This window comes from Centruroides vittatus, unplaced genomic scaffold, assembly GCF_030686945.1.
Source record: "Centruroides vittatus isolate TY-2023 unplaced genomic scaffold, ASM3068694v2 contig_357, whole genome shotgun sequence".
NCBI classification, from domain to species: Eukaryota; Metazoa; Arthropoda; class Arachnida; order Scorpiones; family Buthidae; genus Centruroides; species Centruroides vittatus.
Window position 1 is genome coordinate 94,669 of NW_027122180.1, and position 108,077 is coordinate 202,745.

Below are 108,077 nucleotides of genomic sequence, written 5' to 3' on the forward strand. Positions count from 1 at the left end.
TTTTTCCCCACGCCCGGAGAAAACTTGGAGCCCATATTGGTTACTATTCCTATAAATTAATCTTATTTTATACTAACAAAAAATAAAATGTTTAAAAGTCATTTTATTAATAAACGTCATAATATTAACAAACATTAGACGTGTTTCATTTGTTCAAAAATACAAAAAAGAGGCCAAAATAAAAAAGGGCCCACAAGAGACAAATGGGACCTTTACTACCCCATCCCTGATAAATATTACATACAAACAAAAATTTCAAAATATTAATTTTTTTGATATTTTTTGTTAAAAAAGTTTATTGTTTATTTGTATTTAGAATATTTATTTTCATATTTACAATAAAAATAAAATAAAATATAAATATAGTTTGCAGTATATTATTTAAAAGATTTTTTAAATAAAAGCAAATACTTAATCTTACTATGGTTAGGCGATAGTTATTAAATTAGAATCATTAAATCCTTAGTGATACAAATTTTATTTGCCTTGTATCAAAAATTTTTATTACAGGTTGGTGAAAGAATAAAGTGTTGTTTCATATCTTTCTATGTTGATAACGTATTTATTAAAATTTATTATTATTTAATTACTATAAAGATGATTTTAACTGAAAATCATTTTTTAATCCGTTTATGAATTTCACTAAAAATCCTATTAATTGATGACCGTCAGTATAATGGAGTCGGATGCTTCTGCATTATCAATTTATTAATAACGATAGATCAAGCGACTTGTCCTCTTTATTTTACGAATTGTACTTTAATAAATTTAATAGCTAAATTCTAATTTAAAATATATATAAGATAAACAAAACGCTTCATTTCCACAACAAAAATTGACCTGTAATGAAAAATAAAAACAAAAGATAGGGCCAGAAAAATTCTATAATAAACTAAGAAATTTCATTTATTAGAAAATTTTAATTAATTTATATCATTTTCATCAATCAATCTGTAATCAATCGATCTGTATCTATAATCATTTATTAATATTCGTGTAAGTTCTGCAATGTATTTGTTTATTGTAAAATTCTTTTTTAGCAGATTATGATATTCACTTAATGTTTCCATTTGTGTAATATTTAAAAACGTGGAAATGGAAATACAGTCTTGCAATGGATTTTTACATTATTTAATTTTAAAATATTTTAAAATGACATAGAATATGACGTTTAAATATCTTTCAATAATGCTAAATATCCGGAAGAAGTTACAAAACTGCTTCTCGATCAACCATTTGTTTAAAATTTCACACACATCTGATTCCTATTTTGATAATTCTCTATAGAGAATTTTCAGTCCTTACAGTAAAAGTATAAAATTCACATCTCTATCTTCTCTAGATTACCTATCTACAAAAGACAAAGATGTGAATTTAATATACGTAGTTTGATATAATGTAATTTATCTATTGAAGAATAGGGGAGACCAGCCTATAAATAATGATATACTTGGTTAAAATGACATCACAAATTTGGCATCGCTGTTGTCGAAACTTAGGGCACGTTTTCAATCGATACCTAACAATACTGAAACTACGTTAAAGGTAACTGTGAACTTACTTTGTACGAAACATTAAATGTGAAATCACTCCATAGAAAGATTTTTTATGTATAATATTTTATATTTAAATTAAAATTAAAATCGAAGCACATTTAAATAATGTATATGTTAGCGTGTAGTGGGTACCACTCCCTCACATACATGTAAATATACATGTATATGGAGGGAGTGGGTACCTGCGTAGCTATCGGAGTCTTCCTGCCAGTTAAAGACAAAAGCCACGCGTTGGATGTGGATAAAATGATACAAATTATTTGGATAAAATAGCATTTACCTCAAGCAACAGTTCATTGTTTCCAACTCTCCTCGAATTGTATTCAACGAGTTCAAAAAAGATTTGGCCACTTTGAATGTGAAATTAGAACGTAAATTGGCCAAACATTTAAAACGCTTGTTTGGTTAAACTTGTCTCAATGTACTAATTAGCTAAGAAATATTGTTTGGAACACCGATTTAACCACGAAAATATGATGACCGGGTGAGAAAATGCATAATATCGTAATAGTGTATCAATAGACTATTTTAAGAAAGGTTATGTAATCTTATCCAAATATACGGGTAAAAACTGGTATTTTTGCATAGTCAATTAAACTTCTTTTTTTTAACCAAATATTAGTTTTGTAAGCTTTATCAATAGTAATCATCTTATACTGTTCCATACATCATTCTACAGATTTGTATGAGCTTTAGAATTTCAAGAAACTAATGGAAACCTCCGAAAAAATGGTGTCATTTTAGGCTATTTTCCCCATCCATATTTATCGAAAATCATATCAGTCATTAAAAATCGAAATAAAATTATGTTATTTATTTATTATTTGTATAGTATTAGTTAGTTTGATATTTAACTTTGGTCAAATTACTTCATTATGGAAAATTTTAAAATACCATGGGAAATGATTTTAAAATAGGTTTCGCTTGGGATAATTCAAACATTCTCGTCGAGAATAAAATTGTAGTTAGTCATGTTTGTAGTAACCTAATATCTTGCATAGCTTGTTCTGTCTCGTCTGAAAACAACTACAGTTTAATATTTTCTATAAAAATTGCACTAAACAAAATGAAAACCTCGCTACATAATATTACTTTGATCAATGGTATTATAGTTAAAAAGAAAAAAGACAATAGCAATTTTCTCTTTTACTTTTTATTCATTAACTTACCACAAGAAAATTAATAATTAGAATAATAAATATTTTTAAAAAATAGAAAAATATATACGACGCAATCTATAATAATTTTAAAGCATTATTTATTAATTATCTAATAGGCATATGTATTTCGTATACTGTAATCTGTTATTAATGAGTATCCAAGTCTTATATTACTAAACATCCTCCATTTAGAAGGATAGTTTTCCGTTGAACTGTGTCCTCCTTTTATCAAAATATCTTCCTTTTGAGTAAAATTTTAATTGTTTGATTTTAGTTTAACTTATTTTCTTTGAAATATTACAGGCAGATGATGTTCCAATATTTTATTTTTCTATTCCAATATAATAATTCTGTCTTCGTCATTCACTAATTACAGAAAGAAAGAGACTAATATTGATCAGAGTCAGACAAACGAATAAAATTTAGGGGGCTCAATAAGAGTGGCGTTATGCAACAATTGGTAATAATTTACAGTTTAATAAAGGGGAGTACTTGGCTATAACGAAGGTAAAGATAATAAATACAGGTTTTTGTCGCAGCACGGTGCAGCTGAAAGGATGACTTTCTTGTAGCAGTGTTTCGTTCTTGTGAGAGTCTCTCCGGACCCTGCACAATTCCCACAAAATTATCTTTGAAGATTTATTTTATTTTACATTGAATTTTGGAAATGCCATCAAACAGTTGACTTCCACCCCCAGTACATAACAACCACAAAAGAAGTTTAAAAAAATAGAAAAAGACAACGGAAAAACATGTACAAAATAATAACATGATACATAAAAATATATATAGCGGAGAAATAGAAATAAGAAAAATCATACAGATAATATATATTCATTAAAAATATAAAAATCATATATTAAAAAGCATATATTCGGCACTGTGCAAAATAAAAAATGTAAATAATAACGGCTAAGTAGATTAATTACAAAAAACAATAATGGAAATTATTGGCGACAGCGACATGTACTGTACGCTTGCTAAGTAATGCGAATTGATAATGAGTTATTTTATTCTTCCAGACAATTTTAAAAAACTATATTTCTACGATTGAATATGTTCTTAAACGAGGTAGCAACACCGTCGCTGAAGAACACTGTGCAGACAACAGAGCTAATTCAAGCTTACAAAATTTGTACAAGCGACAAAAAATAATATTTATAAAATAATAAGCGAATTTTCGGAAATATATTCTGTGCGAAACATCCGTGAAAATATATTGAGCGTGAACTTAAAACCGAGAGTTGTTCAAGTTCTTTCCAAGATTTTTTGGGGTAAGTGAATGGAAACCGACGAAATTTATGCAAAGCAGCGACTGCAGTTTCATGATCCGTGACGATAAACAGAAAATTTAGACTCGTGGCTTTAAAGTAACAAAAGCTGCTCAATTGATATTTGGGAACCTGATGTCGAGAACCCAGGAGAAAACGAGGATATTGACGACAAAACAAATTTAGAGCCACGAGAATGGATCATTAGATGATCGAATGTTACTTATGGCACTAACTGGTATAGCTGAAAATGGTTTGAGGGAAATCATCCATTCTGCTCGTCGGTTAACAACTACAAGAAATATACGACCACCAATCGGAAACTAACGGTCAAGGTGGCAGCCTACCTCTCTGGGGACCTAAGATCAAATCCGGACCGGTCGATAAATTTCCAGGAACTTTTCGGGGGGTTGATCCGACCGGATACGTGGGCCCGGGCTTCCGCTCCTCACCACCCGGCCGCACTATTAATAGGCCTGGCCGAACCCATAATCAGCTTGCTAGCTAAAAGAGTCCTGCTTAGTGTCCACAGGGCGACACTATTAAGGGACAAGCGGAAAAAGCTTGTTGGCCTCTCGACTATGGACAGTTTATAAACTCTCACATTCTGTGGTATGTGAATGTGTCTTTCTTGTGTACTGTGTAATGTTGTATCTCTGTTTCAATTTGACTTCATTGTACACGTTCATGTATTGGCTTACAGCATACTGTGTATGCATGTACTTTTTTTTTTACTCTTTCCGCCCTGTGGGCACTAAGAGGGCCTCTATTAGTAGGCCCATTATGGGTTCGGCCAGGCCCACAATGGGGCTACCGGGTGGTGAGGGACGGGGCCCGACATATCCGAACGGACCACCCCCCAAAAAATTCCTGGGGATTTTTCGACCCGTTCGGATGCGATCCCGGGTCCCCCAGAGCGGTAGGCTGATGCCTTGACCGCTCGGCCATCCGGCCGCTTGTATGCATGTACTACTAGCCATTAAACTCTTGTTGTTTTGTTCTCATTGTAAATTACAGTTTTAATCCTTCTTGTACACGCATTTTCTTCCTGTATTACTTCCTTTCTTACAATGTATTATTGGATTATGTGACTCGCTGTACTGATTGCATATATTGTATATAAGTGTACCAACATTCATCTCCGCCAAATTGGCACTTTGTATGTATTTTATTACTGTTTTCATAAATACTTGCGATGTAAGATCTCAGGAGATCCCATTCCCACTCCCTTCCTTCCTTACTTTCCACCTATACCCCTCTCCCATCCTTCTCTCCCATCCTTCGCCGGGCTAAGTCTACCAGACAGCCCCCTACTCTGTAACTCTGTCCACAGGGCGAAAAGAATTAAAAAAAAAAATGTTTCCCGAAAATTTAAAGCATATGGCCTAATGAATTTAGATGTTCTATTTTTTTCTTCCAGACATTTTTTCACAGAATTTATAATAGCACGTAACCTATGAGATCCAGATGTTTTTATTTTATTTTTTAGATATTTTGTTTCAATTATAGTTGGCAACATACACTGCCACATCATTATTGCGCATTTTCTATCTTAGTCGAATTCGAATTGCTAGTTGGCATTTACGATTATTTTGCACTGTGCATTAAATTAATTTAATCTCCAAAATGCCAAAAAGAAACCGTGTGTTTACTGATGAATTTAAAAAAGGATTATCCGTTTTTGAAAAAGTTTGTGATCGTATTGACAAAGTGAAATGTAAACTGCGCTTTTCAGAATTTTCAGTAACTCGTGATGGACATTAAAAATTACTTGAAATGTGCGAAGCATAAGGCAAGCCTAGTAGCAGCGGAAGGAACTTCCTCAAATATATTGTTACGTTTTGACGTTACCGATTTATTTTCTGTTGTGAGTATTTTTTCAAAATTGTGCCAGTTTGAAAAAATTATATATTATGGTAAGACTAGTTATATTTTCATTATGTTTGAACACTTCAATCAGTTGCAACTAGTTGAAGATAGATCTCTCTGCATCGTTGACGAACCTCTTGAATATAGACCAGCATCGACTCGTTCAGTTCAGGATATCACACTTAGTGGAAAATTGACTTACACCCATTTTCACAAGTCGTTTGTTTTGAAAAAAGTAGGCCAAGAACAGGAACATTCAAACCTATCGGTTTGCGATATTTCTCGTGAAGACTACAAATTACAGTAGAGTCCAGGAAACTCGATTCTCGATAACGAATGGCGTTAATTCGTTTTATCATTTACTAGCCACAGTTGAAAGCAGCAGCAACTCCACATATAAACAAAAAATATAACCTTTTTCCAAAATGCTACCACAAAACTCCACTACGCAAATGTCCCTAACTCGAAAGTAGCCACTGAATAACCAATTTTTTTTTTTTAATTAAAATTGAACGATAAATAGAACTACTGACACATAGCTTTTTTTTTTTTTTTTTTTTTTTTTTTTTTAACTCTTTCCGCCCTGTGGGCACTAAGAGGGCCTCTTTTAGTAGGCCCATTATGGGTTCGGCCAGGCCCACAATGGGGCGACCGGGTGGTGAGGGACGGGGCCCGACATATCCGAACGGACCACCCCCCGAAAAATTCCTGGGGATTATTCGACCCGCTCGGATTCGATCCCGGGTCCCCCAGAGCGGTAGGCTGCCACCTTTACCGCTCGGCCATCCGGCCGTCACTCTTTCCGCCCTGTGGGCACTAAGAGGGCCTCTTTAGTAGGCCCATTATGGGTTCGGCCAGGCCCACAATGGGGCGACCGGGTGGTGAGGGACGGGGCCCGACATATCCGAACGGACCACCCCCCGAAAAATTCCTGGGGATTATTCGACCCGTTCGGATTCGATCCCGGGTCCCCCAGAGCGGTAGGCTGCCACCTTTACCGCTCGGCCATCCGGCCGTCACTGACACATAGCTAATATGTAAATGAATTTCTACATATAATACCTTTACGAAAATTCTGCTATTTAGACTAGTATCATCGCAATGCCGTAAAGCTCGTCATTTTCGTAACTCGTCATCTTCTCAGTCCACATTAAGTCCAGTTTGCAGAACTTTACTGTATTGACAAAAAACTTTGCGGAACGTAAGCGACAGATAGAGCATACCTTAGATCAGCTCTACGTCTGATGTCCAAAAAAAAACAGCGAAATTGACTTCTATATCATGGAAATGTTAAGAAAAGAAAACGGACCTATTGTTTTGATAAAAGCTGTAAACAACTACACCTCCGCAGCAAACTAGTTTCGAGACGACGCTCATGGATTAGAAAACGATACACACTATTGTGACGTGATATCACTCTCGCGCAAACACTGGTGCGAAAGAGTGTTATTATAGTGATGGTGACTAGCACTTATGCAGTCTTGTAAAATTTTATACCTATGAGACTCTTTACAAGGGTTGCTTCCTATAAAAACAATCATTGAAGAAAGGTTCACACAGCTGCATAAAAAAGCAGTTACTCGTAGAGCTTGCATACGCTATCAACATTCACGCGTCACAATGATTATCTTTAAGTCGGGAATGTAGCGCAGCGACGGTTTGCGAACTCATGTTGACATCTTTGAGTATGAGGTCTTTCACGACACTATTACAAAATTTTTAAGCTTATTTTATATTTGCGAAGACCTAAGTTATAGGTAGCATTCTTTTACGCTCTGTGTCGCTTTAACTCTGCCTCGCCAGTATCCATTCTCAATTGAATCAAGTTTTCTAAAATTCCTTTATATATTGTCCTTTGCCTCTTAAGGGTAAATCGTAAACTCCAGAAAAGATTATGTTCGAGATGACTGACGCTTTAATTTTTTGATTTTTTGTTATTAACTTTTGGTGTGCAGATACTAGCTGAACATCTATGAATACTTCCTCTACAAAGTATTTTGTTGCTTTGGTAGCCGCCAAGTGCCATCAACTCTCAATATGATTCTTGCAATATTCATACATATGTTTGTATCGTATAAAAGGTCGTACAGCGAAGACACTCTGGACTACCTACAGTAGGAGTAAAAATAACGCAGTACAGACACAGATCTCTTTTTAATTGCTTAAAATATGCCAGCTGTATTGGAATTTTCTTTTAAGATATTTGACATCCCTAGCGAAATCGTAACTTGGTAGAAGTTTCCAACAGCGTTTTAAAACTTCCATTTTTTGGGCTGTGATCATAAGGGAAGATTTTCCCATCCACTTGCCGATGTTGTTATCGCAGCTCTTCTTTTGAACTGATAACAAGGAAGGATCCGACTTATGTTCAGAATTCGGAGCAGGACTTTTTGTCTTCTCCTCGTCAAGCCACTCCCACTTTCATTTCCTGACCTTTTCCTTTTCTCGGCAACGTAAAGGAAAAATCTTTACAACTTTAATTTATAAGTTGTACTGCGTACGTATATTTCAGTTTTTTGTTAAGAGTTTCGTAAAAAGTAGACTGTAGCGATAAAAAGATTCTCTAATCAAGGCGAAAGCTAGAATATTGAGAAGATTTAAAATAAATTAATTAACATAAAACATAGTAAACTATTCATCAGCCCAGTAGCCCTGCAATTAATTCTGTTCTTACGCAACAATTCCATTCGACAGTAATCTGAACAATATTTTAAACAGATCAATAATTTCAAGTAATTGCTTTCTTAGTTAATCTAATGTTAATTCACAGTCGTTTCCAGTAATTTATGAAATTAAATTATAATGTTTAACAATTAATCGAATATAAACAATTTTCACTTGTATAAAATAATTATTCAATATACTTTTCCTTTTTTTTTTTTTTTTTTTTGTATCTTTTATAAATTTTGATTCTGAATATATTTTATTAATAAACTTCATTATCGATTAGACTTAATGGAGCAAATTTAAATGAGAACTTTACTATTTACAAATATATAAATTAATCTTTTGGGCACAAAAGGCTCATCTATGTATTACTTAATGCAAATTATTTCATTTAAATGACTTTCTCCTCGTTAAAGTAATGAAGAAAGTTCATAGTCTTCTAGTTATATAATTTATAAGTTTTTGTTCTCGAGAAATATTTAAAGCCATTTAAACTTTAAGCTACAAGTATACTTGATCAATACATTTAAACTGTTCCAAGGATTGTATTTTAAAGAATTAATGCAATTTGACTTTAAAAATTTATTATTATGTTGGGTTAAGTTAGATATACTCGGTTAACACCGGTGGCTGTGTACTATGCCGGACCAAAGTCAAGGCATAGTAACCAAAACAGAAATTAAAGAAGTGTATCAGTGTGTGTGTCTGTATTCAGGAATTTTCTCACAATATGACATGTATTCAATATAGTGGCCTTCTGTAGAGTGATATATGTGTCTCTATTCAATTCTAATGTGCCTAGGCTTTTGTGTAGTGTGTGTGGTATGACACCTGTAGAGGAGAGAACAACAGGTACAATAAGCACCCTATCCATCCTCCACAGATGCCTTATTTCCTGGGCGAGTTCTGTGTACTTGCTAATTTTTTCAGTGCATGCGTTTTGTATATTGTGAGTGTTTGGAATGGATATGTCTATAATGTATGTGATTTTATTGTGTTTGTCAATGAGTGTGATGTCTGGTCTGTTGTGGTAAATTGTTTTATCTGTGATTATGGCTCTGTCGTAGTACATTTTGTGCGTGTTGTTTTCCAATACTGTCTGTGGAATGTATTTGTAGTATGGTTCATGGATGTCTACTAATTTGTGTTTCTTTGCAAGCTCTTGGTGTATTATATTTGCTACTTGGTTATGTCTGTGTAAATAATCTGTCTGTGCCAAGAGCTTGCAACCAGAGGTGATGTGTTGTATAGTTTCTGGCATGATGTGACATTTTCTGCATGTGTCATTTGTGAGTGTTGCATCTTTGAGTATGTGTTTTCTGTAGTTTTTAGTATTTATGACCTGATCCTGTATGGCAATCATAAATCCTTCCGTCTCCCCAAAGAGGCATCCTCGAGCTAACCAGCTGTTTGACGCAGTTTTGTCAACAAAATCCTGGGCCAGATCATAAGGATGCCTGCCATGGAGTGCCTTTCGAGCCCACGATTGCTTAATGGTGTCTATGCTTTTTATATGTTGCGTTGTGTCCATATGATGTGAGTGTAAGTTTAATGGTGTGTTATTTGAGTCTGCTAGAGTTACTGCTTTATGTAATTGTGATGTTTCTTGTTTTTTGTAGAAAAACTCTCGCAGTGACTGTATTTGTTTGTAGTGAAGGTTAACTATGTCAATCAGGCCACGTCCGCCATCTTTACGTGGAAGGGTTAATCTTTCTGTGGCAGATTTAGGATGATGTTGTTTATGCTTAGTAAGTGTAGTTCTTGTTTTCCTTTGGAGTTGCTCGAGATCTGTGTGAGTCCAATGTATAACTCCAAAAGAATATGTGAGTACTGGGATGACATATGTGTTTATTGCTTTAACTGTGTGTTTTGCATTTAACTGTGTTCTGAGAATAGCATTTAACCTACTTTGGTATTCTTTAATCAATCTTTGCTTTATTTGTGCATGTTCTGTTAGTTTGGCCTGTTGGAATCCTAAATACTTGTAGAGCTCACCCTCTTCCATGGATTCAATAATGTCTCCATTTCCAAGTGCAAAATCTTCTTTCTTCAGGATTCCTTTTTCTATGTGAAGTGTTTTGCATTTATCTAGGCCAAATTTCATTTGTATGTCTTTGGTGTATGAATGTGTGATTTGTAGGAGTTGATGAAGTTGTTTTTGTGTGGATGCATAAAGTTTTATGTCATCCATGTACATGAGATGTGACAGTGTATACTGTGTTGTTTTTTCGTGTCTGATATTGTAACCATATTGCGTGTTGTTTAACATGTTGGATAATGGATTCAGGGCTAGGCAGAACCAGAGAGGACTCAAGGAATCTCCTTGAAAAATTCCTCGCCTAATAAAAATTTGGTTTGTTTGTATGGAAGTGTTATGGGCCCTGAGATGTAGTGTTGTTCTCCAGTGCTGCATAGTGTTTTGAAAGAATGCAATGAGTGATGGATGTATTTTGTACATGTGTAGGATATGTAGCAGCCAACTGTGTGGAACACTGTCGAATGCTTTTCTGTAGTCTATATATGCCATGTGTATGTTTCTGTGTTGTCTGTGTGCTTGCCGTAGAATGACTGAATCTATGAGTAACTGTTCTTTGCATCCCCTGTGGTTTCTACGACAACCTTTTTGTTGTTCTGTTAGAATGTCGTGTTCTTCAACATGTTTGTATATTTTGTTTGCAATACAGGATGTCAATAATTTGTAGAGTGTTGGAAGACATGTAATTGGTCTGTATTGTGTGGGGTCTGTGGTATTGTTGTTTTTAGGTTTCATGTAGGTGATGCCCTGAGTAAGAAAATTTGGCATGTCTTGTGGATTGATGATGATGTGTGTTAGATGTTTAGCTAGTTCCTGGTGCAGTGATGTAAACTTTTTGTACCAGAAATTGTGAATGTTGTCTACACCAGGTGTCTTCCAGTTGTGTGTTCTGTTAACAGTGTATTGGAAATCATGTATGTTTATTTCAACACAGGGCATAGTTGGTATGTTGTGTAAGTTTCTGTTCTCCTCCTCGATCCAGCCTGCTTCAGCATTGTGCGTGACAGCACTGGACCAAAGAGAAGACCAATATGTTGTGAGTTCTTCTTCTGTTGGTGTGCCACTGTGCTGTGTATCAGTGTTTGCTTTGTTATTAATTTGTCTGTAAAAGAGTTTTTCATTGTTTGTAAATAATTTATTTTGTTGTTTTCGTAGTGTACATGTTTTGTATCGTTTGAGTCTACGTGCTTTGGCAGCAAGTTTTTGTTTTAGTGTATCAATGTATTCTGTAATGCGTGTGTTGTGATGTTCATGTTTTGTGTGTGTTTTTATTTTCTTGAAAATGTTTTTGAGCTGTTTCCTTAATTTGGGTGTTATGTTGTTTTTAGTGTATTGTGTCAGCCTGCCTAATTGCTGTCTAATGTCATTTATTTGTGTTTCTATTCTTCTCTGCCAGGCAGGCTTGTGATAGAATTGTGTTTTCTGTGTATTTGTCTGTGATTGTACTTTCAGTCCATGGTGTGTCACTACTGTGACTGCCCCAGCATAAACTAATGTATGAATGTCTGCGAGTGTAGAAATTGAATGAATGTAGTGTGGTAGTAAGTGAGTGTTTACATAATTTAGTGTTTTTCCTACTTTCTTTGACGTGTTGATTTTTGGTATTCGTGGTCGTTGTGTGGGATCTGTACCTGTATATTTAGTGAGTGTTTCCTGAAATATAAGTGAGAGCGTATTAACTAAATCCAAGTCTATGTTATCAGTGATGGATGAGGAAGTGTCTGTAGTATCATTAGTGGTAATTGTTGTATGTGTGTTATTATCAATGCTTGTTGCTGGATTATCCTGACAGGTTACATGATCTTCATTAATGTTAGATGTTTCTGTCTGTTGATGTATTTGATCAGCAACCTGTTGTTTGATAAGTTCAAGTGTTGTTTGTGGAATAAGGTTGTTGTGTATAATTGTTCTTTTTTGATCAACAACCCTTTGTTCGGTGACAGTGAGATGAGGATACTGTTGCGTGAATCTATGGTGTAGTTGTTGTCTGTATGCTGTCATGTTTGTTTCGAGTTTTGTGATGGTGTAATAATTACGGATGATAAACTCGTTCATTTCTACTGTCCATTTCATCCGTTGGCGTGGTTTTCCAGCCTTTGTGGTCTGTGGATGCATTGCCACAGAAACACCAAGGCTGGGTTGGTTCCTCACATCTGTTGAGGGCATTGCAGTAGCCATGCTTGGGCCGGTGCTGCTTTCGCCACCGGTAACCAAGGGAGACTGTGACCTATTTTTCGAACGTGAGCCTCTGCCTAACCCACGAACGCGGACCTTGTTAACCCGGGCGACGTCCGAGCCGGTATCACACTTTGATCTAGTTATTACCATGATGAATATCTCCACAGAATGTGGGCGTGGTCACTCTTAGCTTCATTTCTCCCCATAGACCTTACTGGCATGGGTGTCCCTACCAGGAGCTTATGCTCCAGCCTGCATTGCCCTATGGATCAGTAAAATTACTGGGCTCTCCCACCACGACCAGGTGGTGACCCTGGGAGAGCTATTATTATTATTATTATTATTATTATTATTATTATTATTATTATTATACTGTATATAATTACTAACCAGAAATGTAAATTTCAGCACTACATTAATTTGAAAGTCCATTAAGTTAATGTTATGAAACGATAGAAATATATTTATATATATACTATATTATACATAGAACCTATAGATTAAGAACCAGCATCAAAAGTAAAAGCATATATTAATATCTATTAGTTTGAATTCATTTTTAAATTTAGAAAACACTTTTATTTTGTATGAATAAATTACAAGGAAATACGAAAGAAAATCGTATTTACTAAACACGTTATCGTTCAATATCTCATAAAAAGATTAATCATATAATAACGATGTGAATTCAAATGTAAAGGTACAAAAACAAGATATTAAAAATACTAAAATAATATTTAAAAATGTCTTTTTTGAAGAAATGGCTGAATTCAAATTAATAAATTTTTGAATCTGTAAGTTCATTTACTTTGAGTATTAAATAAATTTCTGTATGCGTGAATTATTATTGTGTTATCAAACATTAAATCATGCATAATTACAATTATCATATTTTTACTTTAAATTTCTTCTACAGTTGAAAAAATACTATAAAAATTATGTATAAAACTAATAGATTTTTTTTCCAATTTAGCTTCTAACATTATACTCGGCTAATTTCTATAAATAAATAATTTCTACAGAATAAATGAGTTACAGATATAAATAAAAATTGCATTTTTGTAATGAGAATATTTCCTATTTTTTATTAATTTTACTAGATTTATGTATCAGAAATTTGTATCTATTGAATGTTTTTATTTGATGATAGTTATTAAATCTTGTTAAAAAATTACTTTGCCATTAAAAAAATACAATTTGCAAGATAATTTATCAAGAAAAAAATTACACGAATTAAAAATTCTTACTTGTTATTAGTTTGAATTATTGATCGGTACTCCTGCAATTTTTTGTTTTATAGCTTAATAAATATTATATGCCGATATCAAACGGAAAAATGCTACAAATTAATACGAATAAATTTAATTTACACGAAATAAAGTTGTTTGAATAAAATACGAAAATAATACGAATGTATTGTTTCAATCTGGTATGGTATTTTATCCAATTATAATGAGCATATTATTCTTGAATAACACGCGAGAACAGGAATCCAATAAACTGTTCTTTTATTTATTTTTACTGAATAATATGATAACGGATAAAATGGTCCGTTTTCTTTTAACGTTTCCGTGTTATAGAAATCAATTTCGCTATATTTGGGCATTAGATGTAATGCTGAACAGAAGGCATGCGCTGTCTGTTACTTATGTTCCGCCAACTTCGTAATCAATAATTTGTCATCTTCATGAGATATATAGCCAACCGATAGGTTTAGGTTTGATAATGCACAGTACGTCTAAATGTTCCTGTTCTTGGCCTACTTATCTCATCATTTTTTTCAAAACAAATGACTTGCGAATATGAGAGTAAGCCACGTATTATGTCGTGAACTGAAGGAGTCGATGCTGGTCTATCTCTAAGAGGTTGCTGGTTGAAGTTCGTCAACGATGCATATCTCCAACTGGTTGCAACTGATTGAAGTCTTCAAACATAATGGCAATATAATCACCAAGAACCTCATGTTGCTTACAGGGATTAGCTTGCCGCAGATTCTTCCCTTTAGGTTTTGGCCAATTATACTAAACTCGTCGATAAGTATTAACTTGATATGAGACATTTCATCTTAAAAGTGTCTTTCACAGTTTCCGATTAGTGGTCTTATATTTCTTGCAGTTGTTAATCGAAGAACAGAGTGAATAGTTTTTCCTCTTATACCATTTTCAGCTGCACCAATTAGTGCCGTAAGTATCACGTGATCACGACCATTGCAACTAATTATTTCATTTATAACACAAGACTTCCCAATTTCAGCTACTCACAAAATAATAGCTAATTCGAGTGTTATTTCAGCCCGCAACAGTTTCATAATATGGTCTACTACTCTGTTGTTCCTCGTTCAGTTAGATTCCATCAAGCTCCGCACCTCTCCTCCATATATCATTTGGTTCTTTACTTTTTTGAACAAAGCTCGTGTTACTGGTAATATCATGACCGCAACGGCTTTCTCATTGCAGATCTCTAATCATGATCGCAATCAACACCCTTGCCTCCTAAATCGACTTCGCTTCTTCGTTTTCTGCTGGATTCTAGATATCAAGTTCCCAAATATCAATTAGTCTTTTAATTTACACCATTGTTTTTACAATTTTTAAAATATTTTCCAATATTTTTTGCATTATTGTATAATTTCTTACTAAATAAATGTATATCCACTTTTATATGATATTTACGTTTATAAGAAAACACACATAATTTTTTTTGTATGGCTTATTGATATATAAGATGATCATAATTAAAGTTGTTCTATTCAGAGGACTCTAAGTCCAACCAATAAGTTGATTGACACCAAAATTTGTGTAATGTACTGTACGTGTTATTCTTCTTCTTCTTCTTCCCCCGGTTCATACGGAGGCTATGGCCGTTCGACGGCTTCTACTCCGATGGGTGCCGCCCTGCGGCTAGACGAATCGGCCGGATCTTTGGATAAAGCACTCCAGGGAGAGGATGTGGTTGCGAGGTTTAATTGCTGCGCTTGGCCAGTATAGTTGGTCGAGGTCCCGCACCAAGGTTAGGTTGAGGGACTACGTGTTATTCAAAAGATGCGAAAAGGATTTTGCAAAGAAAAATTTCAGTTGAAAATTGTCCGCTACAGGGTAAATGGCGCTGTAAAACAAAACAACAACAGAAACACGATGAAAAAGCATTTATACCTTCCAACATAAACCCACGAACAAGAACAAAAAAAAGCATTTACGTTAAAATCTGAATAAAATGGAAACCTGCCTAAACGGGAAAAAATTCTTCTGAACATGGCTATTTTTATGTTAAAAATCCCTATTTAAGACGGAAACCCGTCAAACTGGAATAAATATTCGGTACCATGCGATTCCAGTTTTTACAGGTTTTACCGTATTCTTTTATAGGGGGAAAACCGATACGTTCTGTGTAAATTGTTTAGTTGTTCAGTGTGTTCCCCATCGTTTAGTTATAAAATTTGAAGATGATGCAGTGTATTCAACGGCTGACCGCAACTGTTCCCCGTGATCGTTCGCACATGCAACGTAATACTGTCTTTTAAGTTTGCCAATGTTGCAACATTACCACGATTTCACATTTCTTTGCTTGCAGCGCCATTTATCCTGTAGCAGACAATTTTGGAACTACACTTTTTCTTTGCACAATCCTTTTCCGTGTCCTTTGAACAGCGTGTAACAAATTCTGGTGTAAGTCGGCTTATTGGATGGAGCTATAGAGTCAGCTGAATTGACAACTTTATGATTACCCGGTATATTTTCACATTTTATAAACTTTTAAAATACTTCTTAATTAAAAAAAAATACATTTTTCTAGGCCATTCGAATTTCCTATTTATTCACCTAATTGTATAACTGGACGCATCAATTGGAAAAATAGTGTAGCTTTTTGCTTCAGTATTAACAGTTTTAATAGAGAGGTTGCGGCCGTCGTTTTTAGCCCAAAACGTGAACGTCGGACGTTCGAGCGCCGCCATCTGGCAATTCTAGAAGGTTGATAATGGCGTTCGCTACGTCTAGCATGGCGAGTAAAAGATCGGTTTAAACTTCTTCACTTTTTTTGTGTTTGGGGTTAAAATTATGACGTATTTTATTAAAATAATGATTATTTAAGCATTTATGAATAACATTGTGAAGAAACAGACGATTTTAATCCAGAAATTATTCAATTTTTTTTTTTTTTTTTTGCAAGTGTTGTGAAGTGCCTATAGAATTTACATAAATTTGTCTTCATAATAGCTTATAATTCTGTAGGAGTAGGGTTGTTCTTCCACGGCATCTTCTACCATCAACAGCGTAATAGATTTGTAAATTTTTTAAAAATAATTTCCCGAGGTGCTTTCGGATTTACATAAGCCACTACTTCCCTCAACAAAAATGTGAGGTAGGGAATTAAAAATAATTATTTAGTGTTATTAAACATCCTATAAATACTTTAAAGTAGTTTAATTTGTTTATTTGGTTAATGTGTACCTAGGTAACCAAGATGGCGGCCGGAGAAATTTTTCCCTACATTCTAGACGGCGACGGGGAAAATTTTCCCTAATTCGAGACTGCTACGGGGATAATTTTTTTCCCTGCGTTCGACGTGGCTAACGCGTTTCCGGTCGTCATCTTCGTCTTCTATGGAGACTGCGCGTTGCGCACTGTTTCGTAATAACGCGACCTAAAAACTCCTATACTATAATAAGCTACTGTAAACCCTATTTTAATAGAAAAAAATTTTTACTCACGTTGATTGTCTGTCATTTCCCTTTTTTACATTTTTTCCCGACTTTCGAACTTTGATCTTCGTTTATTATGGATCTTTTTTCCCCCTTCTTTTGCGTCGGCTGCTACTGTCGATGACTTCTTATTTCTTCTTTTTTTACTCGCGGTGGTTGACGTTTCCTTATCCCGACCCTTCTTTGATTTCTTTGACTTCTTATTATTATTGATGTTTTGAACAGGTGCAGACGGAACTGTCTCGGGTTCTATACTAGCTTTTCGAGATATCCCGTATGCTAAAGCCGAAATCGTCGCACCACATTCTAGACATAGGTAGTGCCATTATGAATGACAAGATACATCCCCAGGAACAGACGACCACATTTGCTGTTAAAAGTTCCTTCGTACACTGAATATTTAACTGTACATGAACTGCATCTAAGAAGACATTCATTTCTTTCGCTTCTGTAATATAATTTGCATGTCTTATTCGCACGTAGAACACGCCGATTCTATCTGCTGTATACCTAATTTGACCGCAAATTTGAATGCATTAACAATTGCCCGGTTCAATCCCAATTCCGAATAATCTGTTTCCATCATTTTATAAAACTTCCTGGTAGTACATTTGGCCCAGAATTCCTTCGAACTCAAATTAACGTCGCCCATGACGTGCAAGAAATTTCAACAAAAAGAACGCAATATCTTTTTGTTTTTACTCGTAAAAAATATAAATTACCTTTTTAGCAATTCGGAAAGAACAGATATTGTAAAAAAAAAATTTCGATGCCAACACTGAACATGCAACACACCACTGTCTTCTAAACTCCCTGCAAACGAAATTTGCATAATTCGATGATTTCGGCACCAACACATTTCGTCACAACATTTCCAAAGAGCTCCCTGCTACGTCGAACACAGGGGAAAAAATTTTTCCCGTCGCAGTCTAGAATGTAGGGAAAAATTTCCCCGGCCGTCATCTTGGCTACCTAGGTACACATTAACCGTTTAATTTACCTTCGCTGGTAACATTCGTCGTTGTTAAACGTGTTCCGCCATTTTTCAACAATATCACATGAGTCAGTGCGCGATGTTCACGTCGCGCGTCTAACTCATGGGATATTGTGAACGTGCGCCGCAACGTGTTTTACTTGGAGTTCAAACGTCAAACGTGTACTTCTGCTTACCGTACAAGTTTAACGTTTGAACTTTGGCCGCAACTTCTTTAATAACAGAACAACATTCTTATAAACGGGAAACCTTTATTACACCCTTTGTCTGTATTTAAGTGAAGGGTGCAGAAAATAAGATTAACTTATCAAGAAATAGCGTAAACTTTTTAAATTCAGGGAACAAGTTTAATGAAATGAGGCAAATTTCAAAACTAAGAGACGGCTTGCAACTGAGTATCGCAAAAACTTAATCTGACATTGTGAAAAGACGAAACAGATTTCGTTATCATCGCAAAATTTCTCCGTCAATGCAGCTAGTGATTTCGAGATTTGGAATCATTATGGAATAAATTGGAAGAACCTTTTCAAAATTTAATGAAAACATTTCACAAAGATAAATTTCACAAATGACACCAGATTAATTTTTGTTTTGAAAATCAAAGCCAAAGTATATTATGTGCTATGCAATATTACAAAATTACACATTATTTACTACTTATGAGAGCCAGTATTAAAATGGAAATCAATTATACATCGTTAACTCAATATAAAGGATTATCACTCAAAAACTCAATAAGTTAGTTCTTTAATATGGTTATTATACATCGAATTGTACGTCACATAAACGAATAGCAAACCCTTTATACAATTATGCACACAAACATTTTGCAAAATTATGCATTGTAATTACGTTTTACAATAAATTTAGCATTATATACTTTGTCTTGCGGGTCTGTTAATTGTCGATTTGTTCATGCTTTAAAGGAGTCATTGTACGCTGCTTGTAAATGTTGTCGCGTACATTTATGAATTGGAGCATACGTTAATTCGTTACTCGTGGTGCTAAATATTAGTTCTACACGAGATTAGATCGTCGGTGTTATTGGGGCATGATCGAAAGTTGTAGTATCCAGGGCCGGATTTACCTAAGGGCATTTGGGGCTGGTGCCCAGGGCCCCACATAATTTTTTTTTTTTTTTATTACCGCGACAGCCTTTTTTTTGTAACTTTTTCCGCCCTGTGGGCACTAAGAGGGCCTGTTATAGCAAGCCCATTATGGGTTCGGCCAGGCCCACAATGGGGCGACCGGGTGGTGAGGGACGGGGACCGACATATCCGGACGGACCACCCCCCGAAAAATTCCTGGGGATTATTCGACCCGTCCGGATTCGATCCCGGGTCCCCCAGGGCGGCAGGCTGCTAACCTTTACCGCTCGGCCATCCGGCCGCTATCCGCGACAGCCTAGTGTGGCCTAATCATGAGGGCCACAGGCAGAGAAAACCAAACCCGGGAAAAAACCTATGAAACATCGGAAAATTTCGGGAAAAAATTTCACATAGGTATTTTTCAGTTAAATTAAAATAATTAGTTTTACACAATAAATTTATGTATGTTTACAATAACCTTATTTTTAAATGAAATTTACAACTTCCTAGTTGAAATATAGTTAAAGTACAGCATTTTGTGTAAATTTTCTAAATCATCAAATTTGTTCACTCTTAAAGGGGATCCCCCACCGTATTTGTGCCCAGGGCCTCTGATTGTTAAATCTGGCACTGGTAGTATCTGTTTCTTAACCTGTAATTTTAAAAATTGGTTTAGTTGGTGATCGGTTACTAAAATGCTTCTTTGTAGCTCAGTGCACAATCGACCAGTTTTTTAATTCTCCGAATGTCAGAGAGCTTTTTTCCCAAGCCCATTGTAGGTACAGCCAGATGATGAGTAGGATCCAACATATCTAGGTCATAATATCCCTAAAAAATTTCTGTGGCTTTTTAACTGCCAAAATTTGATCCCAGATCCCATAGAACAATAGGCTGATGTCTTAACTCCCTTGGCCATATGGCTGCCAATAAATACTTACAAACCCATCTTCAACATAAACACTAGAGAACCTTTCAGTATATGAATTCCTAAATGCATGACTTTACATTGCAAACATTGCCATAACCAAATCATTTGAAAACTCACTCATACCATTTTCTAGCCACAACAAAATTTTATGCAATTCTCACTGATTATATAGTTCTTTAAGCAACACCAAGTACTTAGGCTAGAAAATCAATAATTTTGAGTTATATATTTTCCAGGTTTGTTTATGCAAATATTTTCCAAAGTATTGAAACTATAATGTAATTGATACAAATAGAATATTTTAATAAAAATAAGCACTTTTATTCATAAAAAAAATTATTGAGAAAATTCAATTGTAAAATGTATGGATTATATAATTTCATTTCAACATATATTGTCATTATTTCATTTTATAAATTTTATTTACAACTTTATTTATGCATCAGATTAATTCCAGAAAAGAATACTGAATGCCATTGTAATGCAGCAGATAGCAACATATGGACTCTTCCTTTCACCTATTTAATAAAAATAATATTAGAAATTAAATATTAATATTTTTTATGGTTAATTATTCAATATTTACCTATTCTTGCACATTTCCAAAATATTCCAAGCAATCTAGTAAAATAAATTTAATATTTAAAAAAATATATACAGTAATTAGAGTTTGAATATTAAGTCACGTACCCTTCTTTATTTCTGTCCAATAGGCTGGGAACAATTGAACGCAGATAGGCACAAGTACAAATAAGCAATAGCACGACAGTTAAGAGACTTTGAAAATTAAATAATGCAGACTGAAATAAATAATTATGTATTTCAATTAGTATTTTTAGTATGTACATTTTTCTATAAAATATACACATCGTATACATTGCAACAATTTTCTTTCTTCAAAGCTAGTAGATTGATATACATTACAAATAAGCAATAAAAAATGATGCATATTATAAGTAAATTAAACATATTTAAGACACAATATAAGCCATTTCTGCAGATAAAAATAATTTCCATTAACTAAAATTATAACAGCTTATGAAATGTTTACAAAAATAATACTTAAAATACTACAATATAATATACAGTATAACCACCTTAATTTGATAATGTTATGCATTTCAAGCCTAAAAACATATATTTTGATTTTATAGTATTTTTCAGAATAAGAATCGAGTCCAGGTACTCAATCTCAAATATATATGAGCCATTCACAGGTCAAATCAATTAACTCTATTTGTAAATCCTTAATATAATCATTATTATTTTTACATTTTTTGCATAATTAATTTTATACATTGTTACATTAAAGCTATGCCTTAATATAATGGTATATAAATATACATTCTACAATGTCTATTTAAATTTAAAGTTTAAAAGGAATTTTTAAAAATAATTTATAATATCAATTTTTATACTTTTTGTTTTATAGAGTTAATCGATTTGGCAAGTGAGCGGCTCATATATCACTCTGCCACCATAAATAAGCAACGAAGCTATATACAAAGTTGAAAACAGGGTTCCGACTCAAATTTTTCTTTTAAATTCCATGACTTTTTCCGACCAACTCTGTACAAATATTTCGACCCTCACGTCTCTTACAGTATGGCACGTCGACAAAATAAAACACCATTTAACTTACTATGCACATATGCTATTGCTCCTCCAACTTTTTAATTAGTTATTTTTCTCTAATTAACAGTTATATATTTTTTTTATAATTGCCAAATTATTAAGGCTAAATATAAACTGTTTTATTAAATTAAAATAGTTATTCAGTTATTGATCCACAACCATAAATCTACATGGCTTTGAAAGAAAAAAAAAGTCATTTATTTATTTATTATTCATTAATAAATCATGTATATGTACAAAAGTATATATTTATTAAATTTATCCCTTAATAAATTTCCTGAACTTTATAAAATATTAATAAAGAGGAAAGTAAATCAAAAATTGTTTTGTTACGCAATCAAAATTATTAAAATGAAAAATTAAACATTTTTTTTTCCTTCTTCATGTACGGGTATTTACTTTTTATAAACTATTTAATCATAATAACATTTATTTTTTTGTACTTTGTAAAATTTTGGAGAAATTTGTGAATGTTTGAGAGAAATTTTGGGTCCTGAAAATATTCTACACCCCTTTTCATAAATTATATTGCACCACATTACTTCTTGCTACCTGCAGACAGCTACACTTTTTTCTTCCTTCTAATTTTCATTCATTTTAACTTGCTTATTGTTGTTTTCTATTTGTTTTAATTTCTATTTTTCTTCAAATAATCATACAATTTTATGCAATTTGTCCAATTTATAATTAGCTACACAAAACATTTTAATGTATAAAATTTTTATATATTTTAATACAGATTTACACCCTTCAAAGTTTTATTGATTTATTAGAAAATCAAGAATATATCAGTGAATAAATATCTTTAATAATAATTGTTTTTGTACAAATGATTTGATGATTTAATGTCAGTTTTCCATTTAAACTTCCTAGGCTAAAAACACTATAACTATTGTTCTGGTTATCATGTAGAATATGACTACCAAACTTCATTTAAAAATAATTTCTGTTTCTTATATATAAATAAGTTATATATTTATACAAACCATTTTAACTGAACAGCATGTAGTCCTAATAAATACGATCGACGGCCATATTCGCTGACGTACAACGAACTACTGCTCCCTAGTGTCAATTCCTTGCGGAATTTCTATATTAAAACATTTTTTAATCTTGATTTTTGAATAGATCGTGTTTACGCAAAATTAGTATTATTATTATTCATACATTAATTTATAAGTGTTTAATAATATACTGTGGTTGTCGTGTGCGATTATTGATTTATTTGTCAATGGAAAAGCATTAACAATGTCAATTGGGGCGAGTTCAATAAATAAGCAGCCAAGTAAGCGAATAATGGCATAATCCGTTTCATATGAAACGAACTACATCATTGGTTTTTTTATTTAGCTGCTTATTTCTTGAACTCATCCCTGGTCTTGATGGTCGACATAAGGCCGGATGGCCGAGCGGTCAAGGTGGCAGCCTACCGCTCTGGGGGACCCGGGATCGAATCCGAACGGGTCGAATAATCCCCAGGAATTTTTCGGGGGGTGGTCCGTTCGGATATGTCGGGCCCCGTCCCTCACCACCCGGTCGTTCCATTGTGGGCCTGGCCGAACCCATAATGGGCCTACTAAAAGAGGCCCTCTTACTGCCCACAGGGTGGAAAGAGTTAAAAAAAAAAAAAAAAGAAAAAAAAGATGGTCGACACAGATAAAATGTCAGTCTACAGTTATGACGATCCGTAGATCGAGCGGCCGGATGGCCGAGCGGTCAAGGTTAGCAGCCTGCCGCCCTGGGGAACCCGGGATCGAATTCGGACGGGTCGAAAAATCCCCAGGAATTTTTGGGGGGTGGTCCGTCTGGATATGTCGTTCCCCGTCCCTCACCACCCGGCCGCCCCATTGTGGGCCTGGCCGAACCCATAATGGGGTTGCTATAAGAGGCCCTCTTAGTGCCCACAGGGCGGAAAGAGTTACAAAAAAAAAAAAAAAGAAAGATCCGTAGATCGAATCTAGATCGTCTCCTGAAATTCCGGGGATGATCTATCTATTCGGGATATGTCGGGCCCAGTTCATCACCAACTAGCCGCCCCATTGGGAGCCTGGCCTAAATTATTCTGTCGAAAAAGGCTTATTAGCAGTGCATTTTTTGTGTTCTGTGCAAGATTATATTTTTGACTCTCTATTTTCGGAAAAAATAAATTAAAAAAAGAAATATGCTAAAAATGCTCGGTTATTTTTTATTATTATTTTTAAACTTCAACTAAAAACATTACGGAATCGGCGCCTCATGGCGACATAATTTAATATTTGAAAATAATCTGGGCCACGTGTCTGTGTACCTGTCGCACCTGCCTAGTTTTTTTTTTTTTTTTTTAACTCTTTCCGCCCTGTGGGCACTAAGAGGGCCTCTTTTAGTAGGCCCATTATGGGTTCGGCCAGGCCCACAATGGGGCGACCGGGTGGTGAGGGACGGGGCCCGACATATCCGAATGGACCACCCCCCGAAAAATTCCTGGGGATTATTCGACACGTTCGGATTCGATCCCGGGTCCCCCAGAGCGGTAGGCTGCCACCTTTACCGCTCGGCCATCCGGCCGTCCACCTGCCTAGTTATGGCACTGCCTATTATTGGCTATTGTAATGCCAAGGCATTATATTATTATTATTGTTATTATTTTTTTTTCGCGTTTTTATAATTACACATGTCGTGTCGGGTTTTTGTTTTTGTTATTTACTTATTTTTGTGAAATTCCGTTTGCGTGTCGACATCGGGTTTTGGTCGGATGTTACCCGTCGTGAACGTGATTGGCCAGTGGTCTAGACCACGGGCCTTACGTCATGCTTAATGACAGGTAGTATAAAAGGACAAGAACTTTCGTAGCCAAGGATTTTCTCGTCAGATTCTGCTTACGAGGGTTCGACGGCAAATCGATAGAAGAATCCCGGACAACTAGAAGAGGGACTATCCGTGAGGGATCAGGAAGGATCGGCAGAATCCAATTGCATCTGAGGCAAGAGTGTTTTATTTTTTATTACTAAGTGAGGAGGAATAAGTGTTAACGAAGTAATAAGGAACTGACTTAAGATCTTATTTTCAATGTCACACGCGATATTTAATGTATATAGAAACATATGTATAGTATATATATTCTTAGTTTGTAAGATGTTTTTTTATCGTTTTGAGTCCTCAAATGATTCCTTTGTACATATAATTATAATGATTGTCTATAATTAAATATTAGTTTTGAATCTCGAGTACAGTCAAACCTGTTTTTATGCGGGGGATAGGGACCGCATTAAAAAAAACGCATTAAAAAAAATCTCACGAAACTTCACGAATGGCTGTAAATAATAGTTTTCGCAACACAATTAAAAAAATAATTTTTTTATGCGGTCAACAGGGACCGCATAAAAAAGTCTCACATAGAAAATAACTCAAAACCGTACGAAATAGAATTTATTGACAACAGATGTCAGCACTTGACTGCATCGTCTGGTCTATCGTCTGTTTTACATATTTTTGTCCAGGTGGTGTTTTGTTGACTTAAAAAGTAAATTATTTCATTTTTCGCATATTCATGCAATAATATTACTATAATAAGTGCATTTATGCTATAATAAGTTTATTTAGCTATAATAAATCAACGTGAGACACGACGAATCGCACGAGACTAGTCGCCAACTATACCGCACAAATTAAAAATTCGCATTAAAAAAATCGCACAAATAAAAATCGCACATAAAAAGAGCGCATAAAAACAGGTTTGACTGTATTTTGTAAAGTCCTTATTTATTGTTCTGATTGTATTTACCCTCCAAGATATAGCAGCAGACTCAGGTCTACTAGCTTTGTTACACTATCTAGTGGAGAGTTTAAAAAAAAAAAAAAGCACCAATAGATTAAGGCTATAGGCCGGCTTTAATTAATTTCGTGCTTTATAAGCAGGTTTGATTCTCAGTGAGGACGGCGTATGCTGCTGGAACACGAGAGCCGACCCACTTCCATTCCAATGGCTCATCGGCCATTGACATACCTCTTGGCTCCCCAGACTTACTGAGCTCAACAATATGGCAACCAAGTCAAGACACCCTCACTTGTGATCACGCTCCAATATTCATTACAATCACAATTCCGGGCACCCATCGTACGCAGATTCCTCGACGCCTACACTATACTACAAACTGGAGTAAATATTCCGGCTACCTAGACCAGAGCTGGTCTCCAGATGAAAATCAACCCGATTCATATTGGGACTTTGTTGACCATCTCCAAAAGGCGGTGGTGGCCAATACCACGTTCCGCTCTCTCCCTGTGTCGGGACAACCACCGTGGTGGACCGTTGAATGCAGCCAGATAAGAGCAAAGAAACGACGTGCCTTCCGCCAAGCACGCAAATTAGCTTCTCTCGACTGGTGGTACCGGTACAAATTCTATGGGGCTCTACTCAGAAGGAAATCTCGTCAATCTCGACGGGAGTGGTGGGGGCGCCTATGCGCCTCCCCTCCATCCCAGTCCACTCTCTACCGGATATTTCGTCGCCTGAGGACTCCACAGGTGCCCAAGGAGACCCACAACATCATTCAGACCTCAGATACTTTATTAACTCCAACACAACAAGCAGACGCCCTAGCTTTCTTTTTCGGGCGAGCCCGTCAGACCGGTTTTTTCGCTCCTCTAGGGACCCTTCGTCAGAGGCCTCTCATAATCGATGATAGTCTATTCAATAAGACAGAACTCTACAAGGCTCTTCGCAAGATCAGATCAACTACTCCAGGTCCAGACGGGGTGAGGGCCCTAGTGTTAAGGGCTCTCTCCTCCGTGAGCCTCTCTATGTTACTGGACCGTTTGAACGATATCTGGATCTCTGGGACCTGTCCCCCAGATTGGTCTTCAGCCATCATTATTCCAATAGCAAAACAAGGCCGCTTAGCGACGTCTTGCTCCTCGTATCGGCCCATTTCCCTAACTTCCCACATCACCAAACTGTTCGAACGGATGATTCTGTATCGTATCTTGAACCTGGTCGTACATACCGACTTCTTTCATAGTCACCACTTTGGCTTTCTCCCATACCGAGGAGTGGAGGAAGCGCTAGTGGTACTACACCATCATATAGCAGTAGCCCTAGCGAGACGTCATTGGGTCTATCTGGTCGCCCTCGATTTAGAGGGGGCCTACGATTCAGTGTGCCAGGAGGGGCTCCTGGCAAAACTGGAGTATTTTGGCATCGGAGGGAGGTTGCTCACTTGGATCTCATCGTTTCTCCGCAATCGTACATTCCAAGTTTGCTGGCGGGATGTTTTATCAGCACCTCACGCCTTTCCGCATGGTGTTCCGCAGGAAAGCGTTCTCGCCCCTGTCCTTTTCACTTTTTATATGGCGGACCTATGGACAGCACTCCCAGCCAATGTAACGGCAATTCTTTACGCTGATGATCTTTATCTTCTAACCACAAGCACTAGCCCTACCCAAGCCGCTTGCCGCATCCAGACGGCTCTTCACCACCTCGAACACTGGGCAACAACATGGAGCCTGTCATTCTCAGCCACCAAAAGTGCAACTATAGATTTCTCTCCGAAAATCCACCGCCCACCTATAGCACTGTCTCTAAACTCGGGAATCATTCCCCAACGTTCGTCATTACGTATCTTAGGTATTCATTTCTCTCAGACCTTTACGTGGCGTGTACGCGAAACCTTCCTGCGATCGAAACTGACTCGCGCAAGCTCCTTATTAAAACATTTCGCCTCGCGCCGGAATGGCGCCAGAAAAGCTGACATTCTTCATCTAGTATACACGGTTCTAAGTCCTATGGCAACCTTCGACGCTCCTATTCTTGATGGCGCTCCTCCTACCACAATTAGTCGTATTGAAAAACCAATACACACCGCTCTTCGCACGGCATTGGGTGTTTCTAAGTCTACCCCCCTTATCTCGCTTTACGCCGAAACAGGCTACATCCCATTACAGACAAAAATACGCCAAAGAGCAATGTCCCACGCTATCGTTCAAATCTCCAGAGGCCCGTTTAGCCCCCTACACTCATTTTTTCTCACGGCACCCTGTTTGGAATATTATCATTGGCGCCTGTACCAGCGTCCATACGTTTCCCGGGTTTTATCCCATCTCCGCCAAGAGGGTCTGCCAATGACACGCATCTGTCGGCAAATGCATAAGGCACCGAGCACAGTTAGCATTCTTCCTCATCTTTGCCTCAACGAGTTATCATTTTCTACCACTGACCCTCCGGAGGTCAATTGCGCTCGTTTTCAGGAGCTTCTGGAGTCGTCCTGGCAGGGCAAATGCCTCTTTGGGGCAGATGCCTCCAAATCCAGTACCCGTACGGCGATAGGAGTGGTCTTTCCGGCTCGCGAACTCCGGGAAACTTGGCTCCTTCACGAGCACTGTAGCGTATTTGGCACAGAGGCTCTAGGAATAAAACGAGCATTGCAAATCAGCTCCAGCTTCGACAATCCGACTGTCATTCTCTCAGACAGCAAATCAGTCATACAGGCGGTGGGTAATGTTAATTTTTCATCCCCAGCAATAATAATTGACTTAGCAGCCGAAATCAATTTGCATCCCAAGACAGTCGAGATTGGGTGGATCCCAGGCCACGTCAGCATTCAAATCAATGAAGCAGCAGACAAGGCGGCAAGAAAAGATAATCCATCCGGCTCCTGGAGGCAGCCCCTCATGGCATGCGATCTAATCCGGGCCACACGCAATATTATTATCAATACCTACATCGACTCCTGGTCTACTAGTCTTAGACAAAAAGGTTGGGATCACCTCCGGCCTTTTGTTCCCTGGCCATATTCGTATGCCTCGTCTCGCTATGCCGAAACCCTCTTGGCCCGCCTTCGAACCGACACAGCCCCGTTAAATGGGTTTCTCTTTTCCAGAGGTCTTTGTGTCTCTCCCGACTGCCCAAACTGTGGCACCCCGGAAACATCCCGCCATTTTTGGATTACTTGTCCAAAATATAAGGAGGCCCATCAAGACCTCGGCCGCACTTTATCAATAGATTTAACATTAGTCCAAACCCTCACTCCTATTTACTGGGCTCACGTCGACCTTCCTCCTCATCAGCACGTGGAAGCCTTATATCGTTCGAACCGCTTCGTATAATCGTTAAGTGGTGTACATCGGAGAAAAGGCCAACAGGCTAAAATCTCCATATAAACTGGAACAAAGAAGAAGAAGAAGTGAGGTCGGCCAGCTGGGATGAGGGGTGAGTAATGAGAAATAACGTCTTTATCCCTGCGTTATGGAAATTCCCATGTCAACAGACTGATATGCTTCATTTAATAGCCGAATAATCTTATCGCTCAGCTATCTGGCCAAAATCATGATAAACATGAAAAATTGTATTAAATTTGCTGTAAGATGACATAGCCTACGTACATACAATGAAATTACCCTATATCTGTGTAGGTTTTTTTAATTCTTTCGCCCTGTGGGCACTAAGAGGGCCTCTTTTAGCAGACATATTATTGGTTCGACAGGCCCACAATAGGCAGCTGGGTAGTAAGGAACAGGGCTGATATATCCGGACAGACCATCCCCGAAAAATTCTTGGAGATTTTTTGAACAGTCCGGATTCGATTCTGAGTGCCCCAGAGCTGTAGGATGACACCTACACCGCTTGGCCATCTGGCTATCACCTGTGTAGTTTAATTGTGATCACCCAGTATATAAATTCTAAACTACCACTGTTCAACGCTGTCTACAGATATTTAACAGTCCAAATTCAACCAAATTTGGTATGACCATGTTTCAGAACGTACGGAAGGCATTTCTGTAAAAGAAAATATGAGTTCGAAAACCAATAAGCTAATAAAATGACATTCAACACTTGTGGTCACGTTTATATGAAAACTTGATTGCAACTCCTGATTTATACAAAATGGATTACTTTTTCGTTGCTTGCAATACCAAAAGTGAAATATTAGTGAGTTTTGGATTTTTTTTTACGAAAAGTCTTCACATTCTGAAATGTCACCATTCGGTTGAATTTCATCTGATAAATCTCTCTAGATGGCTTGGAATAGGAGTACTTTAATGACAAATATTTCATAAAGTATCTTAATGTGGAATTTGATTATTATAAATTGATAACTAAATATAACAATTCAAAATTAAATATTTTGCATTAACTTAATTGACTAATTTTTAGTTTTTATTTAAAAAAGACTGAGTTTATTAAAATTAAATAAATTAAACAAAATTTAATAAGCAGAAAATAAAGTTTTGGATTTTACTATTATTTTTATTATTGAAAATAAAAATATGTTGACTCATAGCAATAAGAATTTTCTATCAGTTTAAAAACTTAAAATCTTATTTTATGTTCAACAGAAGAAATGCAGAAAAATTAATGCTTCTCAATATAAAAAAAAATTCCAGCAACGAGTTGCTTAACTTTCCCGGCAACATTTGGTGGAGTTGCGATATTTTATTTAAAACGTTTTATATCTTTAATTATTATAAAATGCAAAAAATTTAATTTTGATGGTAGGGATGGATTTTATTAAATACTTTAAATGCTAATACGAGTAAAATGGTCATTAAATCCAATCCTACTCGAGATATGACACAATCCCACTTTATCTGGACCTTTACCACCAAAATTCAATAGCACCTAATACTCAAACCTCCTTGTAAAATTTCAGAAATTTCCATAAAAAGCATAGGAGTTATTAATTAAGCTTCAAACAGGTTGAACAAAATCGCACCCCCACACAAAGAAACAAACATCCATACATATAGAAACTCCCCTCGAATTTTTTCTCATTTCTCAACGTTTTAAGATTTCCTAAGTCCAAAACTGTAAAAATCTTGGGGATCATTTTTTGACTGATTGCTATACTTTCTCTCTGTTATACATAACAACCAGAAAAGTAGTAATTAAATCTTCTGTTAACTACTTACAAATGTTAAAGTTGGTAGCAGACAAACAATACTGGATGATTTATTAGTATTAATAATTCATCTGGTATTGTTTGTTTGCTATACTGTAGTAATTATATATATATATAAATAAACAACAACTAACCCGTTACATATAAAGATCAACAACTGCCGAATTATCGGGCTAGCAAATGGCTATAGTAATATTAATAATTAAAGTTAATTTGCTACTAGAGTTAGGCATTAGGCGCCATCTCTTGCTAAATTTAATAATTAGAATTTTAATTAAATAATTTAAATAAATTTAGGCCTAACTGGAAGAAAAGAATCGGCCCGAAGCGGGATTCGAACCCGCAACTTCTGCTATCCGTGCAGACACGTTACCAGTTACTAATTATTAAATTTAGCAAGAGATGGCGCCTAACGCCTAACTCTAGTAGCAAATTAACTTTAATTATTAATATTACTATAGCCATTTCCTAGCCCGATAATTCGGCAGTTGTTGATCTTTGTAGTAATTATAATTATTTTTTTTTTTTTTTTACTCTTTCCACTCCATGGGCATTAAGATGGCCATTTTTACATCCATTGTGGGTTTGGCCAGGCCCACAAAGGGCAGTCAATGAAGGCTTGATCAACTTCCAAAAAAAATTTCCTGAGATTTTTCAATCACCTGGATTTGATCCCAAGTTTCCTGAAAGGTAGGCTGACACTTAAATAAATTTAAGCTTGATGACTGAAGCAGTTATCATCATCATCAGAAAAAAGCAAACCTCTTCAGCTTCCAGCAAAGTAGAATACAGAGCAATTCACAAGCATTTTTAGAATCAGGTGGATTCTGAGTATGTTTATGAATTGCTATGTATTTTGTTTTTGCTGGAAGCAAAAGAAGTTTGCTCTTATCTGAAGATATTAGGTGTATCCAGTGTTGGTGAAGTATTTTATTATTAAATAATATATGAATAAAATAAAGATTAAATTTAAAAAAATTAAGAATAAAACATATTTTTAAAAAAATTACAATATTGAAGACTAAATACAAAAATTTTGAAATCTTCCACTAACAGAATCAAACTTACTTTATAAGCTCTCCACCTATACTTATGCAAATTGTTTAAAAGTTCCTATGACAGACATTTTATTCCACAAAAAAAATTTTACAAGTATTTGATGTCAGAGGAACTTTTAAACAATTTGCATTAGCATAGGTTGAGAATGATCTATAAAGAAAGAGTTAATTGTGTTTTGGTGATTGTAAATGAATGACCTAAACTTGGTTAAACTTTTGTGATTAGTCTTCAATATTGTAATTTTTTAATTCATGAATGTTCAAATTATAGATTTTTTAATTCTTTTAATATATCATATCCTTTTAATGTTAGTGAAACCAAAATTTTGTCTAAATGTAGTCTTATTTACTCACTTTGTTTAATGTTATCAGTTTTTCTCATTGTAAATACTAAGATTTGCATAGAGGCTATTGTACTTATTGAAATAAATTTGAATTTTATTTTATTAGTATATACATTTTAAAATTTTACAAATTTTATATTTTTATTCATTTAGATCCCATAATGGAAAATTTAACTGCTGTTCTAACCATTTTGCAATTATTAACAACTTCTTCTCTTGAAAAGACTGTCCTATTATCTGCAAACTTAATGGAAGACCTTTGTTTGAAAATCCACAGGGTAAACTAACTGCAGGAATACCTACAACAAATAATCCAAATTAACTCACATTGTTTTAATATTAATTACAAATTTTAATAATTACCATTTAAAAGACATAGCTCTACTAAAACATTCTAAAAACTAAAATATTTTAATTTATTAAAATTTCATTAAAAATACAGTGGGTGATCGGTTAATGAACATAATCCATTCCAAGACTTTGTTTGCTATAATTCGGATAGCAAATTGCTCATTAACCAATTATCGCACAAGCCTACAAAAATAAAAATTTGGTGCCTAGGATTTTAGAACTGATTTTAGCTATATTCGGGTCACTGAATCCAAATATGAAATCAGTTTTTCTCTACCAGCTCTACTTTTTTAGATCAGTGTTTTTTAACATACAGTGCTACACGAAATGTGCAGCTCTAATTCCAGTTTGTACAGTTCAAAATCACATATGCAAGGATTGATTCCTGTATATTTTCCCCATTCTCAGTCTGCTGTCCAGTTAGTTCCAGGTAAATCCACCAGATGAAGTAAGCATCCGGTAACGAATCGACGTTCAACGCTTCAACTAGAGTTGAGGTAAGTTTGTAAGTTTTAGCCGTGTAGTGTATAGATCAAAGTTGGCCTCGTGCGATATTTGTGTTAAGGCAAGAGTTGTTATAAAGTTAACCTTAAATGTACTGTGTTCTAGATGCTTTTATTTGTGTTGATGAATAGAAATGAAATGAGTTCAAGTAGAAGAAGTTGTGTAAATCATTCTGATGTGTTTTGCTACATATGCGGAGAATATACATTAAAAGAAAACAGAAAAACTATTAGTGACTTTGTAAAGAGAGCTTATCTTGGATACTTTGGTATTAGGCTTGGTGATCAGGATAAAAGCTGGGCACCGTAATCAGGTCTGTAAAACTTGTACAGAACATTTACGACAGTGGACTACCGAGAAAAGAAAAAGTCTGAAATTCGGGGTACCAATGGTTTGGAGAGAACCCAAAAATCACTTCGATGACTGTTATTTCTGCCTAGTAAATATTAATGGAATCAATCATAACAACCGTAGCAAGTGGACTTATCCTGATTTAGTCTCTGCAAGACGCCCAGTCCCTCACTCAGAGGAAGTGCCAATTCCATCATTTCACCAGCTACCAGAGCTCTGTGAGGACAAGTATCCCTCTGATCCTAATGAAGGTGACTGTGATTACGAGAGAATGTCATCGATTCCTCAACGTTTCAACCAGGATGAGTTAAATGATCTCACCAGAGATCTCAACCTGCCAAAAGAAGCTTTTGAAGCTTCCAGGTTGAACAAGAAAAATTTACTGGAGCAAGGAACCAAAATTACCTTTTACCATGTAAGAGAAAAGAATCTGTTACCCTTCTTCTCTCAAGAAGACAATCTTGTGTTTTGTCACGAAATTAGAGGACTCTTGGAAAAAATGGGTCGTCTTGAATATTTTTCAGATGATTGGCACCTATTTATTAACAGATCAAAACAAAGTTTGAAATATGTCCTCCTACACAATGGGAACAAATATGATTCAATACTAATTGCTCATTCAACGAAAATGAAAGAAGAATATAACACCATAGCTTTGATCTTGGAGAAGATAAAGTATCATGAACATCAATGGGTAATTTGTGTAGACTTAAAAATGGTAAACTTTCTCCTTGGACAGCAAATTGGCTACACCAAATATCCTTGCTTCTTGTGCCTCTGGGATAGCAGAGACAAAACACACCACTGGGTTAGAAAAATTAACAACCCCTTAGTTGAATGAGAGAAAATCATTTTTCCTCCACTGCATATCAAGCTAGGCCTAATGAAGCAGTTTGTAAAGGCTCTTGATAAAAACGGATCATGCTTTGCATATATAGAGAAAAAAATGCCTTAGTTGAGTATGGAAAAAATTAAAGCAGGAATATTTCATGGCCCACAAATAAAACAACTCATTAACGATCCTGCCTTCGTAAATTCGATGAATGAAGCTGAGCGAAAAGCCTGGACTTCATTTGTTGCAGTTGTCGGAAATTTTCTAGGCAAATGCAAAGCTGAGAACTATGTTAAACTGGTAAACGAGATGCTTAACAGTTTCAAATCCCTTGGGTGTAATATGAGTATTAAGGTGCACTATTTACACAGTCACTTAGACCGTTTTCCTGAAAATTTAGGAGACACCAGTGAAGAACAAGGTGAAAGATTTCACCCAGGATATTAAAACTATGGAGGACCGCTACCAAGGAAGATGGGATATGCATATGATGGCAGATTACTGCTGGAGTTTAAAAAGGGACTGCTCCAAAATACATTCACGAAAGTCACGGAAAAGAAGCTTCCTCAATGTGTAACTATTTAGTTTTATCGATGACTTTTTCCTCTATCTTTGTATAGAATAATATTTGCATAATATAATAATAAAAATTCCGTGTTAAGTTTTTTATTTGATCCATGGATTTAACTTAAGATATTGAAATCTATATTTTGCTAAAATGCTATATCTTAAAAATTAGAGCTCCTAGGCAAAAACTAATGCCATATTTGAATTCAGGGCATCAAATTCATATGAAATCAGTTCAAAATATCCCAGCACCAAAATCACTGTTGACCTGTGATTATCAATTTACCATAGGTTTTTATGGGAATATGGTTAATTCATTCTGGAGATCCCAAAAAATAAAAAATATATACTTTCTTACTTCATTTATTTAATGTAATAATAAAAATACATATATACACAGTTGCATCTTTTGAGTTTAAGCATCTGTCTTTTGGGATGCTCATCCTGTATATGGACATTGGAAATACTTTTTGCTCCACACACGTTTTTAGCAATAGAAGCAAATTAAAGTTCCTAAAAACGTGTGTGGAGCAAAAAGTATATACACAGTCTTGCATTTTTATTAGTCATGTTTTTCTTGTTTGTGGTTGTTAAAGAATCTGTCTAATGTCGATTGCTTTTCTCTCTTCTTCAGAATTTTTCAGAAGTAATTAATAGCATTGTAATTGTAGAGATCCCCAAGCCTATTAACCTCAACCTGGTTTGGATACCATTCTAAGACCATTGCTCTGACATCTTTCCACTTCTTCAAAAGATATTTAATAGCAGATATTGACATTAATCCTCTTTTTCAGAAGAAAACATATTTTGCCAACTTTCTTGATGTTCTTCATTCAAGAGTTCTTGGCGTTTTTCTGTAGTCAGATCAGTTTCAGGTTCCATTATGAGCTCTTCAATGTTCTTTATTTCTCAGATGTGATTTTTATTACTCCTTTAGCTGCTTGAGTCTTCTTGATTATACTGTATCTTTTTTAGATAAGATTGAACTGCAGCCTACTGTAGACCTGTTCAAGCCATACTGCCTAGCAACATCAGACATCTTCTGCCCACTCTCTACCTTTGCTATTATCTCATCTTTCAAAAATAAAAACCCACTCTCATGAATACTATAAACGAATCGTTTCTGTCAGAAAAATAAAAGGCTGAAACTCTCCTTTGTAATTTCAAAGTTCAGAAGAATACTATCCGATCAGAATATACTGGGTTGAGCATCGATATCGTCATCTCCCATGCTCCAAAAAGTTTTGAATTGTTGTGTGAAGACAAGGGAAGACCAATCGGTATTCATTATTTTACATTGCTTCTTGTGTTTGTTCTGTGAGGTGTTCGTTAGGGTTTCTCATTTCCTGGTCTTTTGCTTGTCCCGGGATTCCAGGATAAAAGTGAACTGTTTCTTGGGATCCTGGGACAAAATTAATTATTTTTAACATATACAAATTATCATGAAATCAAATGATATAATTATTTTTTGTCTTTTAAAGTAATTTAATACGTTCCGCAACCTCCAAAATCATATTAATAACACTGTGTAAGATATATATTAAAAATTTCCTATGAACTACTAGAAATTTTCACAAATAGAAAAAATTTATTAAAGCTTGCTGGAAACTGCATACAACAACAACAACAACAACAACAAAATTTTTGAATTGAGTTTTAAAAAAATGAACTTAGATCAAACTTCTGACTTAAAAGGAAATTTTCATTTTTTAAATAAAATATAATACAAAATATTGTAAATTTTTATAAAATTTTAAAAAGCAAAGATGGTCAATACTCCAATCACTCAATCTAATTCTTATTTTAGTAATAAAAAGTCTTGCTACCGAGAATGCCTTTTTCGATTCAATTGATGTGATTGGAATCGTGTTTAATGCGTTTAAGAGAAGACAAATATTATGTGTTTTTCACCTGTATCCTGAAAGATTTCTAGTTTGTTTTCGAGATTGTAGTGCTTCTTTTGTTCTCTAGTATTCCTGATTTGTCTACCTCGACTGCTTTAATTGAAACATCATAGCCCAATAATTTGGCAGTTCGTTTGTCTTTAATAATCAGGTTATGAAGAAAAAAATTTCATACTTGCAGACTTTGTTCATATTCTGGCCCAATTTGCACAACTTGGCATTATGCAATTATTGAAGCTACTGGGCATGGTTAAAAATTAAGACATAAGCACAATTATTACAAATATTACAGGTAAAGAATTTTGAGAGTCCTGCCACAAATAAGCTAAATATTGATTATTGACCATATTGCCATAACGAGTAAAAATTAAAAAAACTAATAACTTGGTTTAAAATTAATAAATACAAATGTATTCTGACAGTTAATGAGTTAATTATACTTTCTATTTGCAAAATTTCCCCAACCTTAACACAAAATAAGAAAAAAGTGAATTTTTAAGAAATTTGCGGGATTTCCCGGAATAAGAAAAATTTTCCGGAGTATTTCCCAGGTTAAAAAAACAACCAGGATCCCCTGATCCTGTTTGAGAAACCCTAGTGTTCATTATCTGAACATGTGTTCATTGTCTGAACATAAAAATCTTTTGTGAAAATGTTCGTTATCCAATTTGTTCATTAACCAAACTATTTGTTAACCGATCACCCACTATATAATCAAGCAAAGCTATATAATTCATTATATTTTAAATACATATAAAAATATTTCTATTTTTTTTTTATAAAACTTAAAATATTTATCAATTTGCTTTAATGTGATTAATAAAATAGTATTTAAATTAAAATAAATTAAAAAGCTGTATTACGTGACCAAAAATAAGAGCCCCATGCTTTTATTTTTGGTCATGTAATACTAAAAATACTGTGAAAGCTGAAGAAAATTTATTTTTTACTTTTTAGTACATCTATCTGAATAAAAAGCATTACTTTAAAATGTTTTTTTTTATATATATTTTTTTATTTTCTACTTTTTAGTTATACTATACGTAAGTAATGCATGAACTATCAAAATTCTTCTTAGTTTAGCATTTAATTTTATGTATATCATTCTCCGTGAGATTGGTTTCAATTCAAAAAAAGCTTGAAGTCATTTAAATTTGATATAGTGAGTGATTAGTCCTCTCAATTACTAATAACCCAAATATTTTCCACTTTATATTATTTTATTGCCTTAAAGTAAAAACAAGTTATTACTTTTTCTTGTCTCTAAAACTTTTACCTTTCAAAACATAAAAAGAAAATTAATTTATAATAAAAATGAAACAAAAAACAATTACAAAGATAATATTTCTTATATCTATTGAAATTTTACTATATATCTAATACATTTTAAAGAAATAACAATTTGTTAAAGATATATTGTCAGATATTAAGTTTATATGCAAGTTTAAACAATAAACAGATTTCTGTTGTAACAGGAGGACCATGTGATTCTTTCTCTTCACTTTTGTTTCCATGCGTAGAACAGCAAATAACGGTCATGTGTTATAGTGATATCTTATCAGATTTTATTTACAAATTTTAATTATTTGCTATTTTTTGCTAATTTGTTAAAAATGTTTGCAAACTATTAAAAAATGTACTGTTGTTCGCAATACACACATGTTTCAACTAGATCAGATATTGGGAAGTAGATGAATTGCAACTTTTTACCTGGACAGACAGACTAAGTTAATAAAAAGCTTTAAAAATTAATATCTTTACCTGCCATATTTACAGGCTGAGTACAAAAATCTTCAACAGAGACTTGTTCTCTATTATCCTTAGTAATCCAATTTGAATATAATGGGGCATCAGTTAGAGTTACTGGTGTTAAGAGAAAGTCTATTCCTTTTTTAAATACGTTTTGAAAATCATTTAAAATTAATCTTCTTACTTTCATTGCTTGAACAAAATATTTTTCATAATTCCTAAAAAATACAAAAATATTATGAACATTATCTTTTTCTTTAGTTTTCACATCTTACTGACAAGCAGTCTCTTTAAATATAAGTTATATACAAAAACACTCAACTAAAAACTAAAAATAATATAAATTAAAACTATTTCATTTTAGTTTAAATTCGGAGTTTTTATTGCATGTAAATATTATAAAATAATCATTTAGCATACCTTCAAGGAACATTCAAATGATAAGGTTCCAGTATCAGGCATCATCTTTTGTATGCATTTGCCAATGTTAATTTTTCAAATCTCAGGAATTCCCAAGACTAAGTGATTTTGATTACAAAATTTTTTAGCTATATTTATTATTTTTCAAAATATTTTATTGCCATTTTGAGAAATTTATGCAATTAATTAACAAACAATTTTTATTATTATTTTTACTTCTTTTACTATTTTTAATACTGTCACATTACATTGTCAAAATCTTGTATCATTAATGATTTTACTACTCATAATTCATTTTTAATCAAAGCCTTTGAAGATATCCACTAATTTTCACTATAGTCTCATATCTGTTTTAACTCCTCCAATAGTGTGTCCCATATCTTCTTAGACAATAATGTCAAATAAATAGTAATAGAATGATTTTGGTTTCAAAGTCTGGTATTTTTTAGCAATTGAATTCATTGTCTCATCAAGCAATGTTTACAGACTTTTCAGCATTAAAAAAATATAAATAACAAACCAATAAGACTTAGTACCTTTCCAATTGAATATATCTTATATATAATTGATGTTTATAATAAAAATTATTAATTTATTTAAATTTTTAAAATATATACAATTATTAAAAAACAATAAAGGTTTGGAATGGAAAGATTCACCAATTTGTAAGTAAATTCAGATTTTTATTTTTATTTGATAAAGTGACAATTTGAAATCTTCATTTCTATTTACTTTTATTTTTAATAAGTAAAACATCAAAGCCATTTTTGGGACAAGACTATGTCTTGGAGACTAAGAGCTCGACTGCACACTATTTTCTAAGGAAAAGAGAAATATGAGCACTAACCAATGAGGAAAAGCTGACATCAGTACTCGGGGTCCTGGTGTAGATTACGGCGGACTTCATTGCCCCCATGATTATGACAGGTTGCATTGTCACGGGCCTGTTCTTGGCTATGGTAAGCGTACTTTGACACTCATGGCAAGTATCGTTATCATTCTCCAATTTTCTTTGGTATTGCTGGTTTTGGGCACGATCATTCAAAGTTCGCCAGCCTCGGTCACGGCCGCAACCACGAGGCATTTTCAGTGATATTAACCTTTCCAACATTGAAATTTCTCTCCATTACATGTCACCCCAAATTGAATTTTTGTCGATGCCTAACAAAAATTTCCCATTTTTGAAAAAAATAATCATGGCTATTGTATCACCTGAAATTATTTTTTATTTTGCACAAACAAAATAAATATATTAATAAATGTAAAAACAAAAATATATATTTCAGAAGTTAGTTTTAATATGAAATTATAATGACTAGTGCCATGTAGTTCCAAAAACGCACAATGCTCACATTTCCAATGAGCAATGCATGCGCAATTCTCACACTAGTGCCTGTTTGTAGAAAGTGTGTCACCATTTTGTATTTTATTCTGACTTGGTTCTTGGTCTCCCGAGTACCCACAAGTCTGGCTTTTTTTTATGTGCACATGATTTGGGCACCTAATACTCTGTGCCAAATTGCAACTCCTGACATGTACTCCATCATACCTCAAAGGTGGGTAGCAATTGACAGCACTGCAATTTTATAAAGAAGACATAGTCTTGTCAAAAATGTTTTAACATTATACAATAATATATTATTATAGAGAACTGAATGGAAATTTTCTATTTTATGTTTCATACTTTATATTCATATATTCTTCATATTTTGTATTCATTTGAAATTTGATTATCACCATATTAATTAAAGTATGTTTGAAAATAATCATAAAAAATAATTAAAACTTAATATCAGCTGTAAAAATACTTCAAGTTTGTAAAATATATTACATTAAATGAGAAATACAAGCTAAATAATCTTTCTTCATCTACTAATGATTTAACAGAAACATAAGTGCTCATTAATAATGTATTTTATACAATAATTATTAAATTTTAAACTAAACCAGAACATACAGAACAAATTTACATATATTAAAGTGTGTTTTGGGTAACAATTCTATTCAATTTTGATAATGAACAAATTCAATAGATAACCATTTATTGAAAAATGTTAATGTTTTCTTAATTATTCCATTTAAAAAAATGTAGATTATTGTATCCTTTTTCTAAAACAAATCAGTTTTACTATTATTTTTCTATATAAAAAAATCTTAATAATACTCACTCTTTTAATAAGAAATAATTACCAGCAAGAATTCTTCCACGAACTACTTCACTAAAACCTTCGTGTCTACTAGCAGCGTAAGAATCAGCCATGGAAGCATAATTCTTCATGGTTTTGTGTCCTATTGTTTCAAAATAATATAATTTTTGAAATTTTTCCTCTTAATAAAAAACTGTCAGCAAAGAATATAAATATTTACTATAATAATAATTTCTTAGTGCTTCTAGAATGGAAAAACTTTATTCTTTCTTCTATCTACTCTATACACATAAAATAGTTAGCTTAAAATTGGCATGATACTTTTTCTTTCATGAAAAATAAAACAGAAACAGAAATATTGGGAATCATGAGATTTTTGTTATGACTAATCTATATTGAAAACAATAGGCTAAGTCCATTAGAAAAGTGAGAGAAGCAAACCATGTAACAGGAATATTTTTTGTGAGACATTTAAAAAATTGTGGTTTTTGACCAATTCAAAAAAAAAAAAAAATTTTGTTCTGCAATCTGAAGATTGTTATATGTTCAATTTTTATGAAGAAAATATGAAAAGTTTTTTTATATGATTTTAATAAAAGCTGTTTTTTCACTATTAATTTGAGTGTGGATATGCATCTTGAAATTTAAGTTGAAAAATCCTCAGTCAGAATTAGACAGATGAAGTTATACATATTGAGATTTTTGTTATTAAAAGTTATATTGGGAACAATTAGTGAAACAAGCAGGGAGTTGAGTTGTTGTTGTAGGCAGTCAGGGGCAAAACTCCCTAGTTAAAATATTAAAAAATTTGAAGACAAAACCAATGTAGCATAAAAAAATCTTAAAATAGTTTACTGAAATTTTAAAACAAAATCCTTTAAAAATTTTATTAAAGTGAAATAAAATTTAAAATCCCAAAAATTAATTAAATTATGTAATCTTTCAAAATCAAATTACAAAACTGATTTACTACATTGATCTGAAAATATTCACTTCATATAAAATTCATTTGTTTTGATTAAAAAAAAAAACTATTATTCAATAAGCTATTATTAAAAACTATTATTCAATAATAGTACCTTACACATGTTAACTTTAGGAGAGTCTCTCTCTCAGTAGTATGTTTTTGTTTTAATTAATTATATTTACATCTACATAAGTGTAATAGAGAAACAATGCTTTTATGCTTGAGACAAGACCTTCTAACTTATATGCCAATAATTCTATTAAGTCTATTGCACCAAAAGATTACCAGATTAGATCAGGCTGTATTCCTACTACTATTAATAATTAAATGCTAAATAATTTGACCTAGAGGTAGGCATAAGGTGCCATCTCTTATTAAATTTAATAATTATAATTAAATTAATCTTTATTAATTAATTTAGAAGGTTCTGGCTGTGAGTAACCAGTATGGTTATATCTAAATTAATAATTCTGGAGCAAAGATTGAATGGAGGTCTGGTAGCATAACTGGCAATGCATCCACACAGTAAGTAGTAGTTGTGAGCTTGAATTCCACTCTGGGTCAATTTTTTTCTTCCAGAACTTTCTAAATTGCTTAATAAATATTAATTTAATTATAATTATTAAATTTACTAAGAAATGGCATCTAATGCATATGCAATCGTTTGGATTCAATATGACTATCAGTCTTATGGATGTTTATATTTGGCTATTGCACTGGATACAAGTAAGTGTTACTTACTGGTATCCAGTGCAATAGACTCAATAGAATAAATGCTACTTATTCAAATCTTAATTATGAAATTATAAATTTTAAGTCTATTTATAAGAAAAAATTTTAGTATGTCTTTTTGGGAAATATAGATGTGTACAGAGTATAATATTATGATAATGAATACTAACAATGATTACATCTTGTTATGATGATGATAAGTGAAAAGTATTATATTAATTTAATAAAATTTTGGGTTTTCACATCCTGTTAATTTAATAAATTTTTAAATAAAAATGATCACCACATTTGAAAATTTCCTTACCATATTCAATTCCATCATATCTAGCAAAATTTGAAGCAACTTCACAAGAATTAAGAATTGAATAACAAACAATAGAATACTGAGTATGTGGCAAAGAAACTGATGAAACTATTGCTCCATTTCTTTCAAATAAATCAGCAATTCTTGTCCATATTTCAACAACTTCATTAGATAAACCGAAACAATGATATTCCTGCATATAACAAATAAAAAAATAAAGTTAAATGATATATAACATTTTTCTTATTACAATTGCTTAATTTATCTTTTTAATGATTTTTAAATGATAACATCATCTTTCACTAATTTTATTAAAAATTAATATTCTTTTTTAATAAATTCATATTGTTTAAATATTAATATACTAGTGAATAAGCCTGGTGTTGCCCGGGCAAAAAATTAAGTACAAACGTTAAGATTATTAGATTATTTCATACTTCTGACCCTTCTATTATATTATATTATAGTATTTGATTTATATAATTACAAACATTATCTTACATAAGGGTTTATCACACCAAGCAACCAATCTAACACATTTTAAAAATTCTTTAAATTGTGTACAGTAGATAAAGAAAATTTTTTATATATGTTAGATTGGTCACTTGGTGTGATAAACCCTTACATAAGATAACCTTGTAGTTATATAAATCAAATACTATGATATAACAAATATTAAAATGAAAACTGTATAAACAGTTTGGTTATTTTAGCTTACCATTTTCATGTTTATCACGATAATCGAATGATAGGGCACAATTTCATTGGTCAAGTAGACACCAATTAAAAATATGGTATTTTAAAAAATGTAAGATATTGTACATAAGCTGTTTTTTTTTCAACCAACCTCCGATAATCCATAAAACAAAGACAAGTTTAAATAACAAAGTAAATTTATTGCCAAAAGTTAGGTAGAAACATCATTACTTTTTGACATAATTACCATGAAGATTGAGGCATTTGTCTCTCTGTGGACAACTTTGAAATCCCTCTTCATAGAATGTTGCTGCCAGTGACTTGAGATGGGCCTTAACATTGATTTTGAAACTCATCATTAGTCTTGAACCTCTGCCCTCCTAACCACGTTTTTATTCAGGAAAAAGGTGGAAGTTGCTCGGTGCTAAATCAAGGCTTTACGCTGGATGTTTAAGCTCGGTGGAAGCCTAAAAAGTGACAGTCTTCACACCTTTAATTGTGAAGACTTCCACCTCTTTCCTGAACTGAAAACTTGGCTAGCAGGGCAGAGGTTCGAGACTAATTACACTCTTCAAAATCAACATTAAGGCCCATCTCAAGTCACTGGCAGCAACATTCTATGAAGAGGAGATTTCAAAGCTTGTCCACAGATAGACAAATGCCTCAATCCTCATGGTAATTATGTCGAAAAGTAATCATGTTTCTACCTAGCTTTTGGGAATAAATTCATTTTGTTATTTACACTTGTCTTTGTTTTATAGACCATTGGAGGTTGAAAAAAAAAGCCCTTGTATTTTTTCTAATGTTAGCATTAACAAACTGTTTCATTCATAGTGAAATATCAAATGGTAATCTGCCAACTAATCAAATTTCGCTAAAAATTGACCAAATATTTAAACTCAGCACTTCAAAAATCACTTAAATCATATTCTGTGCAGGGTGGTAACTTGTATTATGTAATGTTCCTATTCGAATGCCACCATACTATGGGTCTGATAGGAAGAAGGAACTGTTGCAGATGGAAGTTAAAGTTAATTCAATCAAAAGTAGTAGTTGTCATCCTCCTGGGAGAAAGGATGATCAACAACTACTAATTAATGCTGGTCTACTATTAATATTTGAAAAATGATCTATGTTGGATAGGTTGTGATGGACCCCACATGTGATTGAAGTTGATAGCCTTAACATTCAAAAGACTGATATAAGACTTGTTTAAATATAAAAAAATCTTGTAAAATGTGAGAATAGTTGTTTTTATGTGATACTGTAAAAAAACTGGTGAAACAGGTTGAAAAAGCAAAGCTCAGAAAAAACATCTAAGTAAAGAAAAGTTTTGAAAGTTGTGGCATAAGCATACTGGAAGCAGATTTGGAAGTAACACTCAACATATGAATAAAAGTGCACATTACACAAACTACAACTACAGGAAAATTTGAATGAAGCAATGTCGCCATGATAATAAATAGAAAAAATAAACATCAATATAGAAAAAGATTTCAAGCTCTACTTCATGCCTTAAAATCATTGCATGTACTGTACATTAATTTGGTTGAACATTAGAACATCTTAAGCAGTATCAGTGAAGGAAGTTTGGGCAATGGGTTTATGAGTTACTAAAGGGAGATAAAATCAGGAGGGGGGCAGGATGTCCAGATTTCCTGGCAGTTGAGCATATCCTCATAAATATTGTGTTTATAGAAAAATTATTAGAATTGGTTTGGTTTATTTGGTTACAGCAATGCAATCTGCCAAGGAGGATGCATCCTGGAAAGACTTTTATGTAAAGCTGGATCCTATTTAGGTATTATTAATGCAAAGAAAACACAGAAAACTCCACATGGCCAGTCTGTTGCATGAACCCACAACCGACTACTAGTGTTCAGTGGTTTTATCGACTCGGTTACTGAAGGGTATTTATTGAGCTGCAATTTGAAAAAGCTGTAGATCTATAAATTTCCACTGTCATTTGTCCGACTCTGTCCATCTTTAATCTCAAGAACAGTTAGATAGATAAAAGCCAAAACCAGACATGAAAGTCGTAAAAGAAAGAGAACTAGATTAATCATATATGAGCTTCCAATTTGTACCACAAGTCATGTATTTCAATTCGAAAATTTTCCCTGAATGGAGTTAGATACATAACCAGCACAACTCTATTGCTAACAGGAAAAGTGTAATGTACAGGGGCAAAACTACACACAGGCAAGTGCTGTGTGCTACCTGTTGCAGTAATGGCGCATCTATTTCACACTATATCATTATTGCAGTAATTCAGTGAATATAATATATATTTTTAAAAATTATACCTTTTTTGTAAGAATTATATTTAGTTAATTATTTTGTTAAATTTTTTCCAATAGATGGCAACATGTAAAGCCAGCTATAAAATGTAGACAGAAATTAATTGATATATAGAAATCCAATCAATAATTTGGAGTGTGATGTATGATATGATATACATTTGAAATATTTGAATGTAACTGCTGAGTTTTGTAACAATTGGTCGAACAGCTTAAGAGGTGCATAGTGAACAAACATCCTCATTTATATATATATATATAGATTAAAATCAAATCAGCTTAAACCAAATTTCCTGAGATTGTTTTGGTTAATTTATCAAATTATTTTAAAGTTGAAATTAATTTATTTGTTATGTAATTTCAACTAGAAGTAGATCATGTCACCACTTTAATATTTAGAGTTACAAACAAGTAATACACATATATACTGTATTAAGTAACTAAAAATGCTGTAAAATAAACAAAATAAAATGAGACACTTATTAGCACTTTCAGGTGATTAGCCTATCATCAGGATACAGATATTCCATATAATTATCATGGAAAATATTACCAAAGCATCATTTGTGCAAGCAAAAGGAAATGATACAGATTTTACTAGAACTTACATATACAAATCCAAAGCCACATTTTGATTTACTCCATTAAATATTTAAAAAAATAGGAGTTTGGTTTATTAAACTTGTAAACATAGGTTTTATAAGAACCTACATCATTTCCTTTTTTGCTATGGTAATAATGATTGCTATGACAACTATTTGGAATCCTTATAGCCTGATGATGGGCTATCCATCTAAAAATGCTACTGTGAGAATGGGGATTCTGGTCTACTCTGTCTCATGGGGATGGTCTTTATAACTAAGAAGAAGATTCACAAAAATCTTCTTGTCAGTCCTGACACCACTTAGTCTAGTTTACGAACTAAGATGCAAAGTAAAGTAGAATTTGTATTACCAGAATATAGGAGAGTTGCTTTAAACGTTAACAACATTTTTAAAATTAGGTTTAAATATTACACTGTTTTACCTTGGGTATGCCAATATGCATATCTTTTATTGATATTTCATCAGGAACATAAAATGTTAATTTATCAGATACTGTTGTAGAATCAAGCTGATCATGACCAGCTAAAACATCTGAAAATAAAAACACTTTTTGAATAAAACAATCACAGATATTTTAAAATCTGTATTTTATTTAAATAATTATTTATTTATTAAAATATCAGAATGAATTATTATTGAAAAATAAAGCATACATAGTACTTGAGTGTCTACTACTATAAATAATGAATAAATATATTTGGAAGCATATAAATAAAATAAACAATTAGGTCTAGCCAAACAACCACTGGATTATATCAGATACTTTTCCACGATTATATTTAATTAATTACTAAATAATTTGTCACTAATTTTTATAATCAGTATAATCAGGTTGGTTGGTATTCTCACTTGTTTTGGAATTGCATCCCATAGAATATCCAAAAATTATAAATATCAGTTTTAATAAATATATGAATATTAATAATTAAAAACTATTTGTGAATGCAAATTAATATTTTAAAATTTTATGCAAATTACTACAGCATCATTAATTTGTATGAAAGATGACTGTAAAGCTGATAGCTATTCTTCCAGTTGTGCTAATTAGCTGAGAATGAAATTTTGCTTGTGAAGTATTATATAAACTTAAATATACTTTATAAGTAATTGTTATAAGTTCAGTTTAAGTTCAGTTTAATTATAATTACAGGCAGTCCTCTACTTACGAACATTCGACTTACGAACTTTCAAAGTTACGAACAAAGCCGATAGATAGCGGGTTAACATGAGCGTGAGAGATAGGTGAGAGGCTCTTAGTTGAGTTTGGACTGTAGTCGTGTGTCAATCGTGTGTGGTGTCATTTGTTTACTATTAAAGTGCAGTTGGTTATTTTTTATGTACAGTCAAGTTTATTTTTGAAGTTTTACGTTAAAACATTTACAGTACAGTACATACATATGTACATTTGTAGTTGTTTTAAATGAGTAATTTTAATAAATAATGTACATGTGATTGATTTGAATTTATACTTCCCTTTAACAATCTTAATTCAACATTATTCAAGTAGCCTAAACATTACATAATTGTGAAAACAATGTTGTATTTGAGTTTTTGCGCCAAACATCATCTTTTCGAGTTACAAACTTTTCGACTTGCGAACGACCGCTACAAATGGATTAAGTTCGTAAGTAGAGGACTTACTGTATTAAATTTAATAAGAGATGGTGCCTAATGCCTCCCTCTATTACAGTGATTCCCAAACTTTTTCGATCCACCGCCCCTTTGTTCCATAAAGTTATACCCAACGCTCCCTAACCCATTTTCTCTTGTGTGAGAAAAGATTAGAAATATTCTTAGGAAAACTATTCTATGAATCTTACACTTTGTGCCCTTATCGTACATTATTCTCAACATCTGGAAACCATTAAATGCAATGTTTCCTCTTATCAGTTTGACAGAGGAAAGGGAACAGCTGTCAGTGACCCCAACTTTTGCCTTTGGTCACCGTTCAGTACCCTGCCTCCAGCACCCCCTAGATTTACTCACCACCCACAAGGGGGCATTATCACCCACTTTGAGAAATGCTGCTCTAGTAGGTAGTAATTTGAGAAGCTTCAAACAATTGTTGAAATTTAACAAAATAACTGCAAAACTTATGGTATGTGGATAATGGAATATGGAAATAAATATATAAAGGGAATAAAAACGTAAATAAAGTAAATAACCAAATATAACTATAAATACAAATTTTTATGCTAACTCACATTATTAAAAAAGAAATTTTTATATTTTTTAAAAACTGAAATATCTATTCATTTATGTTCCAAAAAATGTAAAATTGTATTGTAAATTTTAAACTTTCAAATAGATGATAATGATGATAACAACAAATTACTCCTCTTAATGTACTTTAAAAATATGAATAAGCATTTTTAACAAGTTATGAGGATTTCTCCAAAAATAATGCTTATAATTTTTTTCCTGACAGGAAAGACCATATAAATGAAGAATGATAATACTAGGAGAATTGTTAATACTTCTTATTTATACATTGATTGTTTAATTTCTGTCCATCAAATGATGCTAAAATACTCAGTTATTGAAATGGCAGGTAATATTGACACATTTGAAAGACATTGTGTGATTGTTTCTGAATAATAACACTACTTGTTTTCACTATTCAATATCATCATCTTCCATTTCAATAACTGACTGTTTTGGCATTTTGAAATCTCAATTGGTGTCATGGAATTGACACTATTGATATTAACACAATTCTTTACATTAGTGAAGAAAAATAGTTTGAAAGATGAGCCAAAATCTGGTTACCCTTACATAACAGAAATGATAGACAATGAGGATAAAGTGATTTGATGAGGACCTATTTTCATTAGGCTTCCATCTCTTTGATCTGGCAAACAATCTTTCAGGAATATTAGGTCTGGACTCATCCAACATTGCAGGGGATGTAACCACCAAACTAACATCAATATAAGGGTGATATATCCCTTGCACAAAGTTGGAGAAGCAAAGAAATGGAGTGTTATGAAAGTTAAGTGTCACATTTCCTGGTCAGTATTTGCATGACCAGGAAATGTGAAGTGATATTGATGTAAAACTTTGCTTGTTACTGTATAGCTGGCAAAATCAAAAATGTAAGTACAGTAGAGACTCGTAAATCAGAACCCCGGTAATCGGAATCGCCGGTAATCGGCACAATTTTCAGTCGGACTGTGTCGTGCTGAATCGAACGTTTTTGATACTAAATTTACTTCTAAGGTATAATTTTCATGTTTTTATATTCTTCAATATATTTATTTTGTTTGTACAAAATGCAGAAATAATTTTTAACAATACGATAGCCTCGATTATTATTATAAAAATTTTTGTTAGGCTTAAAATCGACGAAAATTCAACACAAAGCGACACGCAATGGAGAAAAATTTGAACATCGGACAGGTTAATATATTTATTCATACATAATGAATAATCGGAACAAATCCCTAATCTGAACAACCCCAGTCCCCAATTGATTCCGATTTTCGGTTCACTACTGTACTTTCTCAGAAGGAGGTATCTGGGGATCTTGTAGACACAGTTGCATCCTCTCTGAAAAGGAAGAGAAACACCATCTCCTCTAATTTACAGGCAATTGTTCAAGAAAGCATAACCAAGCTATTTGGGGAAAACAGATCAACATCAGGGTGAAAGGTGGTTGTCATCACCTCCAAGACCCAAATTCAGTCCCTAGAAACAGGTCAGAAACCAATCAGGATGGGAGAGGCAACAGATCACATCCAATCCAAACTCAGAATTTGGGAACAAATTGTATAAAAACCCATGTTCTCAGGGACATGAGATCCTTTTCATCCTTTTGAGCTACATCCTTCAAGTCTGGTAAATGAATCCAGAAAGAACCCTATCTTCTTTGCACATCTTGGCATAATCTTTCTCACTCTGTATGAAGACCAACAGTGGCTGAGAAACACTGAATGCCAATAAAGAGACCTGCTGCAAAAACTTCTACTCCAGCTCCCAACTAATGCCTGCAATGCTAATTAAATAAGTATAATAAATTGTTTTTATTCAGCATTACATAATATGTAATAAAAATATACAAAAATTCTCTGAAATTTTGATTAAAATTTTAAATTCAAATGCCTAAGAATGAAGGAGCCTTGCCAATTACTGTTGAGAGAAAATGTCCATTTGTCCCACATTGGAAAACAACTGCTGTTTCATTGAAGAATCTCTATGACATCTCAATAAATGGTAGTTCAATTGTAAAACTGCTCAAATCTCTGTGTCTGTGACTTAGACAGTTTGACAAGTGAACCCAAATTTATTGAGGATTGACAATTGAACACTCTCACAGTGACTTGATGCACCCCCATTTGGTTTCATCTTCTTGCATCATCCTGACAAAATGCAAGAATGACAAACAATCTTATCTTTGACTGTAAAATAGGAAATCTGACTAAACAGTTTAATGTTTGTTCTGGGAGATGTAACTTTTAAGATAAGCTGAATTTATTTAATTTCTATCACTTTTATTATACTCATAGTTAGTTATCAAGTTGATTTATGATTTTATTGTATTTCCTATTAAAAAATTTTATGTAATTTAAACTTTAATTATTTTCTGATTAAAGATATTAAAATCTTTATTAAAATGAAAGTTATATTCCAAATATATTAAACATATTAAAAATTTATTTTATTCCTAGAAATTAAAATATTTACTAAAAAGTAAAATAAAGTGCAATATATTTATTTCAGAATCAAATAATGTTTTAATAAATTAAAAATTATTATATTATTTACCTAAAATTAATGAAACATCATCTACAGTTCTTACTAATATTCCTGGAACATCCATTGAATTAGTTAAAGGTATTAGACCATGTCTTGATAATAATCCATATGTAGGTTTAAAGCCAACTACACCACATCGGGATGCTGGATTTCGTGTAGAACCTCCAGTATCAGAACCAAGAGCACTAATTAAAAATATAATAATAAAAAATTGAAATTCACATTAAAATTTAATATAATATAAAGTATATTGAAATTGATAACTGTAAATATCAATCTAATTAAAATTTTAATTTATGTGAAACTAATCAATTGTTAAAATCCTATTTCTAAAATGCAAATTTCTGAAGATAAATATCAGATAGATGTTATACTCATAAAATATTTATTATATTATTTGCTAGTGACATATTAACTGAATAGATTATTATTGTTAACTACAGTAGACCCCCCCTATAACACGGTAAATACGTCTACCGTGTTATAGGGGGGGTCTACTGTAATTTCATATTGATAACATGAAATACTATATTTTTTTAAAATGTAATGTCAAAGTAATGTAATAATGTCAAAATATATGATCAAATAGATGATTAATTAATTTTCAAAAATACGTATGGTATTAACAATATAAAATAATTTTGAGAAATATAAAAAGATTATATAAACTCACTATTATCATTATTTTATAAAAAATACCTGCAATGCTAATTAAATAAGTATAATAAATTGTTTTTATTCAGCATTACATAATATGTAATAAAAATATACAAAAATTCTCTGTAATTTTGATTAAAATTTTAAAATCGAAATAGAGCTGAATAGAAGACTTGTTTATAAGTTGACTACAAATGGCACAAAATTAACTACTACAAGTGCAATGATTTTTGATAAATGAAAACAATATATATCAAACTCCCCTAATAGCTTACATTTCTTGTTTGTTACCTTGAAACAACTGTTAACTAACAATTAACAATGTATTTATAAAGTTATTTGATATATTAAAAATGAATAAACTAATAATTTGGAAATTACATATAAAAAACTAATACTTACCCGAAACAAGTTCCTGTAGTTAATGCCACAGCACTTCCACCAGAGCTTCCTCCTGATATATACCAATCATTTTCAACTCCATATTTTTTGCAAAATGCAGTATTTAAATGTGTATCATTAATTGAATTTCTATGAATCAATTTGAACTTTAAACCTGAATAATATGGATTCTTTGTTGGGCCAAAAATGGAATCTATAGTACCAGAACTGATTACATATAGAAAATTTTTTAATAAAGAAAAATGTTAAATTATTATTATTATTATAAAAACTTAATTTTACTTTTAAAAATATAAATTTTTATATCATGAAATATGTATGATTTTTACCCCATTGCAAATTCATCCATATTTGTTTTCCCAATAATAACAGCACCTTGATTACATAAATGTTGAATTACTGTTGCATTATAAGGAGATATGTAATTTTTTAACATGTTTGATCCACAAGTTGTTCTAACTCCCATAATATTAAAATTATCTTTCACAGCTATGGGTATTCCATCCAACATACCAAGTCGTTTTCCTTGAATAAAAAATAATAATAAATTTAACAATAATAATAATAATTACATAAACATTACAATTACTGTCTTGGTAGAAATAAGTCATAAAAAATTTGCTTTAATTTTATGATAAAAGTAATAATACACATTAATTCTCATTACTCAAAATTTTAAATTTAAAATGCACTTTACATCAGGAATAAAAAAAAACTGTATTATAGTAATGATTTTGTAATTTAAAAATTCATTCCTATAAAAAATAATCTTCAATAATCATTTTAATTGATTGAACTGAAGTTATTGTTAGGTTAAATAAACACTGAAAGTTTCTAAAATTTGTCTAACAGTAGGAATGCAACTAGTGTGTTCTAAATGATCTAGAGATGCAACAACTAGCAATTTCAGTAAAATATTGAATATTCAATTAGTGTTGAATTTTTTGTAAATTTAATAAGGCAAATTATTATTTAAAACTGAAAATGTTTAATTATAATTGGATAAGAACTTATATAATTAGTTTCTTTTATATTGCCAATAAAATAGTTTTGAAACAAGCATTTTAGAAGTTTTAAATTTCATATAATCCTATTTTCTAAAAATCAAAACTCTAAATGCCAAAATTTTAATCCTCTCTGTCCTAAGAGAGTGACAGAATTATTTCAAACTATATCTTGGTTAACACTTACAACTCCTCCTTTTCGAAAGTGTAGAAACTTTGTCATTAAAAGTATGATATTGACATTTACAAATAAAATACTATGCACACAAAAATCTAACTTTCTATTTATTTCCTTGATTAAACAAATAAATACGTTACAAAATCCATCAAAATTTTTGATTCAGAACATTTATTTTAATCACAAAAATATTCATTAGATGAAACATGCTTGTTTCATAAGTTTAGAAAGTAGCAATATCTGTTTCATAGATTTTAAACATAGATAAAACACAGATTACTTTATGTACTTTGTTTAGCATTTTTGTATTGAACACTTGCTATTGTTAAACAACAATTTCTAACAAGGAAAAAAAATTAAATATTTGAATAAAGGTGACTGAATAAATCAGTAGAAGATATTTGTGAAGTCCCAAAAACGGGTTAACATTAATTATTTATATTAGAAGATTGTTAAAACGAATGTAGAAAATCATCCATTGTTACAAGGGACAAAAACCGATCCAAGATCGGATTTGACGCGTTAGTCATTTGAAACCGCGACGCATGAAAAAAAGGAGAAAGATGTCGAAAGACAAAAAGGCCTAATGTAAAATAAAACGCAATAATTGTAATGAGTAATGATTGTAGACGAATGTCCTCCAGTATAGATGGACCTTTGACAAGTCGCTCGTATACGAAATTTAGATTATTAAAATTAGGAAAAAGGGAAAAGTTAATTATAAAAAGGAACTTCATATCAAAGCATTGAATTTCAAAAATCTCTCAGACTAGACGACAATAGGGAAAATATGAGCGCAAGTTTCAAAGTTCCATCAATTCTTTCCATCCTGAGTAAATGGAGGGTGTCAAGTAGATTTGTCGAGGTGGTTCTTTCTCGTGACTCGAACAGGGATCGTTTTTCGCTTGGAAACAAGCGAAGGACCAATCGAGAAGAGAGAAAGGAAGGACGTGGAGCCAATCAACATGAACAATACGAAAAAGAGAGATTGAAGTAATCGCCGAATTGGAAGGACAAGAGACTTTTCCGAGAGGTTTCAAGGGAGACAAGAGGTGTTCCAAGGTGTCCATCGAAAGGTCCGCCGACGCCAACCGACGAGTCGCTGCACCTGCCGCTGCCCCGGGGCCTTCTATCGAGCGACGATAGGAAACACATCGGCACAAAAACGTTCGAACGTTCACCTTTGTAACGATCTGTGTATAGTGTGAGTTGTTTTATATTTAAATAAACGGGTTTCTTTGTGAGACACTTATTGTCTGTGTCATCCTCCCTCACACCCACACGCGAACGACCCTAGACCATCCTGTCGCGGGATTAACGATCCCCCCCCTAAAGGTCGGCGAACTTACATATTGCTAAAAATTTAAACAGATCAAAATCAGCTGTTTCAAAATGTTTGAAACAAATACAAGACAATGGAATCATCACAAACCTATCAGATAAGCCAAAAATAACAATCAAACACGATATTAATGTATTAAAAAGGATTGTATTGGAGAAGAAATTTATGTAAACAAAGCATGTCACTATACCAGTAATATCCAGCACAAAATATACTAACTAAAAAATACTAAAATAAATGTTTTTAATGATTTTTAAACCATCATCTTCAGGTTAAAAACAGTTGAACATCTACATGAAAATTCAAATCTTACTTTAAAAACACATGGAACAATTATTTCATTGGTTAAAAAAATGCCAATATCAATAATGTTTTTTAAGTAAACAAATGTTAAACCAAATATTTTTTAAATAAAAAGATTTAACTTAAAGTTGTACTTCAAAAATAGATCTTTTGAAGAATGTTTCAGCATCTCTGTAATTTATGGCTACGTTCCAAAAATTAGCTTTGTATATTTCAAGAATCTCTAGATGTTTCAGATTTATCCAATTCCTACTAGAGATACTCAAAACGTACAAAACTAATTTTTGGAACATGGCCATAAATTACAGAGGCCAAAACATTCTCAAAGTATGGAGATCTATTTTTTAAGTACAGCTATAAGTTAAATCTTGTTACTGTACTTAAAAACATTTCGTTTTGTCATTATTGCCATCAGTGTTTATTCAACCAATGAAATAATTGTTCTATGCATTTTTAAAGTAATGTTCAAATTTTCATTTAGATGTTCGACTGTTTTTAACCTAAAGATGATGACGTTTGTTTTATTATTTTTTAGTTAGTATATCAATATTATGTGCTGGATATTATTGGTAGAGTGAAGTGCTTTGGACTTAATTAAATTCAGTTTTTACATGTTGCATAGTTATTGTTTGTGTCAACAGCTGAATCATGACAAATTGGACCCAAAAAAGTAATAAAAACATAACGAAAACAAATATAACAACTACCTGACATAGATTACAAGATTTATGATTCTATTCTATGGCAAAATTTAATTCTCATTTAACAAAAACACAGAAGAGTTAGAGTTCAGTGGGAAAAAAAGCACCTCACTTAAGATTGGAAAAATGTGATTTGCAGTGATGAAGCAATGTTTTGTCTTAATTTTGGAGATCAAAGACCACAAGTTATCAGAAGAAAAGGTGAAGAATTTTGGCCTGACTATATAAAGCAGTGTGTAAAGTTCCAAGTTCCAACAAAAGTCATAGTGAGGGGATGTATCACTTCACAAGGACCAGGTGAACTCTGTCCTAACTGGAAAAGTTAATGCTGATACATGCATATAATTACTTGAGTATTCTTAATTGAAAAATTGAAATGTACAATTTTGATGATGTTCTTTTTCAACAATATAATGCCTCTAGCCCAGGGGTGGCCAACATATGGCCTGCGATTAATTTTTCAATATTAGCTACTTAACTTCCAATAATTGGTTGAATGGATGATTTGCTATACTTCTTCATTTTTAAAAAAAATTCCATTGTAGAGATTCACAACTTTTGTATTCGTCTGTTATAAATTTACACTATTTGAAGAACGAAAGACCCTACACTCACTGAAACTCATCTGCCATTCCGCCATGTCACTGTTTATGCTGACGTGTGATGCACAGTGCTGCCTGCCTTTCAACCTTACCTTTTTTTTTTTTTTTTTGCTTGTACATTTCTTTGCATGTAAAATGACATTGCGCATGCATCAGGAACTTCTGTTCAAACAAACCTTACCTGCCGCCCAGGTCAGCATATTTGTATTTAACATGATTTAATTTTAATATTTCGTTTGGCCCGTGAAAAAGTTTTTCTTTCCAATTTGGCCCAGGAGCAAAAACTGTTGGCCACCCTGTTCTAGCCACAAAGCAAAATCAGTGACAAAATAGTTTCAAGCTGATCAAAGTTCTTAAATGGCCACCTAACTCACCAGACAAACAATTAAAAATACTTGGGGAAGATGAAAAAACAATTACAAACACCAAAACTATCTGATAAATGTGAACTTATACAAAAACTTAGAGAAATCTGGGTGCTGTTTCAGCTGAGAAGTACAAGGAACTTATAGCAGAAATGCCAAAGATTGAAGGCAGTTATTCATTGAAAAGGACAAACAACAAAATACTGAATAATTTTTGTTACGTTATTTCAACAATAAATATCTTTTGTTAGATAGTTTCTAAATTTCTGAAACAGATATTGCTATTCTACTTTCTAAACTTATGAAACAAGTGTGTTTCATCTAATGAATAAAATGAATGTTTTGAATCAAAACTTTTGATGCATTTTATAAATGATTTATTTGTTTAATCAATAAACAATAGAACAAATAAATAGAAAGTTAGATTTCTGTATGCATAAATAAATAATTATATGTAAATTTCAATATCACAATTTTAATGACAAACTTTCTAAACTTTTGAAAAGGAATTGTAATTATCTATTAAGATACAGCTCAAAGTAGTTCCAGTATTTAAAGTTCAGACTTGGTTGTTTATGTATCCTATTTTCTAATAATAAATATAGTTTGTTGATACAATTTGAATGAACTTTATATAGTTTAAAAGCCATTACAAGTTTTCTTCAGTTTTCAAGACATTTAATATGAAAAGTTTGATACATAATTTATTACATATTTGCCTTTCATCACACATATATTTATTAAATTTCATATTATTTGCTAATTTTTAGAATTAATTTATATATAATAAAATATATCTTTAAATTACCCTTTTTATATCTTTCATCTGAAGTTGAAGCTTGCTTTCTTGCTAATTCCTCAGTAATTGTTATAAATGCATTTAAACATTCCGTTTTCTTTACTCTTTCTAAACATAAATTTAATAATTCTGTTGACGTAAGTAAACCCGATTGCAGATGTTCTGAAACCTACAAATAATGATCAAAAATCAAATTACTATTGAAATTATTGGATGATATTTTTCAATCCAAATTTAACAGGAACAAATTTTTGATTTTCATTTACAGATAATAGAAATTTTATAAAATTTTATTCAAAAACTTCTAGGCTTTCACCAATTAAAATGGAGAAATAACCTTTTACAATTATAACAGTTATATTAGATTTGATTAAATTTATAGTATACGATTAAAAAGTTATTTATATTATAATTTAATAGTGATTTATTCAAATTATCTAAGAAAATGCAGTAAATCAGTAATAATGGTAGAAGTTTTAAATTTTTATAAAATTTAATGATTTTATATGATGTTTTCATTTGACAATACATAAGAAGCAATCAATGCATAGTTCAGTTTTATATTTTTAGTTATCATCTTAAAGAAAATTATATGGGACATTATATGTGTAACACAAGAAAATATACATAAATTTTATAAATATTGAATTATTTTTCAAATAAAAGTAAAAAATTAACTTTCACTTTAATATATATTACCACAAAAATGTTCAATATCCTAGATAGCAATGCTGTATTTGAATGTACTAAGTAGCAATATTTTAACAAAATGCCCTATAACTAAGATATCAAATTTCTTATATTTGTCCAAAAAACAATTTTCAGGCAATTACCATATTTACTCGCACGTAAGACAAGATTTTTATTCATTTTTCACTGCTTCAAAAACCTAGGTCATCTTATACACACGAGTGAAGGATTCTTTGCATTTTTGCAATAATTTTTGTGAACCACGTATTCGCATTTTTTACCAGATTCTCACCCTCGTATTTAAAAACAAAAGTACTTTATCTGGGTCGTTTGAATCATTCTTGTGTCTTGTCAGGAGTAAAGATTAATAGCAATAGAAAAAGCAAAGTTTTTGAATTAAATTCCAATTCGAAATTTGAAAGTCACACGGGAGCCCAATATAAGTTTTAATCTATTCCCACGCAAAAATAGATAGTTATCCAATTAATCAGAATTTGGAGAAACTCATAAGCGTAATTGACGGAGAGTGGATTCGACCGTTAAGAATTGGCAAAAAAGGTTCCCAATTGTTCGGCTTTACATTTTACACGAACAAATTATGTTGTCGATTTTACAAGATTTTTTCCTTAAAGTTTAAAATGCCAGTAATTTTTGTGGGACAACGTGTGCATTTACGTGCATTTGATATTTTATTTATGATTAAACGAAATAATTAGAATTGTATTAATAAATCTAATTTTTTTTGTTTGATCTTTAAAGTCACACCTTGTCTTATATGCGAGATCATCTTATACTCAAGTAAATACAGTAAATAATACAAATACACAACATTTCAACTGTCTGTATCCAAAGTTTTAATGTCAAATCTGATTTGTTACATTGGTAGGCTGCTTCTTATGCATCATCTAATGAAAACATTATATAAAATCATTAAATTTTATAAAAATTTAAAACGTCTACCATTATTACTGATTTACAGCATTTTCTTAGATAATTTTAATAAATCTCTATTATATTATAATATAAATAACTTTTAAATTGTATACTATAAATTGTGTTGATGTTTGGAGTACCCAAAGGTTTATCCTTTATTGTATAGACATTTATAGTATTTGATTCTTCATTAAAAAAAAAATTTAAAAAACATTTAATATTTTATTTCGGAAAAATAAATATCGTAACTATGAAATATATATCTCTTCTAATAATTAGATGACTGAGTTTTATTTCTTCACATCTAACGAAAAATGACACTTACCTCGATAATGCTACGAGTTAAAATTGATGTCATTTTGAATTAACTTTTTTATACAGATTTAATCGAATTACAACTTTTAATATATTATTATTATTGATAGATATATTTGATTACGAATTTTCACACCAACTCATCTTTATAAAAACTGAATCATTACATGGCATTATAATAAATGCGTTATATATTATTCTAAAACTGTCAAACAGATAGTATAGTTCTTAATACTTTGTAGACGTATAAGCATGTGATGACTGAGTTGGATAAACTTCTATTTCATCAACATGGAATGAGCTTCTGCTAAAACACGTGGTTACGCAAACACATGTAGCAATATCGCTTGTGCCACTAACTATAGGTGGCGTATGAATCGACTAAGATGGCTGCCATAAAGGGTATAGCGTGCCTGTCAACATAGAAATTACAAATGCGAGTCACTTGTGTGTTAACTTTTCTCTCTATAGTGAAAACGTTTTATCCGCATTCTTGTCCGATATAAACAACTACGAAATCAACTAGGATTAATACCATAATGATTTCACTTTGTGACATTTTAGAATATGTGGGTGATAGAAAAAGATGTCTTATAGAAGGAGAGGAAATGCTAAAACAGATAATTTGCTGTGGCATTAAAGAAAAAATATATAAGACAGATGACGACGATGGTTGCCCAGTCGAAATAGAAGTTTTCGCTCTCTGCTTATCTAGTATTGTTTCAAAGAAACCTCACGAAATTACGTTAAATATCAAATGGAGTTCAGAACTCAATAAATATTTGATGACATCTATAAAGTGTACTTGCATAGCAGGAGAAGCAGGATACTGTAAGCATTCAATAGGGACACTGCTTCATGTAAACAGGTAAAACACTCAAATATTTAACTAATAGGTTAGTTGTATTGGCATGAAGATATAAATAAGTACTTTTCTCTTGCAGGTATGGTAATACTTTGGAAGATCTGAGTTGTACTGATCTTGAGCAGTATTGGAGCAAAATGTCAAGCAGGTCTGATGGGAGATATGGAGCTTGTAAAGTTGAAAATTTGTGCCATGTCCAGACAAAGGAAACAGAAATTCTTTCATTAAATGAAAGCCAAAGAGATGCTATCAGAGAACGATTTTTTCAAGAGTTGCCTGATTCTGCTTTAGCAAAGCATTCAATTGGAAGAAAATGCTTAGTAGCCAAAGCTGTACAAAGTTCAGCTGATAATATTGCACCACATTGGTCAATATTAAAAGTAATTGAACACTGTATGGACTGTAATAAATATTTGCCTAATATAAGTGATCATCTTATGCCTATTCAGGATTCAATGTACTACAGAGAAAATATATACAAAAATAAGAGAGAGATAGAAAACATTTGCCACTTGACAATGGAACAAAATAATGATTTATGGAAGAAAGAAAGAAGTATTAGAGTGACAGGATCAGTGTGCTATGAACTATATACTTATGGAAGGAGGAAAAATGCAGACTGGGAAAAGAAGTTAACAAATATATTTAGAAGCAAATTTAAGGGAAATGAAAATACAGAGTATGGTAAAAAGTGGGAAAAAACAGCACTCACATTGTATGGAACACTCTATGGTTGTGATGTCAAACAGTTTGGTTTGATAATTTCACCATTACTGACATGTTTTGCATTTTCTCCTGATGGGATTGTATTTAACGATGAAAAACCTATCAAGCTGCTTGAAGTAAAGTGCCCCAAAATTGGTGCAGAAAAATCTGCAGAAGAAATGGTGCAATTTCTTAAGTATATAGTACACGATGGGCATGGCAATTACAGCTTAAAAAAAAATCACAAGTATTATGGACAGGTACAATTAGGTTTGGCTATATTAAATTTAAATTCATGTGATTTTGTAATATTCAGTAGTAAAGACCAAACCCTTAAAACCCTTGAAGTTTTAGCAGACTATAGTTTTATTTATAAATTGACAGAAAAGCTACTAAATGATTTTACCAAAATTATTTTTCCTTACCTATGCAGTCATAATTCTTAAATACAATCTTGCTTTTTCCATCAGAAATCACTTTTAGAAGAAAATACACATTACTTTGAATTTTATTAACTTATAACAATATTAGCACCCAATTAAACAAATTAAAACAAAGTCATTTTCTTTTATTCAGTATTTTATTCATAATTTGCAAAAAAAGATATTTTCTTACAGATTTATGCAAAATAATTATAGAGAGTTAAGTACTAATAATTTTATAAAACATGTTATGTTTTGTTTTGGAATAAAATATTTTGTCCTAACTAGTGTTTGAGTTCTTTATCATACAAAAATTGAAAAACAAAAATGAGTAAGCCTTATTAACTATAAGATTATAAAAACAGTATTAAATTGCTGTTTAATACTGCTTCATTATATAGGGTCAAAATGAAAATGCTCACACCACTCTTCAAAATTTGTCATCACCCAATATTGGTCTAGATAAATTTACCACACCACAAATAATGGTTAGAATTTTGTCAATATGTGGCAGTAAAGTCCAGTCTAATTTTTGTTTTAAAACAGCAAATAGTTTCATTCTCTGAATAGCACGTTCAACGTGTACCCTGGCCTTTGCTATTTCTGCAGTCTCCAGTGCATCATGCTTACTTAACTGATTTTGCTTTCTTACAAACGGTGGACGTACTAAACCAATAGCTCTAGCAGAACAAGCATCTTCTATGTGAAAACCTTTATCTGTCATTACTTGATCTGCATAAGGATCCAGTAAATTTAACAAATTTGATTCCTCAAATATGGCTTTGTCAGATGCCCTACCTCCATATGCTTTACTTAAATAGGTGATAAGACCAGATGGGGCAATTCCAACTAATACTTTAACAGTATGCTTACCATAGTAATGGGAATAAGTTAATATTCTGCAACTAATACACTTTGGTTTTTCAACCAAAACTTCAGTGCAGTCCAAAATCACACGAACTTTGCTGTATTTTTGAAAGCACAAAGGTAAGTTTTTCATTATCTCTTCTTTGGAAGGCCACACAATTGCAGCACCTAATACTTGACTCAGATAAGCAATAATATTGAAAAATATTCTTCTACATGTTGTCATGGAAATTTGAAATAAAACTGAAACACAAGCAAAGGGCAAGGCCAGTTTTAACTTCATCATAACAAGAACAATTTGGACTTTAGTAGATATTGTAGTAGGCTTATAAGCAGTATTGTTGGACTGCAACTCACTAACACAGGCAGAGATGGTATCAAGCATTTTAAAACTGTTTAAACCTGTGAGAATATTCAATTCATTGTCTGATTTTATTAAGTCAAACACAGTAAATTTTAAGGTTGAATCTAAAAGTGTATTCACTTGAATTCCTTTTTCCATCAAAATATCCCTCTCCTCCTGAATGTTGGATTTTTCACTTAAATTTAAGAGTGCTGTAGCTGCATCTTTTTCTGCTTGTGATACTGATGTCATATCTTCATCCTCCTCTATTTGTGATGTCATTTGTTGATCTGTGCATGCACAGCAGTCAATAGATGATTTAGACCAGGATGTACTGGGCTGTGACAATTCCAAAATGTTGGTGTCATTATTAGATTGATACGTAGATTTTTCCTTGATAGTTTTCTTATTTGCCGGTTCCAAACCTAAAAATTTAGTGATTTCAATCATTATAAGATCTTGTTTTGGTATAGCGTTATTAAAGAAATGCATCTGACAAAATTAAGAAACAAACCTTTATTCCGTATTTCTTGTCTTTTTTGGGCACGAATGGACCTTTGCTCAGCAATCTGTTTTGAGGTGGTTGTATCAAACTTCCTTATCGGTATGTTTTTAGTCGGATACGAATTAGGTTTTAAATAATGCCGAGCACATGGTAAACCTATGAAAACGTAAGTACCATATGTGATAACAGTTAAAATATACTTATAAGAAATGTTTTTATTACCTGGCAAATAGTAATCGTCTTTGTCAAAATGCAAACTGCAAACGTACATAGATTTCGTTGATTGCTTTCCTAACTTTAGTTTTATTTCCCACTTTTTTCTCAGTAATTTATCTTTTGGGAATGTGTGCATATGTACTGAGTTTGATGTACCTTTAGACTTGCATCCAAATACACAGCAATACTTATTATTTACCATTGTAGGTTAAATACTTTCTAATTCTTACTGTCCACAGACATACATTATACCCATAGTAGTCGCCATTATGTAGTTCGCGCTAACACCGGTAGATGTCAGATCGATCGTTGGCACAAGCGAAAAGTGCGACCTTATAACAGAATGCAATAAACTCTCATTAGTGTCAACGTGACGGCCAAGCGGGTAAAGTGGGATCCTCTGTGGAATCCGTGATGAAAACTGGATAGGTCGAAAAATCTCCAAGAATTTTTCGGAAGGTGGACCGTCCTTCACCATCCAATTGTGATCCTGGTTGAACTCATAATTATCTTTGAGAACAAAACTGCATAAAATATTCTTTAAGATCAACTATTGATTATCTTCAACTCTTATTTTCAAGTATTTATCTTCAACAAGCGAGCGGTTGTAGGCCTGGCCGAACGGCTAAATTGCCATCTTACAATCTTACATGGAAATAGTTTTAAAAAATCTTCAATCTTTATAACGCTCATATTGAGACGGCCGGATGGCCGAGCGGTCAAGGTGGCAGCCTACCGCCTTGGGGACCCGGGATCGAATTCGGATGGGTCGAAAAATCTCCAGGAATTTTTCGAGGGGTGAGTCTACCTGATATGTCGGCCCCGTCCCTCACCACCCGGTCGCTTCATCGTGGACCTGGCCGCACCATTATGGGCTTGCTAAAAGAGGCCCTTTTAATATCCTGTAGAGCCATCCCCCCGAAAAATTCCTGCGGATGTGCCCACAGGGCGAAAAGAGTTTTTTAAAAACGCTCATATTGAGCTCTTTCTTTAACAGTTAAAAAAATGTGAGGGTCCGAATGTGGGGTATCAATCGAGAAATTAAAGATCTCTTTTTCAGACGCGAATAGGGAGAAATTGAATGTCTCGATTGAACAATGGAAGTTTTTCTGTAAACTATTTAAGAGAGCATTCTTAGGATCTCTGCAAATGCTCCCTTATTCGAAGTAAGAGGATCACCCATAGGTTTGTCCACTGTACAGTAGAGAGTCGAAAATCGGAATCAATTGGGGACTGGGGTTGTTCCGTTTAGTCATTTGTTCCGATTACCCATTATGTACGAAAAAATACATTAACCTGTCCGATGTTCAAATTTTTCTCCATTGCGTGTCGCTTCGTGTTGAATTTTTCTCCGTTGCGTGTCGCTTCGCGTTGAATTTTCGTCGATTTTAAGTCTAACAAAAATTTTTATAATAATAATCGAGGCTATTGTATCGTTAAAAATTATTTCTTTATTTTGTACAAACAAAATAAATATATTGAAGAATATAAAAACATGAAAATTATACTTTAGAAGTAAATCTAGTATCAAAAACGTTCTATTCAGCATGACACAGTCCGACTGAAAATCGTTCCGATTACCGGCGTTCCGATTAACGACTCTCTACTGTATTTGAATTTCTCAAATTCCTCTATATTTTAGGAGCTCTATAAAACTTATCACACAAAAACGCTAAAATACATTAGCGAGGTTGAAGCCGAAGTTTTCAACGCGAAAACGTGTACGTCGGACGTTCAGCGCCGCTTTCCTGTAAGCCTAGAAGTTTGACAATAGTGTTTGGAAAGTCAGTGGAATCATACTCGACATTCCAAACACTATTGTCAAACTTCTAGGCTTACAGGAAAGCGGCGCTGAACGTCCGACATCATCCACTGACTTTCCAAACACTATTGTCAAACTTCTAGGCTTACAGGAAAGCGGCGCTGAACGTCCGACGTACACGTTTTCGCGTTGAAAACTTCGGCCTCAACCTCGCTATTAATTTGACTGTATTCACGTATTGGTTTCCATTCTTAAATAATCAATTTTATTTTATCAAATACAGTCAAACCTGTTTTTATGCGGTCTTTTTTGTGCGATTTTTTATTTGTGCGGTATAGTTGGCGACTAGTCTCGTGCGTTTTGTCAAGTCTCACGTTGACTTATTATAGCTAAATAAACTTATTGTAGCATAAATGAACTTCTTATAGTAATATTATTGCATGAATATGCGAAAAATGAAATAATTTATTTTTTAAGTCAACAAAACACCACCTGGACAAAAATATGCAAAACACGATAGATAAGGCGATGCAGTCAAGTGCTGACATCTGTTGTCAATGAATTCTACGTGTGTTTTAATTACGTTAATTAAACCTTCAAAGTGCTTTCACATTCCTGGGCCATTAAGATAAGATTCATTTCAAAGCGTAAATTGAAGGTAAATGTACTGTATTATTTTTTCTATTTAGATATAAAATTTTAGGATTTTTATTTTATGTTTAGACATAATCCCTGAAAATGAATAAGGGCAAAAACAAAGCGAAGAGGAAGGTAATTTCCTTAGAAACTAAGACTACGATTTTAAAACGAGTTATTTTCTATGTGAGACTTTTTTATGCGGTCCCTATTCACCGCATAAAAAAGAAGGTAATTTCCTTAGAAACTAAGACTATGATTTTAAAACGAGTTATTTTCTATGTGAGAGTTATTTTCTATGTGAGACTTTTTTATGCGGTCCCTATTCACCTCATAAAAACAGGTTTGACTGTAATTACGTAATACGTAATTAGTAAATACGATATATTTACCAGACAGATTACTTTCATTTTGGAATCATTCAAGTATTACGTCAGCAATTTATTGTGAAAAGGAATTCGTTTGTATCTGACGATTGCTGATGATTGGATGATGGAAGGCGAATCTGATGTTAGATCGGAGAAAAAATAAATAACGGGTACAGTCATCACAAGATTACCTGAAAATAATTCCTGTACATTTGCGAATGGTATAAACTTCTAGCCTGATGACATAATTAGGGAAAAGAGTATCTTGATTTCTGATGGCTTTTTTTTTTTTTAACTCTTTCCGCCCTGTGAGCACTAAGAAAACATCTTTTTAAGCAAGTCTATTATGAGTTCGGCCAGGCCTACAATGGTGAGGGACGGGACCGATATATCCGGTCGGACCACCCCGAAAAATTCTTGGGGATTTTTCGACCCGTCCCGATTCGATCCCGGATCCCCCAGAGCAGTAGGCTACCACCTTGACCTCTCGACCATCTGGCCGTCTATTTCTGATAGCTGGTGATGATGGGGAGGGGAATGAAAAAAATAAAATTTTTCCTGATATAATACTTGAGCGAACCGTTTATAAAGTCAAAGTAGGAAAGAAATAATACGGAAATACAATTGAAAATTGTAATAGTTGAAGTTTTTTTAGTAACTTTATAGAGTTTTTTAATATTTTTTTATCAACTGTTATGTCAAATATAATTTTTAAATATGAATTTTCCATAGAAAATAAGACAAGATAGAAATAATACTGCAACGATACTGCGAATCCTAATGTCTGAAATTTGATTTGTAATTCTTATCAAGTATTATATCGAATGTAATGTTAATGTTAGGAATTTTTTAAAAAATGGAATAAAGAGGAGCAGAAAAGCCCGAAATGCTTACTTAATTAGGAGATATTCCTATCAATTTTTAACTTAAAATTTTTTTTAAAAGTCAAAATCAAAAGTGAAAGTTAATTAATTTATTTATCTATTTATTCAATATTTAAAAAAAAAAAATTAAATTTCTTTCGTAATTGTTGTCACCAGATGTCGCGACTACCATTTTCTACGCGGAATTATTTATCATATTCTTCCTTTACAATTATTGCATGCAGACCGGTGGCTCGTTTCTGAGTTGATTACCTGGTTATTTCGTTTCTATCTTGATATTTCAAACAAATTATAAATTAATCAAGTTTCGTAAGGTAAGGACATTACTTGCCGTTTTATTCAGATTATTAAAGAAATATGTACGATCATGTGGGTAAGTAAATGAATTGACACGTTTCAATATCCGCATGTTACTGTTATGATGCAACTTCTATCGGTTATGACAACGACTCGATTTGTTTAATATTTGCTGAAACGAAAGTAAAACGCTAATGTATTGTATTTATATTTCATTTATTATAAATTGGAGTGATTGATTTACTTTTTAAACTTAAAATGTAATATTAACCTCTTTAAAACAGATTTTCAGGAAATATATTAATAACAATAACTGAAAATTCGTTGGAAATTTATTACAGGTGTTAATAATTTATCGCATGTATTAGCTGTTTAAAATTATTACTACATAATTTGATTCCAAGCTGATTAATATTGTAATTAATGCTAATAATATAACTGGTTATTATATTGACATATGGTAAACATGAGAGTTTTAGATTGTCAAGAATTTCATTCTCTTGTCCTATTTTTCTATTCATTTTAATATATTTTTAACGTGTTATTGTTTTATTCCACGACAAATAATTGTACAAAATGTTAATTTGTTTTTACAGTGATAAAGTTGTTAATTTTTAAAAGTAAATATAAGCTTTGATAACATCCTGTTTAATTTCATCATTGTGTTTTGACTGATAATGAAATTTTACCATCAAAATAGTTTGTTAAATATATATTTATATATTGATGCTTAAAGGAGAATTTTAATGTGAATTACTTAAGTTCACATTTAAAATAAGTTTTGTAATGTATTCTATTATAATTTTATATGAAATAGTTGTAAAATTTAATTAAATTTCTAACAGAATAAGCTTCTTTATAAAATAAATTCAGATATCTTTATATATGTAAAGCTGGTCTGTAGCCATGCGAGGTGATATTTCCTACTAATAACGCTTTCTGCGGGCTTCCACTGCAGCCCCGCAGAATGTCATAACCATTCGACCATTGAATGAAACAAAAATAAGTATATCACACACAAATACTAGGCTATATAAATAACTATAACATAAAGAATAAAACTTAATACTTGTTCGGTCTTTTTCTTATTACACATTGTCCTGTAGCTATTTCGTTGGTTTCCATATGGTTTATATATGTCATATACAATAACATGTTGCTAGTGATCATAAACTGTTAGGCCGAGACTCCACTAGTGTAAAAACAGGTGTAAAACCCCTCGCTGTAAAAACTTTTAATCACGTTACCTATTTGTGTTTGCGCTCGGATTGCGGCGGAGGTTTGGCTTTACATAGAAATGCAATAGTTAACGATCACTAATCATAAGTTGCTTACCTATGCTAAGTTTACATAAGCCATCAGCCTTGTGGATGACCCACACACAAATTTCTGGCTAAATGCCTGATAAAATATAAGTTTAAGAAAACAATTTAAATTTTGTTAGTACATGTAAGCAAATATATTATTAGGATGCTACGTGAAACATGTTAAAATGTGATACGAAAATTATTTTATTTCATATTTAAATTTTTAACAGACTGAAAAATAATAGATAACAAAATTATTATTTCAATATGTAGTGTTTTCAGTATTTTTTATCATTTAAAATGTGATGAAATTAAACCACATATCAGAATGTTTACTTTTAAAATTTAGTAACTTTATCAAAACATGCATATAAAATTAAATGCTAACGTATTCAATTTTAAAAGTACGACGAAAGAGATAATAAAATGAAACAGAAATTGAAATATTTGAAAAAACTCATAAGCTTATATTATTAATATAAGTGTATCTTGCTTAAAGTGTGTCAATATAGTAATAATTTCATTCTAAAACTTGTATATTCTAAGTTCACTGTTTCTGCAATATTGATATTGGCATTATTCGATCCTTCATAACAAACTATTAATTAATGCTAGATAATTATTACTGTGACATCTGCCACCAGATAGGAATCTCTAGTAACACTCAGTGCATTAAAAAAACATCTCATCCACATGAGAGCATTATTTGAGATTCTTAGATAATTATATTTTAGACTGAAAAATTTATTTTAAATTTATAAAATGTTTACTAATGTATTTGTGTTATACTCATGTTGCATTTTATATGGGTAATTTTATATATATATATAATTAAAAATTTTCAACAGTTTATACCCAAAATTACAGGTAACAGGACAATTTATTTTAAAATATATTTTGATTTCGATTTTGTCTTCTTACAAACTATTTTATTTTTTGTGTTAATTTAATATCAAAAACAGTTCTTTCTGATTTATCTATTAAAATTTATTGTTACTAATTATGCTTGATATTACTGCAGGAATTGTTTGAAGTATTGCTATTTTTAATTTAATATATTACATATATATTAGGACAATTTATATAAGTAATTGATAATTAACAAAATTATTGTTTGATATTTAATTTAATGTGGTTTTAATAATAAAAACTAATAAATTTGGCTGACTTTGTAAATTTCTGTATTCAGAAAGTTAAAAATTTAGATATCTCAAAGTTACAGTAATTGACCTATTTTTCAAGAACAAAAACAATGAATTGTCATCAAAAGAATGCTGCCAGAATTTTTATCATGAAAAAAAATTAAATTCTATACATTTTGAATACTTGTATATTTAACAATATAAATTTATTACTTTTTAAAACAATAATCTTTTAATAATTTAAATAAAAGTAATAACTCCAAAAATAAATACTTAAATTTGGGTAATGTTTTAATATCTTAATATTTTTAATAATTTATTTTCAAAATTATAATAATGCATAAGTGAAATTTTAAATTGATTCTTTACTTTCAAAATATCATTTAGACTAATGGTTTTTTTTTTTTTAAAGATTCTAATAGGATATAGAGAAATATTACTAAGAAAGCTATTTTGATCTATAAATTTAAAATTTATGTTATATGCAAGGTTAAGAAATATAATAAATTTATTAATTTTGTAAATTGATAAGTGTTAAGACTTTCAAGTTTAGTAAATATGTTAATAATTATTAGTGTAATTTATTAAAACTGTATTTTTTTTATAATTATTTTTCTGTTTAAAATTTTATTTACTATATTATATACAAATAGGATTGCTTAATTTATCAACTTTACAGTTGTGATATTTTTGGAGTTTAATTGCAATAAATTTTAATATGAAAATTTGCACCTTTAATCATCCAGCAACAAATGTTTTAATAAATTAAAAACGTTTTCGATCGTTTTTAACGGTCTTCTTCAGTTACAACTCAAATTAATAAAAGAACAATAAAAATAAATTTTAAATTTTTATTTCAGTTTTAGTATAAATTATAAAAATTTGATTATAAAAACTTAAAAGGTTATATCATGATTTTACCATCATAATTATTTTCTCTAGATACAATTTTTTCATATGTAATTTGTATTTGTTGATTAAAACACACAAAATTTCAATAATACAATTAAAGTATATATTGTAAATGATATAAAAAACTTTAATGTAAAAGTGACACTGATTTAAAAACAGTGGCTGGAAAAATGCAATTTATTCAAATAAATATAAATATAATAGATATTATATTTATACATTATAATAAATATTTAAGTAAGTATAAATATTTAATATTTTAGACAGTTATAAGTATAATAGATATTATAAGTTAAAAAGGTGTAATTTTTAAATTTAGCAAAATTTATTAAATTCTATATAACTTTATTTGTTTTTTTTTCTATTGTGGTAACTCACAATAAAAAAATTTTTTAATTAACCTTAAAAAGCTTTTTTAAGAATTTTACTTATAAATGTGTTTGTGTTCATAATAAAAACACTTATGATATTCTTGTTTATTTTTATATTAAAATACACAAAAAATACCAAATGATAGTTTGATTCTTCAGAATTTTATTTCTGTCTGGTATGTAACATTGCCATTTTTCATAATCAATTAAAAATTGATAGTTATAATATTACTTTTAATATATTCTATAATGTGATCATTTACATATTTTGAAGTTCATGACCTTCATTTAATGATAACTGAAACACCTTGACATTCAAGATGAATTTTCATTTTTCTGAACTGAATTAGTGAACTAGATTTCAGAGTTAAAATATATTAATAATGCATTAATTTAGACCTGCTGTTCTTGAGAGGTGTCAGAAAGATACAGTTACAAAACTTAAACAAATTTATGTCAAGGATAACTTCAATCTATGTTCTTAACACCAGGTTTTTCCAAGCCCAATTAGACAGGTGCATGTCAATGTACAGTACATTACTCAAGATAACAAATAATAACAATAACTCATTTAATATATTTTAAAAATTTTATATAAACTTTTTATATGTAAATGATAAAATTGAATGATTCAATGTATTAAAAAAAACAGTAATAATTTTATTAGATAAACTTATACATTAAAAACATTTTATACATATATTTAACAAAATAATATAAATTTTTACAAATAATTATTCATATTTATTAAAATTGAAAACATTTTTTATTCTGAATTATAGATTATTTAAAATCAATTACTATTTCAAATTTTGATGTCTTTTTAATAATCTTTAATTTTCAATGATTTATTAAATAAAATATTTTTCATATGGATAAATAGGAATCATCTAATAGAAATAAAAAAAAGAAAAGAAAATTAGTCCTTTAATTCAACTGAATTATTTATGAAATAATTGGTTGACTAATTATTCTGTAGATGAGAACAAACAAAACACTTTATTAAAATAAGTCGAGAAATTCTTCATTTGGTGAAAATATAGATCTACATTAATAAATCATTTTTAAAATATTTTAATGGAAAACATGAGAAACAAATTATATGACAGGATTAGATTTACAATAAATATTTTTATAATTAAACTACAATAATTATCATAAGTATAAAACATGTTAGTTTATTAGAATGTTTACTTGTTTATTATTTAAATAACTTACAAATATTAAAAAAGAATATTTTTTAAATGTCACTATTATCACTATTTTTTAGACTAACAAATTTAATATTTATTTAAATATGTCAGAGAAGGTTGTTGACAAACTGTTAATAGAAGAATTGAATGTCAGTTAAAATGTTTGTCTGTAAATTCTGAATGATAATACTAATATTTATTCAAAAATTTGCTTGAATATGTATATTAGATCTTACTGTAAACTATTATAGTATTTTAGAAATCCAGTATTAAATTTAATACAGCTTCCTGTTTCAGTTATGTTTTTCATAAATTTCAATACATTAACAAATATTTAAATGTTTTATATTTGAAAAATAAAATTTAAACTGAACAAATACTAGTTAACTCTGTTAGAATCAAGTTAATTATAAATTTTAACTAAATAAAAATGATAAATTATAAGTTTTAAAAAATTTATTAATTAAAAGTTTTTTAATGATTCAGTTCATTTATAGATACTAACATGTAAGTTAATTAAATTGAACAGTTAATTTTAATCACATTATTAAAAAAGATTATTGTTTAGCAAGGTATATCTCTAACTTGGCAAAAACTATAATTATATTAGAATCAAATGTTCAATTGAATTTGATACCTGTAAATGGACTGAATCATTTAAAGAATTTTTTAAAATTATAATCAGCAATGAAATTACAATATTAATCATCTATGGATTAATTGAATTGAATATTAATAAATAAAAATAAGCTTTAATAAAATTTATAAAGTGAGTCACAAAACCTTTCACACTTATTTTTCTAGCAGTTTTAATCCATAAGATAGGAGAACAAATGTTTTTGGCTGTTTTAAATGGCCGCCTTCAGGTTGAAATGGCCGAAAATGTTTGGTCTCCTATCTTATGGATTAAAACTTCTAGAAAAATAAGTGTGAAAGGTTTTGTGAAACTTGGTTTAAGAAGTTGTAGTTTTCCATGCATGCAATTTATGAAGTGTGTATAATTATTAACAAAGTGATTTTATAATTCAAAAATCAAATAAAATCTAACCTAAAATATTAAATCAGTGTAGGTAGATTTTTGATGTTTCTGGTCAAATATAGGTTTTTTTCTTAATATATATTATCTGTTCTATACTATACTGTTTTTGGTCATTTAATATAGCTTAAACATCAAAAATTGGTATAATATAACCGAACTAAATTATAATTGGTAATATATTTTGTAATTTACTTTTTGGAAGTATTGTATAATACTATACAGTATATGTTATATTACAGATATAAAATTTTAAATCCTGAAAACAATAACTTCTGTTTTACTATATCATACTGTGCAAGTTTAGAGATATTTGAATTGATTTGTATTCAAATTAGAGATAATTGTTCCATAAGACTATTTTTGATTTTCCTTAATGTAGTGCCTTGATGATATGGCTGTTCAAATGAATGGAGAAATAGTATCTGCAGAACAGAAACTTCATTTAATAAAAAGAAATTTACAGGTAAAATTTATTTTATTCTATTAAATTTATATATATACAGAATTGTATAGAATTTGTATATTCTACTACATGAGAAATATTGTAACTAGTAACATTGTACAGACTTTAATATAGAAGATAGCCTTAAAAATTATAATGTAGTCTTATGGAGAAATTCTTCAGTTATGCAGTTAATAAGATTGGACAAAAATTAGATATATAAAACAGTACAATTATTTAGTGATTTATGTCAAGGCAACTGTAAAGACATGGGCTCTATACACTGCTGTTTAAGTTCTAAAAAAAGAACTTAAATAACAACTAGTTGATAAAAAACGAAGCACTTTTGACAAACTTGGGAAATTTTTTTTTGCCTTTTCCAGCTTCAAAGGTCATTCCACTTGATTGGCCATCTTGTATAGTATTTCTTTTCAGCTTTCAAATTGAATGGTATTTTTTTTTTTTTTTTAATTTGGAGATGTTACGTGCCTTACACGACTTCTAACCTGGAAGAGCAGGGTACTATTCTTTGTATGGCTCCTCTCCCTTGACCTATCTGATATGGGAGTCCCTACCAGTAGTCTGTATATGCAAGTGTAGTTCTTGGGTCTGAAGAGCACACAAGTTTCCTCATCTAATCATAAGCTTTCATCAAAGTGGCAGCATTATGAGGAGGAACTTTAGTTTTCAATGTTGGATATGTCCACTTCTATGAAGTGGAAGAGGCCAATTATGATAAAGAAAGTATATGATCTGATACCCCTAATATTTCTTGAACAGATTTACATATGCATGCTTAACAACAATTTCCAATTCATTGATGGAACAGATGTCTACAGTGTAAGTCATGCAAGGATATTGGTATTGGTAATCAAAACCATCAATTTTATCTATTTATAATATGATCAGTAGCAAATTTGGCTATTTATTGGAATATCTAATATTTTACAGGTAGGATTTATTAAATATATATTTAATATTTTCTGTAGCTATGTAGCATATTCTATATATAAAGCATTTTTTTTAAACATGTTTGATTCTTTTAGCTCTATATTCTATTTATTTTTTATTGTGCTGCAGACTAATTTAATTTAGATTTGGTTTTTTAAACAAGTAATATTTTATGATATTTACAGTGTTAAGTCTTATTTTAGATTGAAGCTTGAATGCCAACTTATTTTAGATATTTGCTTTGTTGTAAGATCATAGAACTAAATTGATTTAAATATTTTATGAAGTTAAATAAAACAAAATAAGTCAATTGAAAGTTCCGCGTTATAACTTGGAACTTCTATATAACATTGTGATCAGATAAGTTATCATTCTTCACTGGTGACACTTGATAATAGTGTGAATTTCATGTTTTAACAGATAATATAATCCTTTTTCTAAAGTGCCACTGCAAAATGCCACAATGCAAATGTCTGGAAAGCAGCCACGGAATACCCAATATTTTTTAAAATTAAAATTTAATTACAAAGTCAACACTTATTGGTGTATAGTTAATACATATGGATTTACACATATAATACATTTACAAAAATTCTGCTGTTCAGATTAGTATCACTTCCATGCCATAAAACTCATCATTTTTGGTAACTTGTCACCTCCTCAGTCCACATTAAACCAAGTTTGCAGGATTTTACTGTAATATAAATTTGAATGAAAAAATTATAATGCATTTCTGATCCAAAAAATGTTATCCAGTTTTTATTTAGAATTGTCAAAATTAATCAATATAATATATATATATATATAAACAAACAAAATTATTTTAATAATTGATGCTAGAAATCATGAGCTTAAAAGGAGTTTTTCTAAGTAAGCTATTTAAGATTGAATATCTACTGTAATTCAGTTATTTTATGGTATGTGCTTTGTAAAAACATGACAGTCATAATAATTTATGAACATTTAATTAAAATGTAGAGATATAATATTTTTTATTTATATTTGAATTTACATCACTATCAAAAAATGGTACTTTCTAGTGAAAGAAAAGAGATGTATAGAAATGAGTGGATTTAATACTAGTTGAAATAAAATAGAAAAGTCAGGAGATTATAATTCTAAAGAGATAATGATAAATTGACATAAATGTCTAAAATTTTCATTTTATGAAAATTGGTGTCATATTTACTCTTCTTTGATTGAACTTATAATTTTTGTGCTTAAATGAAATGTGTGAGGTTGAAGATTGAAAATTGAAACAATGATTGGATATTGAGAATCTGAAATATTTGATTTTGAAATTGTTTGTTAGTTATTTATAAATGTGGATAAAGATATAAATTATAACTAGAATACACTAGACTCTTGCTAATCCAGTCATTCCTTACTCAGAAAAGTGCTAGATTAGTGAGAGTACCGCATTACTGAATATATTTAAGCCTAAAGTCTGCCCAAAAGCAATGAATGTTATGACCTGTTGTTCTTTGATACTGATTCTTTAGAGTCAGGCAGGAAAATATGGCACATTGAATGCAATGTTGTGCAAAATGAAATGATATGTTTGCAAAATTGTATTTTTAAATATTTCTAAGTAATAATAATTTTAGAATATTATACTGTTAAATAAATTAAATGAATATTTAAAATATAATCAATATTGAATTTCAAGGGTTTCTGTAAAACTTAAATTGTCTAGAAAATAGAATAAGTGAAAATGAGGAAATAATAACTATATTACATTTAATAATAATAATAGAAATTAAAAACACAATTTTTTAATCAGGAAATTATAGGAGAAGATCGTTTAATTGAAATTCTTAAAGAACGAGATTTAAAATTATATTGGGGTACTGCTACAACTGGAAAACCTCATGTTGCCTATTTTGTTCCCATGTCAAAAATTGCAGATTTCTTAAAAGCTGGTTGTGAAGTAAGTAACAAATATAATGATTCTTATTTATTTTACCTAAGAAAGCTATTTTAATACATATTATAATGATTTTGTTGATTACTCTAAAAAAAAGTTATTTATGAAATTCTTTAAAGATTCAATCACTTTCTTTTGATTAAATGATTCTAAAGATATGTATTTTTATCATCAGAACTGTTAATAAGAAAAAACTCTTTATTCCTTATTAGATATATTTCTAAAATCCTTTTGTCTTTTTTTTACACTTTTTTTAAAAAAATTATCTCATTTTATTGCCTTTTCCTCTGTATTCAATATTAAATTAATTGTAATTATTCTATTGTTTTAATAATAATGATGATTATACATGTTCTCTATTTTACTGATATTAAATTCTCTTTCACCTTGTTCTTTGTAATTCAAATTTCAGATGTAATAAATCTCATCTCTGACAGGTTCTGATTTCTGATCTGTTATAATTTATTAATTTGTATTTATTTTGAATATGTATATATTTTTAAAGTTGATATATAATTAATTTTACTTTTAGTGCAGTATACTTTTAATTCTTTATAAGATTCTAACTTTATCAAAAGAAATTAAACTACCATACTATTTTTTCAAATTATTATTGTAAATGTTGAAGATTTTCCATTTATAATGCTTCTTCATAATACTGGTGATCTGAGTTTGGTTAATTAATAAATTGGTGATCTGAGTTTATTCTTAAATTTCATGAATCAGCTATAATTGTATTCAGTGATGGATTTACATACAGTATAAGTAGATATAGAGCTGCTTATGAATCTGACTACCAAAGAACAATAAATGATTCTCTGGATTTAGAATTAGTTATTAATAGTTTATAATTATTATTAAGTAGTCAGTTGTGAATAAACTATTCAGCTTTTATATTATAGTGTATAAAGTATAAAAAAATGAACAGTTCATTTACTTAAATTAGTAGATAATGTAAGTTTTAATTTATTTACAGTCTGAATGATATAACTCTGAAACATTGTTTTAGCAATATACATTTTTTTTTTCTTGTTTTAAATGATTGCTGTTTATACTTTTTCAAAGAGAGAAAAAAAATATATTTTTGAAGAAAATATTCCCTATTTTGGAGTTATTCAAAAATTTTCAGATACATTAACTTAAAACATAACTCATTACTTTAAAAAAAAATTGAAAATGTGAGGAGACTAGCAAAATCTATTCAACGAGCCATGAAAAGTGATAATTTTTCTACAGGTATGCACTATCTGGAAAAATTCTTTATCACTTTGACGAATTAGTTGTGAAAAATATTAGTCAAATTCAGAAAACTTTAGCACAGCTCTGTTTTCTCAAAATATTCTTTTTTTTTTTTATTCAGCACATTGTATAGTGAAATTAAAAGCCCCTTTAAACTACACTGTCACAGTAAACAGTAGAACTATAAACATTAAAAATTGGAAATTTCAGTAATTATTATAAATTAAGTGCAAATTTTTGCTGTGTCTTATAATTATAAAATTTTTGAAAGTATCATTTACATAAATACCTTAGTAGTAAATAACCATATGATCCTGCTGGCCTTATTATTATAATTATCAGACTTATTGCACACTTTTCAATTTCTTAATTAATGCTTAATATCCTGGAATGCATTTTGGCTTTTTATAGCCCTCTTTACATCATTTACAATTTTGTTTCAAGATACTTACTGATGAAATAATAATTTATTACATTTCTAATTACATAGGATATTTTAAATTTGGTTTGTTAGATTGAGCTTAAAGCAAATTCAGCAATATTACAAAATTATCTCATGTGAATATTTCAATTAATAATGTGATTATAGAAAATTATAGATTCATGGTTGAATTGTATGCATACAGTGTATGTTCCGTAGCCAGGTCACTCTGTTTCATTCAAACACTAATTTTTTTTAATATTTAATGTTACAAAGTAAATTAAAATATAAAATAAGTAAAAAAAAACTTAAAATACTTTGAAAGATGTATCTTTTACATCTATTACAATGTAGATTTCAAAAATGAAGAAAATCTTTAGTCATAGTTCATTATTCAAAAGCTAAACAGTTTAAGAATTTTATAATCCATTAAAACTTTTCTGAATAATGTAGAATATTGAGGCCAAAATTACTGTCATAATAAAAATTGATTAAAAGAATTTTGTTTTATTTTGGATTGGTTTATTATCAATTAATTAAAAGTGTGAAATAATCAAGGGAGGTTGGAAATATTTTTTAAAACATTGACATGAATTCAAATGGTTGTTTTCAGATTATAAAATTTTAATTTAATAACTATTTTCGAATATATGTTAGCATCAATATCTAGATAGAGAATAATTCACAAATTATTTTAAAAAATGTAAAAAAATATTTTATAACATGGCATTGTTTTGAAGAAATATCATAAATATTGAAATTGTTTCCTAGAAACTGATTTGAAACTGAGCAGTTTTATGACCCAATATTTAATCTTGATCTGGTTAAAATCAGTTTAGTTGGTTTTGATTTGCTCATACAAAATTTTTTTAAAGATGAAAAAAATTGAATTTAATTATTTTAAAACAATTTTTTAATATATTTACAATAATAATGATTTAGTTGCAACTTCTTCATATGATTCTTGTTGACATTGTCTTACAATAAAGTTAAATTTCTCCTATAATATCATTTTAAAACATTGACATATTTAGGGATGTAGACATATAGGGCAGCAAAGGACAACATTTTCCACACTAATGCTCTGTACCTCACTCTCTGCCAGCTCCCACTGCTATCCCACTTCAGTTGAAAAGTAAACAATGTAAAAAAATCGTAAACAGGTCACCACTGGATTAAAGAGGCACATCAAACTCAAATATTACATTACATGAACAGCAACAAAGTAAAGAAGAATAAAATTTAATACTAGTTCTTGTCTGGCCTTTCATTTTTTTTTATTGAGCATTGTCATGTGTATCACTGGTTTTCAAAAGACATGAAAGGAGCTGCCATATTGATATTGCAGTTTCTTGCAATAAGTTGTTGCTAGTGATCTTGAGCTATTGTATTTTTATCAGGGCTGTGGAGTCGGAGTTGTGAAGTTTTGGTATTTTAGCCGGAGTCGGAGTCATCAAAAATTCCCTGACTCCGACTCCTTTTTACTTTCCCAACTTGTTATGTATATAAAAAACGAAAAAGTATTTGAATTGTGTCACATTTGACTCTCTCAGTTTTTTTTGCAAATCTATACGTTTGGAGATCTCTCGAACCCAAAAACTGTCAAATAAAGGGAAAAATTCATGCATATGTTGGCATCTAATTTGTTTAGTTCAGAACAGAATAAAGAAATTATTAAACAATATCTCAGAATGAGTAAAGTTTAAGAAATAAAATTTGGCACAGTAGCATGTATAAAGGGCATTAATGCTATTAAATTTTGGTTCTTTATTAAAGGTCGACAGGGTACAGACATAGAAGGGGTCATGTGTCATATCTCCAGTGTGGTCAGACTTAATACTCGTTATTAGCATTCACAATCTTATAATATAATCGAGATGGGTTAATAATAATAATAAGCTCAGAGTTCAAACGGTTAAGAGTTGTATCCTAACTGTGTACCAAATTTCATCATAAAAATGTACACTAAGAAGGGACTTTACAAAATTCCTCTCACGGGGGTAAGAGGGAGAGGGTTAAGGATTACTCCAAAGAACTCCATTTCTACCGTACTATTTTAGATACGGTATTTTGCATTTTTGTGAAAAATCGAACATACTTTCAGACCTATCTAAAAATTCTCTAATTAGTCTCTGAAGAGAGACGACCTAATTCTTGCACCCAGTGAAAACAGGTAAAATCAGCTATAATCTAAATATCTTAATCTTTGTTATCGTTACTTTTGCGTGAACAACATCTGGCTCATCTGCTAGTTTTTTTTTTTTTTATAAAACCCGTCTCTACCATCAAAATTAAGCTTGAGTTCTAATATGAGGACAGACAGAAAAGAAAATCTTACAAAATTTGAAGATGATATTTATTATGCACTGGAAAAAATAAATCACATTGACCACTCTTCAAGTTTGGATGCTAAAACAGCAATACTGCACTATCCAGACATTGTCCAAAATACAACATTGATTGTCACAGCATTGTCACTAACCAAGCTTCATTAGAGCGTTTATTTTCCGCTCTTAAAATTATTAAATATGATTTAAGAGCTTCAGTGAATGCTGACTTAATAGAAGTGATTTTTTTTGTAAGTAATAATTCAGTTTATAACAGAGATGAAAAATAATAAATTAATCAACATGGCTATAAGCAACCTCTTTTTTACCAGTCTAAATGTTATATTTCTCATTCTTGACTTAGTTTAATGTATCTATATACTTACCAATATTACCAATATACTCGTATATTATGTACTGTACAACATTTTTATTAAACTACACTCAAACCTGTTTTTGTGCGATTTTTTTTTTTTTTTTTTTTTTTTTATATATATGTGCAATTATTTTTGTGCAGTATACCAATTTGATTGAAATTCATATACCGCACACAAAAAATTACACAAAACAAATTGCACAAATAAAAAATCACACAAAAAAAGACCGCACAAAAACAGGTTTGAATGTAATTTGTTTGTATAAGATTGTATTTACTAGTAACTTCTCACCAAAAAACCAACAACAGTGCGTTATCAGATGTAATTACAATTTTTCACAAACGTTTTCGAACATAAAAGTTCTTCATCAGGTGAAAAAACGGACAACTTATACAAAAAACGTTCGATGGAACAGATTTTCGAAAGAGCCGTGCGCAAGATTCGAAATATTACTCGTGCGGTGACGACAACCGCACGAGTAATATTTCGAATCTTGCGCACGGCTCTTTCGAAAATCTGTTCCATCGAACGTTTTTTGTATAAGTTGTCCGTTTTTTTCACCTGATGAAGAACTTTTATGTTCGAAAACGTTTGTGAAAAATTGTAATTACATCTGATAACGCACCGTTGTTGGTTTTTTGGTGAGAAGTTACTATTTATTTAACGCGGTGTGCGATTGATGAGTAAATTGTATTTACTATTTTTATTCATACATGCTTACCAAATACCAATGCCATCATCAAACAAGTCAATAAATGTGAACTTATATATTCAGTAGATATGTCAAATTTTAATGTTTAATTAATTTTCTAAAACCATTTTATTTTGTATTTTAAAAAAAATAATCAGAATTGTCGTCATTATTACTTTTCCGGCTGTTACACAGTATAGGCCTATAACAAAGGAAAAGAATGATGATAAAAGTGACTTTCTCAGATTTTTACTCTTTTGGACTCGGGAAGCCTTGAAACGTAGAGAAGTGCAAACAGATGTTAGAATGTGTACCAACCATTTTCAAGCTTAATAACTTCTGCGTTAAACCATCCAACTCCAATTCAAAATCGTGCCTCCTATACACTCTAACATTCATACATACAAGAAAAAAAAACCAAATCTTTTGCATATCTCGACATTTCGAGGTGCCCTGAGTCCAAAAATGCAAAAATTTGAGGTGAGGTCATTTTTGAACGATTGCTACACTTTTCCTCTGTTAGATATAACAACAGAAAAGTAAAAATTATCGTATTGACTCAATACTTAGAGGCATATTTTAGCTTTGGAATAAAAAAGTTTCTACATTCTATCTTTATTAGAACTATATTTATTGATGCTAATATTCTGAGGTCACGTGATGACATCAGAATTTTCGGGTCTACTTTGTTAATAAGTCTGCCCCTGGTCAGAGTCGAGTCGAATCGTAAGAAAAAGTCGGAGTGGTGTAAAAATCTACCGACTCCACAGCCCTGATTTTTATGATAACCCCTCTACTTATGTTAAGTCTATGTAAGCCATCAATGATGCAGGTGACACACACAAATTTCTGGTTATATCCCTGCATATTGAAATTATCATTTGTTAGTTCTTCTAACATAATTTTTATTTTTATATATATATATACTTACTATATTAAAATGGTTTTATTTGTAGTTACAAATGTATTTTTAACGTATGATTTGATACATAACGATGCAATATAACTTTTGTTATTTTAATATGGAAATTATATTCTTGAAAACAAGTCTTAAAATTAATGTTAATGTATTCAAGTTTTTCAGCAAAAAAATCTGATATTTTCTATACTCTTGTGAATAAGCAAATGCATAATCTTCAAAACATTTTCAAAAGATTTATATAAATAGAAACATTTATTTATGGTAATATATCTATTTATTATAATAATTTAATTTATTAGGTAACAATTTTATTTGCTGATCTTCATGCTTATCTGGATAATATGAAAGCACCTTGGGATCTTCTTGAATTAAGAGCACAATATTATGAAAATGTTATAAAAGCTATGCTTCAGTCTATAGATGTGCCTATAGAGAAGCTTAAATTTGTGAAAGGTTCAGACTATCAACTTAGCAAGTAAGTTGTTATACATTTTAATTTTTAACAATACAAAATGTCTATTCATTTATTTATTATTAAATATAAATCTATGATTAAACTATTCAGCAAATAAATATCAAATGTTAAGTAGATTTACAGAAATTCATCAGTACTAAAAATCTATGGTCTTACTGAAATATATTATGAAAGTATTTTTTCAAAGTCAGTTTTCTTATTTATAAATTGCATTTATTAGAATATTGGAATACCTAAAATACAAGTTCTTAAATACTCTTGAATCATCACAGCTTATGTTTAGGAAAAAATGTATACAACTAAAAATTATTCATATTAAAATTTAAGCATATTGAACATAAAATCTTAGAATAGAACAAGCAAAAATCTCAGATTCAAAATTAAACATTATATATATGATCTTTAGTAAAATAGTAAGTAATTGTGATTAATCTCTTTGCTGGAATATATACATAGTGATAACAGAAAAGAAACAATGTCAAAATAAGGATATGAGGAAAGGAAGAAAGAGTGAGACTTGTTTTTGGGTGTAATGCATATGTTACATGTTATCTGATGTAATGATATAAGATTCATTAAATAAATTAGTTAGAACCCTCAATTAAATTATCATCAGACTCTAGAATGTTTATCTTTGATCATTGACCAATTTAAAAAATATTTAAGAATTGGATGAAAGAGTAAAGATTTACTTCACAAACATATCAGCTAATTCTGGATATATATATATATATAATGTGTATGTGTGTGTTTATGAGAGGTAAGATGGTGAGTGTAGGTATTAGACTTTTGTAATTCTGTGTTTTTAAAGATGCAGACTTTCAAGAAATTAGAAATATTGTATTTAAATGTTTGTCTACTGGTTTTTTGTGTGTGAATACTAAATTTATACTGAAAATTCAGTATAAATGTAACAAATTATAACATACTTTTTTAACTAGGGAATATACATTGGATGTATATAGACTTGCTTCTATGGTAACTGAGCATGATGCTAGAAAGGCAGGAGCAGAAGTAGTTAAACAAGTAGATCATCCTTTCTTAAGCAGTCTTTTATATCCTGGCTTGCAGGTAAATACTTCTTATTTTAAAATTGTAAAATCTCATGTTGAAAATTGGATAAATGATTCTATTTGCATATTTATTTTACATTATCTGAGTAATTATTGATATAAAAAGTTTATAATAATAATCTGTTTAGGCTTTAGATGAAGAGTATTTAAAAGTTGATGCACAGTTTGGTGGTGTTGATCAAAGAAAAATTTTTACATTTTCAGAGAAGGTGATAATTTCTCTTACATAATAAAATTTTAATTACATTTAGTAATTATCTAACCAAATTTATATACTTAATTATTTTTTTAGTATCTACCACAATTAGGCTATAGTAAAAGAATCCATTTGATGAATCCAATGGGTAAGCGATATTAAATTAATATATGGCTAAATAAATAAGTGAATCTAAGTAAATACATGTTAGAGATTTTAGTTATTAAACTATATTCATCAAGTTAAAATAATCTCAGTAAATTTATACTGTCAAATTGAATTTTAAATCAAATGAATTATTGTAATGAAGTCTTAAAAGAATTATTTGTTTGTATGTTGTTATAAGTAACATATAATCTACGACTTTCTTCTAAAATTGAAACAAGAAAGCAAAATTGATCCAAATGATGATGGAGAAAATAAATATTTTATTATTTCACAATTTATTATCATTGGGTGTAAAATAAAAAAAGTTTGATGATATATGAGAGAGATTTTATTTTCTGATTTTTAAAATGAAACATGAGAAAATTCTAACAGGTGAATATTGTAAAATCTTGAGAAATATTAGATACTCTTTAAAAAGAGTGTAGCAAGATTTATATTAATATTCTGTATTTGAAAAAAATCCATTAGATTATGTTTTGAAAAGTATACTAATTCAAGTAGAAAACATAAGATAAATCTTTACAATTGAGTACTATTTATTTCAGTACTGCAGATATTAAATGTTTGCATTCTATCCTACAAGAACTTTTTAAATATACATTTCATAGTTCTTTCTATTATTACATTGTTACTACAGTTCATTTTGATGGCCGGATGGCTGAGCGGTCAGGGTGGCAGCCTACCACTCTGGGGGACCCAGGATTGAATCCAGATGGCACAAAAAATCCCCAGGAATTTTTTGTGGGAGGGTTCCATCCGGATATGTCGGGCCTGTCCCTCACCACCCGATTATCCCATTTGTGGGCCTGCTATAAAGACGCCCTCTATAGGCCAAGAACACACATGCGTAAAATTGTGTGGCAGAAAACTGAATCAGAAATCAGCTTTCAGTTCAGTTTCTGTTTTACGCTTTTATGCCAGAACACACATACGTAAAAATTCTGGTCGAATAGGAAACACCACAGCCACTAACAGTGTTACATTTTATTAATTTTTTCCTCTCATATATCTATCCCTTTGACCTTCCATTTTTTTCTCCACTCCCTCTGCTATAATTTAGAAAATTTAAATTAATAGACTTGTATTCTGAATTGAAATAAAGAATTCTTTAATATAAATGTTGCTGTACAGTAGATAATATTACGAATTTAGTCTCTGTAATCCAAAAAACTTTTGGTAGACTAATCTCACAGCAATATGGTTGGCAAATTGATTTTATTTAGAACTACATCATATGCATTTCAGGTTGGTCTAATTTGTTCAAGACTCAAGTACAGTAATTCCCCATGGTTTAACCACACTAATAATAATAATTGTACCATTAACCGAAATAATATAAAAATTTTGCATGTTGAAAAAGATATGTATAAAAGAAAATTCAAAGAACATAGAAAATAAGAAATCAAAAAAGTAATAATTTAATTAATAACTCAAAAGGTATGGAAATTGATTACCGCTGGTACAATTTAATAGATGACGCTAAAATAAGTTAATAAGTAATACAAGAATAATCACGTGATGATTACCTAATAAAATTCAACCCGGTATAAGTGAACTAATAGTGTCATTATTTTTTAACAATTATGTGAAGTTTGTTAAAATATTTTATGCATCGTGAATGCATTATATCTATACATTTGTTTGTCAGCTTTAACCATTTGCTGTTTTTAGAGTGTTTATTATACATCTGTGGAGAAAATATTTTTCACTTTGTGAGTATAAGTGTTGTTTGCAATGTTTATATAAAATTAGCCATACATTATGATATATACAAAAATTGTAATTTTAGGATACCAATCAAGGTGAGGAAGGTTTGCCCTCCCACCCATCTAAGTATAATGTTGTAATTTACACCAACGTATATTGTAATTTACACCCCTTTTTCAAACTAGTTATTGTCATACATTGATGTGTTTTAAAAAAATTTTTGTTTATTTGTTCTAGCACTGAAGAGGGGTTGGAACAAATTAGACCAACCCAAAATGCATATGATGTAGTTTTAAATACAATCAATTTGCCAACCATATTGCTGTGAGATTAGTCTACCAAAAGTTTTTTGGATTACAGAGACTAAATTCGTAATATTATCTACTGTACAGCAACATTTATATTAAAGAATTCTTTATTTCAATTCAGAATACAAGTCTATTAATTCAAATTTTCTAAATTATAGCAGAGGGAGTGGAGAAAAAAATGGAAGGTCAAAGGGAAATTCGTAATATTATGAAATAAAGAACGTATGATCTAAATACTATATATTGCTTCTACTAGACCTACCTCTTATTTGAAATTTAGCACCTATGGCTGTCCATACACTTTAAACACAGTGTCTTTATATGTGACAAACACTTTTTTGTCATAAAGACACTGATGTGGTTAAATGAATTTGATAAACTTCTCTATTTCATATATTTTTGGGTTTTTCTAGACTGTCACAATTGTAAAGTTAGCACTCATTGCCGCCATTGTTAGAATAAAAACCATATCTACTTTGACGTCGCAAAAAAGACTTCTCTTTATTGGAGGAATTTTGGCGTAAAAATTTTATGGCATAGAAAGTAGAGACATGTACTCTTTTTTTCAGTTGTGTTTCAGCCAAAATTTCAGAAAAATTTTTATGCTTTCTGTTTTATGCTAGATTTTACGCATGTGTGTTCCTGGCCTTAGTGCCCACAGGGCAGAAAGAGTTTAAAAAAAACAAAAACTACAATTCATTAAATTAGTTTTTGAATATAAATGTGTTAACATAACTTTTTATTTTGAACAGATTTTCATTTATAAGAAATTTTTGTATTTAGTAAACATTGCCATCATCAATTACTCTGCAAAATGTGAATAAACTTGAAATTATTGATTTTAAGTCTAACTTCCAAATGATCATCATCAAATATAACACTGGGCATTTCTGACATCAGTCTTTATTCGGGAATGTCTTGTTGGCCGAGACCTGTTCTGGGCATAAGCCCCCTCTTCTGTCGGCTACATAATAAAACATGAACATGAATTTCTTGTAGTACAAATTGTTTTATATTATAATAGATTACAACATACCATTTCTTGTAATGAGTGTTAACTGGCATACATCTTGCTTAAAATTACTTGTTTACAGTTAAAAATTTTTGGCTTTACTCTGAACAGCACCTTGCTCATACTTGTGATGCACATGTTAATGAGGTTCTGCTTAATCTCGTTGGCATATTAAAAATCTTTTTAAGAACATTTATACAATAAAATAATCTTTCTTTTTGCTATTATCATCATTATTATAATATTTTTTAACCAATTGTCATGAATCTTTATGCTTACTAAGTTATAAACAGTTTGTTTTTCCTATATAGTTTTTGAGTTTAAACATATGTAACCAAATTTATATACTACATTTTTTTAAATCATTAAGTACAACTAGATTTTATTTTTTCATTACTGTTTTTTAATATTTATTATTAATATAAGGAACTAAATTTACATTAAGTTGCAAAATTATTTCCAATAATTTGAAGTAATTCATTCATATATGATGGCCTAATAAATTTTCAGTTATTTTTAAGTCCTTACATTTCTACTTTTTTTTTTTAATGTTAATTTAGCTTTAGAAACTAGTTTTATGTTTGTTTACATGGATTTTTATTAAGTATTATTGTAAATAAATTATTAAATGTCAATGATGATGTCCTCATTATCAGTAATTTGATTCCATATTTTATATAATTACATATTAAATATTAATGCCATCTTGTGTAAATATGACTTAAAATTATTTCTAATTGTTACTCTGTACACAATATGGTAGCAAAAATATGCCATATTTTGGCATATGTTTGCTTCCACATTGTGTAAAATATTTGTCATTTAATAAAACTTTAAATCAGTTTTTTAAACTTATTTAATTACTTTAAAATTAAACAAGTTTTTAAAATATTTCCAAAAATTTCAAGTGAAATTTATATCTGAAAGAGAATGAGTACTTTGAACAGTATTGAAAATATTTTCTTCTATATAATTGTCTTTAAATTCATGTAATCTTGAAATCAAATTGTACATTTGATTTCAAGATTGTACATTGCTAGATCAGCAAACTTATGCTGAATAGAATGAATGAAATAAAATGAACAAACTTTTGTTTGTTTCTTTTATCATTTCTTTATTGATTTAAGAAAATAATTTGAAGATATAACAGACATTATTTAATGTTTATAACCTGGCATATTTTATTAATTTCTGAGATGTTGCTACTATGTTCTTGTTAAAGTCAGGCTTGAGCCTACACAAATGTTAATGGATCTTATGAAGTGTCTTGGTATATATGGTTGATATCAAATGATCCATATTGAAGATGACACCACTCAAAATATGTTTTAAGAACAATTCCATTTCTAATAGGTTCATATCACTGGCATGACAAGTTACCTTGATTATTTGTCAATATGTAAGAACTTAGAAATGTTTTTAATTGTTGTTAGTTAAACTGGGTTATGAGTTATTATATTAATTACTTAACGCTAAACAGTCTGCCAGTCTTATAACATAATCAAGATGGGTTGATGATGATGATAATAAGCACAGAGCCCAAACGGTTAGGAGTTGAAAGTTGAAATTTGGTACACGGTTAGGATATGTCATGAGAACGTACATTAAGAAGGGATTTTTCTAAATCCCCCCACAGGAGAGAGACAGGATTAAGGCTTACCGTGAAGAATTTGGTTTCTATCATACTATTTTAGATGCAGTTTTTTGAGTTTTAATAGGGTGTGCTATGAAAATGCATACTAAGAAGGGATTTTTTCGAAATTCCTACCACAGGGGAGAGAGAGTGGGTTAAACATTACCCTGAAGAACTCTGCTTCTACTGAACTATATTAGATGCCTTTTGAACATATTTTTAGACCCCTCTAAAAATTCTCAATGACATTTAGTGTTCCATCATATATAAAGTTGATGTGGGGAGCGCCTGCACATAAGTTCGCTTTATTTGAACTCTTTATCTTAATGTTCGATTTTATGTTCAAATTTATATTTATGAATGGTTCTGGAAGATCCAGTTTATTTTTCGAATTTAGTGAATCTGAAGAAGAACCCAGAAAGAGTTACGAAAACATTTATTATTCATCACTTAGTGGTACTCTGCACTGGTTAGTGGTTGCAGTGAGTCTTAATTATCGTAATCCCAGTATGGTAAGCAGATATCTAAAAATTTTCTAATTAGTTCAGAAGAGGGGGGACCTAATTCTTGCACTGATGAAAACAGGTAAGATTGGCTATAATCTAATAATACTAACCTTTGCTATCGTTACTTTTTGTTCAAGCAATGCCGGGCTCATCTGCTAATCACATATAAACCATTTGGTTATATTTAATTTAATAGCTCTGGAAGCAAAGATCAGATGGAGGTTTGGGTAACATAATCAGAAACACATCTGCCCATTGTGCAGAAGTTGCAGCTTTGAGTCTCACTCCAGCCCAATATTTTTTCTTCCAGAAATTTATAAATTACAAATTAATTTATAATAATTATTAAAATTAATATGAGATGGTGGCATATCCACCTACATATAGCCAAATTAATTTAATAACTAATCATTAATGTAGCCAAAAATAGTCCAAAAATTTGAATATAGTTTCAGTTAAAATAAAGTTGGGTTTATGATATCTTGAACTATCATTCGGTAGTTTCTGGTAACTGATGTTCATATGATATGTCATCTTGATAAACAATTTCAAAAATAAAGATTAATGTTCCATGCATAGTTTTTTTTTACATTAAACCTAAATTTTAGATTACATTTTTCTTATATATTCCAAGTAGATAAATGAAAAAGTTTGCTTACTTCCCATAATATTAACTGAGTCCTCAAAGTTTGTTGATCTATTCTACAATTTTAAGAAGCCGTACAATAACTTTTGTGACAGATATCATATTAAGCATTTACTATGTATGAAGATAAATTGTTAATTTCATATTTTATATGAATGTTTATATATTCATAGTTTCACACAACTATGAAACAAGCTACTACTATTTACTTAAAGTATTTAAGAATAACAATAAAATTTTTCATCATATTTTATTGATAGTGAACTAAAGAAATAATAAAAAACCAATGAAGTTTTCATATCAGGAAAACTATAACCAATCAGATGCAACCACTGAGTTATATTTATATATTTATATATATTTATGATATAAACTAAATTATTAAGGAACTTGAACCAAAAGATAAATCTTGTAATAAATTTAATAATCTGTATAGCATAACTAGTAACATACTTTTCCAATTTGTAGAACTTAAGTTCAAATACCACTGTGAATTGAGATATTTTAAATTATTAATCTAATACAAAAAAATTATTAAATTTATTACAAGAAAATGGTGCCATATACATTTAGTACCAAATTCTTTAATAATCTAGTTTAGAGTGCAAATATAGTCATTAATTTATGGTTGTTTGATTGAGGTATATATGTCTGTATGTTACAGACTCTGGCTGGTTTGTGTTATATATGTTTCATAAAAAGAAATATTAGAGTTACTAAATTTGCAAATTTTTATAATATATTATCAGAGTAGCTGATTTCAATTTGAATTTTTAAGTCATATTTAAATAAAACTTACGTAATGCAAAAATTTTGTCTTAATGTTTTGAAGATTCACTGACTTGTGTGAGTTTAATGTTTAATATATTATTCTACTTTTATCAAAAACATTTAAGTATATTAATATATATACAAAATATATTTATTTAACTTTTAGATTATTATTACTAATAATTAAAAGAATTTTTACTATATAGTTCCCGGGTTAACTGGAGGAAAAATGAGTTCCTCAGAAGAAGATTCAAAAATTGATTTACTGGATAATCCTTCGGCTGTTAAAAAAAAGCTAAAAAAGGCATTTTGTGAACCTGGAAATTTAGAAGAAAATGGAGTTTTAGCTTTTGTAAAATATGTTTTATTTCCATTATTTCATAATGAAGGTAATTATTCTAGAGAAAGCATAACTTAAATGCTATTTAAATCAAGCTCTAATATTTTTATTCAAATAATAAAACTAAATAGATCAAGTTGTAATTATTATGTGAAATGACCATAGATTCGTCTATTTTTTAATATTTTAATTGAATCTAGACTTTACAGTTAGATTTACTTTTGTTATCAGATATAAAGACAGTACAGTGAATTCTTGATATAATTGACTATATGGGAGGAGGTATAGTCCATTAATGGTAAATGTTTGTTACATTAAGGAGCTTGCTAATCCTACTAATATATATGATTCTAATATACCAGTAAAGTAACAGAAAATAAATGTTTTAATTATAATAGTATTTTAGCAACCATGAAAAATAAATGGAAGAGTGATGTAGGACATTAACTTATATATCATAAACATAAATTAAATGGTTGAGTTGCTTTCTCTTGAAATCATTGAAAATATTTTTAACATATTTTATATATTTACTTTGTTTATTACAAAGGTCATCTATATATTTAATAATGTTTTTATTTTAATTGATCATTTTATCTAGAATGACTGTATTCTAGTATTCTCTATTATGAATTAAATTATTTAATTTATTGTAGAATTAAGTTTTGCAACAAATTTAAATATCATTTCTAATAAGTTATCTATGAATTTTTGCTATATAATTGAAGGGTTTGGAATTTTTCTCTGGAAGAAACAATAGATACTTTCAGATTAATTAGTAATATCTGTATAATTAACTCTATAGCATTTTTAATAATCAAATGATAAGTTTCTTTGAATAGGATTTTTATATAATAATAAATTGTAATTAAATTTGTACATGAAGATATTAATACTAAAGACTTTTAAAAACAAAAAGTAATTAATCAATCATAAAGTATAATAAATTTTTTAATTTATATTTTATTTAGATTTTGTTATCAAAAGGAATGAAGCTAATGGAGGAAATATTATATATAAAAATTATCAAGCTGTAGAAGATGATTTTGCAAATAAGGTATAAAAATGTTTTAATTAAAATACAATTGTAGTTTATGATAAATACTTGATGTTTCATATTAAAATTTTGCTTTTTTTACATAAATTTTTAAAATAGTGTGACCCCTATTTACAAATAATAATAATAATAAAACGAATCTGTTGTATTGAATTCTCTCTTCCTTAATTATTGAATAAAATACTTTACATCAAGCACTGTTAGATTTACAAAATATCTAATTACAAGTATGATGAGATTGAAATTCCTATCCAATTACATAGTTCATTCCAGTTCATGTGTTTGTCTCCATTTTCTTTGTTTCATTTATGTTGTATCTTTATTTACAGAACATGTTTCATCATCTATTTCCAGTGGAAATTTGCAACAACTAACTTGCTTTTCCAAACAACTATTTTTTTTAAATTCATGGTTAAATAAAGTTTTTTAATAAATTAAATTGTATCTTTATTTTACTTTTTGTGTTAACTATTGTTTTCTCCATTAGATAAAAAAAAATGTTTATAACTTATCCTTCTTTTGACTTAATTTGCTTTTCCCATTTTCATTAGTGAATAACCTAAGCAATATTTGCATTTTATTTAGAATCATTGGTTAATAGATAAATATATTTTGTAATACTTTAATGTTGTTTGATGAACTTGGGTGGGTGAATGGGTTATGCTGAAATGAGACAAGTTTTGACCATAAATAATGGTAACACTTGTCTCTGAGATTTTGATATACAAGATATTTTAGTTAAATATAATGAGACCTTGATTTTACAGCCATATTTTGTTCTTGAAAATAATTTAAAATTTTTATGCCAACAAAGCTAGATACAGCTGTCTGAACACTAAAAGTCATATAATTCATATGATTTTTTAGTACTTAGGTGTCTTAGCTCTAATCATCAGTTGTCATTTGAAAGCATTTAAAATATATTCTGAAATACTTTAGATTTAATTTTTTCTTTGACAGTCTTCATTACATTTGCCAATAACCATGACTTCTATTAATTTTTTTTAGGTACTACATCCTGGTGATTTAAAAGCAGGTGTTGAAGCTTATTTAAATAGGCTTTTGGCACCAATTCAGAAAGCATTTGAAGATCCAAAACTTAAAAAATTAGCAGCTGCAGCCTATCCACCATTAAATAAAAGTAAGTTGAAGTAATTCATCTCAGTCTATTACAAAGTTTAAAAAATTGTTTACTAATGAATACTTTTAATTATTATTTTAAAATATATATAAAATAAATTAGTCTTAAATTTTCTGAATATAAAATTTATTTTTAAGCTGCCATAATAGAAATCTTATTATTTTAAGGTTATACATAGGAGTAATTTTTACTCAAAATATATTACATAGAATCATATTTCATCATTTCCAATGAATATTTTTGAATAGTAATTAAATTGTTAGCCAGCAAAGTTTTGATATTTTAAGCTACAGACCTAATAAGTTTCATTGTTGCTGAATGATATTGAAGTCTTTTTTTTTTTCTTTAGCTTTACAATACACATATAAAGCACAAGTAATTATATTTGAAGGTTTTTGTTAAGTCAAAAAAATACATTCATTAAAAATACTCAACAATTTTATGATTTATTAATTATATTTTAATATTCACTTAGACATTTCAGCATTATAATTTATCTTTTACAATGCATGTTTATCAAGCCAAACATTGTTACAGACATTTAACTGGGTGTGTTTAGAGGCTAGGTCTTATTTTCTGTAATAAAAATAAGTTGATGTAGTAATCAGAGGTTCTTTTAGAAACTGAAATTTTCAGTGAAATTGTATTTGATTCCAGATATAGATTCTAGTAAGATAGCACTAGTTATATATATGGGTGGATCAAGTGAAAACAGAACAGCGATCATAATTTGGTGTATGTGTATGTGAGTGTAACAAAACTGTGTGTGGATGTAGAACGGGAGGTGAAAGAGGAGAAACCCTATTGAGGAATGGACTCACCCTTGATAAGCATGCGCAACCATGTGGTATGAGCTGGTGGTCGGCCAGGAGTGTCGTCTGGCAGGCAATCAGTCTGCATAATGTTTGCAACTAAAGAAGAGCAACGTGGTACCCTGGAACGTTTGCATGCAGCAATCAAAGCCAAGCGTCCGGGAATGTTGTCCTCCAGAGTGCTTTTGCTCCACGACAACGTGCGGCCATGTATGGCCACTCGCACACTGAGCATGCTTGCAAAGTTTCGGTGGAATGTGTTGGAACACCCACCATACAGCCCCGACCTTTCACCGTGTGACTTTCACATCTTTGGTCCGCTAAGAAAAGCATTGCGGGGTCAACGTTTTCAACCAGACAGTGAAGTCATGGACACTGTTCGAAACTGGTTTCAATCTCAGCCAAACTCTTTCTACGAACAAGGTATTCATCGCTTGGTGCAACAGTGAGACAAGTGCTTGTGTAATTTTGGTGATTACATTTGAAAATAAATAATGGCTACTGTTTTGTTTTCATTTGATCCACCTTTATATTTATCTCTAACACAAACTCTGTTCCTGTGCTTTTTTTCTTATCATTGAAGATCATCATCACTTGAATTACCCATTCATTCTTTCTTGATTTTTTAATAATAATTAAAATGAAGTGTAGCATTCCTTTAATTTTTTTGTATATGTCAGTTTCACTATCTTCCTATTTCATACAAAACTTGGTGGCATATTTCAGTTCAATGTTTATTTTCTCTCAATCATAATGCATTCACAGTTACTTTTTATTCTAAATAAGTCTTACTATACAGAATTTTTTGAAATCTAGACCTCTTTTTAATTTCAGCTCATTTTATATGTTGGTATATTTTATTTTTAATGCTACCACTTTACAGGCGAATTTATACAAATATATACTATTTTAGTGTGATATGTAAAAAGATGTATAGCTAGAGCAAACTACAAAAGTGCAATCTTAAGATTGACAAAGCAATGCATTAAAAAGGTATTAAACAGGAATATTTTTTCAATAGAAACAAAGATAGTTTTCAATTTAGGATAAGTTTTTTTTTTTAAACTGTATGCATGATCTTTTGGGTTAATGTACAGTACCTTTTGATTACATATTAATTTTATCATTTCATAATTAAATAATAAATTAAAAAATATATATATACCAGTTTGTGTTTAGTTTTTAGATTTCAATACAATTGTTATTACTGTTATTTTATCTGTCTATATTTTAAATGCTTCACTATATTGTTGCATTTTTCATAATTTTTTAATGTTATGTATGAAGATAAATTTTAGTAAGTTATTTTTTGAACATTTATTTTTATTCCTTTATTTGAAAAATTTAATTCTTATTCCATAGAAGGCAAAATAGCTGTAGAAGAAGAAATCAGTCCTGCTAGATTAGATATCAGAGTTGGAAAAATTATTGATATAGAAAAGGTAAGACTTACAAATTATACTTGTTTTAAATTGAAAATATCTTTTAGTTTTTTACCTGTTTCATTATAATTACCATATGTCCTCAGTTAAACTTGAGTAATAAGGATGCTGTTAAAAATAAACTCCCATCTCAAACTCCAGGTTGAAAAACATGGGAAAACACGTTAAATTAGCCTGTAGAGTGCGATATTTCAGAGTGACAGGTTAACTAAAATTTTACCTGGACACATTTTTGGAAATAAAATTGTAAATATTGTCCAATATGAATCTGGGAAAGTTGTAATCGTGTTTTTAAGTTGAGAATTTGTTGGTGGAAGGGTAATTAGGAAAGGTGTTTGATTTTGGTTTACATGAGCATCCAATCACACTCAGATGTATGGACAGCATATTTTGCTTAATTTTTATCTATAAGTTTGCCATAATAATCAAGTATTGAGGAAAAGAAAATTTTGAAATAAAATCATTATCTATAGGAGAAATTTTCACTCCAAATAAAATACCAATATAAAGGTGCATTTTTGGGCACATATTTGAAATGGCTTCCAAACAGACTTAAACCATTCAGTTTAAACCGGAAGTTGTTAAAATACACAAAGAAATTCTAGTGAGGCTGCAATAGGAAGTATGGAATTGACTCTTCAAGTGTTTGTGATTGGAAAAAGTTAAAGGAAAACTTTTTGATGCTCTCTGTATTAACTGAAGAGGAAGAAGCTGGGTGGAGGGAGATGAAAGCAGATCAGAAAAAGTTTTGAAGATGGGAACAAAGATAAACAAAAACTTCAGGTAACAAGAAAATGATCATACAAAAGGTGACTAATTCATTTCTCATTGTAACTGACAATGACAAAGATGATTTTGTGGCTAGTCATGGTTGGCTGGAGAAGATTACTTGCCAACTGCACTGAGTTGTATTGACAAACTGATTTTGTACATAATGTACGTTCAAAAGAAAGTAGCAGCAAAAAAACTTATTCCATCAATCATCATCACATTATACAAAACCTCGAGGTTTTGTGATATTAGATGAACCAGCCTTGTTAAAACTTGGTTTGGTTTGACAAGGTTGGCTCGATCACCATAGAAATCATTGGATTTAAGACTATGCAGATCAAGTCCACTTAACTGTAATGTTTGCAATGAAGGGCAACAGAAAAAAATTGAAACCTTACATTTTACTTCTCTCTCAGCATTTTTAAAAAACAGATGCAAGCCATATTGGGTGATTGTTGCATCTTTGTTGAATGGTTAGAAGAATGTCACAATTAATTAGTTGTTATTATGTTGGAAAAATTTAGTTTTGGTCCTTGTTTGCTGATTTAGAATTCATTTAAGTGCCAAAATTAGTGTTGTTACAAATTTGAGCTGTTGTTGCAAATACACTCACGCATCCAATATATCTTGGAACAAGCAACTGAAAGAAAAAAAATTAGAGAAAAATATAAATTATGGTGTGTGTCATCAACCATCTATCATGATTTGTTTCTTGGGTGAAAGAGATGATAGTCAAGAACCTGATTCCAACAATGACATCAAAATAGATATGAATGACAATGTAACAATCAAATTGGAACACTCCGAATCAAGTTAACTATGAAAACACTAATTATTTTAAATGTTGAAACTGTAACACAAATAAAATCAATAAATGATTTTTATTATACACAATTGAAAGAAATAACTTTTTATCCACTGCTCTTGTTGCAAGATAATGCCTTAGGACTGGAGATCTTCAAATAATCCCCCTGGGGTTTAATTGAGGAAATACAAATATTTGTATATATACAGTAGAGAACCAAAAATTGGAATCAATTGGGGACTGGGGTTGTTCAGATTAGTGATTTGTTCCGATTACCGATTATGTACGAAAAAATACATTAACCTGTCCGATGTTCAAATTTTTCTCCGTTGCGTGTCGCTTTGTGTTGAATTTTCGTCGATTTTAAGCCTAACAAAAATTTTTATAATAATAATCGAGGCTATCGTATCGTTAAAAATTATTTCTGCATTTTGTACAAACAAAATAAATATATTGAAGAATATAAAAACATAAAAATTATACTTTAGAAGTAAATTTAGTATCAAAAACGTTTGATTCGTGCACGACACAGTCCGACTGAAAATCGTTCCGATTACCGGCAATTCCAATTACCAGGGTTCCAATTAACGAGTCTCTACTGTATTACATAATTTTAATGCAATTTTCTTTTTAGGGAAAATTCTGTTTATGATTAGATAAGAAATTGTATACATTAAATAAAATGACTTTTATAAAGTGTATAGATCATTTTTAACAGATAATTTAAGAGTAATTTATTTGAAAAATTTTTTATAATGTCAGATATTTTTCATATTACTAAAATTAAATTGTAATAACAATATGTTGTTGTTGTTGTTGTTGTTTATTATTATAATTAGCATCCAGATGCTGACAGCTTATATGTATCAAAAGTTGATGTTGGAGACGAGAAAGGGAACAGAACCATCGTTAGTGGTTTAGCTCAGTTAATTCCATTGGAAGAACTTCATGGAAAATTGGTTGTAGTTCTTTGTAATCTTAAAGCTGCTAAAATGAGAGGTGTTGAATCACAAGGGATGATTCTTTGTGCATCAATGTGAGTATTGAGTGGTAAAGAATTCAAATATTTTTTAATTATATAATAATTGAGAAAGGAGATTTTAATTCTAATAAATACTTTATTTGCATACAGAAATTACATAAAATGCATTTAAAAATTATGAGATACACATTTAATTATTAACAAAGGAGCACTATTACCGAACTGGAGATAAAGAATAACTTTCCAACTAATGAATGAATAATACTGCTTTAAGTGCTTTTGAAGTTGTGCCCCATCATCAGGGTTTATAACAAGCATTGCAGAAGTAAATACAACATAAATAAAATAAAACAATTTTCTTTTGTGCCCTTTCCATTTTATATCTGGTGTTTTGGTTTTAAGTTTTATAACCATTTGATCAAAAGATTGAACTTTCACTAAAAAAGAAAACATGAACATTTTGGTTTCAAATGCTCTATAGAACTTTTTAAACTTATATCATATGAATACTTTTTAAAAATGACCCAGAAAAAAACTAGTTTTTTCTGGGTCATTTTTGATGATATACTATATGTCTCCAGAAAAGTTAGTAACTACAAAATTTCTTTAAACATTAATATAACTTGTTCAAAATAAATCTTACATTCCTAATTATTGATTTTTTTTAGATCTGAACCACGTAAAGTAGAACTTTTGCAGCCACCAGAAGGCAGTTTACCAGGTGATATTATATATGTTGATGGTTATAGAAATTCACAACCAGATGATGTATTAAACCCCAAAAAGAAAATTTGGGAAAAATTACAGGTATTACTACATATAATTATATTATTAACACCAAAAGCATATACAGGATGGTATAAAAGTCACTTGACAATGACTAATGCTGAACTTCCATTAAAAAGTTTGGAATAATGTGATGGTATGTTAGAAATAGACTCTGTATTTAAATGTTATGGTAATGTGTTCAAACTCATTACGGAAACTGTATTTCACATTTTCATTTCTTGCATCTATCAAGTGACTTTTCTCACAATTTTCACAACAACAAAAAATCATCATCATGAATGTAATCGGTTATTTCTCCTTTAGCAGGAAAATAATGAAAATTGAGAGTTTGAATGAATAGGAGCTAACATTCCTGATTTTAAATATAAAGTAGAGCATCGATTATCCGACTTAATTGGGGACTGGGGTTGGTCGGATAACCAAAAAGTATGAAAAAATACATTATTAGTATAGTGTATTAGGCCTGGTTTAAATACTAGCCTCCCTTTCATGGTCGAGCCAGTGCTGCCAGCTAAAACATGCAAAAATTTAATAAAAATAATGGTAAAGTAGCCAAGACATAACCAAATATTGTAGCGTCACATCACTAGCGGACATTTGAATTTGCCGACTAGAACGCGGTCGGTTAATCAGGGGTCGGATAATTGATGCTCTACTGTATGTAAAATCAGAAATGTTACAATAACCTTAGATTTTAAAATCCGTAAGTAGGTTATAAGGAATATAATCATAGATACAGGTACACATTAAAATAGACACCTGTAAAAAGTTTCACTTATTTCCTATACTTGTTATAATTTTACTCTAAGCTTATTTAGTGTTGTTACAAATTTCAGTAATAAATAGATGATGATATTAGAACATGGTTGATTTGTGCTAAAAATTCAAAACAATTCAGTTTAGTTAGTTTGCCAGAAAAATGAAAAATATCCAATAACCAAGCTAGAGTGATGGATCAGATTTGATGTGAACAATACTAAGAATGCCTATTGTTTACCACTTGTCATTTGCTTTAAAAATCTATAGTTTGTTTATTGAGAATTGAATCTCAACATTAATTTTTATACATATAAAAGAATAAAACTTAATTTATGGTTTTAATCTAAACATTTTTTTTCTATAGGTTGATCTGAAAACATCAATAAATCATGTTGCTGAATGGCAAGAGAATCCTCTAATGACAAAACTGGGTGTAATCACTTGCAAGAGCATGAAGGGAGCTCCAATCAAATAATTTTGATGATATAATAGTATATAAGAACTTCACTCGAATTATTCAAACACTTCCTTTGACAATAACTACAGATTTTATCATTTAAGCAATAGGAACAATTTGTTGTTTTAATTATATTATGTAAAATACATATTTATCCAGATTTGAAGTAACTGATTCTGTATCAAATAATTTTGGCTGATTTTTGTATAGATTTAAAAAATATGAATGTTATTTATTTTAAAAGTAGCCGGGAATATTGCTTTTAAGACTTTGTTATACATAAATAAAATGATTGGCTGCACTCTCTCTCTCTCTCTCTCTCTCTCTCTCTCTGAATCTAAACATTGTTTAGATATTTTTTAGATTGTGAACTGATTTCTTTAGAATTATTTGTCATATTACATTGTTGAACACAGTAACCTTATATTTTTTAATACTGACACATTGCCTAAGTGATGTGAACATGTCAAGCTGATAAGTGTTTGAATGAATTGTGCATTATAATACCAATGACATCCCTGTCTTCTATCCAAATTAACATACTACAAGCGTCATAGAGGATGGTATTAAGGGGCACCATTCTGCAATGCCTGGAAAAAGTGGACTTCATTTCCATCATTCCACAAGACATTACCACTGATCTCCCATATTCACAATGCAGTCTGGGAATCCTGGATGATGTCTGATATACTGTTCAGAGACAAATCCTGCATCTGTACTTACGTGATGATCAATCCAATCCAGCTGCAGTAATTGAACTGTAGCTGTCTCCCTATCAAGTGGCAATCTCCCTATGACAATAGATCATCTCTAGTATTGCTACAAGATATCACACCGGTGCATTGACAACCAGATATACTGCCTATGATGTCAACCTGGCAAGAATTTTCGTCGGCATAATGAGACAGCCCTCTTACATGGCAAAAATCTCTGAACATAAGGGTGTGAGAACCAAGGAAAGTTGCCATTTATGCACGTGTGAGATATGTTAGGAAGACAGTTGCAACCATCAGAGATTGTGGGTGAACAAGCCCAACAATTGCAGAACATCTGGTAGAATCTGTCATAGAACATTAAACTGTTGTTTGATTCCATGCCATGATGTATTGCCTAGATAGTAAAATCTTTTCAGTGGCATTTGACTTGCATTGCCACTGAAAAGATTTTACTACCTAGAAACATGTGATCATTATGTTGCCACTGCAAAAGGATTTTTAGTTAGATTACAATTAAAATGTAATCATTTCTTTATATACTCATTCTTCTAGGTGCATCATTTAATGCAATGTGTTTTTCTTCAATAATCTTATCTTTAAAAGTAAGTTCAAATATAAACATTTAAACGTTAAGAATGAATAAATAGAAAATTGTAACTTTAGTCTATACTGTATATTAAATATAATTTTAAATGGACAAAGTTACAAGATGAACTATTTTCAGTTTTTCAACATAAATGTCTTGAAGCAAGAGCAATTGATCAGAACTGTCCAGCCAGGAATATTGTGATATACAAAAATAATTTTGAAAATTTTATTTAAATAGCTTTTAATACAGCCTAAAAAATACTTAATTTTTGTTTGACTGCTTAAAATCATAATATACATATTTTCTTGCAATAAATTAGACTTTTCACTTTAATAACTTATGTTATGTCTCAATTTTCTGCATATATGAAATGACTTTTCTGTAGTAAAATGCAGTGACAGATATTCAATAGAAAATAGAATGGTTATGATGTACTGTAACAACCATTTCTCATTTGGCTGCATTCCAAAGTTCTAATCAACTAGCATATTCAAGGAATGATTGAGAGAAAATTAACAAGAAGGATTAAGAAAATATAAAACATGACAGAAATAAGCCTGAATTTTCAAAGTTCATAATCATTAGGAAACATTCATTCTGTAAATAATTGTTAAGTTAGTATCATTATTCTTTATGAATTTGATAGAGGAGCCTAGTTAACTCGAATCAGTTGGGAAAAAATTTGAGTTAAAAGTTTTGAAAGATGGAGGTTCGACTAAAAATCAAGATTTTTTGCATCAGTTTATCGATCACTTATGTTAAACTATACGATATTTCCATGGGTCTTGTTATATATAATTGTGTCAATGTAAACCTCTGCAAAACGAGACAAGAATTGTTATATTATTATATGTTAAATTGATAAATTCTTTCACCATATCCAGGGACAGATCCACATAATAAAGCTTAAGCCCTGGGCCCCCAAGTATCAAAGGCTTACAAAAATTGAATTATCATCATATTTTTAATACTTTTTCACTAACAATGAGCACTTACCATATAGTAAAAAAATAGTTAATAGGTTAGGTTAGGTAAAAATGGGGCCCCATTGGACTTCAATAAGCCCTAGGCTCCAGAAAAAAATCTAGATCAGCTCCTGACCATATCTATGACGTAGTTCAACACACAACAGTTTTCGGTTGCAATAAGTGTGTTACGTGTCTGTTAGGCTCACTATTAGTTGGTGTGATAATTATTTCAACAAAACATTCCTAATTTTATCATACTACTGATTAATAAGTTGGATGCTCATTTACATCATTTTCTTTTTGGTGAGATGTTGCCAAATATAAACAAAAACACAATACATTCTGATGTAATCAATCAAGCTAACATCTAGAAATATTAAAAAGATTGACAGCCTGATGGTAAGGCAGCAAAGATATTAGCCTACCTCTGAGGATCAGGTTGGAAATTTTTTTGTAGAGTCCATCCCAAACATTGGGCCTGTCTCTCATAACCAGTTGGTTGTGGGTCTGAAAAAGTTCTCTTTAGTTCAGGACTCTTTAGATATTTATTAAAAGATATACTTTACACACAGTGCTTTTTTTTTTTAAAAAGATGTACTAAGGGAACATTCTAATTTATTGTAGTATACTCATGTTTTAGCATTTGTTGTAGGACAGTTTTTTATTTGTACATGATGGTAATGTTATTTTAGATGATGATTATATTTGATCAATCAAAATATTTTATGTAAAATTGGAATGTCCTCATTTTGGAGATAAAAATTACTTTCACACACATTTTTGTGAATTCCCTGTTTTGTCTGAATTTTCAGTGAGTAGATGTTTTCTTCTTCACATTAGCAGTACTCCATGTAAGAATGGAAATTCTCTATTGGTAATAGTGTAGCATTAAATTTAGAATTCATAAATTTGTTATCTGACCAATTACTTACATGGGCAATTGAGTTGTGTTTCCACGTCAGATATTACATTTTTAGCATCATTTTTCACTTTGCATTTCCAGTTCCAATCTTCATTAACAGCCAGTTTCATTTTACTTCCTGTAAATCACATTTTTCTTCACATTCTCTGCTATAAGACATTTTGTCAATGCTGTAAAACACTTTTTAAATGAAATCTTTAACACTTGAAATATTTACAATAGAATTTATTAATTCACTAATTAGAAAATTTTTTCCAGGACTTCATGCTCGACTTTAGTACCAAGTTGTTTGGGATGTCCTCATTTTGGGGTTTCACAATATAATAACCATAGATGCACGGATGGTCAAGGTCAGGAGTCACCAAACTTTTTTCACAATGGGCCAGATAACTGAGAGAATGATGAGCATGGACTGCATAACCATTTTGTTCAATACAGTACACCGAATACACAAAAATTAAAGACAACCAACATATTTATTTACCAATACACAAACACGATCGCTGCAGAAAGCTCATAATCGCCTTTCTTAAAAACTTCATTGTAGATACTTACGCAAAGAGCACTCTGATATCCAAAGTTGCATAAAATTGCCAAATTTTTTATTTTACTGATTTTCCTAAAAATTATATCATCAGATGCAAAAATTAAATTGGACTAATTTTGGCATTTTTACTATGTAGAAAAATTAAAGTAAGTGTAAGTTTATCTACAATCTATATTTCTATATAAATAATTATATTTTAGCTCATTTGTAGCATAGTGTGGTGGAGGGCTGGATAAACTGATCTCCCGAGCTGTAGTTTGGTGACTCCTGGTCAAGATGATAGTGTCAGTCTATTGTTCTGGGGACCCAGGATCAAATCTGGGTGAGCATACCCAGAGACTTTCATCAGCAGTCCAATTTGGATTTCACATGTTCCATCTTTCACCACCTGTCCACCCTCATTGTGGACCGTAGGAAGCATGAAAAAAAGATACTCTTAGTGCCCACAGAACAGTCAAAAATGAAAAACAGGTTTAAGTATACAGTACAAGACTACTGGTTCAGTGGAAAAAAACTAGCATTTACCTTGAAAGGTTACTTTTTATAAAATATGAAATTTTTATCTTCTATTGTGAAAACTGAAGCAAATTAATGCATTTATACAAATATGAATTGAATTGAATATAAAAATAAAAATCTCAAATTAGTGAAGTATATTTTCAATAGCTTCATTCAAACAAACTGAAAGAAATGCAAAATACTCTATGAAAAATGAATGATAATTAGCAAACTGAAAGATAAATAGCAAAAAATATCTGTTAACGGTCGGTCAATTAATGTTAGCAAAATTTCCAGAAATAGTCATAACATTTTGTGTCTTCATAAATCTTTACATTTAATGTTTCAATTTAAAATATTTCTATATAAAATAGAAAAAAGCACTGTATATAATGAAATTCCTAGTTTTCCTGAAGGGTAACATTGTAAAACTAAAATTTTGATGAACTTGATTTGCTAAATCCAGTTCAAGAAATCATATCTATTGATTTAACAAAAACAATAATCAAATAAGACCTATCAAAATTTTTTTGTGTCCTATTAACAACTCCATCGTCAGCTTTTTTTGCAGTGGTGTCATGACAGAGAAGCATGGACTACTAAGAAATGATAGCATATCATCTTTGCTCTTTGCTCTCTTTGGGGTAGATGATCATCATGTTAGTATATGGAAGATCACTGGTAAGCTATTCAATCCTACCTTTACTGTTGAGCTGCTCATTGCCTCCATTCTTCTGTGCTAGCCTGGAAAGCCATCTCTTATGACAGTTGGTTACTCTTTTTAGTAGTGCGAAGGACATTGATGGCACAGTGAGCATTCAAGATATCCCGTGTCTTCTAGACTGTCTTTCACGGTAAGGGTACAGCAAGATAATTCTTGGTCCACAAAGCTATGGTTTCTCGGGAATGTCTTCATGTTTCCATAATATGCCTACCCAGTTACTAGATTTGTTGCTTAGAGAGCCTTTGTGGGACCAAATCGACGCCAGCTTTGAATAAATATGAATACGAAGGATCTAGACGCAGCAGTTACAACATCTTTGGAAAAATCTGTTGCAGGACAGCATACAATACTTATATGCCTCCATGCCTGTAACCACACTTATCCAGCAAGTACAGTAGAGTCCCACAAACTCGACTTAATGTGGACTGAGGTGATGAGTTAAAACTCATCATCTCAGTCCACATTATACCATAATGGAATAAATAGTGAAGATGCTAGTAAATAGCAGAATTCTCATAAAGGTATTATATGTGCAAATTCATATACATACTAACTACATACCAATACTGAATAATTCTATTTGTAGTTAAATTTTAATTTTAAAAAAATATTGGCTATTTGGTGGCTACTTTCAAGTTGGTGACATGTGTTGTGGCACCTTGGGAAAAAGTTATATTCATTATTAATACATGGAATTGATGCTATTATTGAGGGTTTCCAGTGACGAATAATAATGTATTTGTTCCTAGTGTTAAATTATACAGGTAAAAATTAGATTATATTGTTCAAAAAAAAAAAAACACGGGTTTTACAGAATGTTGATTTATTGAGAGTCACGTTTCTGGGACTCTACTGTAACACAAAGTACTGAAGGTTGCTTTAAATTGTACTATTATTGCATAGGAAATTGTTCTTTTGCAATGATATTGTATTCTGATCATCATTTGTTCTACTATAATAAAGTTTTATTAACTCCAATATCACTTCTTTAGTGTGTAACATTTTTGTCAATGATAGTACAGTCAAACTTGTTTTTATGCGGTCTTTTTTTGTGCGATTTTTTATTTGTGCAGTATAGTTGGCGACTAGTCTCGTGCGATTTGTCATGTCTCACGTTGACTTATTATAGCTAAATAAACTTATTATAGCATAAATGAACTTATTATAGTAATATTATTGCATGAATATGTGAAAAATGAAATAATTTAAAGTCAACAAAACACCACCTGGACAAAAATATGTAAAACAGACGATAGACGAGACGATGCAGTCAAGTGCTGACATCTGTTGTCAATAAATTCTATTTCGTACGGTTTTGAGTTATTTTCTATGTGAGACTTTTTTTATGCGGTCCCTATTGACTGCATAAAAAAATATATTTTTTAATTGTGTTGCGAAAACTATTTTTTATAGCCACTCGTGAAGTTTCGTGCAGTTTTTTTTTATGCGGTCCCTATCCACCGCATAAAAACAGGTTTGACTGTATATTTTACAGTGGAATAATTTGAAATGGGGGTAGATTACATCCAAAATTTTGTAATAAAAAATTATATATAATTATACATGTAATACTGAAGCTTTAAATATAGATTCAAAATAATAACCATTAATACAATTAAGTCTTTTCTATATTCATGAATTTGATTTATAAAAAAAAGTGATGAATATATGAGTAAAACTACTATGAGACATATCCAAAAGTAAAGTGCAACCTTTTATAACAACAAATTACATTCAATACATAGTCCAAACTAATATAATTTTTTAAAGTACACAGTCCAAGCTAATTTAGTAATAGCTATTTTTATACATAGTTGCCATTCTTTCCTAAGCACTATTCGCTGTAGGAGACAAGAGCAAAAATTCATTTCTGAAAAACTCTGTACTCTATGTCAGATTTCACACTTGGATGAAAAGTAGTGGATCATCTTGTGCATAGTCCAGAATTTTTCCCTTGTCTCCCACAAGGAAAAGTGTTTAGAAAAAGAATAGAGTAACTATATCTTGGACTGTGTACATTCTAACAGCTATTTTTAATTTTATAACAACTTAATAACAAATTAAAGATTCTCACTTACTTTTGTGACATGCCCCATGGATTCTGTTAAAAAGCAGAGACAAAAAAGACATTTCTTTCAACAAGATAAATCCGCTTTCAGCAATTTATTAAATGAACAGTATTAAATTATTTTTACATCAAAAAATATAAATTCCCTAACAGAAAAACTTATTTCCAACATTTTCTTTTTAAAATATATTTCAATAATTACTACAAGCTGATTTTCAGTAAATTTTATATTTA

The 108,077-nt window shown here is 30.8% G+C and overlaps 3 protein-coding genes across 3 annotated transcripts; 1 reads left to right on the forward strand and 2 right to left on the reverse strand.

The window, feature by feature from the left end:
- Positions 1 to 32,437: 32,437 nt before the first annotated feature.
- On the reverse strand, positions 32,438 to 60,154 carry GatA (glutamyl-tRNA(Gln) amidotransferase subunit A, mitochondrial). Its single transcript, XM_067269745.1, has 10 exons — positions 59,841 to 60,154; positions 57,902 to 58,061; positions 52,928 to 53,123; positions 52,599 to 52,805; positions 51,549 to 51,724; positions 47,206 to 47,315; positions 43,184 to 43,376; positions 41,202 to 41,322; positions 38,626 to 38,831; positions 32,438 to 32,654 (listed from the first exon to the last, which is right to left on the reverse strand). The coding sequence occupies exons 1-10, from the start codon at positions 59,871 to 59,873 to the stop codon at positions 32,497 to 32,499; spliced, it is 1,560 nt and encodes a 519-aa protein (XP_067125846.1). The 5' UTR covers positions 59,874 to 60,154; the 3' UTR covers positions 32,438 to 32,496.
- Positions 60,155 to 61,961: 1,807 nt separating this feature from the next.
- Positions 61,962 to 64,069, reverse strand: LOC136974862 (uncharacterized). Its single transcript, XM_067269843.1, has 2 exons — positions 63,547 to 64,069; positions 61,962 to 63,457 (listed from the first exon to the last, which is right to left on the reverse strand). The coding sequence occupies exons 1-2, from the start codon at positions 63,953 to 63,955 to the stop codon at positions 62,253 to 62,255; spliced, it is 1,614 nt and encodes a 537-aa protein (XP_067125944.1). The 5' UTR covers positions 63,956 to 64,069; the 3' UTR covers positions 61,962 to 62,252.
- Positions 64,070 to 67,561: 3,492 nt separating this feature from the next.
- On the forward strand, positions 67,562 to 101,112 carry TyrRS (Tyrosyl-tRNA synthetase). The gene is made up of 14 exons (XM_067269760.1): positions 67,562 to 67,717; positions 74,044 to 74,127; positions 76,841 to 76,987; positions 83,261 to 83,436; positions 84,378 to 84,507; positions 84,638 to 84,718; positions 84,802 to 84,853; positions 91,663 to 91,845; positions 92,768 to 92,853; positions 93,862 to 93,994; positions 96,169 to 96,248; positions 98,664 to 98,860; positions 99,475 to 99,613; positions 100,719 to 101,112. Exons 2-14 carry the CDS (start codon positions 74,056 to 74,058, stop codon positions 100,827 to 100,829), a joined length of 1,587 nt encoding a protein of 528 aa, XP_067125861.1. The 5' UTR covers positions 67,562 to 67,717; positions 74,044 to 74,055; the 3' UTR covers positions 100,830 to 101,112.
- Positions 101,113 to 108,077: the final 6,965 nt, after the last annotated feature.

Bases quoted from the DNA above. Each gene is read 5' to 3' on its own strand.
- GatA (XM_067269745.1), bottom strand. From the start codon at position 59,873: ATGACATCAATTTTAACTCGTAGCATTATCGAG. The intron at 53,124-57,901 runs GTAATTTAAAGA...TTTTTATTCAAG, and splicing joins AGATGAAAGATATAAAAAGG to GAAAACGACTTGGTATGTTG. The intron at 38,832-41,201 runs GTGAGTATTATT...TGTATTTTTTAG, and splicing joins AATTATTTCTTATTAAAAGA to GAATTATGAAAAATATTTTG.
- LOC136974862 (XM_067269843.1), bottom strand. From the start codon at position 63,955: ATGGTAAATAATAAGTATTGCTGTGTATTTGGATGCAAGTCTAAAGGT. The intron at 63,458-63,546 runs GTTTGTTTCTTA...CTAAATTTTTAG, and splicing joins ACAAGAAATACGGAATAAAG to GTTTGGAACCGGCAAATAAG.
- TyrRS (XM_067269760.1), top strand. From the start codon at position 74,056: ATGGCTGTTCAAATGAATGGAGAAATAGTATCTGCAGAACAGAAACTT. The intron at 84,854-91,662 runs GTAAGCGATATT...TTTACTATATAG, and splicing joins CCATTTGATGAATCCAATGG to TTCCCGGGTTAACTGGAGGA. The intron at 96,249-98,663 runs GTAAGACTTACA...TATTATAATTAG, and splicing joins AAATTATTGATATAGAAAAG to CATCCAGATGCTGACAGCTT.